The sequence below is a fragment of the Hemitrygon akajei genome, chromosome 6 (genome assembly GCF_048418815.1).
Source record: "Hemitrygon akajei chromosome 6, sHemAka1.3, whole genome shotgun sequence".
NCBI classification, from domain to species: domain Eukaryota; kingdom Metazoa; phylum Chordata; class Chondrichthyes; order Myliobatiformes; family Dasyatidae; genus Hemitrygon; species Hemitrygon akajei.
This window is the reverse complement of record NC_133129.1, coordinates 114940154-115067291: the sequence shown is the minus strand read 5'-3', so window position 1 is coordinate 115067291 and position 127138 is coordinate 114940154. Positions and strand designations below refer to the sequence as shown.

At 45.1% G+C, this 127138-nt stretch overlaps 1 protein-coding gene across 3 annotated transcripts; it reads left to right on the top strand.

Annotated features, from left to right (window-relative positions):
* The first annotated feature begins 5462 nt into the window (after positions 1–5462).
* Positions 5463–76114, top strand: slc39a13 (solute carrier family 39 member 13). 3 transcript variants are annotated; one of them, XM_073049073.1, is made up of 10 exons: positions 5463–5629; positions 17088–17444; positions 18362–18475; positions 29410–29534; positions 60054–60248; positions 60353–60442; positions 62111–62161; positions 63585–63717; positions 71956–72055; positions 74434–76114. In XM_073049073.1, exons 2-10 carry the CDS (start codon positions 17123–17125, stop codon positions 74480–74482), a joined length of 1179 nt encoding a protein of 392 aa, XP_072905174.1. In that variant the 5' UTR covers positions 5463–5629; positions 17088–17122; the 3' UTR covers positions 74483–76114. The 3 variants fall into 3 exon arrangements, with proteins under 3 accessions (XP_072905174.1, XP_072905175.1, XP_072905173.1); XM_073049072.1 differs by having other exon boundaries at positions 5464–5629; positions 17076–17444; XM_073049074.1 differs by lacking the exon at positions 60054–60248 and having other exon boundaries at positions 17076–17444.
* Positions 76115–127138: the final 51024 nt, after the last annotated feature.

The window sequence follows — 127138 nt, the reverse complement described above, 5'->3', positions numbered from 1 at the left end:
TTTCTCATTCCATATTTGGAGTTGTTTTTTTACACGTTTCTGTAAAACAATAGTCCATATCTCAGGACTTCAATGATTCCACAAACAGTTAATTTTGTCAAGGCTTCTGCATTCATAATTAGATCACACTTGTTTACAGACTTTAACCCAGACATAATTAAATCACAGTTGTCCCTAGACATAATTAAATCACATTTGTCCTTTGACTTTAACCCGGACCTGTCAGAAACGCACATCTTAATTTTGAATCTTACAATACCACCCTTTTTCTTTTTAAGATGTGCGTTTCAGCTAGCATTCTCTCACTCCCAGGGGGCCCACCACCCTTTTTCTTTAATAGCATAAGTTTTAGCTCGTTTGTCCCATGATGGGATATCGCTACTGCCTGGAGCTGGAATATACTGCGCCTGATCAGTGTTCGTATACAAGGAATCAAACACGGCAAAAGTAAGAGAATCATTAGACCCCCGCCTGCTACTAGGAGAGCGGTGCGCCACCAACTACCTCCCAGTAGCCCGTCTAGCCAACTCATGTTCCCCAGGGATCTCCAGGTTTGTACTGGCACGTGGGCCAGTTTCCGAATTTTGTCGGATATTTTTAACACGGCCTTTCCACTGTCGTCTATCTTAAGGCAACAGTTTGTAAGATTGAACTTCCCACATACCCCGCCTTCAGAGGCCAATAGGTAATCCACAGCCAGCCTGTTCTGGTATATTGCTGTTCGCATCTGACTCTGCTGTTTTGCCAACAGCTCCAATGCCAGTGCCGTTTGATTGGCTATCACTTCCACCACCGCCTGCAGTCTAATAATTCGGTTTAACATGTAGACAGGAGTGCGATACCCCCACGACCCATCCTGGGCCCAGGTCGCTGGCCCATAGTATTCAATGATGCGAGCCGGTGGCCACTCATCACCCTACTCGCCCACCTTTATCTCCCGTGTTTCTCTCCTTAATGAATCAAACAGCTTAATTCCCAGCTTGATGCAGGAGGAAGAACTCCGGTCTTTCCTGGGACAGCTGAGACTTCTCATGGTCCCCCCCTGTCCCATGTATCCTTTATTATAGACTTGGTAATAAGGTTTACTATTCTCCCAACATGTTTCTCTCTTGCTTAGATCATAGCATCGATCATTCACATGCGAGTGGGATACGAAGGATCCAGGGAACACCCTCTGCCCCACTCGTACCACGGTTCTGCACTTGTCACATTTCCCTTCAATTTCCCCGACATATAGAATCAAATATATTACAGTCAATAATGTTACAGTCCACATAGAGTTCATTTTTGCTGCCTTTTTAGCTTCACCACCAACGGTTCTTCACCGGGAACACAGGTCCACTCAGTGCGGCTTTCGGGCTTCACCGGTCCTTTTACCCTGGATGCGTGTGTCCACCCTTTTTCTTTTGTCCGTACAGCCGCCTCTGTTGTTAGCAGGACCTGGAAAGGGCCTTCCCACTGTGGCTGTAACTTCTCCGGCTTCCAGGTCCTTACCAGAACCCAATCTCCAGGCACGATCTGATGTAAAGCAAAATCGAGCAGCGGAGTCTGGGCCAAGAGACCCTTTTTCCGCAGTTCTGCAAAGGAACGGGACAAGGCCAGTAAATTGTTCTTTACAAATAAATCACCCCCCTGTAGTGTGGGATACCCCTCTATTTTATTTCAATATGGCAGTCCAAAGAGCATCTCATAAGGAGATATTCCTATATCCTTGCGGGGTGCAGTTCGTATTCTCAGGAGAACGATCGGCAAACACTTGGTCCATGGTAGCTTGGTTTCCAACATCAACTTGGTTAGCTGTGCCTTCAGGGTGCTGTTCATTCGTTCTACTCTTCCCGAACTCTGGGGATGCCACGGGGTATGGTACTTCCATTCGATATCAAGTGCATCGCAAATTAACTGGTGCGTATCTCCTTCTTGGTACGTGGTAGTGACATTCCCGTTATTCCAGCTATCCTTTCTGGGGTAATGCATCGCTGTCCTTTACTGACCCGGTGTCCCAGATACCTTACTTCCTTTTCTACAAATTGTAACTTTTTCTTTGAGACCCGTAGCCCCTGCTTCCCCAGGAAGTTCAGTAGTCTGATGGTGTCTTCCTGCACCCCTTCCTGTGTTGGCCCGGATAGTAATAGATCGTCCACATACTGTAGCAGTTGGCTCTCTGGAGCACATTGGAATTCTGCTAGTACTTGCTCCAAGACCTGCCCAAATAGGTTAGGTGATTCGGTGAACCCCTGTGGCAGGACCGTCCACCGGAGTTGTCTTTTCCGCCCCGTCGTAGGATTTTCCCATTCGAACGTAAACATGTCACGACTGCTCTCTTCTAGCGGGCAACTTCAGAAGGCGTCTTTTCGATCTATTACACTGAACCATTCATGGTCAGGGGAGATCTTACTCATCAGTGTGTAAGGGTTGGGCACTACCGGGTATCGGGTTTGGACTACTGCATTTAGGCCCCGCAGGTCTTGTACCATCCGATAAGTCCCATCTGGCTTTCGCACCGGGAGTATTGGGGTATTATACGGTGACATACATTCCTCCAATAGTCCGTCAGCGATCAGTCCTTCAATCACCGGCTGCAGCCCTTTTCTTCCTTCCATTGAAATAGGGTACTGTTTTCTCCGTACTGGCGAACTGTTAGGTAATAGTGAGATTTGCAAGGGGGGGGACGTTCAAACCCCCCCCCCCCCCCGGTTCCCTTCCTGGTACCATACCTCCGGGCTTATTTTCCTATCGTCTTCTTCCCTGAGGGCAAACAGCTGTACCATTATCTTCCCGTTCCTGGGCACAGTCCCGATGCCTAGCCTGACTTGCAGATCCCGCCCGAGCAGGTTGAATCTCGCAGAGGGTAACAAAAGTAGGTCCTGTCCCGTTACCCTATCCTCATGTTCAATTTTCACGTTTTCTATAACAGGTACTTGTATTATTTTGCCTCCAATACCGGATACTCCCATTACCTTTGTTCCGGTTCGGGCGCCGGGAGGTATCTGGATTACGCTAGATCTTTCGGCACCCGAATCTACCATAAAGGTTGTATCTGACCCTTGGGGACCTACTTTTAAATTTACCAGGGGTTCCTGCCGATAATTCATCCCCAAGGGTAGAAACCCCCGACCTCCCTAGTCTTCATCCTCCATCATAGCGTACGAGCGCACTTCCTGTCGGTATCTGGGGCACTCGCGCCTGAAGTGTCCCTCTTCGTTGCAGTGAAAACATCTTAAAGCCTTCCTTAGCCCTCCTCCTTGCTCCTGGCTACTACCTCGATCCAACCCTGGTCCCTGTCTCTCTCTCTACTATCTGCGGTTACCTGTCACACTGTCTGGACCATTATCCTTGCCGTCTTCTTTTGTTTCTCTTCATCCCTTCTTACAAACACTTTCTGTGCCTCCCTAAGTAATTCACTTAAGGGTTTAGTATTCCAATCTTCTAGTTTTTCCAGTTTTTTTCTTATATCTGGCCATGCTTTCGATACAAATTCAACACGAATCAGCTGTTGGCCAACCTCCGTCTCAGGGTCTTCGATTTGCGGAGCGGTAGGGGGCACATATGGGGCGGCAGGTGGTCGAGCACCTCCCATGTATTCTTTTTCTGTCCCCCTTCATTTATCGTTTTCAATTTATAACTATTTGTCGTTGGTAACCAGCATAGGGCATAATCACTTTCTTCGGGTTTAACGTTAGGTTTTGAATTCACGTACAGATTAAGGGCTTGTTGTACCCAATCCTCGCTAGACCCGAACTTAGGCCATCACACAGCCGACCCTTGGATCGGCTGGCGGGACCAGAATTCACAGTACTGTATCATTTTTTTCTTTGACTTCCCTTTTCGCCTCCCATAATCCCAATTTTCTAACATCCGTCCCAACGGACTATCAGGGGGTACCCCGGGGTATTTTTCATCATTGGCGTCTGGATTTCCTTTACCCTTTTCTCTCTTAGACCCCTTATTCCCCATCTCGAGGACTTGCTCGGTTCCAATCCACCCGCAGGCACCCCGCAGTTCCACAATTCTCGTGTACTACGTCTCTACAGGAAGAATCACCTGCAGGAACCCCGCAGTTCCACAATTCTCGTGTACTACGTCTCTACAGGAATTCAATTTCTTACCTGGGTCCTGTGCACAGAAATTACTCGATCGCTCACTGTCTCAACTGCCTCGACAACCCCTCTTTGTTTCCTTGAGTCCGCCGGATATCACTCGCTCAAGCCGCGCGGGGCGACGAGCAAGGAATCAGGGACTGCCGAACTCGGCAGGGTGCACCTTCTCCGATGTCCTTCCTTACCCCCCTCACGGCTGGAGTGTGGATCCCAGACGAGCCCCCAAGTTGTCAGAAACGAGCCACGCTCCCGAATAATGGCTTCAAGACAAATTCAAGGAAACAAAGTTTATTAACAGTTCTGCAGAGCTGGGCCCCCTCAGAGAAGGGAACCCTGAACCTTACAGGGCAGCAGGTTTTATCCTTCTTCCTTACCCCTCCCCTCCCTGACTCGGGAGGTACACAGTGTTTTCCCATTCCATATTTGGAGTTGTTTTTTTACACGTTTCTGTAAAACAATCTCAGGACTTCAATGATTCCACAAACAGTTAACTTTGTCAAGGCTTCTGCATTCATAATTAGATCACACTTGTTTACAGACTTTAACCCAGACATAATTCAATCACAGTTGTCCCTAGACATAATTAAATCACATTTGTCCTTTGACTTTAACCCGGACCTGTCAGAAATGCACATCTTAATTTTGAATCTTACACCCATTATCCCACAGATCTTGCCATAATCCCCTAATTCTTAGCTCCACCAATTCCTTGGCTTCTGGTTTGCTAAATCAAAGATCTATTCCACAGATGAACTTTTAACAGCTTTTTTGGCCAAACAATCAGCCCGATCATTCCCCTCAACATCTCAATGTGTAGGAACATAACAGGCCTTGATATGCACCAGCTGCTCATATTGCTTCACATGATTCTGATGCAGGTGTTACACCTTAGCTAAGAGTGACCTGAGGCTAGCAGAGAGAAGGAGCGCTTTTCATTTGATAAACATTTATCTCCAACCCGCCACCCAAGGGAACATTTAGGGAAGTCAAAAAGCAACTTGGAGCCATGTGGAGAAGTGCACGTGTGCCAGTACTGTTTGCACACTTTGCTCCAACACCGAAGTTGGGATGACTGACCATGGCTCTGGTGAAGGGCTCAGAGCAACTCTTTATCCTGCAGCTGAAGACCTATTGAGATTGAGGCGCATTCAGCAGATGCTGTTAAGATCCGTATTCGGAAATCATGGGAAAACACAGCCAGTACAAGAACTGTCGTGTTTAGAAATGCTCAGACCGTCTGTGGAGTTAGGAACAACGGGCCGGTTTCCGTTCACTGACCTCAGGTCAGGAACTTGCGGTTACCGTTGGAGACCGCGCGCTAGGGAAGTGGTCGCGTGCGCGCGCGCGCGCGGGAGCGAGCGAGCTTGGGTCCGCATGCGCGGGCTCGGCCTGTCGGCGCTCGAGCCCCGCATTTCGCGTTGGCTTACGTGGCGGCGGCTGAAGCAGGAGGGGGTGTGGGGGTAAGGAAGGAGGCCGCAACAGTGGTTGCTCCTGTCCGCCTCAACTGGTCGTGTCGCCCGCCGTCGCCGGAGGTGAGTACTCGGGGAAGGGTGAAGGCGAGCTGGGTTCCTGAGGGTGGATATTTTTGCTTCCATTATCGGCCGTCACACACGGAACAGCCCGCCTTGTCCTCTTCTGTCATGCCGCCTACTCACCAACTTGCCTAAAAGTTGGTCAGTGCTTCCCGACCCAATGGCCTCTGCAACCCACTGTGAGAGAGGCTAAAGCTCATCAGCACCTGGAGAGGGAGGGCTTGTGTTCCGGATTCCCTCCATCCCAGCTGACCCTGGTGAGGGAGTCCATTTCCTACAAAATCTGCGCATAGGAGTCCACACCCCCACCTCCGAATCTCTGGACAATTACCCCACACCATCGTGGACAAGCCATCACCCCCACCCACTCCCTCACCCTGAGTATTGCATCACCCCATCCCTGAATCTCTGGGCATACTATTGCCCCCACTCCACATTCTATCGTGGACAAGACATCACCCGCTCCTGAATCTCTGGGCAACCTTTTGTCCCCACCCCCAAATCTCTGCGCAAGGTTATCCTCCAGCCCACCCAAGGCATAGCCCCCATCTCTAATCCCTCTCCCACTCCCGGGCAAGGTATTACCCCCATTCCACTCATGGACAAGCCATCACCCCACCCCCTATCTCTGGGTATTGCAATGCCCCGACCCCACACTCTATTGTGGACAAGTCACCACCCCCACTCAAGCCCTGTCCCTGAATATTATATCACTTCCCCTGCCCCCTACCCCTGTGGGAGGAAAGGGGGATAAGCAGATGGAGGTGATGGGCAGGCAAGGAGATAAGGTAAGAGAGGGAATTGGGAATGGTGGTGGGTGCGGGTGCTACCAGAAGTTCAAGAAATTGTTGTTCATGCCATCAAGTTGTAAGGTGTAGCTCCTCCAACTGAGTGTGGCCTCATGGCCTCAGTACAGGAGGCCATGTGGAAGGAATGAGGGTCTTTCAATCCCATACACCAGGAAGTTGTTTCTTGCCTCAGTCCTGTGAAAGCAAGCGTGTGTGTGCATGATTGTGTGGTGGAGGGGGAACCTTTTATCTCATCAGGTCTGTGGCACATGGGTGGATCTCCCACTCACCAGCCCCATGGATGGGTGAGGCAAATTCTTCCCTTTCATCAGCCTCAAGTCTTTTCCAACACATGGGTGGATAGAGGAGAGTGTCTCATGGGAGGAGAAAGGTGATTGCCTCCCTCGTGGCCCAATCAGTAATGGTAGGTGGGAGGGATCTGCTGTTCTGCTGTGTCATGACACTTTTCTGCCTTGTGAGTCAACCATACCGCATCAGGTTGCACCTCTGCCACCAACATATTGACCTGCTTTTGTAGATCACCTTTGCATCCATTGTATCTCAAGCTTCTGGATGTCTCAAAGTATTTAGTGGAGCAAGTCAAAATATTTAATGTTTCAGTTGTGTTTAAGGAGATTCCTGATGTGGCGAGGACATTCCAAGCATATAGATGGTTGAAAGAGTGCAGAGAAGGTTTACAAAGATGTTGCCGGGACTTGAGAAACTGAGTTACAGAGAAGGTTGAATAGGTTAGGACTTTATTTCCTGGAGCGTAGAAGAATGAGGGGAGATTTGATAGAGGTATCTAAAATTATGATGGGTATAGATAGAGTGAATGCAAGCAGGCTTTTTCCACTGAGGTTCGGGGAGAAAAAAACCAGAGGACATGGGTGAAGGGGGAAAAGTTTAAAGGGAACATGGGGGGTTGGCTTCTTCACACAGCGTGGTAGGAATGTGGAATGAGCTGCCAGATGAAGTGGTAAATGCAGGCTCACTTTTAACATTTAAGAAAAACTTGGACAGGTACATGGATGAGAGGTGTATGGAGTGATATGGGCCAGGTGCAGGTCAGTGGGACTAGGCAGAAAAATGGTTTGGCACAGCCAAGAAGGGCCAAAAGGCCTGTTTCTGTGCTGTAATGTTCTATGGCTGGCAAAGTATTTTTGTGGCGAAAGTCAGCTCAACAGAGACATATTGATGGTTTTGGGTGGGTGGTCAAGGTAGGAATTTTCATTTAAGAAAATTTTCAGGTTTACTTTAAATAAAATGTAGGTGCAGGGACATAGCATGGGGGGATTGCCTGTCATCTAAATCCATGCCGATTATCTCTTGCTTTGATTTCTAACTGCTTGAGGCATGGCAAAAGAGAAACACCCTAGAAAATATAGCTGCAGCTGCTTGCATATATTTTCATTGTCAGCACACGTTTGAAAGGTGAATAGATCCTCAAGCTTTTGCAAGATAGAACAGGATTTTATAGTAATACAAAGCATTAGCTGGCAAAGGACACCACAATATAATAAAGTATGTATTGTAAGAGTTTGTAGAAGCACTGAGAAATAGCAAGTAGTTTTGAGGCGCACGGTAACTGTTTACCTCATTAAAAAGTGGTGAAGACTGGATTTGCTGTTTCAATTTGTTCCTTCCTAGCAATAATTATTCAAATTTTTTTTGTTTCATCACAATTTGCATTTATGTATTGCCAAGAATAATGTTCTTTATGGTCTGTTAGAAACAACATACAGATATACTTGAAATTTTTCTAGGAATGTGGGCATGTGATTCAGTAATTCTGAAATACTTGTAAGCTTTCTGTAGACAAGTCTATTGATCGTGCAATAAATCAGATGTAGTTGAATATTCCAAGCCTTGTTGCATAAACTGATTTGCAGAAGAACTTAAAATGACTAGAGAATGTATTGAGTATACATACTGGCTCTTTTTCTTCTTATACATGGTTGCTCACAGCTTTGTGGCTTTTCTTAAACTTAAATCCACATTTGAATTTCATGCGTTCTTTTGATTTCAAGGCAGGGGCAATGGCATGACTGAAAGTAAATCAGATCTAATGTTAGGAAATGAACATTTAAAAAAAAAGTGTGCTGGAAATCTGAAAATAGTCTAGAAACATTCAGCAGATCTGGCAGCATCCATGGAAAGAGAAATGGTTGATTCTGATTCAGAACCCTTCATCAAGACTGCAAGAGAAATAAGTGAATGTTGCAAATAAGCTGAAGGGTATCTTTCATTCTCACCTACACTGACTTGTATTTCTCCCTCCCAGTTCTGATGAAGGGTGACAGCCCAAAGCATTAACTGTTTCTCTTCCTATAGATGCTGTCTCACCAGCTGTTTTCAGCAATTCATTTTTATATTATTCATATTGGCAGGGTTTTTGCAGAATATTAAATTGTTTTTGGGGTAGGCTGTGAAAATAGTTGAATCCAGTGATGGGCATGTTGGAGGATTTTCCACATGAAATAGTGGAAATGAGCATTGTGTTGTGGTTTACCTCCTGTGAATTTTGTTCTTGCCTCTATTGCCTGTTTATAATGCTAAACTAACATCCTTTATTTTAATTGCCAATGGCTATGCAATAAAAGATTATAACAGAAACGTGCAAATCATTTAAAATTTGAGAGAAAGTCAGGCAAGATATTGTCTGGAACATTGCATTCCTTTCTTAATCTGTCATAGCCTTCGTGCATCTTCCTTTCCTCCCTCAGTTTTGACTTTATTTTGGACACAGCATTTCTAGCGTTTTGTGGTTCTGACATTTGTTGCTCAACATTAATTTATCATAGTGTCAGTAAGTAACTGCGTTTGATTATTGCAGGTTGCTAGGGAGTTTCTGTATTTAGACCTGCTAATGAAAGAGCAGTGATATAGTTCCAATGCTGGTTTAGTGTGAGAACTGCTCCTAGCATTTGAAGGTTGCAGGATTGGGAGGTGTTGTTAGAGAAGTCCTGATTAGTTGATGTCCTTGATTTGGGAGTGCACAGTCAAACCTTGGTAAAAATGTGGTAAAGGGCTGAATTTGGAGGACGAGCAAGGTGGAATATGAGGTACTGCTCCTCTTACCTGTGTCTGGCTTCAACTTGGCAGTAGAGGAGGCTGTGTTACCTCTGGCTGCTCTCTTTGTGGTCAGAGGGAGAAAGTGTAAACTCCGTTCAGACAGAACCAGAAGTCAGGAGTGAACTTGGGCTGCTGGACACGAGGCAGCAAGCAGTTCTACCAGCTGTCAATTGGAGAGTTTTCATTTTTTTTTACATATACTAAGTTTATTCCATGACTACAATGTCACAACAAAAACCTATATGCAACACTCAAAGCTTCATGAAACACATTACTTACAGTTTCAAATTAAAATACCATTATTGTTATCTACAACACACTTGAGTCCCTTAGAGCCTACCATTTACAGAAATCCCTTATTGTACCAGTAGATACTGCTACTGCATGCTTCTCTGGGGACACCTGAGCGTGGATGTGTCCTGGAAAGAGGGACAGGATCTTTATTCCTTTTGACAGGATTTGAGGTCCCTAATGTCACATTTGATCGGGGCTACATGCACTTTCATCTCTGAAAATCGCTATATTTGTTCAGGTTTGGCCAAGCTTTAGTAAGATCTAGATCTGAATGGTACTTGTGAAATTCATCTTGATGAACAAGTTATTGGTAAGTGCACCTTCTGTCACTGATAACTGAGGGTGAACTAAAAGACTGACTTTTTTTTTGCTATATGTATTGGCTTTACTGGACAGCTTTAAACATAATCAGGTAGCTGCCAATATTGTAGATGTATTAGAAATATTTGAAGGCTGTGTAACACAACCTGCTCGCTAGAGCTGGGATGTTGAGGCCCCTAGATTTGATGAATTTGATGTTCTCTACTGTTAGTTGATAACACAGGGTAAGTATAATTGGCAGAATAGGAACTTAAGGTTGGGCTTACATGGATGATGTGCTTGGCACTGAACTACAGATAGTTGAAGGTGCTGTGGTAGGCACGGTTCGGGTTAAAGGTGGCCTGCTGTTCTTAGGCTCTGTTGTTGCATAAATGTCAGTGTTTTGTGACAAGGCTGTGGCACCTTGTCAAAGGCCTTTTTAAAATCCAAATATATAACATCCACTACATCCCCTTTATTTATCCTACTTGTAATCTCCTCAAAGAATTCCAACAGGTTTGTCAGGCAGGATTTTCCCTGGAGGAAACCATGCTGACTTCATACTATCTTGTCCTGTGTCACCAAGTACGCCATCACCTCATCCTTAACAATTATGTCAGGCCAACTGGTCTAAATTTCCTTTCTGCTGCCTTCCTCCTTTCTTAGAGTAGAGTAACATTTTCAATTTTCCAGTCCTCTGGCACCGTGCTAGAGTCCAAAGATTTTAGAAAGATTATTTCTAGTACCACCACAATCTCTAACGCTATCTCTTTCAGAACCCTAGGGTGCAGTTCTTCTGGTCCGGGTGGCTTGTATACCTCTAGGTCTTGAAGCTTTTTGAGCACCTTCTCTCTTGTAGCAGTAACAGCACCCATTTCTTTTCCTTCACACACTACAACATCAGGCATACTGCTAGTGTCTTCTACAGTGAAGACTGATACAAAATACTCATTTAGTTCATCAGCCATCTCCTTGCCCCCGTTACTATTTCTCCTGCCTCATTTTCTAGAGGACCTATTTCCACTCATTTCTTTTATTTTTAACATACTTTGATATTATTTGCTAGCTTGCTTTTATAGTTCATTTTTTCCCTTCTAATGATTTTTTAGTTACACTCTTTGGGTTTTTTAAAACTTGCCAATCCTCTATCTTCCCACTAATGTTTGCTTTGTTGTATGCCCTTTTGTTTGCTTTTACAATAGCTTTGACTTCCTTTGTCAGCCCTGGTTATAATATTTTACCATTTGAGTATTTCTTCATTTTTGGAATGCATGTGTTCTGCACCTCCCATTTTTTCCCCTAGAAACACATCCCATTGCTGTTTTGCTGTCATCCCTGCCAGCTGCTCCTTCCAATTTACTTTGGCCAACTCCTCTCTCATACGACTGTAATTTCCCTTACTCCACTGAAATACTGCTACATCAGACTTTACTTTCTCCCTATCAAATTTCAAGTTGAACACAATCATATTGTGATCACTGGCTCTTAAGGGCTCTTTTACCTTAAGCTTCCTATTGCTTCCGGTTCATTACATAACACCTAATCCAGTATAACTGATCCCCTAGTAGGCTCAATGATAAACTGCTCTAAAAAGCTATCTCTTAGGCATTCAACAAACTCACTCTCTTGAGATCCATTACCAACCTGATTTTCCCAATCAACCTGCATGTTAAAATCTCCCATGACTACCATAACATTGCCCTTTTGACTCGCCTTTTCTATTTCCTGTTGTAACCTGTGGTTCACCTCCCAGCCACTGTTGGGAGGCCTGTATATAACTGCCAGCAACGTCCTTTTACCCTTGCAGTTTCGTAACTCAACCCACAAGGATTCAACATCTTCTGATCCTATGACCCAACTTTCTACTGATTTGATGCCATTCTTTACCAGTAGAGCGACACTACCCCCTCTGCCTACCTTCCTATACCTCCAAAACAATTGGTAACCTTGGACATTCAGCTCCCAACTACAACCATCTGTCAGCCATGATTCAGTTATGGCCACATCATGCCTGGCAATCTGTAATGTTGCAACAAGATCATCCACCTTATTTCTTATATTATGCACATTTAGATACAACACCTTGCTATCCTTTCTGATTTTTGCATCCCTGAAGATATGATACTCAGCCTATTGGCTGCAACTAAGTCCCGTCACCTGCCTGCCCTTCCTGACAATCTGACTGCATGCTAGCTTTACTTTTTTACCATCTGACCTACCCTGAGTCCCTTCGCTCCAGTTCCCACCCCCCTGCCAAGTTAGTTTAAACCCTCCCCAACAGCTCTCACAAACCTGCCCGCAAGAATATTGGCCCTCCTCAGGTTCAGGTACAGCCCGTCACTTTTGAACAGGTAGTATCTTCCCCCAGAAGAGATCCCAATTATCTAAGAACCTGAAGCCCTGTCCCCTGCGCCAGCTTCTCAGCCACACATTTATCTGCCAGATCTACTCTCACTGGCATGTGGCACAGGCAGCAATCCAGAAATTGCTACCTGGGAAGTCTTGCTTCTCAGTTTTCTATCCAGCTCTCTAAATTCTCTTTTCAGGACATCATTGCTATACCAAGACATCTGGTTGCTCTCCCTCCCTCTCCAAAATGTTGTGGACATGATCTGAGACATCCCTGACCCTGGCACCTGGGAGGCAACATACTATCTGGGTGTCCAGTTCACGTCCACGGAATCTCCTGTCTGTGCCTCTCACTATCAAGTCCCCTATACTACTGCTTCCTTGTTCTCATTCCCTTCTGCACCACAAACCCATGCTCAGTGCCTGTAACCCAGTCGCCATGGCATTCTCCCAGGAGGTCATCCCCCACAAGTGTATCGAAAGCAGTATACGACCAGCTCTCCTTATTCGCGGGGGATTGGTTCCGGGACCCCCCGTGGATACCAAAAAACGCGGATGCTCAACTCCCTTATTTAACCTGTCGCAATGTGGTAGTCTTTCGGCCTCAGCGGAACCCCAGACCTTATTTAACCTGTCTCAGTGCGGTGGACATTAGGACCTGGCGGCGGACCTCTGAATCAGCAGTGTTTCTGTTCACGAAAATTATCACGATCACGACTGAAAATAAAGTGTAAGTAATAAAGCGATCAGAAAGAGGTGAAATGCTATCGGTTATTGGAAAAGCGTTAGACTAGTCGGTCAACAATCAGAACAATTTTAATGGAGCATTTGAAAGGCCCTGTCCCGATGAAAGCTACAATTATTACTAAGCAAGGCAGTGGTTTAATTATTGAAATACATATGTTTCTTAAGTGTTTTATTTGCATAGAAAGGTAAAATATATACTGTGTACTAAGACAAACGTTTTACTAACTGAGGCTACATAATACCGGATGTACCTATTCCGACTTCAAATCTGTCTTAAAGACGGACTCAGGAATGGAACTCGTTCATAACTCGGGGACTGCCTGTACTTTTAAACCATCTCTAGATTACTTATAATACCTAATACAATGTAAATACTATGTAAGTAGTTGTTATACTATATTGTTTAGGGAATAATGACAAGAAAAAATAGTCCGTACATGCTCAAACAACGAGTGCTGAAGAGAGAACTTCCGGGTTTACCTGATCCGCGGTTGGTCGAATCTGCGGATAAGAGGGCCGACTGTACTTATTTTTGAGGGGTGCTTTGCTCTAACTGCCTGTTTCCATTTCTCCTGACAGTCACTCAGCTACTCGCCTCCTGCGACTTCCCTATAACTTTGATCAATTATATCCTCACTCTCCCTTACAAGCCGAGGATCATCCAGTTGCTGCTCCAGATCCCTAACATGGTCTTCAAGTATTTGCAGCCAGATGCACTTCATACATCTCCCAGTTCTCCAAAATCCGGCACAAAAACACACCACAGCCATTTAAATGGTATGCTAAGAAGGGGAAAAAAAACAAAAAGGGAACTTTAACAGATGCTTTACACAGAGCTGACACCTCTTCCGAGCCAAAGCCTGTCGCTTCCACTCTCACCACTGGCCTACTCCGAATAATGGCCACTCCGCTTATTCCTTCTCTACTTTTATTTAGTTTATAGAGCTCTGTTGACACCACTGATAGGCTCCATACAATAGACAAATGCCCTCAAAGCTCCCTTTTTAAATAACTGCTGCTGACCTGCGAGAAATACCTCTTGGTAAAGCTCTGTTACTACTCACTGCAGCTTCTTTTGATTCTATGCAGTAGCCTCCCGACCTCCATACCAGACAGTGATGTTGCCAGTTAGAATGCTCTCATGGTACATCTGTAGAAATTTGTGAGTGTCTTTGGTAATATACCAAATCTCTCCAAATTCCTGACAATATATAGTTGCTGTATGCCTTCTTTGTAGCTGCATCATTATGTTAGGCCCATGATAGATCCTCCAGAATATTGACACCCAGTGTCTTGAAAATGCTCACTATTTCCACTTCTGATCCCTCTACGAGACTGGCGTGTGTTCCCTCATCTTGACCTTTCGGAAGTCTACAAGTTCTTTGGTCTTACTGACGTTGAGTGTAACGTTGTTGCTGCATTACCACTCAACTAGCTGATTTATCTCACTCCTGTATGCCCTTGCGTCACCATCTGAAGTTCTGCCAACAATAGCTGTGTTGTCAGCAAATTTATAGAATGCATTTGAACTGTAGTCTAGCCACACAGTCATGGATGTAGAGAGAGCAGAGCAGTATGCTTAGCGCGTTGATTGTCAGCAAAGTGGAGATGTTAGTTCTGATCCGCACAGATTGTGGTCTTCCAGTTAGGAATCTGAGGTCCAGTTGCAGAGGGAGGTACAGAGGTCCAGCGTTTGGAACTTTTCAATCAGAACAGTAGGAATGATTGTGTTGGACACTGAGCTGTAATCAACACACCGCATTACTGGCATGAGTATTTGTATTGTCCAGGTGATCCAAGGCCACATGAAGAGCCAATGAGATCTCATCTTCTGCAGACCTATTGTGGCAATCAGCAAATTGAAGTGGGTTCAGGTCCTTGCTGAGACAGGAATTAATTTTAGGCATAAACAACCTCTTAAAGCACTTCATCATATATGTGAGTGCTATGGGATGATAGTCATTAAGGCAGTTCATCCTGCTCTTCTTGGCCATGGTATAACTGTTGCCCTTCTGAAGCAGGTGGAAATTTTTCGACTGCAATAAAAGATTGAAAACGCTGTAAACGTGCCCACTAGTTGGTTGGCACAGGTTTTCAGGGCCCTTCTAGGTACTCCATTGGGGCCTGTTGCCTTGCGAGGGTTCACCCTCTTGAAAGACAACCTGATGTCGCCCTCTAAGACTGAGGTCACAGGATCATTGGTTGCTGCAGCAATCCTCATAGCTGTAGTTCTATTCCCTTTGAAAGACAGTGTCTATACTTCATCAGGATTTTGAAGAAATTTGGTATGTCAAGAAAAACACTTGAAAGCTTCTATAGATGTACTGTGGAGAGCATTCTAACAGGCTGCATCACTGTCTGGGATGGGGGGTGGGGTTGCTGCTGCACAGGACCAAAAGAAGTTGCAGATTTAGTCGACTCTATCTTGGGTTCTAGCCTACAAACTACCTAGGACATCTTCAAGGAGCGGTGTCTCAGAAAGGCAGCATCCATTATTAAGGACCACCCCCCCCCCCCCCCCAGCACCCAGGGCATGCCCTTTTCTCACTCTTACTGTCAGATAATAGGTACAGAAGCCTAAAGGTGCACACTCAGTGATTCATCGAACAGCTCCTTCCCCTCTGCCATCCGATTCCTAAATGAGCATTGAACCTGTGAACACTACCTCACTTTTCAATATTATTTCTGTTTTTGCACAATTTTTAATCTATTCAACATGCATATACTTTTATTTATTATCTTTTCCTCTTCTATATTATGTATTGCATTGAACTGCTGCTGCTAGATTAACGAATTTCATGACGTATCTGGGACTGAAGCATCACTTCCATTTATGATGTTGGATTTCGCTTTGTAGGCAGTAATGGCCTGCCAACCCTGCCAGAGTTGACGTGCATCGGATTCTGCTTCCAACCTCGTACGAAATTGTTCCTTAGCTGTTTCTTAAATAAGGGTCCCAATAGAGTTAATGCCCCTCCTCCCCTTCATACTCCATCCCTGATTTTTTTTCCCCCCACCGCCCTTTTTTCCCCTCTCTTCCATCACTCTGCCTGTTCTCCATCTCCCTCTGGTGCTCCCCTCCCCCTTTCTTTCTCCCTAGGCCTCCCGCACCCATGATCATTTCCCTTCTCCAGTTCTGTATCCCTTTTGCCAATCTCCTTTCCAGCTCTTAGCTTCACCCCACCCTCTCCGGTCTTCTCCTATCATTTCGCATTTCCCCTTCCTCCCTCCTACTTTCAAATCTCTTACTATCTTTTCTTTCAGTTAGTCCTGACGAAGGGTCTCAGCCTGAAATGTTGACAGTGCTTCTTCCTGTAGATGCTGCCTGACCTGCTGTGTTCCACCAGCATTTTGTGTGTGTTGCATAAAAGTTTACTATCCAGGTTGTGGAAGTTTAAATAATCCCAAATGCACTTTTGACTTTTTAAACCTTGAAAGTGAACAGCACGAAAACAAATGGTGCCTAGCATAAATTGTATGTGAATGAAAGGAAGGGGAAATGCTGGACATTTTACTGAAGATATACACTGAATAATAAAGGAATGCAGTGATTAGTAAAATCGGACATGAAATAGTATCCGAGTTGTTCATGGCTATAGGTTGCTGTCTTAGAATATAGAAGAACAGATGTACACCTTAAACTGAAATGTCAAAGATTTCAACTAAACAACCTTAGTGATCCACAACTTAGTTGCACTTAGATTCAGTATTGTCTATGATGGATGCCATTAGCTTTGAGCAGAACTGGACACTGAAGCTTTTGATAATCTCTTGGTGTAACAAACCACAATCCTCTTCTGGAAATAAGTTAAATTTAGCTATATTCAAGGTACAAAAATGCTAATAGTATGATGTTCCTCAGCTTCAACTCCTTTTTAGATTACATTTTTCAGCTTATTTTGCAGTGAATGGACCTCCGATATTCTAGTCAAGGATCAGGATGGTGATGCAGAAGCATTTCTCGACTATTGTTATCGTCTTTTGTGTCTGTGGTTTGTTTCCGTCGCTGTCCAGTGCAGATATCCACAGAGCCAATGCCAAGAAGCTGACCCGAAAGGCAGCAGCAGCACAGGCTGCTAATGAGAATCAATGGTGGTGCCCGGAAAATGTGTTTGAGCTCCGATCATGGTCAGAACTGTTCTCAGGAGAGCGTGTTGATGCCTGGATCTGTTCTTTAATTGGCTCTGTGATGGTTGGGCTCAGTGGTGTCTTTCCTCTTCTCGTCATCCCAATTGAGGCAGGAGCAACACTGAAGTCTAAAGGTAAAAGTCATAACAACTACATAAAGGGGTCAATGTATAGTTGAATTTTTGACATTTTATTTTCGAATCCAGCCCAAGTAGTTATAAAATTCACATATGATTAAAGCTATGTTCTCAATTTCACTTAAAGACATGATGTTCTGAAGGATTAAATATATTAAGCTCATGGGTCATCTAGGGAAAGAACAACTGGGGAATTTGGTTTTCCTCTTCCCCCACGGTATTCAGCTGGGATTAATTTTGGTTGTATGTTAATTTAAACTTAAATTAGAAGTGTTTTTTTGTTTCTTAGTTTTGTTTTCCTGTCATGGGATGGCTGTATAAATATGCTGTACTGTATCTGCTCTATGATATGCTGTGCTGCTTTGTAAAATAAGAATAAATAATAAAAATTTGAATTACAAAAAAAAAGTATGGAACATGCTGGAGGTCAAATGCAGGGGCATCTTACTCTTGCACTGCCCCTGTATTCGCCACTGTCTGCAACTGAGCTGATAGACAAAATACCTATCTGACCTCTCTGGTCTACGATGGTCATTGCTGGCACATCTAGCTTCATTTGAAAAGATAAATGGCTTTTTTTTAAACTATAATTAACTTTTACCTTATAGTTTTAAGTTTGGTTTTAAATTTTTTTTATTTATGCTTTACTGTTCTTTTTATGCTGCTTTTGATCATAGCACTTCAAATCAGTTGCAGCAGCCTTCTGCCAGCATGAATTGTCAAAAAGCCATCAGGGCAGTCCATTATTGCAGCCTTCGTTCACTGTGTATGGCTCAGTTGTTTGTTGATAGCCACAGAGCAATTTCAGAATGGTCATAGCAGCAAGATTGGCAGGACTTGGTTACTTGCCTTTGATGGTTAGAGTTCATAAGTTGACTGCTCAACTTGAGGTTTTCCTTTCTCTGCCCGTATAGATGGTTCCCAACGGTTGAAACGATTGTTGAGTTTTGCCATTGGTGGGCTGCTTGGGGACGTCTTCTTGCATCTTTTGCCCGAAGCCTGGGCCTATACCTGCAATAGAAATCCAGGTAAGAAATGGATTCCCAAGAGACTGTACAACAGAGAACACAGATTCATAGATATGGGGGGAAAGAAAGCCCTTTGGCCCAGCTTATCTAAACTAATCCATTTGGCCTTTTTCTAAACATTTTCTCTCTATCTACCTGTCCAAATGATTTTTAAACATAATTGCACCTGCCTCTTCTATCTCCTTTGACATCTTGTTCCATATACCCATCACCCTCTGAAAATACTTAACCTTCAGATCCTTTTAAATCTTTCCTCTCTGACTTTAAATCTATGCTTTTTGTTTCATACTTTTCTACCCTGAAGAAAAAATTGAGACACCTCTTTTGATTTATAATGATCAATAAGGACACTCACTGAGCTGCCTCTGATCCAGGGAAAGCCATCTCAACCTGTCCAATTGGTCCTTATAATTCAAGCCCAGTCCAGTCCAGTCCAGACAATATCCTTTTGAATCTTTTCTGCATCCTCTATAGTTCTTTTTATAGCATTCTTAAATTCTATAAAGGATGGGAAGAATGTCAGCAGTTTAAATAGGGTTAGATGGATGGTGTTGAGACTGATGCAGAGATGCTTGATAGATAACATTAACACGAATGTTCGGCAGCAGGAAATCTTGACAAGGTTGTATTTTTGAATAAGTTAGACAGCTGAAACACAGTCCAGTAGCCGTGGTATTGCTGGCAAAGAGGAACTAGATGTTATGAGTGTATAAAATTGTTTCCCTATATCATATGCCAGTAATGGAACAACAGCATTGTGACCGTTACAGAGTTTTGGCTGTCACAAAGGCGGGAAGGACTTCTGCATGCTCCTGGGTTTAGACGTTTCAAAAGATACTAGGAGGGAAGTAGAAGAGAAGGGGAAGTGTCCTTGCTAATCAAGGATAATATCACAGCTGCAGTAAGGAAGGATGTCATGGAGGGATTGTCTATTGAGTAGGTGTGGATGGAGGTCAGAAAGAGGGAAGGGAGCAAACACTCTATTGGAAGAAACGGAAATACTCAGTAGACACTCCCATCCCTCAATAGTAACAGAGACACTGAGGAACAGATTGAAAGGCAAATTTTGGAAAGGTGGAGCAATAACATGGGTGACTTCAAATTCCCAAATATTGATTGGCACCTCTTTGGTGCAAAAGGGTTAGATGGGGCAGAATTTGTTGGGCGTGTCCAGGAAGGTTTCCTGACACAATATGTAGACAGGCTGACAAAAGGAGAGGCCATACTGGGTGTAGTACTAAACAATAAACATGGTCAGCTGTCAGATCTCTCAATGGGTGAACATTTTAGAGACAGTGACCACAACTTCCTGATCTTTACCATAGGTTTAGACAAGGTTAGGAACTGACAGTATAGGAAAGTATTTAATTGAGGGACTGGGAATAATGATGCTTTTAGGCAGGAACTTGGGAGCGTAAACTGGAAGCAGATGTAGTCAGGGAACTGCACAATAGAGAAGTGGAGGTTATTTAGGGAGCACTTGCATTGGTTTCTGGATAGGTTTGTCCCATTGAGGCAGGGAAAGAATCGTAGGGTGAAAGAATCATGGTTGACAAGAAATATGGAACATAGAACCATAGAACATTACATCACAGAAACATGCCTTTTGGCCCTTGGCTGTGCCGAACCATTTTTCTGCCTAGTCCCACTGACCTGCTTCTGGCCCATATCCCTTCGTACACCTCTCATCGATGTACCTGTCCAGGTTTTTCTTAAATGTTAAAAGTGAGCCCACATTACCACTTCATCTGGTAGCTCATTCCACACTCCCACTACTCTCTGTGTGAAGAAGCCCCCCCCCCCACATGTTTCCTTTAAACTTTTCCCCTTTCACCCTTAACCCATGCCCTCTGGTTTTTTTCTCCACTAGCCTCAGTGGAAAAAGCCTGCTTGCATTCACTCTATCTATACCCATCATAATTTTATATACCTCTAGCAAGTCTCCCCTTATTCTTCTATGCTCCAGGGAATAAAGTCCTAACCTATTCAACCTTTCTCTGCAACTCAGTTTCTCAAATCCCGGCAACATCCTTGTAAACCTTGTCTGCACTCTTTCAACCTTATTAATATCCTTACTGTAATTTGGTGACAAAAACTGTACACAATACTCCAAATTCAGCCTCACTAATGTCTCATACCACCTCACCATAACATTGGAACTCTTATACTCAATACTTTGATTTATAAAGGTCAGTGTACCAAAAGCTCTCTTTACTACCCTATCTACCTGTGACGCCACTTTTAGGTATTTTGTATCTGTATTCCTAGATCCCTCTGTTCTACTGCATTCCTCAGTGTCCTACCATTTACCTTGTATGTTCTACCTTGGTTTGTCCTTCCAAAGTGCAATACCTCACATTTGTCTGTATTAAACTCCATCTGCCATTTTTCAGCCCATTTTTCCATCTAGTTAGAAGGAGCACTGTAAGATATAGGAACAGAATTAGGCCATTCAGCCCATCATCTGTTCCAATATGATGGGATCAGTTGTGATCGGCACTCATCACCCCTTTCGGCCTTTTTAAGTTCCTCTGCATGCCGTTTGGCCTAAAGAATGTCGCACAGACGTTCCAGCGGTTAATGGACGCAGTGGGACGTGACCTGGACTTCGCTTTCATCTATTTGGACGACATCCTCATAGCTAGCAGCAGTCGTCAGGAGCATGTGTCCCACCTCCGTCAACTCTATGCCCGACTGAGTGAATACGGTCTAACAATCAACCCGGCCAAATGCCAGTTCGGGCTCGACACCATCGACTTCCTGGGCCACAGGATTACTGAAGGCGGGGCAACCCCTCTGTCCGCTAAGGTAGACGCAGTCCGCCATTTCCCCCGACCCACCACAATCAAAGACCTTCAGAAATTCGTGGGTATGGTAAATTTCTACCACCACTTCCACCCTTCAGCTGCCCGAATCATGCGCCCCCTGTTCGCCCTGATGTCGGGTCTGGGCAAGGACGTTACCTGGGACGAGGAGTCCACCGCCACTTTCATTAAAACGAAAGAAGCCTTGCCAAACGCCGCGATGCTAGTGCACCCCAGAATGGACGTCCCTACCGCCCTCACAGTGGACGCATCTAACACGGCAGTCGGTGGGGTACTGGAGCAACTCATCGCGGGTCACTGGCAACCCCTGGCATTTTTCCGCAAACACCTGCGACCACCCGGGCTCAAATACAGTGCTTTCGACCAGGAACTTGGCGCTATACCTGGCAATCCGGCATTTCAGGTGGTACTTAGAAGGTAGGCCCTTCACCGCGTTCACGGACCACAAGCCGCTTACCTTTACGTTCACGAAGGTGTCCGATCCCTGGTCGTCCCGCCAGCAGCGCCATCTGTCCTACATCTCTGAATACACGACAGATGTCTGGCACATCTCGGGTAGGGACAATGTCGTGGCGGACATGCTCTCTCGCCCTAACATTCATGCCCTTTCCCAAGGGGTAGACTTTGAGGTGCTGGCGGAGGCGCAGCAGGCAGACGAGGAGATCCCAAGTTACAGAACCACAGTCTCCGGTTTGCAGCTCCAGGACCTCCCCGTAGGCCCAGGTGAGAGGACCCTACTCTGTGACGTCGCCACCGGCCAACCCCGTCCCGTCGTCCCGACACCTTGGCGGCGACGCGTTTTCGACTCCATTCATAACTTAGCGCACCCCTCCATCAGGACAACCGTCCGGATGGTCTCCAGCAGGTTCGTTTGGCACGGACTCCGCAAGCAAGTCAGTGAATGGGCCAGAACGTGCATGCACTGCCAGACGGCCAAGGTGCAGCGGCACAGCAAAGCTCTGCCGCAGCAGTTCCACCCCACCCACCGGCGTTTCGACCACATTCATGTGGATATCGTGGGCCCCCTGCCAGTGTCACGCGGAGCGCGGCACCTGCTGACTATCGTGGACCGGTTCACAAGATGGCCAGAGGCGATCCTGCTCACCGACACCATCTCCGAATCTTGTGCCCGGGCACTGATCGCCACCTGGGTGGCGGCCCACATTGTACCAGCCCACATTACCTCCGACAGAAGCGCCCAGTTCACCTCCAGCCTGTGGTCAGCTATGGCCAGCCTTCTGGGGACACAGCTGCACCACACCACTGCCTACCACCCACAGTCGAACGGCCTGGTGGAGCGTTTCCACCGTCACCTAACGTCAGCTCTCATGGCCCGCCTGAGAGGACCTAACTGGGTGGACGAGCTTCCCTGGGTCCTACTCGGCATCCGCACGGCGCCCAATGATGATCTGCACGCCTCGTCGGCCGAGTTGGTGTATGGCGCAACCCTGGTCGTCCCCGGGGAGTTCATACCAGCCCCAAGGGGGCACGAGGAAGTACCCGCAGCAGTCCTGGGCAGACTACGCGAGAGGCTCGGCAACCTGGCCCCCATACCCACTTTGCAGCATGGGCAGAACCCGACCTGCGTACCCAAAGACCTGCAGAACTGTAAGTTTGTGTTTGCACAAAGGGGCGGGCATCGGCCACCGCTGCAACGGCCCTACGAGGGGCCGTTTACGGTGCTCAGGAACAACGGGTCCACATTCGTGCTGGACGTTGGGGGGGGGGGGAGAGAGGAGGTTTTCACGGTGGACCGACTCAAACTGGCCCATGTGGACTTGGTGCAACCGGTCGAGTTTCCGGCACTGCGGCGCAGAGGCCGACCTCCCAAACAGGGTCCGGCCCAGACTGTGGACATTGGGGGGTGTATCGCCGGTTCTGGGGGTGGGGGAGGTTATGTGGCGACCCACTTCCTAGCGCACTCGAACCGGCTCACAAATAGCCAACGCGCCGGCACAAAGGCCAGTCCCAAAAGGGCGCCAGGTCTGCTTCACCAACAAAGGGAAAAGCCTGCGGGGGATTGTGAGTACGTGCCCCCTACAGCATCCGCGCCCAGGGAGGGCGGGATCAGGGAGGCTTTAAAGCAAGGCTGTGAAGTTCGAATAAAATCTCCATCTTTAACTGCAGTTTACCGACTCCGTGTCGTTATTTTAGCGCTGCGTGTAGCACACCGCTACACTTCTATATTTTTTTTAAAAAGTAAGAAAGAATCTTTCTTAAGATTTAGGAAGCAAGGATCAGGCAAGGCTTTACAGATTTACATCAGAGCCAGGAAGGACCTTAAGTATGGACTTGGTAGAGCTAGAAGGGGATATGAGAAAGCCTTGGCAATTAGGATTAAGGAAAACCCGAAGGTGTTTCTGCACATATGTGAAGAACAGTAAGATGACTAAAGTGAGTGGAGGCCTGATCAGGGGTAGAAGGTAATATCTGTACCTGGAGATGGAGGGAGTAGAGGAAATCCTTAAGCTTAAGTATTCACCAGTGAGAGGGTCCTTGATGTTTGAGAGGTCAGGTAAAGCTGGCTGATATGGTAGAACATGTTGACATTAAGAAATAGCATGTTATGGATTTTTTGAAAAATATTAGGTTAGATGCATCCCCGGAGAGATATGAGGGAAGAGCACCTTTGGCAATTATTTTTACGTGCCCTCGGTGACCAGATGCGTATTACCAGATGATCGGAGGGTGGCGAGTATTATTATTTTGTTCAAGAAAGGGAGTAATGATAACCCTGGGAATTGTAGAGCAGTGAATCTTACTTCAGTGGTAAATTATTGTTGAAGGTTCTTAGAGATAGTATTATGAGATTAGGTGAACCATAGTCTGAGTAGAGATAGACAGCATGGCTCTGTGATGTGTGATTCTTGCCTCATTAGCCTGATTATATTCTTCGAGGGTGTGACAAAGCACATTGAGGGTAGTCCAGTGGATGTGGTGTATATAGATTTTAGTAAGACATTTAATAAGGTTCTGTTTGTGAGGCCCATTCAGAAAGTCAAGAGGAATGATATCCAGGGGAACTTGGCTGTGTGGATACAGATTTGAGTTACCTATGAAAGTCAGAAGGTGGTTGTAGGCAGAGCATTTTCTTCCTGGAGGTCGGTGACAAGTGGTGTTCTGCAGGGATGTATTGTGCAACTCCTACTCATTGTGATTTATATCAATGACTTGGATGAGGAAGTGGAAAGGTGGGTTAGTAAATTTGTAGATGACATTAAGTTTGGTGGCATTGTGAATAGTGTAGAAGACATTGACAAGATGCAGAGTTGGGTTGTGAAGTGACAGATAGAGCTCAACCAGCAAAAGTGTATATAGTCTTTTACTTTAGAAGGCTGAATTTGAAGGCAGATTGCAGGGTTAATACAAGATGATGTTGTATCTCTATAAAACCCTGGTTAGATCACACTTGGAATATTGTACAGGTCACCCCCTCTACCCTTTACAAAGGTAGAGTGTTCCAATGAAACCTTTAAGCTGAAATGGCATAAAGCGAAGAACCATTAATTTATATGGGAAAATTTTTCGTAAAAGCAAAAATCCTCTTTGTAATGGGAAAACAGCTTGTAGGTCTTTTGTAAAAGTGAAGTGGCGTAAAGTGGGGGGACATCTGTATTCGGTTCTGGTTGCCTCATTATAGGAGGCGTGTGGAAGCGTTAGAGAAGGTGCAAAGGAGATTAGAGAGCAAGTCTTATGAGGATAGGTTGAACAAGCTAGGGCTTTTCTCTTTGGAGCTAAGGAAGATGAGAGGTGACTTGATAGAGGTATACAAGATAAAAGGCATAGATTGAATGGATAGTCAGAGACTTTCTGCCCAGTGCAGAAATGGCTAACCTGGCATAATTTTAAGGTGATTGGATTAAAATGTAGGGCAGTTGCCAGATGTAATTTTTTTTTTTAACGTAGAGTGGTGTGTGTGTGTGTGGAACAACGTGCCAGTGGTAGTGTTAGAGGCAGGTGCCTTAGTGACATTTAAGAAACACTTGGGTGATAGAAAATGAAGGGAAGGTTTAGATTGATCTTGGAGTAAGTTATAAGGTCAACACAACATCGCTGGCTGAAGGCCTCTACTGTGCTGAAATGTTCTATGTTCCATAAATTATCCTGAAGTGTCTACATCAAATTGGAAAGAAACTCTTGGAAGAAGTGTAGATTCCATTTGAAACCTATACATTCAAGTCTTGTATTTTGCTGATTTACAATCTGCATACTCACAAGATCAGCCCAGATTTCACCCTGTACTTCAAAACTGATCGCTGCTGATAAAATTCAACTTGGTTTGTTTTAAGAATATTGGGTACAAAAGAGAATGTATTTCTCCTCGTTGTTATCTGTGGGGAAATCTTTGTTATACCTATTAGATACTGAGGACTTGTTGCAGCTAACAGATTAGAGCCAGGGGGTGTTGGGACTTCACTGAGGGAAGAAGTGAGCAATGGTAGCAGACTAGTTTCATGTAAGTTGTGACTTTTGCCAATGCTGCCTTAGTTATATGAGCATAGTGTAGAAGCCTTGAATGGAAAGAGTGATGCAATAATGTGCTCCAGGTCTTTTTGGAAGTGTTTTAGGAAAAACATACATAGGTTTCTTGAGAGAAAATTGTAAAGGGAATTCATTTTTTAAAGCCATGAAGATACCTTTAGCTTTCTTATTCCTGTTGGCCAAAAGTGTACTTCTGGTTAATCCCACTTCAGTTGGAGTCTTGGAGGTTATCACTGTAAGAGCACGTCTGGAAAAATTGCAGATATGATCAGGTTGAATGCATCCACCACCCTTTTATGCAGTGAGTAACTCAATGACGAAAATCATTTTTTCTCAACTCACTAATTCATCAATCAGTTAACTTCAATCTATGCATCCTAGTTACTGTACTATTTGTTCAAAGGAATTAGGTTCTTGATACTTGCCCTTTAGGAATCTCATATTTCAGAATGCAATAAACATTAAATTTAGGAATAACATAAGTATTGAGGGGACCAGAAGCAGACTTCAAAAGAATGTGTCACATAATTTCACTAATCTGCTTGTACTGTGAAATTTAATGCAGGAATAGAATAGGTGTTTTGGAAGAATAAATGAGGAAATATTTAAGTGGTACAATTTTTTAAGGGAGTATGTCCAGGGTTCAGTTACATAAATCTATGAAAGTGGCAAAAGAAGACAGGGCCTTTTAATGTAAAAGTATGTGAGTTCCAGACATGTAACTGGTAAAGTATTCAGAAGAGGGATATGAGAATTTGTTTTAACAGGAAAATGTGGCTTAGACAGAGGGCATTTGTGGCTCTACTCACTTTATACTTATGACTGTGAGGCTAAGCACAGCTCCAATGCCATATTTAAACTTACTGACAGCACCACTGTCATTGGCTGAATCAAAGATGAATTAGCATATAAGAGGGTGATTGCAAATCTGGCAGAATGGTGCCACAACAGCAACCTCTCACTCAATGTCAGCAAGACCAAGAAATGATTATTGACTTTTGGATGAGGAAACCAGAGGTCCATGAGCCAGTCCTCATCGAAACTTCAAAAGTGGAGAAGTTCAACTTTAAATACAGCGGCAAAGTGGTTAGTACAACGCTTTACAGTACCAGCGCCCTGGGTTCAATTCCGGCCGCTGTCAGGATTTTGCACGTTCTCCCCGTAACCCCATGGTTTCCTCCCACAGTCCAAAGATGTACCGATCGGTAGGTTAGTTGGTCAATATAAATTATCCTGTGACTAGGATTAAATCAGGGATTGTTGGGCAGCATGGCTTAAAAGTCTGGAAGAGCTCATTCCAAGCTGTATCTCAATAAATACATGTCAGGGGATCTGTCCTGCGTCCAGCATGTAAGTGCCATTACGACACTGCCTCTACTTTGACAAACTTCTATAGATGTGTGGTGAATAGTATATTGATTGGTTGTATCATGGCCTAGTATGGAAACACCAATGCCCTTGTATGGAAAAGTCTGAAAAAGTAGCTGATGTAACCCAGTCCGTCATGGGTAAAGTCCTTCCCATCATTGAGCTACAAGAAAGCAACATCTATCACCATCATCCAGGCAATGATCTCTTCTCACTGCTGTCTTCACGAAGAAGGTACAGGATCCTTGGAACCCAAACCACCAAGATTAGGAATAGTTATTACCTTTCAGCTTTCAGGGTCTTGAACCAGAGGGGATAACTTCACTCACCCGTCACTGCACTGTTCCTACAACCTAGAGACTTTCAAGGACTCTTCATCTCATGTTCATAATATTTATTATTTTTCTTTTTGTACTTGGACAGTTTGTTTTTGCACATTGATTGTTTGTCCATCCTGTTGGGTGCAGTCTTTTATTAATTCTATTCTGTTTCTTTTATTTACTATGATTGCCTGAAAGAAAATGAATCTCGGTTATATATGGTGCATATATGTACTTTGTTAATAAATTTACTTTGTACTTTGAGAAACATTGCCATTTTTGACAGGTGGTTGCCCGAAAGTGATGATGTAAGAATATTGAACTAAACTTTGAAAGGAACTCTGACAGTGCTAGAAGAAAAGTGGGACTATCTTCATAGCATCTTCAGAGCCAGCACAAGCACAATCAGCCACATATTATCATGTGCTTAGAGATTCAAATAATCTAGAGAATGAGAGCATGAGCATGGAAGGAAGTAAAAGTGACTAAGATGGCAGGTTTCGTTAATTCCAACTACTTGAGTAATATTCTCTGTGGGACATGCTGTCCTTGTCCAGCTGGCCTATATTTGGCTCCAGTTCTATATAGCAACAATTGCAGTCACAGTGTTTAAAAGACATTTGGACAGATACTTGGATAGGAAAGGCATAAAGAGATATGGGCATAATGCATGCAAATAGAATTAATGTAGATGGGAATCATGATCAGTGCAGAGCATGTGGGCCAATAGGACCCGTTTCTGTTGTTAGGGATTCGGCAACAATAAATTTATAAGTGAGGCAGGGTTTTTTATAACAAATAAAACATTTATTAAACACTGAAAAACAAACCCCCAAAAGCAAGCAAACAAACAACTAAAGTAACTGGAAATCAGCTGCTGTGCGGCAGCTTAAACAGTTCTTAAAGGAATAAAGCAAAAACAGTTCTTAAAGCGATGGTGCAAAAACAGTTCTTCAAAGTAGTACTGCAAAAGTTCAAAATGCTTACAGTCCATTAAAGGAGAGACTTTATAGACGATTTAAATTCTCTTTCACGTCGTGTTGTTGCGGTTCCCAGTCGAACTATACTTTTCCTGGAGAATTTACGAAGATGAAAATGAAACGGCTTAAAAGCACTGACCTTTCCTTTACAAAACTGTACCCAACCCTTTCTGCTATTATTGCAGGGGTTAGCATGGGGACAGCCAATGAATTCCTTCCAAATGAGGATCAAACAAGGTCAAACCTGTTTCACTGTCGAAATCGACTTTCCTCGATCTTTTAACTCCCAAACTCCGATCTTCACTCTCCACTGATTTTTAACTGGCAGTATTATAAAGAAACTGCCTGCAATGACCTTTTAAACTTTAGGCATTAAATAAAACTCCACCTTTCAATCAAACTGCGTCATAATATTGGACCACGCAGTGGCATGGATTCAAAATGGCAAATCCAGCCACGAACTGCCCCTCCTCACAGGGAGGGGTCCTCCTTTTATACCCTGTATAAAAAAAACCTGTCACATGACCTCTACTGGCAGGGAAAATGACGTCACTCCACCATCTCAAGACCACTACCTTAGGTCCAGCATATCTTCAACACCACTGTCACGTGACAAGTACAAGATACCCACGGGTACGTAACACTGTGAAGTCTGATTCCATGATTTATTTTAATTAATTCTTAACTGGATAAACAAATTACCCAATTAAATTGCAAAAAAGGTGGATTTTCAATTTTTCCAGCATTTTCTCTTGCATAGCTCTATATATAACCAGAGAAGCTTAAAGAAATTACAGCAGCTTTGCCAATGAAATGTGCTGGTTACTTAGTGTGCATTTGAACCCAAGCAAGTAGAAATGTACACAATAATTTGTACAATAATTACTAAGTCAGGAGCTTTCTTGCCTGAGACTCATTTTCTTTTCAGCTCTTCTCACCACTTTGTGTCTTATGTGCAGATGGAGGCTATAGTCGAGACCAGCAAAGGAAGTTGGGATTTTGGGTGATTGTTGGACTACTTGCTTTCTTTGTTTTGGAGAAAATATTCCCAGATAAAGATGAAGAGGAAACAGACTATCACAAAGTAAGTGAAGTATTAAACTAGTCAACCACCATAAACCGCTAAAAAGAATTTTGGTTCACCAATCCACTTCCTTCTACAAGTGTGTTCGACACCATCCTGAACTATTTTCCACCAATTAACATTCAATCATTATCTATGCTTATTATGGCCTGTACCTTATCTATCTAAGCTCATTTCAAAGCCCAAGGACTTTCCCATTTGTCATGGTGATGCATGGCATTGTTTCTGTGGTTCAGTTATGCAATCATTATAACTGAAAGTTTGGGAATACTGAGTGAAGACTCTTGCATTAGGGGAATCTCGAAGCGTCCAAGCAAAAATGTAGAGAGTGAATCCTGAAGTACGATTTAGATCTGTTTTAGTTCCTTCTAATTTTAATTGATTTTAGAAAAGATGTTCTAGAATTGAAATGAATGGAGGGTTATGGACTGAGTGCGGGTCAGAGGGATTAGGTGAGAGTAAGTGTTTGGCACGGACTAGAATGGCCGAGATGGCCTGTTTCCGTGCTGTAATTGTTACATGGTTATATGAAATATGTTTAGCATTTTTGTTTTGTTAAACAGTTTCTGTATGAGTGACTGGGAGCTGCTCTGATTTGGAAACTGGTATAGGAATCATGCTGTCTTTTTGCAAGGTCTAGAAAGCTATAAAAGTAGAGCTTGAAAAATGTTCCCCACCTGGAAAACAAGACATTCAGATCTTGAATAAAAGTTAACTGCTGAAAATGCTCAACAAGTTGGGTAAGATCAGTGGAAAAAGAAGCAAGTACAATCGGCCCTCCTTATCCGCGGGGGATTGGTTCCGAGACACCCTCCCCGCCCCCGCAGATACCAAAAAACGCAGGTGCTCAAGTCCCTTATTTAACCTGTCTCAGTGTGGTGGTCTTTAGGACCCAGCGGAACCCCGGACTTTATTTAACGTCTCAGTGCGGTGGACAGCTCTGAATCCGCGGTGTTTCTGTTCACGAAAATAATCACAATCACAGTTGAAAATAGGGTGGAAGTAATAAAGCAATTGGAAAGAGGTGAAATGCCATCAGTCATTGGAAAAGCATTAGGCTACAATAGGTCAACAATCAGAATAATTTTAATGGAGCATATGAAAGGTCCTGCCCTGATGAAAGCTACAATATTACTAAGCAATGCAGTGGTTTAATTATTGAAATACGTATGCTTCTTAAATGTTTTATATGCGTAAAGGTAAAATATGTACTATACACTAAAAAACTTTTGACTGACGCTAAATAATACCAGATGTACCTGTTCCGACTTCAAATCCCACTTAAAGACGGACTCAGGAACAGAACTCATTCATAACCCAGGGACTTTTAAGTCATTTCTAGATTACTTATAATATCTAATACAATGTAAATGCTATGTAAATAGTTGTTATACTGTATTGTTTAGGGAATAATGACGAGAAAAAAATAGTCTGTACATGCTCAAACAACGAGTGCTGGATAGAGAACTTCCAGGTTTTCCCGATCCGCGGTTGGTTGAATCCGCGCAAGCGGAACCCACGGATAAGGAAGGCCAACTGTATTGCTGGTTCAAGATGCCTTAACAGAATTGAGAATGAAAGAAAATGTTAGGTTCTGTTGAGTGATTCCTGTAGTTTAGTTCCTGGATGTTGACAAGAGTGGGCAAATACCATGGTCATTCATTATTGAGAATGTAGAGTTTTAGCCCATCATACAAGAAGAACATGACTATCATGTACAAAAGAAGCCCCAAGTAATGTTGTGATATTATTGGGAAAACCTTAGTGAAGTAAACAGCAGCATCATGAGATGCCTGAAGACTTGCACTCAGTGAATCAGAAACAGCTTCTTCCCCTCCACAGATTTCTGAACAGTCCATGAAAACTACTTCATTCATTTTTTTAAATGCAATTTTTTCTACTGTAATTTAAAATAATTTTACATCTTTGCAGTATATTGCTGCTGTAAAACAACAGTTTTCACTAGGGAACTTTGAGCAGCACCCATTGAGAAGTTGGAGATTGGAAGCCTGAGAAGACGTAGCTCACTCAGATTCATGGATTGAGTAGAAAAGGCAGTGACGCAGCAGTTTGAAGCTTTGAGCAGCGCCCAATCAGTGTTTGGGATTTACTGGCAGGAGCAAATTAAAGGCAGGGTAAGTGGAGTGACCATTGTCGAAGAGGCAGAGTTAGTGGAGACTTTGAGGCTTTAGCCCTTGAACTTGTCCAACAGGTCTGAGATTCTTGCTCCCTGTGTGGATGAAAGTGTGCAAATTGGCATAGGCTCAAGAAGATTAGAGAGTTAAATTGTGGTTCAAGGATTGGTGTGGGAGAAGTGGGTTTGGATTTATGGGAAACTGTCACCAGTATTGGAAAAGGGGGGGGGGGGGAGCTATTCTATTAGGACAGGCTCCACCTGAAATGTGATGGGACCTGCATCCTGGTAAATTGCAAAGCTAGGGCTGTGGATAGGGCTTTAAACTAAATAGCAGGGGAGTGGGTTCAACAGATTGGAGAAGTATGGATAAAGAAAAAGAGATAAGTGTGAATAAAGATAAAGTAAAAACAAAAGTTTAAAAAAAAAGAGTGGGGTGCAAAAAAAGTCAAGTGCAAAAGAGACAAAGATAACTAGATTTTAAAAGCACAATGAGTGTAAGGCCACTTTATCTGAATGCCTGCAGAATACAAAACAAGGCCAGTGAACTTGTGGCACAAATCAGTCTAAAGAAGTATGGTTTAGTGGCCATTACAGAAATGTGGTTGCGAGGGGACGTCACGTGATGACGTAGGATCGAGACGCTGGAACCCAGCTCTCCCGTAAAAAGTTAATAAATTAATGTCTAAATGAAGAAAAGTTAGTCAGTACCTTCTAAAAGTTACTTATAAACTACTCCGGACTGTGTCAAGCTATGCCTCAAAGAAGGAAGATGAAGAAAACTAATACCGGGAAGATTACGCAAGTTGGAACAAGAGCGGGGCCCACGTCTGCAGAGGAACCGCGGTCTCAGGTACGTTGTGCCACCGGCGAGGCGGAACAAGAGACTGCGGCAACAATGGCCATTCCTAAAGGGAAGGGTCATCGTGAATTGCGCAAACCCGAAGGACGGAGAATGCGCAAACGGGAGTAACAAGAACTACAAAGCCCAGCTACCACTGCAACTGAAAGTGATAGTGAATCGGAGGGAGAGTCAAGTGTCTCGGAAGGATCAGATGAAGAAGAAGTTAAAAGTCCTTCATGAAATATAGAAAAGACTTTGAGGCAAATAATGCGTAAATTAGACACATTAAAAATAATTAAAAATAATCAAAAAATACTCGGAAAAAAAATGACCAAAATGGAGATTATGCTTGATAAAATGACAAAGAGACAGGAAAAAATGGAAAAAAGAATTACGGACTTGGAAACTACAACGGAGGACATGGTTGAAAGAATGGACAAAATAGAAAATGAAAATGCTGCTTGGGCATCAGAAAGAAAACAATTTATGGAACAAATTGATAAGCTTGAAAATTTCAGTAGACGAAATAATATTAAAATTGTTGGACTTAAAGAAGATATAGAAGGAGAAGATCCAATAAATTTCTTTCAAAAATGGATCCCTGAAAAGTTGGAAATGGAAGGAGAAATTCCAATTGAGATCAAAAGGGCTCATAGATCCTTAAGGCCAAGACCTCGAGCTGATCAAAACCCACGATCAATTTTGATAAAATGCTTACGATACCAAGACAAAGAAAAGATCCTGAAGGCCGCTGCCCAAAGTGCCAAAAATAGAAACGGGCCATTGATGATAGCAGGAAAACCAGTTCTTTTTTATCCTGATATAAGTTACAACCTGTTGAAGAGAAAGAAGGAATTTAACCCAGTGAAAAAAGCCTTATGGGTAAAGGGTTACAAATTTACAATGCGTCATCCAGCAACACTGATAATTTTTTTGGAGGAAGGAAAAAATTTTTTTCCCGATTATCGAAAAGCGGAGGAGTTTGTACAAGAACTTCCATCTATTCGCTATGAAGATAGACCCAACGAACAGAAGTGATGGACATTTATGGATATTATAGAAGAGAAAAGCAAAATTTTAGAAATACTAAATGAGAATGGTATTTCTTTTTTTTCTCTTCTTATACATATACGTTTTTGTGTTGCGGGGGGGCTGGGGAGCTTTGGATCGGTTACTGCGGGATTCACGTGTGTAATCATGGCGGTTGCCATGACCCGTACAGCAGAGGGGGGTAATGTTGTGTTATTTTTCCACAACATTAGTAGGGGGGTATTTTGTTGTTTTCTTTATATTTTAATTTTCTTCTATCTTTTAGCCTGGATGATTGGTGGGGACACACATAGCAACACGGAGATTTTTATAAAGATTTCCCAAGATACCACGAAAGTGGAAAGATTAGGTATTATTATAGATTGGAATAATATAATAAAAAAAATGACTAATCTACTAAACTTTTTAAGTTTTAATGTTAATGGGCTTAATGGGCCAGTAAAAAGAAAAAGAATTTTAACATATATTAAAAAAATGAAAACAGATATAGCTTTTTTACAAGAAACTCATTTAACAGACATAGAACACCAGAAATTAAAAAGAGACTGGGTTGGAAATGTTATTGCAGCTTCATTTAATTCAAAGGCGAGAGGAGTTGCAATTTTGGTTAACAAAAATCTACCAATTAAAATACAAAACATATTAATTGATTCGGCGGGGAGATATCTAATTATACACTGTCAAATTTTTTCAGAACTATGGACCCTTATGAACATTTATGCACCAAATGAAAATGATGTAAAATTCATACAGGAGGTCTTTTTGAATTTGGCCAACGCACATGATAAAATATTAATAGGTGGAGATTTTAATTTTTGTCTAGATCAACAAAGGTTGTTACAAAATCAAAAGCAGTAAAATTAACTCTATCATTGATGAAAGACTTAAATCTGATTGATATATGGAGAAGAATTAATCCAAAAGAAAGAGATTATTCATTTTATTCAAATAGACATAAAACATATTCAAGGATAGACTTTTTCCTATTATCAACAAATATTCAAGATAGAGTGAAAAATGTGGAATATAAAGCAAGAATACTGTCAGATCATTCTCCTTTAATAATGACAATGATAATGATAGATAAAGAGGAATCAGTTTATAGGTGGAGATTTAATTCAATATTATTAAAACGTCAAGACTTTTGTGATTTTATGAAAAAACAGATTCAGTTCTTTTTAGATATAAATTCACATTCAGTTGATGATAAATTTATAGTGTGGGAAGCAATGAAGGCATACTTGAGAGGTCAGATAATAAGTTATACTTCTAAAATTAAGAAGGAATATATGATAGAAATAGATCAATTGGAAAAAGAGATTACAAAATTAGAAAAAGAATCCCAAAGAAATATGACAGAAGAAAAACGAAGACAACTCATTAACAAGAAGTTAAAATATAATACGCTCCAAACATATCGAACGGAAAAAGCAATTATGAGAACTAAACAAAGATATTATGAACTAGGTGAAAGATCACATAAGGTTCTTGCATGGCAGCTAAAAACAGACCAGACTTCTAAAACAATAAATGCAATTCGAACAAGAGTAAATAAAATTACTTATAAACCTTTAGAAATTAATGAAGCTTTTAAGAATTTTTACTCTGAGTTGTACAAATCAGAATCACAAAATGACAATGTCAAGATAGAAAGGTTTCTATCACAAATAACTCTTCCAAAATTAAATACGGAAGAACAGAAGGGATTAGATATGCCTTTTACATTGAAAGAGGTTGAAGAAGCCCTAGGATCACTTCAAAGTAATAAATCTCCAGGAGAAGATGGTTTTCCGCCTGAATTCTTAAAAAGTTTAAAGATTTATTAATTCCTCCTCTTATGGAGTTAATACGCCAAGCGGAAAGAACGCATAAACTTCCAGAATCCTTTTCGACAGCCATTTTAATAGTATTGCCAAAAAAAGATAGAGATCCTTTAAAGCCATCATCATATAGACCGATTTCTTTATTAAATACTGATTATAAAATAATAGCAAAAATCTTATCTAATAGATTATCTAAATGCTTACCAAAATTAGTACATATGGATCAAACAGGATTTATTAAAAATAGACAATCAGCAGATAATGTAACTCGCTTATTTAGTATAATTCATTTAGCACAGAAGAGGGAGGAAATGAGCGTGGCAGTTGCTTTAGATGCAGAAAAAGCATTTGATAGATTGGAGTGGGATTTTTTATTTAAGGTATTGGAAAAATACGGATTAGGAGTATCCTTTATAAAATGGATTAAAACCTTAAATACTAATCCCAAAGCTAAAGTAGTGACAAATGGTCAAATTTCAACACCATTTCAGTTAACAAGGTCAACTAGGCAAGGTTGTCCATTATCACCTGCTTTATTTGTGTTGGCGATAGAGCCATTAGCTGAATTGATCAGAATGGACCCAGATATTAAGGGTTTTAGAGTTAACCAGGAAGAATACAAGATCAACTTATTTGCTGATGATGTTCTACTTTATCTAACAAACCCATTGCAATCGTTGCGTAAATTATCCTATAGATTAGAAGAATATGGGAAAGTATCAGGTTACAAAATAAATTGGGATAAAAGTGAAATTTTACCTCTTACTAAAGGAGACTATAATCAATGTCGATCAATAACCCAGTTTAGATGGCCGGCAAATGGTATAAAATATTTAGGTATAAGAGTCGATAATGATATAAAGAACATATACAAATTAAATTATTTACCACTATTGAAAAAAATTCAAGAAGATCTTGATAAATGGATGGTATTACCAATAACATTAGTAGGTAGAGTAAATACCATAAAAATGAATATATTCCCTAGATTACAATACTTATTTCAATCACTACCAATACAATTACCCCAGAAGTTTTTTCAAGAGCTGAATAAATATGTGAGGAAGTTTCTTTGGAAAGGTAAGATGTCAAGAATATCGTTGGAAAAATTGACATGGAAATTTGAGCTAGGAGGGTTACAACTTCCAAATTTTAAGAATTATTATAAAGCAAATCAACTTAGATTTATTGCATCCTTTTTTGAGAAAGACAAACCGGCGTGGATCAGAATAGAACTAGATAAAATAGGAGAAAACATACCAGAAGACTTTATATATAAATGGGAATCTAAATGGATACGGGAAAAGAAAGAATATTAAAACATTTGATTGATTTATGGAATAAGATAAATGTTGACGATGAGACAAAGAAATCCTTATTAGCAAAGAGATCTTTAATCCAAAATAGACTTATTCCTTTTACAATGGATAATCAACTTTTATATAATTGGTTTCAAAAAGGGATTAGATATATAGGAGATTGTTTTGAAGGAGGTATATTAATGTCATTTGATCAATTAAAGAATAAATATAAAGTATCAAACAACACTCTTTTTTGTTACTTTCAACTAAGGGCTTATTTAAGAGAAAAGCTAGGTCAAACAATGTTACTACCGAAACCCAATGAAATAGAAACTTTAATTCAAAAAGGAAAGATTAAAAAATTTATCTCTTGTATGTATAATTTGATTCAAAAACAGGCAATTAAACAAGGAGTCCATAAGTCAAGACAAAAATGGGAAAGTGATTTGAATATCAAAATTGAAGAAAAAAACTGGTCAAGACTATGTCTTGAGAGTATGACAAATACAATAAACGTTCGATTAAGATTAGTGCAATACAATTTTTTACATCAACTATATATTACACCACAAAAAATAAACAAATTAAACCCAAATCTATCTGATCAGTGTTTTCGATGTAACCAAGAAATTGGTACTTTTTTACATTCTACTTGGTCTTGCTCTAAAATTCAACCTTTTTGGACAAATTTAAGAGTTTTATTGGAACAAATCATTGGAATACAACTTCCACACAACCCAATATTACTTTTACTAGGTAATATTGAAGGGATAAAACCGATATCCAGATTGAATAAATATCAGAAAGAATTTATAAAAATTGCATTGGCAGTAGCCAAAAAAGCTATTGCAGTGACTTGGAAATCGGATACATATCTAAGTATAGATCGTTGGAAGAACGAAATTTATGGCTGTATTCCACTTGAAAAAATCACTTACAATTTAAGAGATAAATATGAAACATTTTTGAAAATTTGGTGCCCTTATTTACAAAAGACAGGATTAAATATATAGGTGCTCCGAAGATGAAATAATTGGTTACTTGGGGAAAGAAATAAATGCATACACTAAAGTTATTACGAACTCCGTGGAGCGTGTGGGGACCCTCCAATATCCAGGCATTCCTTTTTTTTTTCTCTCTTTTTTTTTAACAGGGATGTTGGGGGGAGGGGTTAAGGGGAGGGGGGCTGGGTAACATTTTTTTCTCTCATACACATTTATTCTGTAACTATTTGAAAACAATAAAAAAAGTTTAAAAAAAAATGTGGTTGCAGGGTGGAGAGGATTGGGATTAAATATCCAAGGATATCAGGTAATGTAGAAGGATAGGCAGGAAGGTAAGGGAGGTGGGGTACTGCTCTTAATTAAAGATGAGATCAGGGCAATGGTGAGAGACAATATAAGATCTAAGGAGCAGAATGTTGAATCCATCTGGGTAGAGATTAGGAATAAAAAGGGAAATAAAATCACTGGTGTGAGTTGTCTACAGGCCACTGAATAACATTACAGTGGCACAGGCAATAAACTGAGAAATATCTGAGGCATGTAAGAATGGAACAGCAGTGATCGTGGGGACTTTAACTTGTACATAGATTGGGTGAATCAAGTTGGTCGAGGCAGTCTTGAGCAGGACTTCATAGAATGCATACGTGTTCACTTTCTTGAACTGAGCCTATAAGGGAGCATGCTCTCTTGGATCTGGTCCTGTACAATGAGACAGATAAAATTAGCAATCTTATAGTTAGGGTTCCTCTTAGAAAGAGTGATCACAGTATGATTGAGTTTCTCATGCAAATGATTTCTCATGCAATTGAAGAGTACAATAGTTCCATCTAAAACCAGTGTATTATGCCTAAACAAGGGAGACCACAATGGGATGAGGGAGGGTTGGATAGGGGTGACTGGGAATGCAGGCTATATGCTGGGACAGTTGAGAAACAGTGGAAGACTTTCAAAGAGACTTTTCAACAAAAAATATGTTGTGCTCAATAAAAGTATATTCCAGTTAAAAGGGTGGGGAGAGCCAGCCATGGATAACTAAGGAAATATAGGAAAGCATCAAACTAAAAGCTCATGTATATGAAGTCAGCAAGAGTAGTGGGAAACTGAAAGATTGGGAGAACTTACCACTAATCGAGCAGTAAAGAAAAGGAAATCAGATTATGAAAATAAACTAGCACAAAATACAAAAGCAGATAGTAAAAGTTTTTATAATTATATAAAGCAGAAAAAGGTGGCTAAAGTGAACATAGGTCCCTTGGAGGACAAGAAGGAAGAATTGATATTGGGTAATGAAATGGCCAAGGCTTTGAATCACTATTTTGTGTTGGTTTTCACGGTGGAGGACATGCCTAACATGCCAAACAGAGATGATATGGATGCGAGGAGAGGTGAGGACCTCAATACAATAGCTATCACTAAAGGGGTAATGCTGAGCAAACTTGTGAGCCTGAAGCTAGACAAGTCCCCTGATCCTGATGGAATGCATCCCAGGGTACTGAAAGAAATAGCAAAGGTTATAGTCGAGGCTTTGGCGATAATTTGCCAAAATTCTCTGGAGTCTGGACAGGTCCCAGTGGATTGGAAGAAGATGAATGTCACACCACTGTTCAAAAAAGGATGTAGGATAAAGGCATGTAACTATAGGCCAGTTAGTTTAACATCTGTGGTTGGGAAAATGTTTGAAGCTATCATTAAAGAAGAAATAGGCATCTGGAAAGAAATAGATCCATCAAGCAGACCACAGCATGGATTCAGCAAAGGCAGGTCCTTTTTGACAAACTTTCTGGAGTTCTTTGAGGATATGAGTGCAATGGATAGAGGGGAATAGATGGACATTATTTACTTGGATTTCCAGAAGGTGATCTATAAGGTGCCACATAAAAGGCTTATACATAAGATAAGGATGCATAGAGTTGGGGGTGATGTATTAGCATGGATAGAGGATTAGTTAACCAATAGAAAGCAGAAAGTTGGGATACATGGGTGTTTCTCTGGTTGGCAATCAGTGGTGAGCGGTGGTGCCGCAGGGATCGGTGCTAGGCCCGCAACCGTTCATGATATACATTAATGATCTGGAAGCGGGGACTGAGTGAGTATCTAAGTTTGCTGATGACACTAAATTGAGTGGAAAAGCAAATTGTGCAGAGGATATGGAGAGTCTGCAGAGAAATATAGATAGGTTAAGTGAGTGGGCAAGGGTCTGGCAGATAGAGTACGATGTTGGTAAATGCAAGGTCATCCACTTTGGGAGGAAAAATGGAAGATCAGATTATTATTTAAATGGTAAAAGATTGCAGCATGTTGCTGTGCAGAGGGACTTGGGAGTGCTTGTACCTGAATCGCAAAAGGTTGGTTTGCAGGTGCAGCAGGCTATCGAGAAGGCAAATAGAATGTTGGCCTTCATTGCTAGAGGAATTGAATTTAAGAGCAGGGAGGTTATGCTGCAACTGTACAGGGTACTGGTGAGGCCACATCTGGAGTACTGTGCGCATATAACATTATGAAAGGGATAGATAAGATAGAGGCAGGAATGTTGTTTCCACTGGTAGGTGAGACTAGAACTAGGGAACATAGCCTCAAAATTCGGGAGAATAAATTTAGGATATAGATGAGGATCTGCTTTTTCCAGAGAGTGGTGAATCTGTGGAATTCTCTGTCCCCCAATGAAGCAGTGGAGGCTACCTCAGTAAATATATTTAATATAAGGTTGGATAGATTTTTGCATAGTACGGAAATTAAGGGTTATGGGGAAAACGCAGGTAGGTGGAGAGGAGTCCATGGTCAGATCAACCATGACCTTAATGAATGACAGAGCAGGCTTGACGAGCCAGATGGCCTATTCCTGCTCCTGTTTCTTATGAAAGAGTTAAGGACCTAGCAGAGGAAAGTCACAGCAGTCAGATCTCTGACACTGAGTCTGACTCGGTGACTCAGAAGGGAAGGCAGAGAGGAGGCAAGCTGTGATAATAGAGGTTTTGTTAGTTGGGGAACAGAAAGGAGGTTCTGTAGATGAAAATGAGATTCCTGGTTGGGATGTTGTGTCCCAGGTGCCAGGATCCAGAATATCTCAGATCGCGTCCTCAACATTCTTCAGTGGGAGGGTGAACAGCCAGAGGACGTGGTCCCTGTAGGTACTAATGACATAAGGAGGAAGAGTGACAAGGTTCTGCAAAGGGAGCTGTGTGCTAAGTTGAAAGGCAGGTCCTCCAGGTTTGTTATCTCACAATTGCTACGCGTGCTACGTACTAGTGAGGCCAGAAATAGGAAGGTCATACAGTTTAACATGTGGCTAAAGTTTGATGTTGGGGGGGGGGGGGGGCAGATATAAGAGTTTTGGTTATCATTGGAAGGTGGGACCTGTACGGAAGAGACAGTTTGCACCTGAACTGGAAGAGGACTGATATCTAATGGGAAGGTTTGATAGTGCTACATGGTGGGGTTTAGATGAGAGTTGCAGGGGGATGGGAACCAGAATGCCAGAACAGTTAGTGGAGAGGTTGAGGAGACAGATGTTGGTAAGACCTCAGACAAAGACAGGAGTCAAAAAATTGAGCATGGTGCGACTAGTGTCCTGAGCTGCGCATATTTCAATGCAAGAAGTATAGTAGGAAAGGCAGATGAGCTTGGGATGGACCGACACCTGGAATTATGATGTAGACTTAATTACAGGAGGGACGGGACTGGCAGTTCAATATTCCAGGGTTTCGTTATTTTAGATGTGACAAAGCAGTAAGGATTAAACGAGAAGGGCTGACATTACTAGTCAGGGAAAATGTCACGGTAATACTCAGGACACTGGAGAACTCATCTAGTGAGGCATTATGGGTGGAACTGAGAAATAAAAAAGGAATGATTACGTTAATGGGGCTACAGTATATTACAGACCACCCAGCAGTCTGAGGGATTTAGAGGAACAAATTTGTAAAGAGATCAGACTATTGCAAGAAACAAGGTTGTTCTGGTAGGTGGTTTTAACTTCACATGTATTGACTGGGAATCCCATACTGTAAAAGGACTGGATGGAATTGAGTTTGTCAGATATTTTCAGGAAAGAGTCCTTCATCAGTATGTAGAAGTCCTGACAAGAGACTGTATGATACTTGATCTGCTGTTAGATAATGAGACAGGGCAGGTGACAGAGGCTTGTGTAGGGGAACACTTTGCTTCTAGTGATCACGTTGCCATTAGCTTCAAAGTAAATATGCCAAAAGATAAGTCTGGTCTGTAGGTTGAGATTCTAAATTGGAGAAAGACCAATTTTGATGGTATCAGAAATAATTTGGCAAGTGTGGATTGGGACAAGTGTTTTTTGGCAAAGGTGTTCTTGGTAAGTGGGAGGCCTTCAAAAGTAAAATATTGAGAGTACAAAATTTGTGTGTGCCTGTCAGAATAAAAGGCAAAGATAACAAGTGTAAAGAACTCTGACTTTCAAATGATATTAAGGCCCTGGGTAAGAAAACAAAAATGTACTTAGCAGGTATTGATATGGTAGGGACAAATATGGATCTTATGGAGGATATGAAATGCAAGAGAACACCTAAAGAAATCAGGAGGGCTAAAAGAAGGCATGAGATTACCCTAGCAGACAAGGTGAAGAAGAATCCGAAGGGATTCTACGGATATGTTAAGAGCAAAAGGATTGCAAGGAACAGAGTTGGTCCTTTGGAAGATCAAAAAGTTAATCTCTGTGGAGCCAAAAGAAATGGAGAAAATTTTAAATGAACGTTTTTTGGATCTGTATTTACTCAGGAGACAGAATCTACAGAAATGAGGCAAAGCAGCAGCAATGTCATGCACCCGATACAGATTACAATGCAGAAGGTGTTTACTGTCCTGAGGCAAATTAGGGTTTCCCTCAGACATTGTGGGATGTACTGTGCAAAAATTTCCGGGGCCCTAGAAGAGATATTTAAATCATTCTTGGTGACAGAGGATTGGAGGATAGCCAATGTTCCGCTGTTTAAGAAAGGCTCTAAAAATAAACCAGGAAATTATAGGCTGGTGAGTCTGATATCAGTAGTGGGAAAGTTATTGGAAGGTATTCTGAGGGACTGGATATATGAGTATTTGGATAGACATAGGCTAATTAAAGATAATCCTCCTGGCTTTGTGTGTGCTAGGTCAAGTCTAACCAATCTTATTTTTTGAGAAATTACCAGGAAAGTGGATGAAGGCAAGGCATTTGACAAGGTCCCAAATGGGAAGCTGGTCAAAAAGGTTCAATCACTTGGCATTCAATATGAGGTAGTAAACTGGATTGGCTTTATGGGAGAAGCCAAGGGGCTGCCAAGTCTGGAGGATCAGAGTTATAAGGAACTTTGAATAGGTTAGGACCTTATTCCTTGGAATCTATAAGATTGAGAGATTATTTGATAGGGGTATACAAAATTATGAGGGGTATAGATAGGATAAATGCAAGCAGGCATTTTCCACTGAGGTTGGGTGGAGCTACAGCCAGAGGTCATGGGTTAAGGGTGAAAGGTGAAAAGTTTAATGGGAGCACAAGGGAAAACTTCTTTACTCAGAGGGTTGTGAGAGTGTGGAACAAGCTACCAGCACTATTGGTGCATTCAAGCTCAATTTCAATGTTTTAAGAGAAGTTTGGATAGGTACATGGATGATGGGAGTAAGGAGGGCTCTGGTGTAGGTTGATGGGAGTAGGCAGTTTAAATGGTTTGGCACAGATTAGATGGGCCAAAGAGCTTGTTTCTGTGCTGTACTTTTTTATGACTCTAAAATTGTAAGTGATAACAAATCTGATTCTGATACAGCCACATTGGCAGGATGGGAGTAACACATTATAGAAACATAGAAAATAGGTGCAGGAGTAGGCCATTCGGCCCTTCATGCCTGCACCGCCATTCAGTATGATCATGGCTGATCATCCAACTCAGAACCCTGTACCTGCTTTCTCTCCATACCCCCGATCCCTTTAGCCACAAGGGCCACATCTAACTTCCTCTTAAATATAGCCAATGAACTGGCCTCAACTGTTTCCTGTGGCAGAGAATTCCACAGATTCACCACTCTCTGTGTGAAGAAGTTTTTCCTCATCTCAGTCCTAAAAGGCTTCCCCTTCATCCTTAAACTGTGACCCCTCATTCTGGACTTCCCCAACATTGGAAACAATCTTCCTGCATCTAGCCTGACCAATCCCTTTAGAATTTTATACGTTTCAATAAGATCCCCCCTCAATCTTCCAAATTGCAGTGAGTATGAGCCTAGTCGATCCAGTCTTTCTTCATATGAAAGTCCTGCCTCAAATCCTTTTGCTATGAATGCCAACATCCCATTTGCCTTTTTCGCCGCCTGCTGTACCTGCATGCCCACCTTCAGTGACTGGAGTACAATGACACCCAGGTCTCATTGCATCTCCCCTTTTCCTAATCGGCCACCGTTCAGATAATAGTCTGTTTCCCTGTTCTTGCAACCAAAGTGGATAACCTCACATTTATCCACATTAAATTGCATCTGCCATGAATTTGCCCACTCACCTAACCTATCCAAGTCACCCTGCATCTTCTTAGCATCCTCCTCACAGCTAACACCGCCGCCCAGCTTCGTGTCATCCGCAAACTTGGAGATGCTGTATTTAATTCCCTCGTCTAAATCATTAATATATATTGTAAACAACTGGGGTCCCAGCACTGAGCCTTGCGGTACCCCACTAGTTACTGCCTGCCATTCTGAAAAGGTTCCGTTTATTCCCACTCTTTGCTTCCTGTCTGCCAACCAATTCTCTATCCACATCAATACCACACCCCCAATACCGTGTGCTTTAAGTTTGCACACTAATCTCCTGTGTGGGACCTTGTCAAAAGCCTTTAGAAAATCTAAATATACCACATCCATTGGCTCTCCCCTATCCACTCTACTAGTTACATCTTCAAAAAATTCTATAAGATTCGTCAGACATGATTTTCCTTTCACAAATCCATGCTGACTTTGTCCGATGATTTCACCTCTTTCCAAATGTGCTGTTATCACATCTTTGATAAACAACTCTAGCATTTTCCCACCACCGATGTCAGACTAACCGGTCTATAATTCCCAGGTTTCTCTCTCCCTCCTTTTTTAAAAAGTGGGGTTACATTAGCCACCCTCCAATCCTCAGGAACTAATCCAGAATCTAAGGAGTTTTGAAAAATTATCACTAATGCATCCACTATTTCCTGGGCTACTTCCTTAAGCATTCTGGGATGCAGACCATCTGGCCCTGGGGATTTATCTGCCTTTAATCCCTTCAATTTACCTAACACCACTTCCCTACTAACATGTATTTCCCTCAGTTCCTCCATCTCACTAGACCCTCGGTCCCTTACTATTTCCGGAAGATTATTTATGTCCTCCTTAGTGAAGACAGAACCAAAGTAGTTATTCAATTGGTCTGCCATGTCTTTGTTCCCTATGATCAATTCATCTGTTTCTGACTGTAAAGGACCTACGTTTGTCTTGACCAATCTTTTTCTTTTCACGTATCTATAAAAGCTTTTACAGTCAGTTTTTATGTTCCCTGCCAGCTTTCTCTCATAATCTTTTTTCCCTTTCCTAATTAAGCCCTTTGTCCTCCTCTGCTGGACTCTGAATTCCTCACAGTCCTCAGGTGTGCTGCTTTTTTTTGCTAATTTATATGTTTCTTCTTTGGACTTGATACTATCCCTAATTTCCCTTGTCAGCCACGGATGCACTACCTTCCCTGGTTTATTCTTTTGCCAAACTGGGATGAACAATTGTTGTAGTTCATCCATGCGATATTTAAATGCTTGCCATTGCATATCCACTGTCAACCCTTTAAGTATCATTTGCCAGTCTATCTTAGCTAATTCACGTCTCATACCTTCAAAGTTACCCTTTTTTAAGTTCAGAACCTTTGTTTCTGAATTAACTATGTCACTCTCCATCTTAATGAAGAATTCCACCATATTATGGTCACTCTTACCCAAGAGGCCTCGCACGACAAGATTGCTAACTAACCCTTCCTCATTGCTGAATACCCAATCTAGAATGGCCTGCTCTCTAGTTGGTTCCTCGACATGTTGGTTCAGAAAACCATCCCACATACATTCCAAGAAATCCTCTTCCTCAGCACCCTTACCAATTTGGTTCACCCAATCTATATGTAGATTGAAGTCACCTATTATAACTACGGTTCCTTTATGCAAGCATTTCTAATTTCCTGTTTAATGCCATCCCCAACCTCACTACTACTGTTAGGTGGCCTGTACACAACTCCCACTTGCGTTTTCTGCCCCTTAGTGTTATGCAGCTCTGCCCATATCGATTCCGCATCCTCCAGGCTAATGTCCTTCCTTTCTATTGCGTTAATCTCCTCTCTAACCAGCAATGCTACCCCACCTCCTTTTCTTTCCTGTCTATCCCTCCTGAATATTGAATATCCCTGGATGTTGAGCTCCCATCCTTGGTCACCCTGGAGCCATGTCTCTGTGATCCCAACTATATCATATTCATTAATAACTATCTGCACATTCAATTCATGGTCACTTTCTTCTTTGCCCAGTTGATGTTTGCAAAACAGGATGGCACAATTGTAGAAGTAGTGCTACTGGCTTACTCCTGATCTAAGGTGCTGTCTGTGTGGAGCTTGCACATTCTGCCTGACCATGTGAGCTTCCTCCAAGTCCTCCAGTTTCCTCCCAGCTCCCAAAGTCGTGTAGGTGGGTGGTTAATTGCCCCCAGTGTTTGAATGGCTTTTAAATTTGGGGAGGGAATATGTGGAGAATAAAATGCATAATTGTAAATATGTGTGTTTGATGATTGCTGTGGACTTCGTGTGCTGATGGACCCGTTTCCATGGTGTTGAACTTTGAGTATATGAGTAACATGTATAATACCTGGGTAACTGGGCAATGAGTGCAGAGCTCCAAAAAAAAACCATAGCCAAGAGAAACAAACAGATCAATTCCTAAAATAAAGATATCACAGTATGGTTAAAAGAAAAAGAAAGGAACCCTAAATTAAGGATAGTGCAAATAAGGAAATGTTTGAAGAGAAGCACTAAAGGTGCTTGAAGAGTTGCCTCAAGCATGATCCAAGAAGTCAGAGAGAGAGAAATCGTGGAACAAGTACACAGAGCAAAAAAATAGCTCTGGGGGGTGGGGGGATCACAAATGCAGTCCAGAGGGAAGTTATCCAAATATAGCTATTCAGTGTAGTATGGGTATGAGACACCCACAGTGATACCAAGCAATTTGCTATGCTCTGGTTTGTCCCAGTCAGCCTCTTACTGTTAACCACTAATCTAGATTTCTAAGGAAATGGATCATTGTTGCCTAGAGATCTCTAATAACTAGTAAGAGAGGTAAGTGAACACAAAAGTTTACAGCTTTGTTTGGCCATGTACACAACTTTGAGAAGTTTGTAGTTTGTTTTCTTGTTGGCACTGAGCACGGTTTTTTGATATAGAAAATAGAACATAGAACAGAACAGCCGAGGAACAAACCCTGTTGTGTCAAACTATTTAAATTAATAGTCATATGGCTAACAAAATTCTTATACCTACACAATGTCCATATCCTACCATTTTCCTCGCATTAATATGCCTATCTAAATTTCTCTAATGTATCTATCTAAAAGTCCCTAAAGTATCTTCCTCTACCACCAACCAGACAACACATTTCAGGCATCCACCTCTGTGTGTGAGAGTGTGTGTGCCCCTCACACTTCATTTGAAATTACTCCCTCCCATAGGAAATGCATGCCCTATGGTATTAAAGATTTCAATTCAGCCCTGGGAAAGATTCTGTCTGTCTACTCTGTCTCATAATAAACCTCTATCAGCCTCCGCTGCTCCAGAGAAAACAACCCAAGTTTGTCCAACCTCTTGTTATAGCACACATCCTCTAATCCAGGCAACATCCTTGTAAACCTCTTCTTCAGCCTCTCCAGAGCCGTAACATCCTTCCTGTAATTGGGCAACCAGAACTATATGCAATATTCCAGATGCAGACTGGCTAGAGTTTTATAAATCTGCAAAGTAACTTTCTGACTTTTGAACTCCATACCTCGACTAATAAAGGCAAGCATATAATAGCAACACAAAATGCTGGAGGAACACAGCAGGTCAGGCAGCATTTATGGAAGTGAATAAACAGTTGACGTTTTGGACTGAGACCCTTCTTCAGGGCTGAAAAGGATGCCAGAATAAACATGATTTCTTTACCACCCTGTCAAGCTGTGTAGCCACTTTCAGGGAGCTGTGAACTTGGACCCCGATATCCCTCTGCTCATCGACATTGTTAAGGATCTCACTATTTACAGTGTACTGTCTCTTTACATTTGACCTACCAATGTGCAACTCCTCACATTTGGTCAGGTTAAACTGCATTGCCATTTCTCCACCCATATCTACAAGTGATTTATATCCCGTTGTATTCTTTTCCAATCGTCAACAATATCCACAATACTACAAATCTTTGCATTATCTGCAAGCTTACTAACCCACCCATCTACATTTTCATTCAGGTTATTTATATACATCACAAACAGAAGTACCAGTCCAGATCCCTGCAGCACACCAATAATCACAGACCTCCAGCTAAAGTAAATCTCTTCAACCACTACTCTTGAGTTCTTATGGCAAACAGTTCTGAATACAAATTGTCAATTCACCATGGATCCCATGCATCTTAATCTTCTGGATGAGACTCCCTTGAGGGACCTTATCAATGCCTTATTAAAATATATGTGGACAGCATACACAGCTCTACCTTTGTCATTTACCTTAGTTACCTCATCAAAATCTCAATGAAGTTAGTAAGATATGACTTGCCCCACACAAAGCCATGCTGGCTTTCCCAAATTAGGCCATGGTTTTCCAAGTGCTCATAAATCCTATCCCTAAGAATCCTTTCCAGTAACTTCCCTACTTCTGAAGTGAGACTCACTGATCTGTAGTTTACAGGATTATCCCTGCTTCCCTTCTTGAATAATGGAACAACATTAGCTACTTGCCAGTCCTTTGAAACATTCTTTGGCTGGAGAGGCCACAAAAATATCAATCAAGGACCCAGCAATCTCTTTTACTTCTCTCAATAATATGGGTTACCACCTATCAGGCTGTGGGGACGTCCACCTTGATGGTCTTTAAGAGCCCAACATTACCTCCTTTACCTCAGAATGCCCTAGCATATCAATATGCTCAGCAATAATCTCCTTCTCCTATGTAAAGTATTCATTAAAGACTTCATCAACATCGTTTGCATCCAAACAAATGTTCTCTCTTCTTCTTCCCCCCACCCCCCCAAACTTTATCCTTGAGTGGTCCTACCTCTCTCGAGTTATCCTCTTGCTCTTGATGTATGTATAGAATCCATTGGGATTCTCTTTTATCCTACTTGCCAAGGACTTTTTATGACCTATCCTGGCTTTCCTAATTCCATTCTTGAGATTTTTTTGACGACTTTATAATCATCAAGGGCTCTGTTTGATTCTAGCTTTCTAAGCTCTACATACTTATTCTTTTTCTTCTTGACTAAATTCATCACCCCTCTCGACATCCAAGGTTCTGTTACTTGGCCATCCTTGTCCTTCCTTCTGACTAGTACGTACCTGTTCTGTACTTGGTGCAGTTAGTCTCCACACCTTCCACATGCTGGGTGTGGAATTGCCCAAAAGAAACTGTACCCAATCAACTTTCCCTAGTTTTTGCCTAATGCTCTTGTAATTTGCCCTGCTCCAATTGAATACTTTCCTGCAAGGTCCATAATTATCCTTACCTACTGCTACAGTATCTTAAAACTTGAGGAATCATGGTCACTGTTCCCTAACTGATAAGCTACTGAAAGATCAATCACCTCACCAGGCTAATTAATCAACACCAGGACCAATACAGCCCCTCTTCTTGTTGGACATATTGATTTGAGAAACCCTCCTGGATGCATCCAACAAATTCTGTGCCATCTAAACCTCTTGCATTAAGAAGATCCCAGTTTATTAGAGAAGTTGAAATTGCCCATGACAACAACCCTACTGTTTTTACCTTTCCTTAATCTGTCTGCATATCTGTTCCTTGGTGATGGGATTGTACTACAGAGCCCTCTTAAATCAGAGTGATTGCACCCTTCCTACTTTTGGGTTCTAACCACATAGACTCAGTGGATGAGTACCCTCTGAGCGCTGCTGTGATCTTGTCCCTGGTTAATAGTAAAACTCCCCCTACCTCTTTTACCTCCCTCTCTCTTTTCTTAAAGATGGAAACCCTGGGACGTTAAGAACCAATTTGTGGCCTTCTCTCACCAAGTCTCTGTAATGGCCACAACATCATAGTTCCATGTACTGCTCCATGCTCTTAAGTTCATCATCTTTACCCATGATACTCCTAGCATTAAAATACACACTCTTCAAACTTTCTCTGTCCCATCAGATCTACTACTTTGTTCTTGCCAGTTTTTACTGGCCCTGGCATCAGCCTTTCTCTCCATCCCTCCACTTTCAAACCTGATTCTAGGTTCCCATCCCCTTGACAAACTAATTTAAACTCTTCTATAGCGCTAGTGAACCTCCTGGTCAGGATATTGGTTCCCCTCCAGTTTAGGTCTATCACTCCCTCTTACCTGCTACACCAGTTACTCTGACAGTCATTCGTCTATACTATCATACAATTCCTGCTCTTGCTACCACATGGCACTGAGTAATCCAGATATTAGTATCTTGTAGGTCCTGCTCTCCAGCCTCTTCCCCGACTCCCTGTACTCACTGCACTGGATCTTTTCACCCTTTCTACTAATGTCATTGGTGCCAATGTGCTCACCCTCCCTCTTGAGAATATTCAGCATCAGCTCCAAGACATTCTGGACCCTAGAACATGAGAAGCAATGCACCATCCTGGCGTCTCTTTCGCACCCACGGAATCTCCTGTCCGTCTCCCTAACTATTGATTCTCCTACCATTATTGCTCTGCCTGATTTTACTTATCCCTGCTGAGCTTCAGAGCCAGATACAGTGCCACTGACCTGGCTGCAGCTGCTGTGCCCTGATAGGCCATCCACTCTCCGTGATCCCACTCCACAGACAAGTTGTGGTATAAACATACTCATGTTTTTTTTTGGGGGGGGGGGGGGTAGTTTTAAATTGATTTTGATAGTACAGGTTCTCATGGCCTTTGCCATAGCTGTTGCAAAGATGTGCTGAAATGTACCAATCGCCCATTCACTGATGAGCATTCAAGACACATTTTCAAGAAACCTATATTTTGATCCAAATTCTGATTTAGATCCAAAAGTTCTATGAGAAAATTAGACAGGTATGGCATCCAGAAATCTTCTATGTTAATCCAACAGAATTGTGCACTGCTGTAGTTTGGACTGTTTATTTCAATAATCCAAATCAGTGATCATTCTTTTAATTAAGTTCTGATATTAAATTAATTAAGTCTTGAAGAGTATTGAATCTTGAAGGAGCACTGCTTTATTCATCAGTACTGGCAGAAATCCAATTGCATAGTTAACATCTCTCAGCACTGATGATGGCAGCTGTTTTTCCAAGTAAGTGATATTATTCAAATTCAGCAAATTTAAATGTAGTAGACGGAATTGAATATCTCAATTGATTTTTTTGTTTGGTATGTTAAAGTTCACTTGTACTTGTTCTAGTTCATGTTCTCCAGCTCAATAGCCAGTTCTGCCAGTACTCCAAGCCCATAACAGTCAATATCACTATGTTCCATATCAGGTTTCAGAACCTTTTTCGAGCTGGCCTATTACAGGTAAAATTGACCATTTACTTGCTGACTGAACTGTCAGCACAAAGTTATTCCATTTGGTCTGCATTTAATATAGCAACTGTGAATCCCAAAGATGGGCTAGTTAAAATTAGTATCCTTTGTCAAGTTACAATGTGTAAAATACATGGGGGAAAATAGGAGAGGCTTTCAAACCTACTATGTCATACTATGTATACTCTACTTCAAAACCAAATCTCCCTCTTTCCCATACTCCTTAATGTATTCTGCATCTTGAAATCATTCTAACCCTAATTCCATCTTGCTGCTTTTCCTTATATTTCTACCTACCACCTGTCAGCCACTGTCTCTCAACTCCATACATCATTCCCTCCCCGTCACCACTAGACTTGGCTCATCTACCCATCCTCCTCCATATCAATTGGTCCCATCTATCTCCTTCCAGCCACTGCTTCATCACTCCCATTCAGCTCCTTATACAAGCTATTTCACTTGGAGTATGGGCTGCCAACTTCAAACGTTCACTATTCCTTTAGTGCCGCAGATGTTGCTTCATGCATGGAGTTCCTTCAAAAATTGAGGGTTTTTTTGCTCCAATTGTAGCATTTCCAGTTCATTGTGTCCCTGTTCTACACATTCTCTGTTCATACATTGTTTTCAGAATTATGCCCTCTAGTTTATATTGCCTTTCATACTTGACAATACATATTGCTTTCTTGAATGCAGATGCTAGATATCACATTGATGTCAGTAGCCTCAAAATTCCTGGTGGAACACAGAAACATAGAAAATCTACAGCACAATACAGGCCCTTTGGCCCACAAAACTGTGCGGAACATGTCCTTACCTTTGAAATTACCTTGGGTTACCTATAGCCCTCTATTTTTCTAAGCTCAATGTACCTATCCAGGAGTCTCTTAAAAGACCCTATCGTATCCGCCTCCACCACTGACGCCAGCAGCCAATTCCACGCACTCACCACTCTCTGCGTTTTCTTAAAAAAAACTTACTCCTGACATCTCCTCTGTACCTACTTCCAAGCACCTTAAAACTGTGCCCTCTCGTGTTAGCCATTTCAGCCCTGGGGGAAAAAGCTTCTAACTATCCACACGATCAATGCCTCTCATTATCTTGTACACCTGTATCGGGTTACCTCTCATCCTCTGTCGCTCCAAGGAGAAAAGGCCGAGTTCACTCAACTTATTCTCATAAGGAATGCTCCCCAATCCAGGCAACATCCTTGTAAATCTGCTCTGCACCCTTTCTATAGTTTCCACTTCCTGTAGTGAGGTGACCAGAACTGTGCACAGTAATCTAAGTGGGGTTTCACCAGGGTCCTATATAGCTGCAGCAATATCTCTCGGCTCCTAGACTCAATCCCACAATTGAAGGCCAATGCACTGTATGCCTTCTTAACAGCACTGTCAGCCTGTGCAGTAGCTTTGAGTGTCCTATGGACTTGGACCCCAAGATCCCTCTGATCCTCCACACTGCCAAGAGTCTTACCATTAATGTTATATTTTGCCGTCATATTTGACCTACCAAAATGGTCACACTTACCTGGGTAAAACTCCATCTGCCGCTTCTTAGCCCAATTTTGCATCCAATCGATGTCCCGCTGTAACCTTTGACAGCCCTCCATACTACCCACAACACCCCCAACCTTTGTCATAAGTAAGTTTACTAACCCATCCCTCCACTTCCTCATCCAGGTCGTTTATAAAAATCACAAAGAGTACGGGTCCCAGAACAGATCCCTGAGGCACATCACTGGTGACTGACCTCCATGCAGAATAAGACCCGTCTACAACCACTCTTTGCCTTCTGTGGGCAAGCCAGTTCTGGATCCACAAAGTAATGTCCCCTTGGATCCCATGCCTTCTTACTTTCTCAATAAGCCTTGCATGGGGTACCTTATCAGATGCCTTGCTGAAATCTATATACACTACATCTACTGCTCTACCTTCATCAGTGTGTTCAGTCACATCCTCAAAAACTTCAATTAGGCTCATAAGGCATGACATGCCTTTGATAAAGCCATGCTGACTATTCCTAATCATATTATAGCTCTCCAAATGTTCATAAATCCTGCCTCTGAGGATCTTCTCCATCAAATTACCAACCACTAAGAAAGGCTCACTGATCTATAATTTCCTGAGCTATCTCTGCTCCCTTTCTTGAATAATAGAACAACATCCGCAACCCTCCAATTCTCCAGAACCTCTTCCATCCCCATTGATGATGCAAAGATCATCGCCAGAGATTCGGCGATCTCCTCCCTCACCTCCCACAGTAGCCTGGGGTACATCTCATCTGGTTCCAGTGACTTGCCCAACTTGATGCTTTCCACAATCTCCAGCACATCCTTGTTCTTAATATCTACAAGCTCAAGCTCATCCCTACAATCACCAAAATCCTTTTCCGTAGTGAATACTGAAGCAAAGTACTCATTAAGTACCTCTGCTACCTCCTCCGGTTCCATACACACTTTTCCATTGTCACACTTGATTGGTCCTCTTGTGTCTTATCCTCTTGCTGTTCACATACTTGTAGAATGCCTTGGGGTTTTCCTTAATCCTACTCGCCAAGGCCTTCTCATGGCCCCTCTGGCTCCTAATTTCATTCTTAAACTCCTTCCTGCTGGCCTTATAATTTTCTTGTTCTCTATCATTACCTAGTTTTTTGAATCTTTCATAAGCTCTTCTTGACTAGATTTGCAACAGTCTTTGTACATCACGGTTCCTGTACCCTACTATCCTTGTCTCATTGGAACGTACCTATGCAGAACTCCATGCAAATATCTCCTGAACATTTGCCACATTTCTTCCATACGTTTCCCTGAGAACATCTGTTTCCAATTTATGCTTCCAAGTCCCTGCCTGAGCATATTTCCCCTTACTCCAATTAAACACTTTTCTATCCCTCTCCAATGCTATGGTAAAGGAGATAGAATTGCAATCACTACCTCCAAAATGCTCTCCCATTGAGAGATCTGACACCTGACCAGGTTCATTTCCCAATACCAGATCAAGTACAGCCTCTCCTCTTGTAGGCTTATTTACATATTGTGTCAGGGAACCTTCCTGAACACTCCTAACAAACACCACCCCATCTAAACCCCTCACTCCAGGGATATGCCAATCGATATTTGGGAAATTAAAATCTCCCACCATAACAACCCTGTTATTATTACACCTTGCCAGAATCTGTCTCCCAATCTGCTCCTACATGTCCCTGTTACTATTGAGTGGTCTATAAAATAAAAAACACCCAGTTGAGTTATAGACTCCTTCCTGTTCCTAACTTCCACCTACAGAGACTCCATAGATGATCCCTCCATGACTTACTCATTTTCTGCAGCTGTGACACTAGCTCTGATCAACAGTGCTATGCCCCCTCCTCTTTTGACTCCCTGTCCGTTCTGAAACATCTAAAGCCTGGCACTCAAAGTAACCATTCCTGCCCCTGAGCCATCTAAGTCTCTGTAATAGCCACAACATCATAGCTCCAAGTATTGAATATTCCAAGTATCGAAGCTCATCCGCTTTGTTTGTAATACTTCCTTGCATTAAAATAGACATCTCAAACCATCGGTCTGAGCGCATCCCTTCTCTATCACCTGCCTATCCTCCCTCTTGCACTGTTCCAAGCTTTCTCAATTTGTGAGCCAACCTCCCTTTCCTCTGTCATTTCAGTTTGGTTCCCACCCCTCAGCAATTCTAGTTTAAACTCTTCCCCAATTGCCTTAGCAATCCTCCCCACCAGGGTATTGGTCCCCCTGGATTCAAGTGCAACCCTTCCTTTTTGTACAGGTCACACCTGACCTAAAAGAGGTCCCAATGGTCTAGAAATCTGAATCCCTGCACCCTGCTCCAATCCCTCAGCCACGCATTTATCCTCCACCTCACTCTTTTTCTATACTCACTGTCATGTGTGCAGTAATCCTGAGATTATTACTTTTGTAGTCCTGCTTCTCAACTTCCTTCCTAACTCCCTGTAGTCTGTTTTCAGGACCTCCTCCCTTTTCCTACCTACATCATTGGTACCAATATGTACCACAACCTCTGGCTGTTCTCCTTCCCACTTCAGAAACATCCTGGACCTGGCACCTGGGAAGCAAACTACCATCTGTGTTTCTTTCCTGTGTCCACAGAATCACCTGTCTGACCCCATAACTATAGAATACCCTATCTGCTGCCATTCTCTTCCTTTCCCTACCCTTCTGAGCCACAGGGCCAGACTCTGTGCTAGAGTTGCTTCCACTGTTGCTTCCCCCAGGTAGGCTGTCCCCTCCCAACAGTACTCAAACAAGAGTACTTATTGTTAAGGGGACAGCCACAGGGGTACTCTCTAGCATCTGACTCCTGCCCTTCCCTCTCTTGACTGTTACCCACTTATCTGTCTCCCAAGGCCCTGATGTGACTACCTGCCTATAGCTTCTATTTATCACCTTCTCACTCTTCCTGACCTGATGAAGGTCATCGAGTTCCATCTCCAGTTCCCTAAAGTGGTCCCCAAGGAGCTGCAGGTCGACACACCTGATGGAGATGTGGCTATCCGGGAGGCTGGGATTCTCTCAGACATCCCACATCTGACACCAAGCACAGACCATCGGCCTGACACACATGCTTCCTGTCTGTATTCTACACAGGCAACCTACCTCGCCTCGACCCAATTTCACCGAAGCCCTGTTAAGCCAAAGCTCTCCTACTCTATCTTCCTCTACTCTGACGCCTGCTCCAAACTTGGAGCTTTCTCACTAACTTAGCTGTGCCACAATATTAGAATTAAACTTACAAATGGAGTATGTTTACATGAGGAATTTGTAGCACTGTAAATTGTTGAAGATCCTGAGAGGCAGGATTTATGAACATTTGGAGAGGTATAATATGATTAGGAATAGTCAGCATGGCTTTGTCAAGGGCAAGTCCTGCTTTACAAGCCTGATTGAAGTTTTTGAGGATGTGACTAAGCACATTGATGAAGGAAGAGCAGTAGATGTAGTGTGTATGGATTTCAGTAAGGCATTTGATAAGGTACCCCATGCAAGGCTTATTGAGAAAGTAAGAAGCCATAGGATCCAAGGGGACATTGCTTTGTGGATCCAGAACTGGCTTGCCAAGAGTGGTTGTAGATGGGTTATATTCTGCATGGAGGTCGGTGACCAGTGGTGTGCCTCAGGGATCTGTTCAGGGACCCTTACTCTTCATGATTTTTATAAATGACCTGGATGAGGAAGTGGAAGGATGGGTTAGCAAGTTTGCTGATGATACAAAGGTTGAGGGTGTGTGGATAGTGTGGAGGGCTGTCAGAGGTTACAGCGGGACATAGATAAGATGCAAAACTGGGCTGAGAAGTGGCAGATGGAGTTCAACCCAGATAAGTGTGAAGTGGTTCATTTTGGTAGGTCAAATATGATGGCAGAATATAGTATTAATGGTAAGACGGCAGTGTGGAGGATCAGAGGGATCTTGGGGTCTGAGTCCATAGTACGCTCAAAGCAGCTGTGCAGGTTGACTCTGTGGTTAAGAAGGCGTACGATGTATTGGCCATCACCAATTGTGGAATTGAATTTAGGAGCCGAGAGGTAATGTTGCAGCCATATAGGACCCTGGACAGACCCCACTTGGAGTATTGTGCTCAGTTCTGGTCGCCTCACTACAGTAAGGATGTGGAAGACATAGAGAGGGTACAGAGGAGATTTACAAGGATGTTGCCTGGATTGGGGACCATGCCTTATGAGAATAGGTTGAGTGAACTCAGCCTTTTCTCCTTGGAGCGACTGAGAATGAGGGGTGACCTGATAGAGAAGTATAGGATGATGAGAGGCATTGATCGTGTGGATAGTCAGAGGCTTTTTCCCAGGGCTGAAATGGTTGCCACAAGAGGACACAGGTTTAAGGTGCTGGGGAGTAGGTACAGAGGAGATGTCGGGTAAATTTTTTACACGGAGAGTGGTGAGTGTGTGGAATGGGCTGCCGGCAATGGTGGTGGAGACAGATACAATAGGGTCTTTTAGGAGACTTTTGGATAGGTACAAGGAGCTTAGAAAAATAGAGGGCTGCGGGTAAGCCTAGTAATTTCTAAGGTTGGGACATGTTTGGCACAACTTTGTGGGCTGAATGACCTGTATTGTGCTATGTTTCTATGAATTGGTTAACCTTTGAGTATTACTTAAGTTCTCCATATTCCTGCATCTACTTATTCTACTGTTGAGCTGCCTAGGGAATAGCACATTTGCCAGTAAAGCAGCTTATTTTCCCTTCACTTAATTGTAAAGCAGTTTATAACCAGCTCTTGTATCATCTCTCCTCCTCATCTCTTTTTACTATCTCTGTTCTAGTCTTTCAATCCAAGTGAAGGACCTCAGTTCAAAACATTAACTATCTGTTTCCCTCCTACCTGAACTGAGTTTCTCCAGCAGATCGCTTATTGTTCCAGATTTCAGCACCTGCATTCTCTTACGTCTTCAGCTTACTCTGCGGAATTGATGCTCTGAAATGAGATAAATATAAGCAGCTATTAAAGCCCAATATAGAATATATTAAACTGATCATTTTGCAGTAAGTCCCTAATGAGAGGGGTACAGACTTCTGCAGATAACAAAAATGCAATCCCATTAAAGCCATTAGCAATGCCACTCAACTCAGCTTGTATGATTCAGTCTATCAAAAGCAGCTTCTAATTACAAGAGCTTGGAGTTCCCTTTCAGAATTGGGGGGTGGTGGGGGGAACCACTGAAGCATTGTTTGTAATGAAACGTTAAAATTTTAAGACAGAGTCAGAACCTAACAGTATGGGAACAATTGATTTCTCACCATATCCTTGCCAATCACAAATTCCTTATTTATCAGCACTTGGTCTGTAGCCTTCTATGGCTTGGGAATTAGAGTGCTGGTCTGGATAATTTAATGTTGTGTTGGGCTCTGCCTCCACTATCCATTCAGCCAGTGTCTTCCAGGTTCCAACCAGCTGAGTGAAAAAGTTCTGCCTCAGAGCTCTCTAATCTCTTTTTGCTCTGCTCTCTAGTTTCAGCATCCTGTAGGGAAAAGATTTTTATCAAGATGGCATACCTATGGCATGCAGTGCCAGCCTTCAATTCTTTAAGCCCAACCCAAAATAAAACAGATCCATATAAGTTCCCTTTAGTGCTGAATGGAGCAGCAATTTCTTTTTACAACTAAATGGTTGGCTCAGTTAGCATTGGCTTCCCTCTGTTTATATTTTATCTTTTGTCACTTGTGGGTGCAGAATATTTAGTGATATTAATGGGAAATACTTTGTGTAGCTTAGTGCTTCCATGAATATTCACATGAATTATTGTTTTCTGTGATGAACTTGGTCAGGTCTAATTTTTTGGAGAAGACTTGCTAATGAAACTAGGGCCATATGCATCGCTCTCAAAGCAACCAAATACAAGCCAGATATAAAGTAGTTGGTTTTGTTAGTCCAGCAACTGAGAGTAAAGTGTGCTGATTTTCCTACATCTTTTATGAATAGAACCATAAAACACTACAGCACCGAAAACAGGCCATTTGGTCCTTCTAGCCTGTGCCAAAACTTTATTCCACTAGTCCCATTGACTTTTACCCAGTCCATAACCCTCCAGACCTCTCCCATCCATGTATCTATCCAATTTATTCTTAAAACTTATAGTGAGCCCGCATTTACCACGTCAGATGGCAGCTCGTTCCACACTCACACCACTCTGAGTGAAGAAGCTCCCCCTAAACCTATGCAACAAAGCTTATAATTTCATGCTCACATTTCTTGTATTATGAGGTACAATAAAAATACCATTTAGAAATTTATTTTTCAATATCTTCAAAAATCGTATTAATCATTTTTGAACAGCTTTTATAAAATGCTTCATTTATTTCATTCTCTGCTATATTTAATAGTGAAATAAATATATGCAAATAAACAACAGGACTCATGGTTATTTTTTTAATCAATAATTATTGTTACGAATTCACTAATCAATGATTATCTCTGCTCAAAATTACCATGTCATGTGAGATAATTTTTTTGATATCACAAATTTGGACACATGGTCTCCGAAAGGTTCACCGCCTCTGCTTCCAACTATCTACCTTGTCTCCTCCCTTCATAATTTTGTACGTGTCTGTTAGGTCCCCCTCAGCCTCCTTCACTCCAAGGAAAACAAAACCAACCTATCTTGTCCCTTCTGATACTGAAACACTTCATTCCAAGCCACATTGAAGTGAATGTCCTCTGCATTATACAATAATGAGTTGTATATGTATTACACTTCAAAATCACTGATTCGACAGTCTTTGATTTACAGATTTTTCCTCGTGTGTAGTTGATTTTGGACCTTTTTATCTTTCACGGAAGTAAAACCTGTTTATAACCATGTACTTTGCAGAAATGTCTTTGAGGTGTTAAAGGCATACTGGGTTTAGTCTTTAGTAATTAAATATGCTGCTATAAATTACTAATTATTTATAAACCAATAGATTATCTTTTCATTAGTGTATTGTTTGGCTATCATAAATGTTGTGTCTTAATATGAAGACAGAATATTTCATTGACTGGAAGCCACTTGGGAATATCCTGAGGGTGTAAGTGACTTTTTAAAAGAAATTTCATCACTTCCTGCAGCAGACAAACCTCAGCTCATTAGGAATTTTCTTATTGTTCTAGACACTTCAGATTCAGAAGACATTGCAGAATAGATGTTGTTATACAGATAAAGGGATAAAATGCCTTCAGAATGGAAAAAATATTTCCTCTGTGAATATGCATTGCATTGATTCTTATTTTGAAATCAGAAATGGGTACTGCTATGACACTACATCACAGCTAAAGGCATTTACTCAGCCTGTTCAAGCTATAAAGGTAAGGGGCCACAGATGTATGCTGGATTGACTTGTTTTCTCAAATTTTGCGTGACTGCATTTCCATTTTGTTTTGAAAATTTAACAATACTTTCTGTTCTTCAGATTAGTGGATACTTGAACCTGATTGCTAATGGTATTGATAACTTCACACATGGCCTGGCAGTGGCTGGCAGCTTTCTTGTTAGCAGAAAGGTTAGTAAGTAGAAGAAATTAATTTGCCAATATAAGACCTTAGTTCCTACCTATAGGTTTGCTCCTAGACACAGTTCTGGGAGTGAATCAACATAATTGTTGTGCTGGTCACATTATAGAATTTGAAGAGTGCTGAATTCATCTTGCTACTTAATTATTAACTTTGGCCTGGTCAAAAAAAGAACAAACTAAACTTAATCTCTCAAATTCCTCTTTCAGAATGCAACAACAAAATATTTTCAAATTCCTTTTGGAAGCAATGTTGATTAGAGACACATATGCATTCAGTCAGACACTCATAGATCTAGACTAAAGCCGGGTAATAAGTTAGGATGAAATGGTATTAAATAATACCTTCAACTTGGTCTAATAGCCAATAATAATATTGGTCTGTATTCGAGCCATGGGGTCATGATATAGAAACAAGCCATTCGGCCTTTAGTTTGCCCCAGTCAACCACCCATTCATACCAATTGCATTTTTTTCAACTCTTCCTCTCTCTCCCCCCCCCCCCCCCCCCATATTATCATTAACTCTTTTACCCTTCCCCATTTCTACCACTCACTTATACACTAGGAGCATTTTACATTGACCAATTATCCAACCAACTCATGTCTTTGTGATATGAGAGGAATTCAAGGGAAACTCACATGTCACAGAAGAAATATGCTAACTTCATACAGACAGCACCCAATGGCAGGATTAACCCATGTTGCAGTGAGGCAGTGACTTTGCCACTGTGCTGCCAGTCATTTGCCCAATAATGACTCCTGATGGCACTCTCTTTTTTTGTTATTGCTTCTTAGATATTTATGCTGGTGAGACTACTGCTACCCTAATTACCAGTATGCTGAGATGGATTTTGTAGCTAGTAGTTGTTGGTCTCAAGTTGCATGTAACAACTAAATTCCCACAAAATGTTCAGCTGTTAATGTCACTGAAGATTTACTTTCAGGTAGAAGAAAACTTTCATTTTGGAAAAAACAACTGTACAGCTGTTAGGTTGCACAATATTCAAAATCTGCAATCAGTAATGCCAATAAATTGTCTGTGGGAAAGAACTGGGTAATGGATTAGCTTGCAAAAAGCTGGCACTAGCTCAGAGGCAAGCTGCCTCCCATGCTATAATGACCTGCCAACTCTCTATTCCACAATCCCTTGAGTGTGGTAAATCCAGACCCTCCTGATGAAGGGTTTCGGCCCAAAACGTCGTCACTACACTCCTGATGAAGGGTTTCGGCCCAAAACGTCGTCACTACCTCCTCCCATAGATGCTGTCTGGCCTGCTGAGCTCTGCCACCATTTTGTGTTTTTATTTATTTCCAGCATCTGCAAATTCACTCGTATGCCTTTTAATGCTGTATGCCTTGTCATGTACTTTTTATGCTGCTTTGTGTGAAACCAATTTCATCAAATTTAGTTACTAAAATCCAAATTCAAGCTGTTCATATTTTTTTAATGGTGGCAGAGACAAGTAATTAAATGGCTCTAACACAAACTGCTTCATTTCACTGTTTCCTTCAGTGAGATCTGCACTAAGCTAGTCACGCATGATAACAACTGTTGTAGCAGTTATTAGTGGTATGATCTTTCTAATTCACATTGTTTTGGTTACAACTGTCTATTAAGCCAATTGCAGTTTTGATGTAAACTTATTCTATCTTCCAGGTTGGGCTCACAACAACACTAGCTATTCTGCTTCATGAAGTCCCACATGAGGTAAGTAAATTTGTTCTTAATGTGAATAATTTATCATTCCAATCTTTTTTCTTAATGTTTTCTCAGTTCAGTACGTTGTCACCCTCCTCACCCCATTCTTACAAAAATATATCAGAGGGAATGACACCCATCCCAGTAGTTCCCTCTGTGACCATCAATTTTCAATTGGTGTGAGGAATTTTAGTTGTTCCACTCAGTGTCATTGGAAAATGGGAGATGCTGATTGTTATGTACCAGCTGTAACCAATGTTCCCTCTAATTTTTAGTAGTCAGTGTGCGCAAAAATCTTATGTTGTGCAAATTCATGTGACAAAAGTATCTGTGCACTGAATGCACACATGGCACAGTTTACGTAGGTTTACAAAATAATTGACATAAAACTGCACAGAATAACAACAAAATAACATACATATTTAAGTCACTCAGTTATTTTTTTCTCTCTCCTGTCTTTGGCATTTACCCATTCTTTGATCTCCTCTGGGTTTGATAGTTTTCGCTCTTGCTCATCTGCACTCAACCTTAACATACGTAGCACTCCTGTAACGGGTAATGATGGGTTCTGTTGCCTGACCTTTAATACACTGTCCAAATGTGATTTACTTTGCAAATGACGCTTCAAAAAGTCAAGTATCCATATATCATCCCACTTCTTCCCACTAGCAATTTCTTTCCAGCAACTTTCACATCACGACAATACAAAAAGATAACTCCAGTTTCCGAATCATACATAAGTGTTTCTCGTAGCTGAAAGTTCATGACCTCATGAGCTTTTGGTGTAGCAATTTCTACTATTTTGTTAAGCCATTCAACTTTAAACAAATTTACAGTTCTTTTGTGCTTCACGCCCTTTGCTTCTTTTGAATTCAACATAGTGAATCAATATTTTTTTTCAATAAAATCTTAGTAAGCTAACTACAGGATTTGAAACGTCTTTGTAAACTTTACAATATGAACATTGTCTGCAAAGATGGCTGCCACCATGATGCAGCTGTACAAACCGGTTCAGGAAAGGTGAAGTGACGTAAATTAGTGATGTGCATTGTGGTATTTGAAAAACCAACTAACTAGTTAACAGAAACATTTAGCTAAAAGATTACTTTCAATAAGTATTCATTACTACATTATTTTAGGTAACTAACCTTTTGTGCGCACATTATTTTCCTTTGTGTGCTGGTTGAAAAAACGTGTGCACAGCTTAAAGGGAACATAGGCTGCAACCCAATTCTAAGTACCCTTGTTATAATTGAATTGAACATGCCAAAGTAAACTTATTCCAGCCAGCGTTTCTCACGTTTTGTTGATGTGTCCAAAGATGAACTCCTGAGGGGAACAGTTTGGAGTTTAAAGGCTGCATTTGAGTTCCCTGTTGTGAGAAATTCATATTTGTGAACTTGGTGTACTCATAACAATGTCTAACCCACAGGTTGGAGATTTTGCTATACTGCTGAGGGCGGGATTTGATCGATGGAGTGCAGCTAAAATGCAGCTCACAACTGCATTTGGAGGAGTGTTGGGGGCCTGCTTTGCCCTCTGCGCAGAGTCTCCTGAAGGAGCAGGTAGAATTTTATCCATTTCATATCATTGTGGAATCTGATTGTGGGCCTGGAGAGAAAAAGTGTCTTGAACAAAAATGATGATGGAATTCCAGCTGGGACCAAGAAGTTTTATCCTTAGTGTTGAGAGGCAATCTAAGCACAATATGGGTAGGAATGTTCGTGATTTCTTTCTCTTTCTGTGGTTATCCGTGACTGCCATGTTATAGCGCTTCAGTCTGGGATAATGGTAAGTGTATTAGTCATCCTTGCTAAAGTGAGAGGGTTTGGAATAAGAGGGGCAAGTGCATTAGTAACATCAGTAGCAGAATTAATCTTCTCTTGCTGAGGATCGGGGGTGTGGATGTAAATTTTACCTGTTAGATTGGCATCTTATAATTTACTTCAGACAATTACAACTGCTTTAATTTTAATCTACTCCTCTCCCTTGAAAGCCATGCTTGTATGATTCAGATTCAAATCAGTTTATTGGCAGGTACACCAGAGTGCAATGATATTCCTTGGCCATGTAAAGTTCGTAAAGTAAACATGTACATGGTAATACAGTATATACAGTTAATTGGGCTATCGGTTAATCGGGGCGGCCACTTATTTGGGGCAACTTATCAAACAAAGACTTATCAAGAAATTAGCCGGGATTCCCTTTGTATATTTGGGACAGGAGGCTGTTGCCAAACAGTTTATAACTATTGCCAGTCGTGTGCACTCGTGTGGCTGTTAGACACTAAAATGTGCTTCAAGCAATCAGTTTTTAAATGGCATCAGTTCAAAGCTTCATTTATTATCAAAGTATGTATGCAGGATACAACTGAGATCCTTCTTCTCCAGGTAACCACAAAGCAAAAGCCATGGAAGTCAGTTCAAAGAGAAACAGCAAGCCAGTCCACCCACCCCTGCACAAAAAAGTACAGCAACACAATCCCCCCCTCCCTACACAAAGAACTAACAAAATGCAACAAGAGCATCAAGCCCCCAAATCCCCCTCTCCCTGCACAAAAAAAGAACCTGAGAAACAACGGGCAAAAACACAGAATATAAAAAATAATAAGACGGAGGGGGAGACCATAGATCAAATCTATTAATGCAGAAAACCTCAGTAACATCCTCCAACATCTCAAAAGAGAGAGACCCAGAGGTCTATCCTCTGGGCACAGCAAGAGGCCACACAGGCTCCCCTCTCTGGCAGTGATCAGAAGGTAGGCAGTCGGTGCTCTCCCTCCTCATTCATCTTGATGCTTCAATCTGCCTCCTTGCTTTATTCAGTGAATTGGGATCAAATGTCGGCTTGTGCCACATCCCACAGCCCCCTCGCCTCGAGGCTTGCGCGTGTTACCTCCTAGAATCCTCTCAGAAACATCAAAGTGCTGGATGAACCAGACGATCTCCAAACTGCAGATCGCAGGCTGCAACATTTCCAGATGTACAGTTCAGACAAAAAACACATAAAAGAAGTGAAATAAATAGTTCTGTAGTGAACCAAGTAAGTGTTGTACGCAGGTGCCATCTTGGTCAGAAGTTGTGTGTGTTTGTGTTTTAAAGTGCTGTGATTTTTGTCACTGACAGTTGGTCAGCAAGAAGCAGTAAGACCATTCAGAACTGTTTTGCTCACTGCGGTTTCAAGCATTTCATGCTTAGAGGGGCCAGAACCAGCCAGGAGTGAAAATGAAATGATTTCACTACTTAAAACAAGTTAGGAACAATGAGGAAAGTGAAGGGTATTGAAAATCATCTTGAAAGGTACAATGAAAATTAAGGTTTGGAAAATGCAATTGTCAAAATCATTGTATGAATTCAGTCCAATATCTGCTGAATTTGTTCATTTACAGTCAACCAAAAGAACATGGCAGCATTCACTGGATGAATTCCTCCATCAATAAATATTAGGAGCTAATACAGAATCAGGTTTAATATCACCAACATATGTCGTGAAATTTGTTGTCTTTGCAACAGCAGTACAATGCAATACATCAGATAATACTTTATTGATCCCAAAGGAAATTATGGTGTCACAGTAGCATTACAAGTGCACAAATATAAATATTTGAAGAAATGTAGAAATCAGAATCAGACTTTAATCGCCAAGTACCTATGCACATACAAGGAATTTACTTCCGGCAGATGTTGTCTCTCTGCTCATAACAATAATAATGATAAATATAAATGAAAATATAGATTATACATACAGGTAGTGCAATCCAAGTAATAGTTAGCCGACAGTTAATTGTTCAGCAAAGTGACCGCAGTAGGGAAAAAACTTCTCCAGTGCCTATTAGTCTTAGTCTGGAGGGATCTGAAGTGCCTACCAGACGGAAGCAGATCAAACAGTCCGTGCGCAGGATGGGAGGAGTCCTTTATGATGTTCCCCGCCCTCTTCTTCAACCTGGAAGAGTACAGGTCCACAATAGAGGGCAGGGAGGCTCCAATGATGCGCTCGGCAGTCCTCACTGTGCGCTGTAGTTTGGTTCTATCCTGCTTGGTGGCGGCTCCAAACCACACAATGATGGAGGTGCACAGGACAGACTCAATGACTGCAGTGTAGAACTGCAGCGGCAATTCCTGAGGCAGACCATATTTCCTCAAGAGCCGCAGGAAATACATCTGCTGCGGCCTTCTTCAGGATGGAGCTGATGTTCTGCTCCCACTACAGATCCTGAGAGATGGTGGTTCCCAGGAACCTGAAGTTCTCCACGGTGGACACAGGGCTGCTGAGGACTGTGAGGGGAGACATAGCGGGGGGACGTCTCCTGAAATCCACTATCATCTCCTTTGTCTTGAGCGTGTTCAGCTCCAGATTGTTCCGACTGCACCAGAGCGCCAGTTGGTCCACCAGCTGTCGATATGCAGACTCATCACTAATCTGGATGAGTCCGATGACAGTAGTGTCGTCTGCAAACTTCAAAAGCTTCACATAGCGGTTGGAGGAGGTGCAGTCATTGGTGTAGAGGGAGAACAGCAGTGGAGAGAGGACACACCCCTGGGGGGCGCCGGTATTGGTGATTCGAATATCCGAGGTGACCTGTCCCATCCTTACCTGCTGACTTCTGTTGGTCAGGAAGCTGTAAATCCAATCGCAGAGGTCAGGTGGCACAGTAAGGTGAGGCAATTTGGAGCAGAGGGTATGAGGGACGATGGTGTTAAACGCCGAACTGAAATCCACAAACAGCATCCGAGCATAGGTCCCAGGACGATCCAGATGTTGCAGGATATAGTGCAGTCCCAGGTTGACTGCATCGTCTACTGACCTATTTGCCCGGTAGGCAAACTGCAGGGGATCCAGCAGGCTGCTGGTGAGGGTCTTCAGGTGGTTCAACACCAAGCGTTCAAAGGATTTCATGACTACAGATGTCAATGCGACAGGTCTGTAGTCATTCAGTCCTGTGATGGTGGGTTTCTTGGGGACCGGGATGATGGTAGAGCGCTTGAAGCAAGTCGGAACCTCACTCAGCTCCAGAGATCTGTTAAAGAGCTGAGTGAAGATGGGAGCCAGCTGATCAGCACAGGCTCGTAGACAGGAGGGGGAGACCCCATCTGGGCCTGGAGATTTTCGGGTCTTAAGTCACTGGAACAGTCGACATACTTCTCCTTCGCTGATTCTAAGCTGTGATCCAGAGGGGCTGGGCAGAGATGGTGGGGAGGTGATTGCAGTGATTGGGGGATGAGTGCCAGTGAGTGATGGTCGAGGGAAGGCAGGAAGAGAGACCGAAGAGGGGGGAGGGACAGGTGTAAGATGGACCCTCTCAAATCTACAGTAAAAGGTATTAAGGTTGTCAGCCAAAGCTTTGTTAACCTCAGCAGGGGGGGCAGGGCGTCTCCTGTAGCCAGTGACCTCCTGCAGGCCTCTCCACACCGACAATGAGTCGTTAGCTGAGAAATTATTCCTCAACTTTTCGGAGTAGAACTGCTTGGCCACTCTGATTTCTCTGGTCAGTGCATTTCTGGCCAGCCTGTACAGGGCCCTATTCCCACTCCTGTGGGCGTCCTCCTTAGCTTGGCGAAGATGTCTGAGTTTGGGGGTAAACCATGGCTTATTGTTGGCGAAGGTCCAGAAAGTTTTTGTGGGTACACATGCATCCTCACAAAAACTGATGTAGGATGCCACAGTATCTGTCAGTTCATGTATATTGTTGGCTGCAGCTTCAAAGACACCCCAGTCAGTGGTGTCAAAACAGTCCTGAAGTTGCTGTTTCGCCTCACTGGTCCATTTCTTCACTGTCCTCACCACAGGCTTAGCAGATTTAAGTCTCTGCCTATAGGCTGGGATGAGGTAGATCAGACAGTGGTCAGAGAGTCCTAAGGCTGCACGGGGAATAGAACGGTAAGCATTATTTAGGATAGTATAACAGTGGTCCAGAGTGTTACTGTCCCTGGTGGGGCAGTTAACATGTTGTCTGTATTTCGGGAGTTCGTAATTCAGTTTAGCTCTGTTGAAATCTCCTAGGATGATCAACAGCGAATCTGTGTGTTCCCGTTCTAAACGCATAATATGATCAGCCAGCCGCCGAACGGCCTCGCACACGTTGGCCTGAGGTGGAACATAAACACCGACAAGGATAAATGAGGAAAACTCTCGCGGAGAATAGAAAGAATTTTTAAAAAAAGTTACCACAAACAGGAGGGGGTCATCACTTCCCCGGCTGTAGGTTGACTCATTATAGAGCCTAATGGCCGAGGGTAAGAGTGACCTCGTAGCATTCTTTGAAGCAATGCAGTTGTCTTAGTCTATTACTAAAAGTGCTCCTCTGTTCAGCCAAGGTGGCATGCAGAGGGTGAGAAACATTGTCCAGAATTGCCAGGATTTTCTGTAGGGTCCTTTGTTCTACCATAGCCTCTAGTGTGTCCAGTTTGACTCCAAAATAGAGCCTGACATTCTAATCAGTTTATTGAACCTGTTGACATCTTGTGTGTTGATGTCATTGCCCCAGCACACCACCACATAAGAGATTGTGCTGGCAACAACAGACTGGTAGAACATTTAAAGGAGAGGCCTGCATACTCCAAAGGATCTCAAGTCTCCTCAGGAAGTAGAGGTGACCCAGGCCCTTCTTGTACACAGCCTCTGTTCATGCTCCTCTCAAGGTACTTGTTTAAAAAAAAACACCATGAATTGCACTAAATGTTTTGTGTATTTTTTTTCCATGGGTTCAATGTCCACTCAGAAATTGGATGGCAGAAGGGAAGAAGCTGTTCCTGAACTGTGTGTGCCTTCAAATTTCGCTCCTCCTTCCTGATAGCAATGAGAACAAGGCAGATCTGGGTGATGAGGGTCCTTAATGATGGATGCCCCCTTTTATTTTTTTTTTGAGGCATCACTTCTTGAACATGGCTGGATACTATGTACACTAATGTCCATTTTGGAGCAGACTAATCTCTGCCCACCCCCCCCCCCCCACCCATACCAGACTATGATGCAGCCAGTTAGATTGCTGTCCACAATACATCTTTAGAAATTTGCAAGTTTCTTTGGTGACATACCAAATCTCAAACTCCGAATGAAATATAACCTTTGTAGTTGCATCAATATGTTGGGTCCAGGATAGATCCTCAGAGATAGTGACACTTGAAATTGCTCACTCTTTCCATTTCTGGTCCCTCTGAGGACTGGTGTGTGTTCCCTTGTCTGACCCTTCCTGAAGTCCACTATCAGTTCTTTTGGTCTTACTGACGCTGAGTACAAGGTTGTTGCTGCAACACCACTCAACTAGATGATCTATCTCACTTCTGCACATCCTTTCCTCACCATCTGAAATTCTGCCAACAATAGTTGTATCACCCATGTTATTTAAAAAAAGGTTGGGAACCCCTGGTAGTATTTACACTGTTATGATTCTGGAAGCTTCTCTTGGTACTGCATTATTTGAATAAGAGTTAACCAGTAAGATAGCTCTTATCTACAAATTTGAATGGCATTTTTTCCTTGTCTAAAGGTATATATTTTTTTTAAAACTTCACCGCAAGGCAGCGGCATCTTAATCTTAGCATCTTAGTCTCTTTGTCTTTAAGCCTTCTGCTGCTAGCTTCTGTTCTTGCTTCCTTTGTTATATTGATGGTAATTAAACATTTGTGAAACAAAAAAGTTTTGTGCCTCTTTTCTGACTTCTGAAAGAACTTTGGATGAGAACAAAAGGATCCAAAGCCTTGTTTCCCAAATCCACTTTCTTAGCAACACCCCCCTCCTATTCCCCTGTGTGTGTAGTTAATATATGATGGATATACAAAGCTATTTTTCCTGGATAACAATGACGGAAGATTATAATATGATACTTAAAATGTCAGTTGATTTTATGGAATGTTGATGTTGAGAAACATTTCAAATGAGGACCTTTCATCCAATGGTACAGGGTATTGTTGGATCCTTATTTCATGCAGCTATGCAAAGCCTGTGAGGTGAAGAACATGATCTTTAAAGTACTGTCTCTAAATGGTGTTATTTTCACAGGAGCAGAAATGCATGATTAACATTGGACACCTTTTTTTCTAATTGCATTGTGCTTTATGTGATGCTTATGAAAGTGTCAATACTATGCCCCTTAGTATGAAATAGTTGCAACCGAGTTGTGGTACCATGAAAGGTAGGCTCACACTAATCTGACATAAATTGCAGCACCATTTCATCATAAACTCCCAAAAGTTGCTGAGAGCTTTTCCTTCAACAGATCATTATACTAAATGTCATTTATTAAATATTTAAAAATTATATCTCTACTTTTCACTAAAGAAATAAGTGGCACTTTGTCATTTAGGATCTCATTGTTTCCAGCTTTCAAACCACCCATACTTGAATTTTCCAACCTGTCTATCTTGCCTACATGCCTCTCTGTTTATAAAAATGCTGTTTCCTTCTTACAATAACCATGTTTGCTTGCTTTGTCTGTTCTCTCTCTCCCCCCCCCCCCCAAATCTCCAAAAAGAAATAGCACTGTGCCTTTTGTTCCCTCCCCCAGTGCCTTTGGGCTCAACCCATCTTTGAACAGACAATCTGTGTGGCTCATTTTATGTTCTTGGAGTGGCAGTCTGGTTGACCACTGAAATAGTGCATAAAATGCTGAAAGAACTCAGCAGGTCACTCACCATCTATGAAGGGAGAAAACACAATGTTTCAGGACAAGACTCCAGGACTAGAAGGAGGGCAGAAACATAGAAGGCTGGAGAAGAGCTGGCAGGTGAGAGATGAGTCTAGGTGAGGGGGAGGAAGATGGGTAGGTGGGCGAGGGGGAGAGGGAATGATGTTAGAAGCTGGGAGGTGATAGGTGGAAGTGGCCAAGTGCTAAAGAAAATGGAATCTGATTATTGAGAACAGTGAACCTAGGAATGAGACAAACCAAAGGGAGGAATATGTGGGAGGGGAAAGAGAAGGTGTGGTAGAATGATTTTTTTTAAAAATGGAGGATGACAGAGGGGAGTGGTTACTGGAAGTTAGAGAAATCGATATGCATGCAGTCAGGTTGCCTTCTACCAAGGCAGTATATGAGGTGCTGTTCTCCTAATCTGCATCTAGTCTCAATCTGGCTGTAAAGGAGGCCATAGACAGACATATTGGTGTGGGAATGGGAAGTGGAATTAAAATAGCTGACCACTGGATGATCCTGGCTGGTATGGCGGACAGAATATTGTCGCCATTTAACTGGACTCTGACAACTCGCATGTTATATACTTAAGCATAAAGAGAACAGCTATGAAATTACTGTTCAGAATTAATCCATTTTTGTAGCTATTGATTCAATAGAAATTTTCTGCACTTCTGAATCCTATTTGAATATTTAAGTGCCAAATATACATATTTCCAGTGTTAATAAAATCTGTGTTGTAGGACAATAATCTTCTAAGATTAGTAAAATATTTGTCCAACAGTTAGTGTCACAAGATTTCATTACCATCCTTGTCTTGGTGACTTTGGGTCCCAGGCTTCAGCAGAAAATGCTGTACAAAGGAGAGCTGGGCTTTCAAGGATTGTGTACAGCCTGGGTGACTGCAATATGTCTGCACACTGTCAGCTTATTATCTTGACTTTTGCCTTACTGAACATCTACAAGAACAAAGGCACTCAACAAAGTGCTTTCCTGCTGACCTGCGTCATGTCTCACCGATGTAGAGGAATTTGTGCCAGTTGCAATAAATGACACTAATGGATTTGTATGTGATAACCACTTTTACTGAAATGTTAGCGTATAATACTGAGAGTTTTGCAGGTAAGGGAAATGTAGTCTCTGTAATTCTAATTTCTCAATATCTTCAATTGTACAGGTGGCAGTGTAGCTTGGATTTTGCCGTTCACGTCAGGAGGATTTCTGTACATTGCTCTGGTTACTGTGGTACCTGATCTCCTTCAAGAGACAGATGTGCAGTAAGTACTTGTTGCCAGTATAGTCTTCGGAATGGTGTTTTTATTCTGGAATAGTTGGGTGGAAAAACAAAGGCCACTCATTCCTCACACAGAAATTAGATTGTTTAGCTGTAAAATAAATGACCATGATCATTATTATGCCTTAATATTAGTAATAGAGATGATTCAACTTAATACCCCTTTGACAGGACTATGCTGCTAAAGTGACTGAATAGCTTTCTAGATGTATAAACACTTTTCTCACTTATTTGAGTTATTAAAACAAAACAATACTCAGACATTTGTTACTAAAGCATTCATGACTGCATGCCAGTGAATAATATCACTCCAGTCTGTTGTGCAAGAAGAAGAGAGCAGAATTGTTGTGTTAGAATGGTATATTGTGCCATTCAGGCTACATCTTGAGTACTGAATCAGGTTTACTATCACTGTCTTATATGAAATGAAATTTGTTCACAATAAGTACAAAGACAAAATTACTCTAAATTACAAAGTGAAAAAAAACAAGATGATGTTTATAGGTTCATGGACTGTGTACAGATCTGGTAAGTGTTTTAGGGAAGATGCAATTGCTTTAGAAAGTGTGCAGAAGATAGTGCTGAGAATGAAAGATTGTAGTTGAGGAAAATTGGACAAGCTGAAGAGGATGAAGGGAGATTAAATGAGGAATTAAAGCTGCCAAGGGAAATGTCTTTTTTTTAAATATTTCTTGGGTCCTTCAGAGTAGTTTTTTTAAAAAAGCAAGTGGAATAGGTATAAAATAGAAGTAAAGAAGAGATATTGGCAATTAACTTGCAACCAGGATCACCAGAGCTCATTGCTATTTGAAGGACATGGCTTAGTGAAGTTCGGCTGTTGCGTTTTTCTGAGTATGTTTCAAAAATATTTGGCTCGAGAAATTTTGAATGTGCTAAGGTCATGGATCGCACTGTATCAATGAATGGAGCTGGCTGACAACCAAAGATGCCGTTGGGGATTGTCTACTTCAACCTGTTGTGGATCAATTTGTTTCAAACTTCCTAGTGTCCTAGTGCAAACAAACCAATTCAAGTTGATCTGAAGGTCAGATGTTAACAGATCTAGACTTGTTAAGCCTGTGGCAGAGCACTGATGAGCTGAAAGGAGAGACTAGATGTTATCTTAACTAGCTATTTAGCATTACATCAGGGTGACTGGTCTATAGATAGAATATCTTTAATTTGAATGGTCAATGTTTGAGTTCATTTACAGAATCACTGAATGATACAGCATAGAAAAGTGTCAATTTAGTTTACAAAGTAAAGGTAATGGAGTTAGTCTCACTACCCCACTCTCCCCTCTCTTTCTCTCTCCCCCCCCCCCCTCCCAACAGAGACTGTTCTGTTGTTACTAGGTCTATACTTGCACCCTCTTTAGAATGCAGGGGTAATGTTTACAATTTTCCCAGGATTTCCCTCTGCAATTTTCCTTCAAATCTCTAAGTATTTCCAAAGATGTTTAATGTTTTCATTATTTTTAACATTTTATGCTGTTCTTGATTTTAAATCTATTTGAACCCTTTTAAATGTTAGTCATTTTAAATAATTCAAAATCATGTCGTCGCGGCTAATGATAACCTTGTTGAAGGGACACAGTGGTCACAGCCTGAGGTTTACTTGTCCTCTGACTTGTGCTTGTATTGCTCTTCGCTACTTTCTTGTGTTATCCTGAAGTGCATCATTATCTGTGGATTCCATCGAAATCTCATAATTTTCACTATCTCATAATCCAATCATCTTTGAGCATTGGGCTTTATTTTTCTTTTCCAAATGAATTTGCACGCAATATTTTTTCTGTGCATTTATGACATGGGGGTCATTTTCTGTATTCTTAGGTAGCACTAGATTCGGTGAAGTTGTTTTTGCAGAGATGTGTTAACATTTAGTTTTTTCTCAGAGCTGTGAATGCTTTCATGAGAATACCAGGTCTTTATTTTGTATTTATTGATTTAAAAAGGCAACTGTTACTGTAGTGTGATTGTGTAGACGTTGTGTAACCCCTAGTGTAAAGACTAGGGTTGATAGATATATGGACACTGGATTCAATTCCAACAATGACTGCAGACACTGCAGTCTGGAGTAAAATCAAACTTCCAGGGAAACTCATGACCAAAATTCCAGGTCAAGACCTTGCATCAGAACTGAGAGTGTAGAGGGAAGATGGCTCCTGTGTTTTAAGTATGGAACCAGCAAACCTTGTTATTGGATATAGTTTACTGTGCATCAGCTACTAAAGCTGTAAATAATTGTGAGGAAGAAATGACTATTTGACATTTGGGGAATGTATGAATGTAGCATGTTTGCTTCTCAAAGTTTACTTTGCTGGTGCCTGCTTAGTTAATATATGATTCTTTGTTGCAGGAACTCTGTGTATCAAGTATGCTCCTTTGCTGTGGGATTGCAGTCATGATGCTGGTGTCTGCCATTGTCTAACTGATGCCTTGGGTTAATCCTAGATCAGAGTGTCATTTTAATGGTACCTGCAGAAAGGTAACCTAGAGCCAGCATTATTTACATAATTTGATCAGCAAGACCAACTATTGCATCGGAAAGAAGGTGTACAGATTCATCCCTTCCTGTCCAATCTGACCACCATCTCTTAGCTGAGTCAAATAATAAAATTGTTTAATGACTGATCAGTTCAAGCTCAACCAAATAAAAATGCAGTAAAGCCTCCTGTCAGATGTCACACATCTACAAACAGCCACTGGATAGTTCATGGTGCTTCAAAATCTGGCAGCCTTGACTCCTCAACTTATCTGGCCAGCTGAGTGGTTATTGTTGTGTACACTTAGTATTTCATGGATCCTCCTTTGTCTCCCTTCTCACCAGAACACTTCATGCAGAAGAAGTGTGTCTGATAAACCTTGTCACTTCATGAGATTCACAACCGGTCAACCGACATCGGCTTAAACTCAAGTACAGTAGTGCATGCCATTACTTAATGACCTCATTTGCAGGTACTTGAATATTTCGAAGGCCTAACGGGTAATGTTCACCTTCTTTCAGAAAGAATACTGAATACATTCCGAAAGAAGATGAACATTCTCTTTTAAGGCCTGCAAGTATTCCTCAAGAAATGCCAGGCAGCTGTTCTTTCTGCCTGACCAGATCAAGACAAATAATTGTGAGAAAGCAATTTACGCCTCAGCACATTACTGCTCTTCCCGTCCCCCTTTGCCAAACACCAGCCCAGGTGTCACACACAAAATTGCTGGAGGAACTCAGCAGACCAGGCAGCATTCATGGAATAGAGTAAACAGGACTGGTGAAGGGTCTTGGCCCGAAACGTCAACTGTACTCTTTTCCGTAGATGCTGCTTGGCCTGCAGAGTTCCTCCAGCATTTTGTGTGTGTTGTTTGGATTTCCAGCATTTGCAGATTTTCTCTTGTTACCAGCCCAAGTGTTATGTTCTGAGTGCGAGTTGAATTTCAGTTGCACTGTGGAATCAGATGAACACGTTCCATGACCTCAAATTTTACATTGATTTCCTACAGTTCCTTTAAATATTTTAAAGGCAAATAACCTTTTCGCACATTTGATTGCTACATACATGATGTTTGGATAGCACAAACAAAATGACCCTAAAACCTCTTGTCCCCACCTATGTCAGCCAAAGATTACTGCCCTGGTGATGCATTTGGTGTGGATGAATGCCCTTTTGTTACGTTGGTTAACAATGCCATGTGTTAGGTCATCCCCTTTGGTTACTCAGTTTGCTGTGACAATGAAATTGGTTTATCTTTTAAACACTACTCATCCTGTGTATTCAGGCGAGGCCTGTGGTCTGACTGTTACAGACTGTTAAATTAACATTATTGGTGCTGTCTGCTTTAGTGTGGGACTGCTGCTCATTACATAGATGAGATCCACAGCACCTTGCAACTATGCACAGACCTGTCAGTAAACTAACTCTCTGCACTTTCTTCTAATTTTGAGGCATAGATTTTATTTTGTGTATTCTTGTAATAAAATTTATGTATTTTCATCTTAATTGTAAATATTTAGCATGAATATTTGAATAAACTATGCATATATTCAATTTGTCTCATGTACTCTATCTTGGAATGGAAGAAGGATGGTGGTTACAGAAGGATGAAAAATAGAAGCAGTGTAATATAGTGGATTTTGCTGCAGCCACAGTGTGAGAGTTGTTTCTAACCCAGCTCTCATGTGAATCTGCCAACGTTTCACTTGCCTTATTGCATTTGACTCTACTGTGTGTCATCCAGAGCTGATGGCAAACATTTGAGTTCCACAAGACAGATGATCAGAATTTACTATTTCAATCTAATTCCTGAGGCTCAGACCTAAGTTTTGATAAAGAATAGGTTACTATCGGTATTCCTATTGGCCAGTTGGGATGTAAGTCTATTCTTTAAAGTGGAGTACTTCTTATTGGGTCTGTCCCCTCCTGCCAATATGTAGACAGTTTCTATCATGTTGAATGTCACCCTAATTGTGTTAAATTGGATGGACTCTAAACAGATGGTGGAGCTAAACACTCATGTAAATATGGCTTCAAGGACAGGTAAGAAGTTGCTTATCTTCTGCTTCTAAGCCTTTTCACCACTCCCAAGGGCCACAGATCAGTAGTATAACGGAACACTCTGCACTTGGCTGCATGGCAATGCAATGAGTTTGAACATAATTAGCACAAACCATTGTGTGACTGGCACCTTGTTCTGTATGGTAAACATTCATCATAACCACACCGGCTGCTGGTATGCCTTCAATACAATCCGCTGTAACAATTCACCAAATGCTCCTTTCCATAGAAATTCCAAAACCTATAACCACTACATTAGATAGAGGCTGCCAAGCTTCAAGTTTAGTATTGGAATAATACAAAATTTATAACACAGAAGGAACCATTCCACCTATTCATGTCTATGTCGGTTGAAAAATATCCAGCCTAATCCCACCTTGAAATTTGGCATGGATTTGTGGACTGAATGGCCTGCTTTCACCATTATTAGTGTTTGTGCAGTTTGGAATCTGTCCTGTTTTGATTTTTGTTGATCCATCCTTAATCTTTTGGTCTGTTTTCGTCTTGAGTGTGTTTCTGGAGCTGTTTAAGCCTGTGATTTGCAGTTCAGAGATTGTTTGGATGATCCAGTGCTTTGCTGTCTCCGAGAGGATTCCAGGAGACAGTGAGCCTTGAGGTGAGAAGGCTATGGAGGGTGGGGGGGTTGACTTCTACTATTTGAATCCTTTTTGCCGAGTGAAGCGACAAGGGAGGTTTAAACATTGAAGTGAATACGAGCGCCATCTGGCTGCATCTGATCACCACTGGATCATTTGGGGTTAGGGAGGCGTTGATGTTCTTCTTGCATTTTTCATATTTTTGTTTGGAAAGGGGTATTTTGCGGGGCAGTGTTCTTTGTGGGGGGGGGGTGTTTGGGAGTTGATCTTGTGGGGTTTGGGGGGTGTTGTCGTTTTTTTTCTTGGTTTCATGGCTATCTGGAAAAGAAGATTCTCAGATAATAAATGAACCTTTGAATCCAAAGTTCCCAGCATGTACAACTCATCCACAGCATTTGATACTGTTACAGGTCAACGTTTCTGTGACCATCATAGGGCGGGTGGATGAAGTCAGTATAACGAAATGCAGACAGATTGCTGGGACATTCGAGAGTGAGAGTTTAAGACTCCAGACTGTGAGCGGGAGCTCGCTACAGTAATGGTGAAGTTTGATACTTTCCCATGCCCAGAGGATTGGGTTGATTACCGGCACACAATGCATATTGGATATGTGACTGTCACTTTGTACGATCCATACGTGGATTCCTGGAGTACTCTGTGGCGACCACTTTTTGTTAACCCTTACATGGATTCAAGTGTGTTATGTGGTGACCACTCATGCTAAGGAGTATTCCGTGACTGTCACCTTGTGATATCTCTACGTGAATTTTAGAACACTACTTGTCGGCTGAGATCTTCTGTGACTGTTACCTTGTTTTCCCAGCGTGGAACCTTTGGAATTCTTCGTGGATGCCTCTTCGTTACATTTTAATGTGGATTTACAAGTTTCTCCTCTCACCTATTCCATGGATTACCGTAACTTTCTAGTTTGCCATCTTAAGACTTTAAGAACTGTCCCAAAGCCTGACGGTTTAGGAGCCGCAAGCACATAACACTGTGAACTTCTGTTTAGGAGAGTAGTTTGTTTAATATTTTGTATTTTGGGTAGATACTAATAAAAATAGTTATTTAACATTAAAACTTGACTCAGGCTGTGGTCTATTGCTACTGGTGCGTAACAATACAAAGAAAATTCTTTGCTGCAAGAAGTAATGCAGTTAATATGTGCTTTTCCCTATTTGGTGATATCCCCTATCTGCGTAGTCCATTTGGATCAAAACTCTTTCATTGTTTAAATAGTTCCCCTCAATCATAATACAGTATACTCATTGTTTTATTAGTTGGGAATGAGTTTTCTGTTCGCTCTTCAGGCATACTTCAGCATCGACTGGTGAAATTTCTGGTGTGTCTTTTACTGCAAACAAACTTTTGTTCTCCTAAAATCTTCTATTTTCCTCTCTGCAATACCTCTGATAGATTTCAGAAATATTTGATTTTGCTGAACTGACCAGATGCAATGTTCAAGTCATTCAGTGGTAAAATCTGCTGAATGGAATTATTTTAGGCAAACTCATCCTTTATTAGTCCTGATGAAGGGTCTCGGCCCGAAACGTCGACAGTGCTTCTCCTTATAGATGCTGCCTGGCCTGCTGTGTTCCACCAGCATTTTGTGTGTGTTGTTCATCCTTTATTAGGTGATTCAGACTTTTAGGATGTTGGCAACCTTGATCAACACGTGTGTGGAGGAGAGTGCTGACCAAATCTAGTTTCCAGTTGACCCATAATATTTCCAGTTTTACCACCCTTCCTGGTTTTCGTAAGTCACCAAAATGATATGACAGTAAGGGAACCCTTAGAAGGCAGTGATCATAATATTGAATTCGTACTGTAATTTGAGAGGAAGAAGCATAAATCACATGGTCTCAGTAAATGGAATACAGTAAAGGGGATTACAGAGGCATGAGAGAGGAGCTTGCCCAGGTGGATTGGAGGAAGATACTGGTGGGGATGATGGCAGAGCAGAGGTGGCTGAAGTTTCTGGGAGTAGTTAATAAGGCGCAGGATAGATATGTCCCACAGAGTAATAAGTTCTCAAATGGCAGGGGTAAGCAACAGTGGCTGACAAGGGAAGTTAAGAACTGCATAAAAGCCAAGGAGAGGGCATATAAGATCACAAAAGTGAGTGGGAATTTGGATGATTGGGAAGCTTTTAAACTCCAACAAAAGGCAACTAAAAAAAGCTATAAGAAGGGAAAAGATTAAAATGAGGCCAAACTAGCCAATAATATAAAGCTGGATACTAGAAGTTTTTTTTCAATTGTTTAAAGAATAAAAGGGAGGCGAGAGTTGATATTGGACCACTGGAAAATGATGCTGGTTGTGGTAGTAATGGGGGACAAAGAAATGGCAGATTAACTTAATGGGTACTTTGCTTCAGTCTTTACTGTGAAAGACACTAGCAGTGTGCCAGAGATCCATGAGTGTCAAGGAGCAGGAGGGGGTGCCATTGCTCATGATCTTTCAAGAAGCACTTTCTTTCAGTAATCTTGAAAGTGATCTTTCAGAATCACAATATCTTTCAATTTTGATATTGGCATGGTCACAGATGACTGGAAAACTGAAAATGTCACTCCACCCTTTAAGAAGGAAGGCAGACTAAAGAAAGGAAATTGTAGGCCAGTTAGCCTAACCTCAGTGGCTGGGAAAAGTGTTGGAGTCCATTATTAAGGACATGGTTTTGGGGTACTTGGAGACTAATGATAAAATAAGTCAAAGTCAGAATAGTTTCTGTAAAGGGAATTCTTGCCTGACAAGTCTGTTACTGTTCTTCAAGGAAGTAACAAGTAGGGTGGACAAAGAACAGGCAGTGGATGTCATTTTCAGAAGACATTTGATAAGGTGCCTCACATGATAAACAAGATAAAATTCTATGGTGTTACAGGAAATATACTGGCATGGTTAGAGGAATGACTGACAGGCAGGAGACAGCGAGTGGGAATAAAGGAGGCCTTTTCTGGTTGGCTGCCAGTGACTAGTGGTGTTCCTCAGGGTCAATATTGGGACTGCTACTTTTCACATTATTTGCCAATGATTTAAATAGTAGAATTGATGGCTTTGTAGCAAAGTTTGCGGATGATACAAAGATAGGTGTAGAGGTAGGTTGAGCTGATGAGGCAATGCGATTGTCGAAGGACTTGGACAAATTGGAAGAATGGGCAAAAAAGTGGCAAATGGAATACAGTGTTGGGAGATCTATGATGCATTTTGGTAAAAGGAACAATAGTGCAGATTATTATCAAAATAGGGAGAAAATTTAAACATAAGAGGTGCAGAGGGACTTGGGAGTCCTCATGCAAGACTCCCAAAAGGTTAATTTACAGGTTGAGTCTGTGATAAAGAAGGCAAATGCAATGTTGGCATTTATTTCAATATAAAAGTGAGTAAATAATGCTGAAGCTTTATAAGACATTAGTCAGGCCATACTTGGAGTATTGTCAACAGTTTTGGGCCCCTTTATCTCAGAATTATCTTGTCATTGATGAGAGTCCAGAGTAGGTTCATGAGGATTATTCTGGGAGTGAAGGGGTTAACATGCGAGGAGCATTTGGCAGCTTTGGGCCTGTCCTCACTGGAATTCAGAAGAATGCCGGGGGATCTCATTCAAATGTTCAAAGGACTAGGTAGGGTGGATGTGGAGGAGGAGAGGATGTTTCCTCTGGTAGGGATATCCAGAACTGGAGGACATAGCCCCAAAATTAAGTGGTGACCTTTTAGAACAGAAGTAAAGAGGATTTTGTTTTAGCCAGAGTGGTGATTCTGTGGAATGCTCTACCATGGACAGTGGTGGAGGCCAAATCTGTGGGTATTTAAAGCACAAGTTGATAGTTTCCTGATGGATTGGGGCATCAAGGGATATGGAGAGAAGGCAGGTGCAAGAGGTTGAATGGGATCCAGGATCAGCCATGATGAAATGTAGCAGACTCGATGGGCTGAATGGCTGAATTCTGCTCCAATGTCTTATGGCAGTTGTAGCCTCCTTTAATCCTGCACTCACTTCTCTTTCTTCACATGCTTGAACATTTGGCACACTGCTAATGTCTTCTACAGTGAAGACATGCAAAATACTCATTTAGTTCATCTGCCGTTTAGCCCCCATTATTATTTCTCAAGCTTCATTTTCTAGTGGTCCTATATCTCTTTTTTTTACATACTTGAAAAAGCTTTTGCTATCCACTTAATATTGTTTGTTAACTTGCTTTCGTATTTCATCTTTTGCCTCCTAATTCTTTTAGTTGCTCTGTAGGGTTTTTAAAAGCTTTCCAATCCTCTATTTCCCGTTAATTTTTTGCTTTGTTATATGCCCTCTCTTTTGCTTTGACATTAGCTTTGACTTCCCTTTTCAGCTACAGTTGTACTATTTTGCCATGTGAGTATTTGTTTTTGGAATACACCTGCACCTTCCTCATTTTTCCTAGAAATTCACATCATTGCTGCTCTGCTGTCATCCCTGCCAGCATCTCCTTCCAATTTACTTTGGCCAGCTCCTCTCTCATACCACTGTAATTTCCTTTACTCCACTGAAATACTGTCACATCAGAATTTACTTTCTCCCTATCAAATTTCAAGTTGAACTCAATCATATTGTGATCACTGCCTCCTAAGTGTTCTTTTGCCTTGAGCTCCCTAATCACCTCCGGTTCATTTCACAACACCTAATCCAGTATGGTTGATTCAACGACAAACTGTTCTTAAAAAGCCACCTAATAAGCATTCAACAAACTCAGTCTCTTGGGATCAATTTCCAACTTGATTTTCTTAATCGACCTGCTTGTTGAAATCTCGCATGACTATCAGAAGGGACAATCAGGGCAGCCATTGCTGGGAGTAGGCCAGTGGAGAGAGTAGGAGTATCAGGCTTTGGCTTGAAAAAGGCATTGGCACTGTGTAAGTTTCTTTTAAGGTTCCCTTTTTTAGTCTCTTATTGTACTTAGTGTAGTAAATGGCTTTTGTGTGTTCTTCATGCCAGACATTGGAGTCCTGGAAGATCCAGAGTCTCCCAGGGAACTACATCTGCGTGAAGTGCATCCAGCTGCAGCACCTTGACGATCGTGTTAGGGATCTGGAGCAGCTGCTGGATGACCTTCGGCTTGTACGGGAGAGTGAGGAGATCATCGATCAGAGTTATAGGGAAGTAGTCACCCTGAAGTTGCAGGAGGTGAGTAGCTGGGTGACTGTCAGGAGAAGTGGAAATGTGAATAGACAGAGCAGCGCACACCTGTGGCCATTTCCCTTCAAATATAAGTATACCGTTTTGGATACTGTTATGGGAGATGACTTCCCAGAGTAATGACACGAAGACCAGGTTACTGGCACTGAGCATAGATCCATGGTGCAGACGGGAAAGAGGGCAGCGGTAATGATAGAAGATTGGTAGTCGGGAACAGATTGTTGACTCTGTGGACCAGGTTACAGGCACTGACCATGGGTCAGTGGTGCAGACGGGAAAGAGGGAGAAGAGGGAAGCGGTAGTGATAGAGGACTCGGTAGTCGGGAACAGCTTGGAGATTCTGTGGATATGAGCAGGACACCCGGATGGTATGTTGCCTCACTGGTGCCAGCTTCAGGGATGTCTCAGATCATGTCCACAGTATTTTGGAAAAGGAGGGAGAGCAGCCAGATGTCTCGGTACATATTGGTGAAATAATATAGGAAGTAAAAGCAAGAGGTCCTGAAAAGATAATTTAGAGAGCTATGTAGAAAGCTGAGAAGCAGGACCTTCAGAGTAGTAATTTCTGGATTGCTACCTATGCCATGTGCCAATTAGAGTAGAAACAGGATGGTTTGGGAGATAAATGCATGGCTGAGAAGCTGATCATTGGGATGTCTTCTGATGGTAGTCAGGGGAACAGATGTACTAAAGGGACCTGTATGACCTGTACAAAAGGGACATGTTTCACTTGAACCCAAGGGGGACCAATATTCTTGTGGGCAGGCTAGTTAGAGCTGTTGGGAGGGTTTAAACTAATTTGGCATGGGGTGCGAACCAGAGTGAAGGGAGTCAGGGTAGGACAGATGGTAAAAAAGCAAAGATAGTGTACAGTCAGACTGTCTGGAAGGGCAGGCAGATGATGACAAAATTACAGCCAGCAGGCTGAGTATCAACAACACACACAAAATGCTGGTGGAACACAGCAGGCCAGGCAGCATCTATAGGGATAAGCGCTGTTGACGTGTCGGGCCGAGACCCTTCATCAGGACTAACCGAAAGGAAAGATAGTAAGAGATTTGAAAGTAGTGGGGGGAGGGGGAAATGCGAAATGATAGGAGAAGACCGGAGGGGGTGGGATGAAGCTAAGAGCTGGAAAGGTGATTGGCAAAAGTGATACAGAGCTGGAGAAGGGAAAGGATCATGGGACGGGAGGCCTCGGGAGAAAGAAAGGAAGGGGGGGAACACCAGAGGGAGATGGAGAACAGGAAGACAACTAAATATGTCAGGGATGGGGTAAGAAGGGGAGGAGGGGCATTAACAGAAGTTAGAGAAGTCAATGTTCATGCCATCAGGTTGGAGGCTACCCAGCCGGTATATAAGGTGTTGTTCCTCCAACCTGAGTTTGGATTCATTTTGACAGTAGAGGAGGCCATGGATAGACATATCAGAATGGGAATGGGACATGGAATTAAAATGTGTGGCTACTGGGAGATTGTGCTTTTTCTGGTGGACCGAGCATAGATGTTCAGCGAAACGGTCTCCCAGTCTGCGTTGGGTCTCACCAATATATAAAAGGCCACACCAGGAGCACCAGACGCAGTATACCACACCAGCTGACTCACAGGTGAAGTGTCGCCTCACCTGGAAGGCTAAGTATCAATGCGTTAGGGATGCAGAATCAAAAAGGGTAGCAAATACAGTACTCAAAATGTTATATCTCAATGCAAAGTGTATAGCAAGTAAGGTGGATAATCTTATTGCACTTTTACAGATTATTAGGTATGATGTTGTGGCCATCACTGAATCATGGCTGAAGGATGGTTGTAGTTGGGAGCTGAATGTCCAAAGTTACACATTATATCAAAGGAATAAGAAGGTAGGCAGAGGGGGTGGTGTCGTTCTGCTGGTAAACAATGGCATCCCAGGACATCTTCAGGGAGCGGTGCCTCAGAAAGGCAGTGTCCATTATTAAGGTCCTCCAGCACCTAGGGCATGCCCTTTTCTCACTGTTACTATCAGGTACAGAAGCCTGAAGGCACACACTTAGCGATTCAGGAACAGCTTCTTGCCCTCTGCCATCCGATTCCTAAATGGACATTGAACGGGTGAACACTACCTCACTTTTTTAATATATATTATTTTCTGTTTTTGCACATTTTTAATCTATTCAATATACAAACCCCATTTCCAGAAAAATTGGGATATTTTCCAAAATGCAATAAAAACAAAAATCTGTGATATGTTAATTTATGTGAACCCTTATTTAACTGACAAAAGTACAAAGAAAAGATTTTCAATAGTTTTACTGACCAATTTAATTGTATTTTGTAAATATACACAAATTTAGAATTTGGTATCTGTAACACACTCAACAAAAGTTGGGACAGAGTTAAAATAAGATTGAAAAGTGCACAGAATATTCAAGTAACACCGGTTTGGAAGACTCCACATTAAACAGGCTAATTGGTAGCAGGTGAGGTATCATGACTGGGTATAAAAGTAGCGCCCATCAAAGGCTCAGTCTTTGCAAGCAAGGATGGGTCGTGGCTCACCCCTTTGTGCCAAAATTTGTGAGAGAATTGTTAGTCAGTTCAAAAGGAACATTTCCCAACACAAGATTGCAGAGAATTTAGGTCTTTCAACATCTACAGTACATAATATTGTGAAAAAGATTCAGAGAATTCAGAGACATCTCAGTGCGTAAAGGGCAAGGTCGGAAACCACTGTTGAATGCACGTGATCTTCAAGCCTTCAGGCGGCACTGCCTAAGAAACCGTCATGCTACTGTGACAATTATAGCCACCTGGGCTCGGGAGTACTTCGGAAAACCATTGTCACTTAATACAGTCTGTCACTGCATCCAGAAATGCAACTTGAAACTGTATTATGCAAGGAGGAAGCCATACATCAACTCTATGCAGAAACGCTGGCGAGTTCTCTGGGCCCGAGCTCATCTCAGATGGACCGAAAGACTGTGGAACCGTGTGCTGTGGTCAGATGAGTCCACACTTCAGCTAGTTTTCGGGAAAAAACAGGCGTTGAGTTCTCCGTGCCAAAGATGAAAACGACCATCCTGATTGTTATTAGTGAAAGGTGCAAAAGCCAGCATCTGTGATGGTATGGGGGTACATCAGTGCCCACGGCATGGGTGAATTGCATGTATGTGAAGGTACCATTCACTCTGAGGCGTATATTAGGATTTTAGAGAGACATATGTTGCCATCAAGGCGACGTCTCTTCCCAGGAAGTCCATGCTTATTTCAGCAGGACAATGCCAGACCACATTCTGCACGGGCTACAACAGCGTGGCTTTATAAACACAGAGTGCATGTGCTTGACTGGACTGCTACCAGTCCAGATCTATCTCCTATTGAAAATGTATGGCGCATCATGAAGAGGAGAATCAGACAACGGAGACCACGGACTGTTGAGCAGCTGAAGTCTTGTATCAAGCAAGAATGGACAAAATTTCCAATTGCAAATCTACTACAATTAGTATCCTCAGTTCCAAAATGATTAAAAAGTGTAATTAAAAGGAAAGGTGATGTAACACAATGGTAAACATGCCTCTGTCCCAACTTTTGTTGAGTGTGTTGTAGCCATCAAATTCTAAATTTGTGTATATTTACAAAATACAATTAAGTTGGTCAGTAAAACTATTGAAAATCTTTTCTTTGTACTTTTGTCAGTTAAATAAAGGTTCACTTGTATTAACATATCACAGATTTTTGTTTTTATTGCATTTTGGAAAATATCCCAACTTTTCTGGAAATGGGGTTTGTACATATAATGTAATGGATTTACTTGTTTATTTATCATCATTCTTTTTTCTCTCCTATTATTACGTATTGCATTGAGCTGCTGCTAAGTTAACAAATTATCTGTGGGGGAATTATCTACCTTGGATACTAAGATGCAGCCAAACTAGAACTTTATAAACCTGCATCATAACTTCCTGACTTTTGAATTCAGTGCCTTGGGTAATAAAGGCAAGCATGCCATATGTCTTCTTAACCACCCTATCAAGCTGTGTAGCCATTTTCAGGGAGCTGTGAATTTGGATGCCAAGATCCTTCTGGTCAACAATTTTCAAGGTCTTGCCCATAACAGTGTACTGTTCCTTCACATTTGACCAACCTCGGTGCAACATTTCATATTTGGATTAAACTCCATCTACCATTTCTCTGTCCATATCTGCAACTGATCTATATTCTGTTATATTCTTCGCCAGTCTTCTAAACTATCCACAACTGCACCAGTCTTGGTATTATCTGTGAACTTTCTAACTCACCCATCAGCATTTCCATCCAGGTCACAAAGAGCAGAGGTCCCAGTGCAGATTCCCACAGAAACACTAATAATCACAGACCTCCAACTAAAATAAATTGGCAAGCCAGCTCTGAATCCAAATGGCTAATTCACCATGATTCCCATGTGTCTTAATCTGAATAAAGGACTGTCAAATGCTTCATTAAAATTCATATAGGCAATGTCCACAATCACCCTTGTCACCTCACCAACTTGCCCCACACAAAGCCATGCTGGCTCTCCCTAATTAGCCCATGGTTTTCCAAATGCTCATAAATCTTGTTCCTAAGAATTCTCTCCAGTAACTTCCCTACCACTGATGTGAGACTCACTGGTCTATAGTTTCCAGGACTACCCCGGTTCCCTTCTTGAATAATGGAACAATGTCAGCTACTTGCTACACCCCCGGGACCTTGCCTGTGGCTCGAGAGGACCCTAGCAACCCTCCAACAATCTCATCCCTCGCCTCTCTTGATAATGGGCATATCCCATCAGTCCCTGGGGACTTGCAAGCTTCTGCCCTAATGAACATAAGAAATAGGAGCATGAGTAGGCCATCTGGCCCATCAAGCCTGCCCTGCCATTCAATAAGATCATGGCTGATCTGTCTGTAAACTCAGCTCCATCTACCTGTCTTTTCCCCATAAACCTTAAATCCCCTACTATGTAAAAATCTATCTAACTGTATCTTAAATATATTTAGTGAGGAAGCCTCAACTGCTTCCCTGGACAGAGAATTCCACAGATACACCACTCTCTGGGAAAAGAACAGTTTCTCCTCATCTCCATCCTAAATCTTCTCCCCTGAATCTTGAGGCAATGTTCCCTAGTTCTAGTCTCACTTACCAATGGAAACAACTTTCTTGTCTCTATCTTATCTATTCCTTTCAAAATTTTTGTATGTTTCTATAAGATCCCCTTTCATTCTTCTGAATTCCAGAGAGTATAGTCCCAGGCAACTCAATCTCTCCTCATAAGTTAACCCCTTCATCTCTGGAATCAACCTGGTGAACCTCCTCTGCACTGCCTCCAAAGCCAGTATATCCTTCCTCAAGTATGGAGAATAGAACTGCACACAGTACTCCAGCTGTGTCCTCACCAGTACCCTGTATAGTTCCAGCGTGACCTCCCTGCTCTTGAATTCAATCCCTCTAGCAATGAAGGCCAATATTTTGTTTGCCTTCTTAATAACCTGTTGCACCTGCAAGCCAACTTTTTGCGATTCATGCACAAGCACTCTGCACAACAGCATGCTGCAACCTTTCACCATTTAAATAATGATCTGCTGTTTTATTCCTTCCAAAGTGGATGATCTTGCATTTACCAATGTTGTATTCCATCTGCCAGACCTTGGTCCACTCACTTAACCTATCTATATCCCTCTGCCAATTCTCCACATCCTCTGTACAATTTGCTTTTCCACTCAGTTTAGTGTCATCAGCAAATTTTGCTATGCTACATTCAGTTCCCTCTTCCAAATCATCAATGTAAATGGTAAACAGCTGCAGGCCCAGCACCGACCTCTGTGGCACCCCACTCACCACTGACTGCCAACCGGAGAAATTCCCATTTATACCAACTCTTTGCCTTCTATAGGTTGACCAATCCACTATCCATGCCAATACACTTCCTCCAACTCCATGCATCCATATTTACAAGTCTCTTGTGTGGCACCTTATTGAATGCCTTCTGGAAATCCAAGTATACGATAACCACCTGTTCCCCTCTATCCATTGCACACATTATGTCCTCAAAGAACTCCAGCAAGTTTGTTAAACAGGACCTGCCCTTTCTGAATCCATGCTGCGTCTGTCTAATGGGACCACTCCTTTCTAAATTTTTCGCTATTTCTTCCTTAATGACAGCTTCAAGCATTTTCCCGACTACAGATGTTAAGATGTTATAGTTGCCTGTCTTTTGCCTACATCCTTTTTAAAAAAAAAAGTGGTGTGACATTTGCTGTCTTCCAATCCGCCAGGACCTACCCAGAGGGTAGAGAATTTTGGTAAATGATTACCAACATGTTTACTATAACAATCGCCAATTCCCTCAGCACCCTGGGATGCATCCCATCAGGACCAGCGGACTTATTTACCTTCAGGCCCTCTAGCTCTATCTCTTTAGTGACAGTGATTTTATCAGTAATGTTCTGTAAGAGACCTAATACTACCTCCTCCTTCACCTCAAAATGCTCTAGCATATTAGTACTGATCTCCCTATCCTTCATGTCCTTCTCCCTGATAAATACTGATGTAAAGTACTCATTAAAGGCCTCATCCACATCCTCTGCATCTAAGTAATAAAATATAATATGTATGTATCCCCTCCAGGGGTTCTCAACCCTTTTTACGCCATGGAGCCTTACCATTAACCGAGGGGTCTGCAGATCCTGGGTCGAGAACCTGCTTCTATGCCATCTTCTAATAAGCCTGCACTGCCATGGATTTATAAAGCAAGTTCCCTCTAATCTTCTATAGTCCCTGGACCCTGCCTTTCATTGTGTTTATTAGCCCTTCCAGAGTTGCATGGTTATCAATTGATCCACATGTGCTGAGGGTTGTGGACTCATCATTACATCTCAAAAAACAGCCTCGTCTATACTTCTTGCTATCTCAGTAATGCAGCCAGCATTATCAGAGACCCTGCCCATCCTGGACATTCACTCTTCCTCCCCCCACCCCCCTCCGCTTCCATTGGGAGGGAGCTGCAAAAGCCTGAAACTTAACAGCCTCATCTCATAATAAACTACAATAAGACACTGTAATAAAACTATTAAATGACTCCATAGTCCAATAAGGTGGCCCTCACAATCTACCGTGTTATGTTCTTGCTACCTTTGATGTAGTGGTTACACTTTATTTTGCATTGTTATTGTTTCACTGCAATGCACTGCATAACGATTTGATCTGTACGAACAATATGCGAGATGAACTTTTCACAGTTTCTGCAGATGCTGGAGGGACTCAGCAGGCCAGACAGCATCTGTGGAAAACAAACAGTTGACATTTTGGGCTGAGACCTTTCATCAAGTCTAGAAAGAAAGAATCACAGTCAGGTTAAATATCACCGGCACATGTCACGAAATTTGTTGACTTTGTGGTAGAGGTACGATGCATAGAGGGCAAAAAGTGTGAATTACAGCAAATAAATAAATAATAGATAAATAAGTAGTGCAAGAATGGTAGTGAGGTGTTCTTGTGTTCAATGTCCTTTCAGAAATCAATAGCAGAAGGGAAGAAGCTGTTCCTGAATCGTTAAGTGTGTGTCTTCAGGCTGCTGTACCTTCTCCCTGACGGTAACAATGAGACCTCCTCCCTGACGGTAACATGACCTGGGTGCTGGTGGACGCTGCTGTTTTCAGCTAGTGCTCCTTCAAGATGTCTTGGATACTGTGGAGGCTCTAGCTTATGATGGAGCTGACTGAGTTTACCACTATCTGCAGCTTACTTTGAACCTATGCAGAAGCCCCCCCACACCCTCACCATACCAGACAGTGATGCAGCCAGTTAAAATGCCAGAGCCAAGATCCCAGAATAAGAAGGGATCTGGGGGTTGGGGAAGGAGGACAAGTTAGAAGGTGATAGGTGAAACCAGGTGTGTGGGGAAGGGGGTATGAGGTAGGAAATTGGGAGGTGATAGGTGGATAAGACAAAGGGCTGGAGAAGAAGGAATCTGATAATAGAGGACATTGGACAATGGGAGAAAGGGAAGGAGGGGAGGGGCACTGGGAGAGGTGACAGGCAGATGAGGAGAAGAGGTAAAAGGCCACAGTGGAGAATAGAAGAAAAGTGAAGTGGGGGGGGGGGGGGGGGAAGAGAAGAAATTATCAGAAGTTAGAGAAATCGATGTTGATGCCACGAGGTTGGAGGCTACCTAGATGGAATATGAGGTGTTGTTCCTCCAACCTGAAAGTGGCCTCATCATGACAGAAGAGGAAGCTAAGGACGGACAAGTCGGAACAGGAATAGGAATTAAAATGGTGGGTCTCGGGTTCCGGTGACATCATCGTCGAGAATGGCAGCTTAAGTCACTAGCTCCTCCGGAAAAATGCGTATTAAGCCCCGTTATTCCATCAAATATAATATTTTTCAAAAAATATTTGAACTGAAAAGAGGGGCAAGAACGGGGAAAAGGAATGGAAATAAAAGAAGCGACACTGCGGAGCCTGCATCCGAGAGGAGTGCAGCGAGCGGCTCTCCTACCCGACTGCGTGCTAGCGAGGCGGATGCTGGGCCTCGTTCAGATGAAGCGGCGAATATTTTCGAAATCCTGAAAGAAATAATGGAAGTCCAGAAGAAATGAAGTGGGAGAAGCAAAAAGAAAAATTATGGAGGCTGAGGACCAGTTCCATCAGACAGAGGATAGTGGTGGTGGAGAGGAACTCATCAGGTCTGGTCATTAAAGAAGCAGAGAACTTGAAGGCCTTCTTGATGGGAGATAGAAATGTATAGGGACTGGACATCCATGGTGAAAATGAGGCAGTCAAGGCTTAGGAATTCAAAGTTGTTGAGGGGATCAAGACCATGGGAAGTGTCACAGATGTAGGTGGGAAGGGTCTGAACCAAGGGGGATAGAATGGAGTAGAGGCATGGGGACACGAGTTCATTGGGGCAGGAGCAGGAGGAAACAATGGGCATAGTCGGACCATCAGGTTTGTGGATCCTGGGGAGGAGGAGGAAATGAGCAGACAGGGTAAGGGAACTATGAGTAGGTGGCAGTGGAAGGAGGATCTCCAGAGATTCTGAGGTAGGTAAGAGGAGAGTCTGAGAGTTGCTGCCTGGCCTCAACAAGGTAGAGTCATTCTACCAGCACCCCTTTGTCGGGAGGTTTCATGGTGAGATTGGGATTGGTGCAGAGGGAGTGGAGGGCAGTGTGTTCAGAGGGGGTAAGGTTCAAAGAGGAGAGTGGAGTGCTGATGTTGAGCCAGTTGATGTCTTGTTGGCAATTAGAAATGAAAAGATGCAGAGTGGGGTGTCCAAGAAGAGGAGGAAGGTTGGAGACAGGAAAAGGGGTCATTCGTGCTGGGTCAGGAAGCCTAACCGAAGTGGACTCAGTGATGGAGGTGACAGAAGAGCTCAGCATTGTGGCGAGTGTGGAACTCGCTGAAGTTGGACTGAAGTGGGTCAAAGGTGAGGCCATTGCTGAGGATAGAACAATCCCCCTCAAAGAGGGGAAGGTGAAGACGTGGCAGGGATTAGAGCTGATATCTGAAAGGGGAAGAGGCAGGAGAGGGATAACACACACACAATTACAGGAAGTACTACCGTAATGAGGCACTCTGTTTGGAGGAGCAACACCTTATATTCTGTTTGGGTTGCCTCCAACCTGATGGCATGAACATCGACTTCTCGAACTTCCAGTAACAGCCCCACCTTCCTTTCCTTCACCATTCCCCATCCCCTTTTCCCCTCTCACCTTATCTCCTTCCCTGCTCATCACTTTCCTCTGGTGCTCCCCCACCTCCCTTTCCTCCACAGTCTTCTGTCCTCTCCAATCAGGTTCCGCCTTCTCCAGCCCTTTCTCTCTTTTACCAATCAACTTCTCAGCTCTTTACTTCACCCCTCCCCCTCTCCCAGTTTCACTCATCACCTACTACCTGGTATTTCTCCCTCCCCTCACCCATCCTCTTGTCCTGACACTTCAGCTTTATTTTTCCTGTCCTGATGAAGGGTCTCAGCCCAAAACGTCAACTGTTTATTTTTTTCCATAGATGCTGCCTGCCCTGCTGAGTTCCTCCAGTGTGTGTTGCTTGGATTTCTCTCGTTTGGGAGGGTTGGGTGTTCAGGGAAGGTGGGGTGGGAAGAAGATGGAGCCTCTGAGAACTGTATCTCTCGTTTGGGAGAGTTGGGTGTTCAGGAAAGGTGCAGGCTCTGAGGCTTCTCAATGTACCTCGCAACAAATTCCAAGGGGCAGGGCCTCACACTTCTCAGAATTCAATTCCATCTGCCTTTGTTCTATCAACTTACCGACTGACTAATAAAAATTAGGGGACCACTGTCCTCTTTACCATCAACAAGTTTACTTATACCTGGTACATTTGCGACCACATTGTAGACGTTTATAATGAACAGTAAAGATCCATCACTGATCCATGTGGTACACCACTGGTCACAAGATTCCAGTCACAAAATCAAACCTCAACAATCGTCCTCTACCTGATACTACCAAGCCAGTACTGATACAATTTGCCAGCATACCCAGGATCCCATGGACCTGTTTGACAATCTCTCTTGTGGGACCTTATCAAAGGCCTTAATAAAATTGTGTGGACTACTGCCCTCATCAATACATTTAGTTACTTTGTTACCACTGAAAAATTCAATCAAATTGGACAGGATCTCCACACGCTAACAAAGGCAATGGTTATCTTTGATGATTCTCTCCTTTCCAATTGTTGATTTAATCTTGTTCCTCAGATTTTGCCTAGTAATTCCAATGCTATGACATTAGACTCACGAGCCTATAATTAGCTGGCTTATCCCTGCTGCCCTTCTGAATTATAATGCCACACATGCTATCTGCTTGTCATCTGTCACCTTCCCTGTGGCCAGTGGAGCTGTAAACACCTTTCAGAACCCCAACGTTCTCCCCTTTATCTCCTGTACCAGACTGACACGTACCTCATCAGGTCTTGGGGCTTGCTAATCTCAGAAATCATGGAGATGTCTGATACCTCCTTTTAAATTTTCTAGAATTCCACCTCCACCTGGACCCTCCCTGAGTCTACAGTGACCCTCTCCTTAGTGATCGCAGATGAGAAGTAAAAACACAAAATGCTGGCAGAACTCAGCAGGCCAGACAGCATCTATGGGAGGAGGTAGTGACGACGTTTCAGGCCGAAACCCTTCATCAGGAGTGAAGGAGTGGCTTTGTCATCTCTTTGTTGACATTTTTCCTATAATTCGGGGACCAGAACTGTACACAATACTCCAAATTTGGTCTCACCAATGCCTTGTACAATTTTAACATTACATCCCAACTCCCATATTTATAAACTCTGATTTATAAAGGCCAGCATACCAAAAGCTTTCTTCACCACCCTATCCACATGAGATTCCACCTTTAGGGAACTATGCACCATTATTTCTAGATCACTCTGTTCTACTGCATTCCTCAATGCCCTACCATATACCATGTATGTCCTATTTTGATTAGTCCTACTAAAATGTAGCACCTCACACTTATCAGCATTAAACCCAATCTGCCATCTTTCAGCCCACTCTTCTAACTGGCATAAATCTCTCTGCAAGCTTTGAAAACCTACTTCATCATCTACAACGCCACCTATCTTAGTATCATCTGCATTCTTACTAATCCAATTTACCACCCCATCATCCAGATCATTAATGTATATGACAAACAACATTGGACCCAGTACAAATCCCTGAGGCACACCACTAGTCACTGGCCTCCAACCTGACAAACAGTTATCCACCACTACTCCCTGGCATCTCCCATCCAGCCACTGTTGAATCCATTTAACTAATTCAATATTAATACCTAACGATTCAACCTTCCTAACTAACCTTCCATGTGGAACCTCGTCAAAGGCCTTACTGAAGTCCATATAGACAATATCCACTGCCTTACCCTCATCAACTTTCCTTGTAACCTCTTCAAAAAATTCAATAAGATTTGTCAAACATGACCTTCCACGCACAAATCCATGTTGACTGTTCCTAATCAGACCCTGTCTATCCAGATAATTATATATACCATCTCTAAGAATACTTTCCATTAATTTACCCACCACTGACAAACTTACAGGCCGATAATTGCTAGGTTTACTCTTAGAACCCTTTTTAAACAATGGAACCACATGAGCAATATTCCAATCCTCCGGCACCATCCCTGTTTCTAATGACATTTGAAATATTTCTGTCAGAGCCCCTGGGTCCTAGGGAATATCCTGTCAAGACCCGGAGATTTATCCACTTTTATATTCTTTAAAAGCGCCAGTACTTCCTCCTCTTTAATCACCATAGTTTCCATAACTACCCTACTTGTTTCCCTTACTTTACACAATTCAACATCCTTCTCCTCAGTGAATACCGAAGAAAAGAAATTGTTCAAAATCTCCCCCATCTCTTTTGGCTCCACACATAGCTGTCCACTCTGATTCTCTAAGGGACCAATTTTATCCCTCACTATCCTTTTGCTATTAATATAACTGTAGAAACCCTTCAGATTTATTTTCACCTTACTTGCCAAAGCAACCTCATATCTTCTTTTAGCTTTTCTAATTTCTTTCTTAAGATTCTTCTTACATTCTTTATGTTCCTCGAGCACCTCATTTACTCCATGCTGCCTATATTTATTGTAGATCTCTCTCTTGTTCCGAACCAAGTTTCCAATATCCCTTGAAAACAATAGCGCTCTCAAACTTTTAACCTTTCCTTTCAACCTAACAGGAACATAAAGATTCTGTACCCTCAAAATTTCACCTTTAAATGACCTCCATTTCTCTATTACATTCTTTCCATAAAACAAATTGTCCCAATCCACTCCTTCTAAATTCTTTTGCGTCTCCTCAAAGTTAGCCTTTCTCCAATCAAAAATCTCAACCCTGGGTCCAGTTCCATCCTTCTCTATAATTATATTGAAACTAATGGCATTGTGATCACTGGACCCGAAGTGTTCCCCAACACATATCTCCATCGCCTGACCTATCTCATTCCCTAACAGATCCAACACTGTCCCTTCTCTAGTTGGTATCTCTATGTATTGCTGAAAAAAACTATCCTGCTCACATTTTACAAACTCCAAACCATCCAGCCCTTTTACAGAATGGGCTTCCCAGTCTATGTGTGGAAAATTAAAATCTCCCACAATCACAACCTTATGCTTACCACAAATATCTGCTATATCCTTACAAATTTGCTCCTCCAATTCTCACTCCCCATTAGGTGGTCTATAATACACCCTATAAGTGTACACCTTTCCCATTCCTCAATTCCACCCAAAAATATAGAATATATTTTATATAATTAATATATTATATAATTAATATAAAAATATAGAAAGTGCTTTGTGATTTTTCTTAATCCTGTCCACTCATAATTTATTTATGTAGCCCCTACACTGTTATACTCCTGAAGGGCTTCCCCTGTTGCACCCCTCTACCTATACCTGCCAAGACTTTGTTTTTATCCTGCCCTATATGCCTTGACACCTAAAGGTCTTTGGACTTGCCCTCTGTTGTTCACCCTTATTGACACTAACTTTTAATTTCTGAATAACTCTTACTTGTAGGAAATAGACCTACTAACATGAAGCTGCTGCTAGTCTACTTTTGCTGTCCTTTTGTTATCTGTCTTCTGCACTATGGCCAGTAAATATGTAAATATCTCTGTCAGGGCCAGATCTTTTGACTTGCCTCTTGTATCAGCCAGGGATACATCTCAGTCACCTATTACCTTATTTTAAATGGTAAAATAGTTTAGAATTTCTCTGCCTCTCCAAATTCTTCAACTACATAAGTCAGTATTCCCTCTGTAGCAAACCCATCTCAGGAGTGTGGTTAGTACATTTAAAGAGCATTTATCTATTATTTATCAAAGGATGTATGAATTATACAGCCTTGAGATTTGCTTGCTCAAAGCCAGAAACCTGAAAGAACCCAATTAAAGAAAAAGAATAAAAGACCAGCACCTCATATGCAAGAGAAGTAAAACAAATCACGCAAACAGTTGAAGTGAACAACAACATTCTGAACCAAAATTGAGACCTCAGATCCGAACCCTGGAGTAGGCCCAAAGCCTTGCTTATCAGTACAACATATTAGAGGGCATGGAGCCCAGCAGATGGGGCAGTCTTCATTGTCTCAGCACCATGGAGAGAGGAGTGACCATCACTTAGCAAACAAAATTGGCTCTGACATGTCTTTTCTGTCTGTCTGACCAAACAAAGGAACAGCAAAAGGCTCCAGCACCCCAGGAGAGAGGAGTAATAATAATTGCATTATTATTGTCTTTGTACAATTAAACATTTATAATAGAAACAGAAAATGTTCAAAATCTGAATCTGCAGGGCAGCTTCTGTGGTGAGAGAAAGTTAACCTTCCATGTTGATGATCCTTGTAAGTTTAAAAACATGGACAAAGATGACCATTTTTGACCTGAAACCTTAAACTGTGTTTCTCTCTCCCCAGACACTACTACACCTGCCGACTATTTCTAGCATTTTATTGTTTCTACATTCAGCGCTGGCAGTCTTCAAACTGCGAGGTTGCTTATTGCCCTGAGCTGCATTTGAACGTGGTTGGCATGGACTCTAAAAGTGTTGCAAAGTTTAATAGCCCTTGATCTTTGGTGCATGGAGCTCAGAAAAATAGAGGGCTATGAGTAACCCTAGGTGATTTCTAAAGTAAGGACATGCTTGGCGCAGCATTGTGGGCCAAAGGGCCTGTATTGTGCTGTAGGTTTTCTATGTTTCTGCCATTTAGCCCTGTGGTTTGGGGAAATGCTCCAAGAAATTCCTCAACAGGTTTTTGTAAAACTACTTCTGGTTCTTTGTAAACTACTGAGCCTTGAGCTGATTTAGTCACAGGTGACGATTGTCTCATTTTCATACTAAAAAGGAACCAGTAAACAAGAAAATTCCTCTCCTTACTATCATTACCATCACCCTATTTCCCCCCATTGTCTCACCATCAAAGCATTTTTGTGCCCTTCCTCTGTTCATTACAGTTTACTGCATTCCTTATAAACATACGGCAGGACAGGGCAACACAGAACAGGCCCTTTGCCACCACATCTTTGCTGAACATGGCATTATTTCCATATGCCGCCGAGGTCCATGTCCCATTCCTCCATTCCTTGCCCATTCAAGTGCCAGCCTAAAATGAACCGACAGAGGTGTACAAGATGATGAGAAGCATTGATCGTGTGGTTAGTCAGAGGCTTTTTCCCAGGGCTGAAATGGCTAGCATGAGGGGGTGTAGTTTTAAGGTGCTTGGAGGTAGATACAGAGGAGATGGCAGGGGAAAGTTTTTCACACAGAGAGTGGTGGGTGTGTGGAATGCACTGCCAGTGACAGTAGTGGAGGTGGATACAATAAGGTCTTTTAAAAGTCTCTTTGATTGATACATGGAGCTTAAAAAAATAGAGGGCTATGCAGAAGGGAAATTCTAGGCAGATTCTAGAGTAGGTTACATGGTCAGCCGAAGGGCCTGTAATGTGCTGTAGATTTCTACGTTTCAAATCTTCCCCTGTCACCTTAAGCCTATGCCCTCTGGTTTATGGCATCTTCAACCCAGGAAAAAGATGTAATGCTCAGCCTCTCCGTGCTCCAGAGGAAAAAAATTCAAGTCTGTCCAACTTCTAATATACTCCAATCTATATAGTAACCTCTTTGGAAACTTGGAGGTGGAGAGGGTCAGCAATTTTGAATTCTTTGACATTATCATATCAGAAAATCTGTCCTAGGACTAGCATGGCATGCTAGTGCCACATCAGCGCCCCTACTTTCTCAGAAGTTTGCACAGACTCGGCACATCCTCTAACAATCTGATAAACTTGTGTAGATGCACAGTGAAGAGTATCCTGACTGATTGCATCATGGCCTGGCATGGAAGCACCAATGCCCCAGAACATAAAAGCCTACAAAACATAGTGGATACAGCCCAGTTCATTAGCTACTATTGAACACAACTACAAGGAGCACCACCACAAGATGACAGCATCCATTATCCAGGAACCCAACATCCAGGCCATGCTCTTTTCTTGCTGGTGCCATCGGCAAAGAGGTACTGTCATGGTCCGGATCGGTTCCCCTTTAAATTTAGTTAGGTTACGATCTGGACCATTGACTCCTTGTTCCCTTCTAATTCCGTTTCACGTGTCCCTTGAGCTTGGCAATCAAGGTAATCTACCCTCGGCCCGAACCGGCAGTTTATAAGCCCTTGGCTTTAGCCGTTCGGGGCGAGAGTGTTAAGAAGCCTTCGCAAGTCGCCGCTGCTACGACAAGCCAGAGTCAACCAGCCCGCATCGGAGTACCAGCAATTCGCCTTCCGTCGCCAGAGTGTAGTCCAGGCTCCTCAGCGAAGGGAAAGGAAAGCAGAGCCTATTGAACAGAGGCTTCCCCCAAGTAATGAATGGCTTCCGATGCCATTGCTTGTGCGAAGCGGTCGTGCCCCAGATTCTGCTGCAAGGAGTGACTCGAGATCATCAGGAAATATAAGCTATTCACCAGCGTTCTTCACTAAACTGGAAAATACTTCCCCAATGGGGAAGTCAAAGAAACAGGAGAATTCCTCTGGCGGTGGGGAGTCTGACATTGCTAATGCTCAACCTGGGACTGAGATATTTAGCCTTCTTGCGGTTACCACATCAGCTGTGGTTTCATACAAGACAGGCGGAGTCCTGACTCGACGTTCAGGCCCCTTGTCCATGTCTAACCCTCGAAGAGTCCCGGCCCGGTGCCTGAGTGGAAGGCGGAGTCCAGGCTCGACGTTCCTGCCCATTGTCTGTGTCTACCCCTTGACAAAGAGTGTCGGCTTGATGACTGATCTGAAGGAGGAGTCCTGGCTCGACGTTCATGCCCCTTGTCCATGTCTAACCCTCGAAGAGTCCCGGCCCGGTGCCTGAGTGAAAGGCGGAGTCCAGGCTCGACGTTCCTGCCCATTGTCTGTGTCTACCCCTTGACAAAGAGTGTCGGCTTGATGACTGATCTGAAGGAGGAGTCCTGGCTCGACGTTCATGCCCATTGTGCGTGTCTACCCCTCGAAGAGTCCCAACACGGTGCCTGAACTGAAGGAAGAGTCCTGGTTCAAGATTCCTTGTCCTGTGTTTTTGGTGTTCACGTTTCTAGCTGCAGCGATTCATGGTGTCCAAGTGTCTGGCGGCGGTGAATCAAGGTCCTAGTCTCCTAATCCAAAGTCCGCGGCTGCCCATGTTCCCACTGTCCAAGTCCAAGGGCAGCAACGATCCATGTTTCCATTGTCCAAGTCGAAGGGCGGCGACGATCCATGTTTCCATTATCCAGGTCATGGCAGCGACGATCCATGTTTCCATTGTCCAGGTCATGGCTGCGACGATCCATGTTTCCATTGTCCAAGTCCAAGGGCCGCGACGATCCATGTTTCCATTGTCCAAGTCAAAGGGCCACGACGATCCATGTTTCCATTGTCCAAGTCCAAGGGCTGCGACGATCCATGTTTCCATTGTCCACGTCCAAGGGCCGCGACGATCCATGTTTCCATTGTCCAAGCCAAAGGGCCGCGACGATCCATGTTTCCCTGTCCAAGTCCAAGGGCCGCGACGATCCATATTTCCATTGTCCAGGTCATGGCCGCGACAATCCATGTTTCCATTGTCCAAGTCAAAGGGCCACGACGATCCATGTTTCCATTGTCCAGGTCCAAGGGCCGCGACGATCCATGTTTCCATTGTCGAAGTCCAAGGGCTGCGACGATCCATGTTTCCCTGCCCAAGTCCAAATGCCGTGATGATCCATGTTTCCCTGTCCAAGTCTAAGGGCCGTGACAATCCATGTTTCCCTGTCCAAGTCCAAGGGCTGCGACGATCCATGTTTCCATTGTCCAAGTCAAAGGGCCGCGACGATCCATGTTTCCATTATCCAAGTCCAAGGGCTGCGACAATCCATGTTTCCATTATCCAAGTCCAAGGGCCGTGACGATCCATGTATCCCTGTCCAAGTCCAAGGGCCGTGACGATCCATTTTACCTGTCCAAATCCAAGGGCCGCGACGATCCATGTTTCCATTGTCCAAGTCATTGCCGCGACGATCCATGTTTCCATTGTCCAAGTCCAAGGGCTGTGACGATCCATGTTTCCAGTGTCCAGGTCATGGCCACGATGATCCATGTTTCCATTGTCCAAGTCCAAGGGCTGCGACAATCCATGTTTCCATTGACCAAGTCCAAGGGCCGCGACGATCCATGTTTCCATTGTCCAAGTCCAAGGGCTACGACGATCCATGTTTCCATTGACCAAGTCCAAGGGCCGCGATGATCCATGTTTCCATTGTCCAAGTCCAAGGAGCGCGATGATCCATGTTTCCATTGTCCAAGTCCAAGAGCTACGATGATCCATGTTACCACTGTCCAGGTCATGGCCGCGACGATCCATGTTTCCATTGTCCAGGTCATGGCCTTGATGATCCATCTTTCCATTGTCCAAGTCAAAGGGCCGCTACGATCCATGTTTCCATTGTCCAGTTCATGGCCGAGAAAATCCATGTTTCCATTGTCCAGGTCATGGCCATGACGATCCATGTTACCATTGTCCAAATCCAAGGGCCGCGACAATCCATGTTTCCATTGTCCAAGTCCAGGGCCGCGACGATCCATGTTTCCATTGTCCAAGACCAAGGGCCGTGACGATCCATATTTCCATTGTAAAGGTCATTGCAGCGACTATCCATGTTTGCATTGTCCAAGTCCAAGGGCTGCGACGATCCATGTTTCCATTGTCCAAGTCCAAGGGCTGCGACGAATCATGTTTCCATTGTCCAGATCCAAGGGCCGTGACGATCCATGTTTGCATTGTCCAAATCTAAGGGCCGCGACGATCCATGTTTCCATTGTCCAGGTCATTGCAGCGACGATCCATGTTTGCATTGTCCAAGTCCAAGGGCCGCGCCGATCCATCTTTCCATTGTCCAAGTCCAAGGGCCGCCACGTTCCATGTTTCCATTGTCCAGGTCCAAGGGCCGTGACGATCCATGTTTCCATTCTCCCAGTCCAAGGGCCGCGACGATCCATGTTTCTATTGTCCAGGTCCAACGGCCGCGACGATCCATGTTTCCATTGTCGAAGTCCAAGGGCCGCGACGATCCATGTGTCCATTCTCCCAGTCCAAGGTCCGCGACGATCCATGTTTCCACTGTCCAGGTCCAAGGGCTGCGACGATCCATGTTTCCATTGTCCAGGTCCAAGGGCTGCGACGATCCATGTTTCCATTGTCCAGGTCCAAGGGCTGCGACGATCCATGTTTCCATTGTCCAGGTCCAAGGGCTACGACGATCCATGTTTCCACTGTCCAGGTCCAAGTGACGCGACGATCCATGTTTCCACTGTCCAGGTCCAAGGGCCGCGACGATCCATGTTTCCACTGTCCAGCTCCAAGGGCTGCGACGATCCATGTTTCCACTGTCCAGGTCCAAGGGCTGCGACGATCCATGTTTCCATTGTCCAGGTCCAAGGGCCGCGACGATCCATGTTTCCATTGTCCAGGTCCAAGGGTAGCGACGATCCATGTTTCCATTGTCCAGGTCCAAGGGCAGCGACGATACATGTTTCCATTCTCCTAGTCCAAGGGCCGCGACGATCCATGTTTCCATTCTCCTAGTCCAAGGGCCGCGACGATCCATGTTTCCACTGTCCAAGTCCAAGGGCCGCGACGATCCATGTTTCCACTGTCCAAGTCCAAGGGCTGCGACGATCCATGTTTCCACTGTCCAGGTCCAAGGGCTGCGACGATCCATGTTTCCATTGTCCAGGTCAAACGGCTGCGACGATCCATCTTTCCATTATCCAAGTCCAAGGGCTGCGACGATCCATGTTTCCCTGTCCAACTCCAAGGGCTGTGACGATCCATGTTTCCATTCTCCTAGTCCAAGGGCTGCGACGATCCATGTCTCCATTGTCCAAGTCCAAGGGATGCGACGATCCATGTTTCTATTCTCCTAGTGCAAGGGCTGTGACGATCCATGTTTCCATTCTCTTAGTCCAAGGGCCGCGACGATCCATGTTTCCATTCTCCTAGTCCAAGGGCTGCGTCGATCCATGTTTCCACTGTCCAAGTCCAAGAGATGCGACGATCCATGTTTCCATTGTCCAAGTCCAAGGGCTGCGACGATCCATGTTTCCATTCTCCCAGTCCAAGGGCCGCGACGATTCATGTTTCCACTGTCCATGTCCAAGGGCCGCGACGATCCATATTTCCATTCTCCAAGTCCAAGGGCCGCGACGATCCATGTTTCCATTCTCCTAGTCCAAGGGCCGCGACGATCCATGTTTCCATTGTCCAAGCCCAAGGGCCGCGACGATCCATGTTTCCATTGTCCAAGCCCAAGGGCCGCGACGATCCATGTTTCCACAGTCCAAGTCCAAGGGCCGCGACGATCCATGGTTACACTGTCCACGTCCAAGGGCCGTGACGATCCATGTTTACACTGTCCAAGTCCAAGGGCCGCGACGATCCATGTTTCCATTGTCCAGGTCCAAGGGCCGCGACGATCCATGTTTCCAGTGTCCAGGTGCATGGGCTGCGACGATCCATGTTTCCATTGTCCAGGTCCAAGGGCTGCGACGATCCATGTTTCCACTGTCCAGCTCCAAGGGCTGCGACGATCCATGTTTCCAGTGTCCAGGTGCATGGGCTGCGACGATCCATGTTTCCATTGTCCAGGTCCAAGGGCTGCGACGATCCATGTTTCCACTGTCCAGCTCCAAGGGCCGCGACGATCCATGTTTCCAGTGTCCAGGTGCATGGGCTGCGACGATCCATGTTTCCATTGTCCAGGTCCAAGGGCTGCGACGATCCATGTTTCCACTGTCCAGCTCCAAGGGCCGCGACGATCCATGTTTCCAGTGTCCAGGTGCATGGGCTGCGACGATCCATGTTTCCATTGTCCAGGTCCAAGTGCTGCGACGATCCATGTTTCCACTGTCCAGCTCCAAGGGCCGCGACGATCCATGTTTCCAGTGTCCAGGTGCATGGGCTGCGACGATCCATGTTTCCATTGTCCAGGTCCAAGGGCTGCGACGATCCATGTTTCCACTGTCCAGCTCCAAGGGCCGCGACGATCCATGTTTCCAGTGTCCAGGTGCATGGGCTGCGACGATCCATGTTTCCATTGTCCAGGTCCAAGGGCTGCGACGATCCATGTTTCCACTGTCCAGCTCCAAGGGCTGCGACGATCCATGTTTCCACTGTCCAGCTCCAAGGGCTGCGACGATCCATGTTTCCACTGTCCAGGTCCAAGGGCTGCGACGATCCATGTTTCCATTGTCCAGGTCCAAGGGCTGCGACGATCCGTTTCCACTGTCCAGGTCCAAGGGCTGCGACGATCCATGTTTCCACTGTCCAGGTCCAAGTGCCGCGACGATCCATGTTTCCACTGTCCAGGTCCAAGGGCTGCGACGATCCATGTTTCCACTGTCCAGGTCCAAGGGCTGCGACGATCCATGTTTCCACTGTCCAGGTCCAAGGGCCGCGACGATCCATGTTTCCACTGTCCAGGTCCAAGGGCCGCAACGATCCATGTTTCCATTGTCCAGGTCCACGGGCCGCGACGATCCATGTTTACACTGTCCAGGTCCAAGGGCCGCGACGATCCATGTTTCCACTGTCCAGGTCCAAGGGCCGCGACGATCCATGTTTCCACTGTCCAGGTCCAAGGGCCGCGACGATCCATGTTTCAATTGTCCAGGTCCAAGGGCCGCGACGATCCATGTTTCCATTCTCCTGGTCCAAGGGCCGCGACGATCCATGTTTCCATTCTCCTAGTCCAAGGGCCGCGACGATCCATGTTTCCACTGACCAAGTCCAAGGGCAGCGACGATCCATGTTTCCATTGTCCAGGTCCAAGGGCTGCGACGATCCATGTTTCCACTGTCCAGGTCCAAGGGCCGCGACGATCCATGTTTCCATTGTCCAGGTCCACGGGCCGCGACGATCCATGTTTCCATTGTCCAGGTCCAAGGGCCGCGCCGATCCATCTTTCCATTGTCCAAGTCCAAGGGCCGCCACGATCCATGTTTCCATTGTCCAGGTCCAAGGGCCGTGACGATCCATGTTTCCATTGTCCAGGTCCAAGGGCCGCGACGATCCATGTTTCCATTGTCCAGGTCCAAGGGCCGCGACGATCCATGTTTCCATTGTCCAAGTCCAAAGGCCACGACGATCCATGTTTCCATTGTCCAGGTCCAAGGGCCGTGACGATCCATGTTTCCATTGTCCAAGTCCAAGGGCCGCGACGATCCATGTCTCCTTTGTCCAAGTCCAAGGGCCGCGACGATCCATGTCTCCAGTGTCCAAGTCCAGGGGCCGCGACGATCCATGTTTCCAGTGTCCAAGTCCAAGGGCCGCGACGATCCATGTTTCCAGTGTCCAAGTCCAAGGGCCGCGACGATCCATGTTTCTATTGTCCAGGTCCAAGGGCCGCGACGATCCATGTTTCCATTGTCGAAGTCCAAGGGCCGCGACGATCCATGTTTCCATTCTCCCAGTCCAAGGGCCGCGATGATCCATGTTTCCATTCTCCCAGTCCAAGGGCCGCGACGATCCATGTTTCTATTGTCCAGGTCCAACGGCCGCGACGATCCATGTTTCCATTGTCGAAGTCCAAGGGCCGCGACGATCCATGTTTCCACTGTCCAGGTCCAAGGGCCGCGACGATCCATGTTTCCATTGTCCAGGTCCAAGGGCTGCGACGATCCATGTTTCCATTGTCCAGGTCCAAGGGCTGCGACGATCCATGTTTCCATTGTCCAGGTCCAAGGGCTGCGACGATCCATGTTTCCACTGTCCAGGTCCAAGTGACGCGACGATCCATGTTTCCACTGTCCAGGTCCAAGGGCCGCGATGATCCATGTTTCCACTGTCCAGCTCCAAGGGCTGCGACGATCCATGTTTCCACTGTCCAGGTCCAAAAGCCGCGACGATCCATGTTTCCATTGTCCAGGTCCAAGGGCCGCGACGATCCATGTTTCCATTGTCCAGGTCCAAGGGCAGCGACGATCCATGTTTCCATTCTCCTAGTCCAAGTGCTGCGACGATCCATGTTTCCATTCTCCTAGTCCAAGGGCCGCGACGATCCATGTTTCCATTCTCCTAGTCCAAGGGCCGCGACGATCCATGTTTCCACTGTCCAAGTCCAAGGGCCGCGACGATCCATGTTTCCACTGTCCAAGTCCAAGGGCTGCGACGATCCATGTTTCCATTGTCCAGGTGCATGGGCTGCGACGATCCATGTTTCCATTGTCCAGGTCCAAGGGCTGCGACGATCCATGTTTCCATTATCCAAGTCCAAGGGCTGCGACAATTAATGTTTCCCTGTCCAACTCCAAGGGCTGTGACGATCCATGTTTCCATTGTCCAAGTCCAAGGGCTGTGACGATCCATGTTTCCATTCTCCTAGTCCAAGGGCTGCGACGATCCATGTTTCCATTCTCCTAGTCCAAGGGCCGCGACGATCCATGTTTCCATTCTCCTAGTCCAAGGGCCGCGACGATCCATGTTTCCACTGTCCAAGTCCAAGGGCCGCGACGATCCATGTTTCCACTGTCCAAGTCCAAGGGCTGCGACGATCCATGTTTCCACTGTCCAGGTGCATGGGCTGCGACGATCCATGTTTCCATTGTCCAGGTCCAAGGGCTGCGACGATCCATGTTTCCATTGTCCAGGTCCAAGTGATGCGACGATCCATATTTCCATTATCCAAGTCCAAGGGCTGCGACAATCCATGTTTCCATTGTCCAAGTCCAAGGGCTGTGACGATCCATGTTTCCATTCTCTAGTCCAAGGGCCGCGACGATCCATGTTTCCATTCTCCTAGTCCAAGGGCCGCGACGATCCATGTTTCCACTGTCCAAGTCCAAGGGCCGCGACGATCCATGTTTCCACTGTCCAAGTCCAAGGGCTGCGACGATCCATGTTTCCACTGTCCAGGTACATGGGCTGCGACGATCCATGTTTCCATTGTCCAGGTCCAAGGGCTGCGACGATCCATGTTTCCATTCTCCTAGTCCAAGGGCTGCGACGATCCATGTTTCCATTCTCCTAGTCCAAGGGCTGTGACGATCCATGTTTCCATTCTCCTAGTCCAAGGGCCGCGACGATCCATGTTTCCATTCTCCTAGTCCAAGGGCCGCGACGATCCATGTTTCCATTCTCCTAGTCCAAGGGCTGCGTCGATCCATGTTTCCACTGTCCAGGTCCAAGGGCCGCGACGATCCATGTTTCCACTGTCCAAGTCCAAGAGATGCGACGATCCATGTTTCCATTGTCCAAGTCCAAGGGCCGCGACGATCCATGTTTCCATTGTCCTAGTCCAAGGGCCGCGACGATTCATGTTTCCACTGTCCATGTCCAAGGGCCGCGACGATCCATGTTTCCATTCTCCTAGTCCAAGGGCCGCGACGATCCATGTTTCCATTGTCCAAGCCCAAGGGCCGCGACGATCCATGTTTCCATTGTCCAAGTCCAAGGGCCGCGACGATCCATGTTTCCACTGTCCAACTCCAAGGGCCGCGACGATCCATGTTTACACTGTCCACGTCCAAGGGCCGTGACGATCCATGTTTCCACTGTCCAAGTCCAAGGGCCGCGACGATCCATGTTTCCACTGTCCAAGTCCAAGGGCCGCGACGATCCATGTTTCCACTGTCCAGGTCCAAGTGCCGCGACGATCCATGTTTCCACTGTCCAGGTCCAAGGGCTGCGACGATCCATGTTTCCACTGTCCAGGTCCAAGGGCCGCGACGATCCATGTTTCCACTGTCCAGGTCCAAGGGCCGCGACGATCCATGTTTCCACTGTCCAGGTCCAAGGGCCGCAACGATCCATGTTTCCATTGTCCAGGTCCACGGGCCGCGACGATCCATGTTTCCACTGTCCAGGTCCAAGGGCCGCGACGATCCATGTTTCCATTCTCCTAGTCCAAGGGCCGCGACGATCCATGTTTCCATTGTCCAGGTCCAAGGGCCGCGACGATCCATGTTTCCATTCTCCTAGTCCAAGGGCCGCGACGATCCATGTTTCCATTGTCCAGGTCCAAGGGCCGCGACGATCCATGTTTCCATTGTCCAGGTCCAAGGGCCGCGACGATCCATGTTTCCATTCTCCTAGTCCAAGGGCCGCGACGATCCATGTTTCCATTGTCCAGGTCCAAGGGCCGCGACGATCCATGTTTCCACTGTCCAGGTCCAAGGGCCGCGACGATCCATGTTTCCATTCTCCTAGTCCAAGGGCCGCGACGATCCATGTTTCCATTCTCCTAGTCCAAGGGCCGCGACGATCCATGTTTCCACTGACCAAGTCCAAGGGCAGCGACGATCCATGTTTCCATTGTCCAGGTCCAAGGGCCGCGACGATCCATGTTTCCACTGTCCAAGTCCAAGGGCTGCGACGATCCATGTTTCCACTGTCCAGGTGCATGGGCTGCGACGATCCATGTTTCCATTGTCCAGGTCCAAGGGCTGCGACGATCCATGTTTCCATTGTCCAGGTCCAAGTGATGCGACGATCCATATTTCCATTATCCAAGTCCAAGGGCTGCGACAATCCATGTTTCCATTGTCCAAGTCCAAGGGCTGTGACGATCCATGTTTCCATTCTCTAGTCCAAGGGCCGCGACGATCCATGTTTCCATTCTCCTAGTCCAAGGGCCGCGACGATCCATGTTTCCACTGTCCAAGTCCAAGGGCCGCGACGATCCATGTTTCCACTGTCCAAGTCCAAGGGCTGCGACGATCCATGTTTCCACTGTCCAGGTACATGGGCTGCGACGATCCATGTTTCCATTGTCCAGGTCCAAGGGCTGCGACGATCCATGTTTCCATTCTCCTAGTCCAAGGGCTGCGACGATCCATGTTTCCATTCTCCTAGTCCAAGGGCTGTGACGATCCATGTTTCCATTCTCCTAGTCCAAGGGCCGCGACGATCCATGTTTCCATTCTCCTAGTCCAAGGGCCGCGACGATCCATGTTTCCATTCTCCTAGTCCAAGGGCTGCGTCGATCCATGTTTCCACTGTCCAGGTCCAAGGGCCGCGACGATCCATGTTTCCACTGTCCAAGTCCAAGAGATGCGACGATCCATGTTTCCATTGTCCAAGTCCAAGGGCCGCGACGATCCATGTTTCCATTGTCCTAGTCCAAGGGCCGCGACGATACATGTTTCCACTGTCCATGTCCAAGGGCCGCGACGATCCATGTTTCCATTCTCCTAGTCCAAGGGCCGCGACGATCCATGTTTCCATTGTCCAAGCCCAAGGGCCGCGACGATCCATGTTTCCATTGTCCAAGTCCAAGGGCCGCGACGATCCATGTTTCCACTGTCCAACTCCAAGGGCCGCGACGATCCATGTTTACACTGTCCACGTCCAAGGGCCGTGACGATCCATGTTTCCACTGTCCAAGTCCAAGGGCCGCGACGATCCATGTTTCCACTGTCCAAGTCCAAGGGCCGCGACGATCCATGTTTCCACTGTCCAGGTCCAAGTGCCGCGACGATCCATGTTTCCACTGTCCAGGTCCAAGGGCTGCGACGATCCATGTTTCCACTGTCCAGGTCCAAGGGCCGCGACGATCCATGTTTCCACTGTCCAGGTCCAAGGGCCGCGACGATCCATGTTTCCACTGTCCAGGTCCAAGGGCCGCAACGATCCATGTTTCCATTGTCCAGGTCCACGGGCCGCGACGATCCATGTTTCCACTGTCCAGGTCCAAGGGCCGCGACGATCCATGTTTCCATTCTCCTAGTCCAAGGGCCGCGACGATCCATGTTTCCATTGTCCAGGTCCAAGGGCCGCGACGATCCATGTTTCCATTCTCCTAGTCCAAGGGCCGCGACGATCCATGTTTCCATTGTCCAGGTCCAAGGGCCGCGACGATCCATGTTTCCATTGTCCAGGTCCAAGGGCCGCGACGATCCATGTTTCCATTCTCCTAGTCCAAGGGCCGCGACGATCCATGTTTCCATTGTCCAGGTCCAAGGGCCGCGACGATCCATGTTTCCACTGTCCAGGTCCAAGGGCCGCGACGATCCATGTTTCCATTCTCCTAGTCCAAGGGCCGCGACGATCCATGTTTCCATTCTCCTAGTCCAAGGGCCGCGACGATCCATGTTTCCACTGACCAAGTCCAAGGGCAGCGACGATCCATGTTTCCATTGTCCAGGTCCAAGGGCTGCGACGATCCATGTTTCCACTGTCCAGGTCCAAGGGCCGCGACGATCCATGTTTCCAGTCTCCTAGTCCAAGGGCCGCAACGATCCATGTTTCCATTCTCCTAGTCCAAGGGCTGCGACGATCCATGTTTCCACTGTCCAGCTCCAAGGGCTGCGACGATCCATGTTTCCATTGTCCAGGTCCAAGGGCCGCGACGATCCATGTTTCCATTGTCCAGGTCCACGGGCCGCGACGATCCATGTTTCCATTGTCCAGGGCCAAGGGCCTCGCCGATCCATCTTTCCATTGTCCAAGTCCAAGGGCCGCCACGATCCATGTTTCCATTGTCCAGGTCCAAGGGCCGTGACGATCCATGTCTCCTTTGTCCAAGTCCAAGTGCCGCGACGATCCATGTTTCCCTGTCCAACTCCAAGGGCTGTGACGATCCATGTTTCCATTGTCCAAGTCCAAGGGCTGTGACGATCCATGTTTCCATTCTCTAGTCCAAGGGCCGCGACGATCCATGTTTCCATTCTCCTAGTCCAAGGGCCGCGACGATCCATGTTTCCACTGTCCAAGTCCAAGGGCCGCGACGATCCATGTTTCCATTGTCCAGGTCCAAGGGCTGCGACGATCCATGTTTCCATTCTCCTAGTCCAAGGGCTGCGACGATCCATGTCTCCATTGTCCAAGTCCAAGGGATGCGACGATCCATGTTTCTATTCTCCTAGTCCAAGGGCTGTGACGATCCATGTTTCCATTCTCCTAGTCCAAGGGCCGCGACGATCCATGTTTCCATTCTCCTAGTCCAAGGGCTGCGTCGATCCATGTTTCCACTGTCCAGGTCCAAGGGCCGCGACGATCCATGTTTCCACTGTCCAAGTCCAAGAGATGCGACGATCCATGTTTCCATTGTCCAAGTCCAAGGGCTGCGACGATCCATGTTTCCATTGTCCTAGTCCAAGGGCCGCGACGATTCATGTTTCCACTGTCCATGTCCAAGGGCCGCGACGATCCATGTTTCCACTGTCCAAGTCCAAGGGCCGCGACGATCCATGTTTCCACTGTCCAGTTGCATGGGCTGCAATGATCCATGTTTCCATTGTCCAGGTCCAAGGGCTGCGACGATCCATGTTTCCATTGTCCAGGTCCAAGTGATGCGACGATCCATATTTCCATTATCCAAGTCCAAGGGCTGCGACAATCCATGTTTCCCTGTCCAACTCCAAGGGCTGTGACGATCCATGTTTCCATTGTCCAAGTCCAAGGGCTGTGACGATCCATGTTTCCATTCTCTAGTCCAAGGGCCGCGACGATCCATGTTTCCATTCTCCTAGTCCAAGGGCCGCGACGATCCATGTTTCCACTGTCCAAGTCCAAGGGCCGCGACGATCCATGTTTCCACTGTCCAAGTCCAAGGGCTGCGACGATCCATGTTTCCACTGTCCAGGTACATGGGCTGCGACGATCCATGTTTCCATTGTCCAGGTCCAAGGGCTGCGACGATCCATGTTTCCATTCTCCTAGTCCAAGGGCTGCGACGATCCATGTTTCCATTCTCCTAGTCCAAGGGCTGTGACGATCCATGTTTCCATTCTCCTAGTCCAAGGGCCGCGACGATCCATGTTTCCATTCTCCTAGTCCAAGGGCCGCGACGATCCATGTTTCCATTCTCCTAGTCCAAGGGCTGCGTCGATCCATGTTTCCACTGTCCAGGTCCAAGGGCCGCGACGATCCATGTTTCCACTGTCCAAGTCCAAGAGATGCGACGATCCATGTTTCCATTGTCCAAGTCCAAGGGCCGCGACGATCCATGTTTCCATTGTCCTAGTCCAAGGGCCGCGACGATTCATGTTTCCACTGTCCATGTCCAAGGGCCGCGACGATCCATGTTTCCATTCTCCTAGTCCAAGGGCCGCGACGATCCATGTTTCCATTGTCCAAGCCCAAGGGCCGCGACGATCCATGTTTCCATTGTCCAAGTCCAAGGGCCGCGACGATCCATGTTTCCACTGTCCAACTCCAAGGGCCGCGACGATCCATGTTTACACTGTCCACGTCCAAGGGCCGTGACGATCCATGTTTCCACTGTCCAAGTCCAAGGGCCGCGACGATCCATGTTTCCACTGTCCAAGTCCAAGGGCCGCGACGATCCATGTTTCCACTGTCCAGGTCCAAGTGCCGCGACGATCCATGTTTCCACTGTCCAGGTCCAAGGGCTGCGACGATCCATGTTTCCACTGTCCAGGTCCAAGGGCCGCGACGATCCATGTTTCCACTGTCCAGGTCCAAGGGCCGCGACGATCCATGTTTCCACTGTCCAGGTCCAAGGGCCGCAACGATCCATGTTTCCATTGTCCAGGTCCACGGGCCGCGACGATCCATGTTTCCATTGTCCAGGTCCAAGGGCCGCGACGATCCATGTTTCCACTGTCCAGGTCCAAGGGCCGCGACGATCCATGTTTCCATTCTCCTAGTCCAAGGGCCGCGACGATCCATGTTTCCATTCTCCTAGTCCAAGGGCCGCGACGATCCATGTTTCCACTGACCAAGTCCAAGGGCAGCGACGATCCATGTTTCCATTGTCCAGGTCCAAGGGCTGCGACGATCCATGTTTCCACTGTCCAGGTCCAAGGGCCGCGACGATCCATGTTTCCAGTCTCCTAGTCCAAGGGCCGCAACGATCCATGTTTCCATTCTCCTAGTCCAAGGGCTGCGACGATCCATGTTTCCACTGTCCAGCTCCAAGGGCTGCGACGATCCATGTTTCCATTGTCCAGGTCCAAGGGCCGCGACGATCCATGTTTCCATTGTCCAGGTCCACGGGCCGCGACGATCCATGTTTCCATTGTCCAGGGCCAAGGGCCTCGCCGATCCATCTTTCCATTGTCCAAGTCCAAGGGCCGCCACGATCCATGTTTCCATTGTCCAGGTCCAAGGGCCGTGACGATCCATGTCTCCTTTGTCCAAGTCCAAGTGCCGCGACGATCCATGTTTCCAGTGTCCAAGTCCAGGGGCCGCGACGATCCATGTTTCCAGTGTCCAAGTCCAAGGGCCGCGACGATCCATGTTTCTATTGTCCAGGTCCAAGGGCCGCGACGATCCATGTTTCCATTGTCGAAGTCCAAGGGCCGCGACGATCCATGTTTCCATTCTCCCAGTCCAAGGGCCGCGACGATCCATGTTTCCATTCTCCCAGTCCAAGGGCCGCGACGATCCATGTTTCTATTGTCCAGGTCCAACGGTCGCGACGATCCATGTTTCCATTGTCGAAGTCCAAGGGCCGCGACGATCCATGTTTCCACTGTCCAAGTCCAAGGGCCGCGACGATCCATGTTTCCATTGTCCAGGTCCAAGGGCTGCGACGATCTATGTTTCCATTGTCCAGGTCCAAGGGCTGCGACGATCCATGTTTCCACTGTCCAGGTCCAAGTGACGCGACGATCCATGTTTCCACTGTCCAGGTCCAAGGGCCGCGACGATCCATGTTTCCACTGTCCAGCTCCAAGGGCTGCGACGATCCATGTTTCCACTGTCCAGGTCCAAGGGCTGCGACGATCCATGTTTCCACTGTCCAGGTCCAAGGGCTGCGACGATCCATGTTTCCACTGTCCAGGTCCAAGGGCTGCGACGATCCATGTTTCCACTGTCCAGCTCCAAGGGCTGCGACGATCCATGTTTCCACTGTCCAAGTCCAAGGGCTGCGACGATCCATGTTTCCACTGTCCAAGTCCAAGGGCTGCGACGATCCATGTTTCCACTGTCCAGGTGCATGGGCTGCGACGATCCATGTTTCCATTGTCCAGGTCCAAGGGCTGCGACGATCCATGTTTCCATTGTCCAGGTCCAAGGGCTGCGACGATCCATGTTTCCATTGTCCAGGTCCAAGGGCTGCGACGATCCATGTTTCCATTATCCAGGTCCAAGGGCTGCGACGATCCATGTTTCCATTATCCAGGTCCAAGGGCTGCGACGATCCATGTTTCCATTGTCCAGGTCCAAGGGCTGCGACGATCCATGTTTCAATTCTCCTAGTCCAAGGGCTGTGACGATCCATGTTTCCCTGTCCAACTCCAACGGCTGTGACGATCCATGTTTCCATTGTCCAAGACCAAGGGCTGTGACGATCCATGTTTCAATTCTCCTAGTCCAAGGGCTGCGACGATCCATGTTTCCATTCTCCTAGTCCAAGGGCCGCGACGATCCATGTTTCCATTCTCCTAGTCCAAGGGCCGCGACGATCCATGTTTCCACTGTCCAAGTCCAAGGGCCGCGACGATCCATGTTTCCACTGTCCAAGTCCAAGGGCTGCGACGATCCATGTTTCCATTGTCCAGGTCCAAGGGCTGCGACGATCCATGTTTCCATTGTCCAGGTCCAAGTGATGCGACGATCCATATTTCCATTATCCAAGTCCAAGGGCTGCGACAATCAATGTTTCCCTGTCCAACTCCAAGGGCTGTGACGATCCATGTTTCCATTGTCCAAGTCCAAGGGCTGTGACGATCCATGTTTCCATTCTCTAGTCCAAGGGCCGCGACGATCCATGTTTCCATTCTCCTAGTCCAAGGGCCGCGACGATCCATGTTTCCACTGTCCAAGTCCAAGGGCCGCGACGATCCATGTTTCCACTGTCCAAGTCCAAGGGCTGCGACGATCCATGTTTCCACTGTCCAGGTACATGGGCTGCGACGATCCATGTTTCCATTGTCCAGGTCCAAGGGCTGCGACGATCCATGTTTCCATTCTCCTAGTCCAAGGGCTGCGACGATCCATGTCTCCATTGTCCAAGTCCAAGGGATGCGACGATCCATGTTTCTATTCTCCTAGTCCAAGGGCTGTGACGATCCATGTTTCCATTCTCCTAGTCCAAGGGCCGCGACGATCCATGTTTCCATTCTCCTAGTCCAAGGGCTGCGTCGATCCATGTTTCCACTGTCCAGGTCCAAGGGCCGCGACGATCCATGTTTCCACTGTCCAGGTCCAAGGGCCGCGACGATCCATGTTTCCACTGTCCAAGTCCAAGAGATGCGACGATCCATGTTTCCATTGTCCAAGTCCAAGGGCTGCGACGATCCATGTTTCCATTGTCCTAGTCCAAGGGCCGCGACGATTCATGTTTCCACTGTCCATGTCCAAGGGCCGCGACGATCCATGTTTCCACTGTCCAAGTCCAAGGGCCGCGACGATCCATGTTTCCACTGTCCAGGTGCATGGGCTGCAACGATCCATGTTTCCATTGTCCAGGTCCAAGGGCTGCGACGATCCATGTTTCCATTGTCCAGGTCCAAGTGATGCGACGATCCATATTTCCATTATCCAAGTCCAAGGGCTGCGACAATCCATGTTTCCCTGTCCAACTCCAAGGGCTGTGACGATCCATGTTTCCATTGTCCAAGTCCAAGGGCTGTGACGATCCATGTTTCCATTCTCTAGTCCAAGGGCCGCGACGATCCATGTTTCCATTCTCCTAGTCCAAGGGCCGCGACGATCCATGTTTCCACTGTCCAAGTCCAAGGGCCGCGACGATCCATGTTTCCACTGTCCAAGTCCAAGGGCTGCGACGATCCATGTTTCCACTGTCCAGGTACATGGGCTGCGACGATCCATGTTTCCATTGTCCAGGTCCAAGGGCTGCGACGATCCATGTTTCCATTCTCCTAGTCCAAGGGCTGCGACGATCCATGTTTCCATTCTCCTAGTCCAAGGGCTGTGACGATCCATGTTTCCATTCTCCTAGTCCAAGGGCCGCGACGATCCATGTTTCCATTCTCCTAGTCCAAGGGCCGCGACGATCCATGTTTCCATTCTCCTAGTCCAAGGGCTGCGTCGATCCATGTTTCCACTGTCCAGGTCCAAGGGCCGCGACGATCCATGTTTCCACTGTCCAAGTCCAAGAGATGCGACGATCCATTTTTCCATTGTCCAAGTCCAAGGGCCGCGACGATCCATGTTTCCATTGTCCTAGTCCAAGGGCCGCGACGATTCATGTTTCCACTGTCCATGTCCAAGGGCCGCGACGATCCATGTTTCCATTCTCCTAGTCCAAGGGCCGCGACGATCCATGTTTCCATTGTCCAAGCCCAAGGGCCGCGACGATCCATGTTTCCATTGTCCAAGTCCAAGGGCCGCGACGATCCATGTTTCCACTGTCCAACTCCAAGGGCCGCGACGATCCATGTTTACACTGTCCACGTCCAAGGGCCGTGACGATCCATGTTTCCACTGTCCAAGTCCAAGGGCCGCGACGATCCATGTTTCCACTGTCCAAGTCCAAGGGCCGCGACGATCCATGTTTCCACTGTCCAGGTCCAAGTGCCGCGACGATCCATGTTTCCATTGTCCAGGTCCAAGGGCCGCGACGATCAATGTTTCCACTGTCCAGGTCCAAGGGCCGCGACGATCCATGTTTCAACTGACCAGGTCCAAGGGCCGCGACGATCCATGTTTCCATTATCCTAGTCCAAGGGCCGCGACGATCCATGTTTCCATTCTCCTAGTCCAAGGGCCGCGACGATCCATGTTTCCACTGACCAAGTCCAAGGGCAGCGACGATCCATGTTTCGATTGTCCAGGTCCAAGGGCTGCGACGATCCATGTTTCCACTGTCCAGGTCCAAGGGCCGCGACGATCCATGTTTCCATTGTCCAGGTCCACGGGCCGCGACGATCCATGTTTCCATTGTCCAGGTCCAAGGGCCGCGACGATCCATGTTTCCATTGTCCTAGTCCAAGGGCCGCGACGATCCATGTTTCCATTGTCCAGGTCCACTGGCCGCGCCGATCCATCTTTCCATTGTCCAAGTCCAAGGGCCGCCACGATCCATGTTTCCATTGTCCAGGTCCAAGGGCCGTGACGATCCATGTTTCAATTGTCCAAGTCCAAGGGCCGCGATGATCCATGTTTCCATTGTCCAGGTCCAAGGGCCGCGCCGATCCATGTTTCCATTGTCCTAGTCCAAGGGCCGCGACGATCCATGTTTCCATTGTCCAGGTCCACGGGCCGCGCCGATCCATCTTTCCATTGTCCAAGTCCAAGGGCCGCCACGATCCATGTTTCCATTGTCCAGGTCCAAGGGCCGTGACGATCCATGTTTCAATTGTCCAAGTCCAAGGGCCGCGACGATCCATGTCTCCTTTGTCCAAGTCCAAGGGCCGCGACGATCCATGTTTCCAGTGTCCAAGTCCAGGGGCCGCGACGATCCATGTTTCCAGTGTCCAAGTCCAAGGGCCGCGACGATCCATGTTTCCATTGTCGAAGTCCAAGGGCCGCGACGATCCATGTTTCCATTCTCCCAGTCCAAGGGCCGCGACGATCCATGTTTCCATTTTCCCAGTCCAAGGGCCGCGACGATCCATGTTTCTATTGTCCAGGTCCAACGGCCGCGACGATCCATGTTTCCATTGTCGAAGTCCAAGGGCCGCGACGATCCATGTTTCCACTGTCCAGGTCCAAGGGCCGCGACGATCCATGTTTCCATTGTCCAGGTCCAAGGGCTGCGACGATCTATGTTTCCATTGTCCAGGACCAAGGGCTGCGACGATCCATGTTTCCATTGTCCAGGTCCAAAGGCTGCGACGATCCATGTTTCCACTGTCCAGGTCCAAGTGACGCGACGATCCATGTTTCCACTGTCCAAGTCCAAGGGCTGCGACGATCCATGTTTCCATTGTCCAGGTCCAAGGGCTGCGACGATCCATGTTTCCATTGTCCAGGTCCAAAGGCTGCGACGATCCATGTTTCCACTGTCCAGGTCCAAGTGACGCGACGATCCATGTTTCCACTGTCCAGGTCGAAGGGCCGCGACGATCCATGTTTCCACTGTCCAGCTCCAAGGGCTGCGACGATCCATGTTTCCACTGTCCAGGTCCAAGGTCTGCGACGATCCATGTTTCCACTGTCCAGGTCCAAGGGCTGCGACGATCCATGTTTCCACTGTCCAGGTCCAAGGGCTGCGACGATCCATGTTTCCACTGTCCAGGTCCAAGGGCTGCGACGATCCATGTTTCCACTGTCCAGGTCCAAGGGCTGCGACGATCCATGTTTCCACTGTCCAGGTCCAAGGGCTGCGACGATCCATGTTTCCACTGTCCAGGTCCAAGGTCTGCGACGATCCATGTTTCCACTGTCCAGGTCCAAGGGCTGCGACGATCCATGTTTCCACTGTCCAAGTCCAAGGGCTGCGACGATCCATGTTTCCACTGTCCAGGTGCATGGGCTGCGACGATCCATGTTACCATTGTCCAGGTCCAAGGGCTGCGACGATCCATGTTTCCATTGTCCAGGTCCAAGGGCTGCGACGATCCATGTTACCATTGTCCAGGTCCAAGGGCTGCGACGATCCATGTTTCCATTGTCCAGGTCCAAGGGCTGCGACGATCCATGTTTCCATTATCCAAGTCCAAGGGCTGCGACAATTAATGTTTCCCTGTCCAACTCCAACGGCTGTGACGATCCATGTTTCCATTGTCCTAGTCCAAGGGCTGCGACGATCCATGTTTCCATTCTCCTAGTCCAAGGGCCGCGACGTTCCATGTTTCCATTCTCCTAGTCCAAGGGGCGCGACGATCCATGTTTCCACTGTCCAAGTCCAAGGGCTGCGACGATCCATGTTTCCACTGTCCAGGTGCATGGGCTGCGACGATCCATGTTTCCATTGTCCAGGTCCAAGGGCTGCGACGATCCATGTTTCCACTGTCCAGGTCCAAGTGACGCGACGATCCATGTTTCCACTGTCCAGGTCCAAGGGCCGCGACGATCCATGTTTCCACTGTCCAGGTCCAAGGGCTGCGACGATCCATGTCTCCACTGTCCAGGTCCAAGGGCTGCGACGATCCATGTCTCCACTGTCCAGGTCCATGGGCTGCGACGATCCATTTTTCCATTGTCCAGGTCCAAGGGCAGCGACGATCCATGTTTCCATTCTCCTAGTCCAAGGGCCGCGACGATCCATGTTTCCATTCTCCTAGTCCAAGGGCCGCGACGATCCATGTTTCCACTGTCCAAGTCCAAGGGCCGCGACGATCCATGTTTCCACTGTCCAAGTCCAAGGGCTGCGACGATCCATGTTTCCACTGTCCAGCTACATGGGCTGCGACGATCCATGTTTCCATTGTCCAGGTCCAAGGGCTGCGACGATCCATGTTTCCATTGTCCAGGTCAAACGGCTGCGACGATCCATCTTTCCATTATCCAAGTCCAAGGGCTGCGACGATCCATGTTTCCCTGTCCAACTCCAAGGGCTGTGACCATCCATGTTTCCATTGTCCAAGTCCAAGGGCTGTGACGATCCATGTTTCCATTCTCCTAGTCCAAGGGCTGCGACGATCCATGTCTCCATTGTCCAAGTCCAAGGGATGCGACGATCCATGTTTCTATTCTCCTCGTCCAAGGGCTGTGACGATCCATGTTTCCATTCTCCTAGTCCAAGGGCTGCGACGATCCATGTTTCCATTCTCCTAGTCCAAGGGCTGCGTCGATCCATGTTTCCACTGTCCAGGTCCAAGGGCTGCGACGATCCATGTTTCCACTGTCCAAGTCCAAGAGATGCGACGATCCATGTTTCCATTGTCCAAGTCCAAGGGCTGCGACGATCCATGTTTCCATTCTCCCAGTCCAAGGGCCGCGACGATCCATGTTTCCATTCTCCCAGTCCAAGGGCCGCGACGATCCATGTTTCTATTGTCCAGGTCCAACGGCCGCGACGATCCATGTTTCCATTGTCGAAGTCCAAGGGCCACGACGATCCATGTTTCCACTGTCCAGGTCCAAGGGCCGCGACGATCCATGTTTCCATTGTCCAGGTCCAAGGGCTGCGACGATCTATGTTTCCATTGTCCAGGTCCAAGGGCTGCGACGATCCATGTTTCCAGTGTCCAAGTCCAGGGGCCGCGACGATCCATGTTTCCAGAGTCCAAGTCCAAGGGCCGCGACGATCCATGTTTCCAGTGTCCAAGTCCAAGGGCCGCGACGATCCATGTTTCTATTGTCCAGGTCCAAGGGCCGCGACGATCCATGTTTCCATTGTCGAAGTCCAAGGGCCGCGACGATCCATGTTTCCATTCTCCCAGTCCAAGGGCCGCGACGATCCATGTTTCCATTCTCCCAGTCCAAGGGCCGCGACGATCCATGTTTCTATTGTCCAGGTCCAACGGCCGCGACGATCCATGTTTCCATTGTCGAAGTCCAAAGGCCACGACGATCCATGTTTCCACTGTCCAGGTCCAAGGGCCGCGACGATCCATGTTTCCATTGTCCAGGTCCAAGGGCTGCGACGATCTATGTTTCCATTGTCCAGGTCCAAGGGCTGCGACGATCCATGTTTCCATTGTCCAGGTCCAAGGGCTGCGACGTTCCATGTTTCCATTGTCCAGGTCCAAGTGACGCGACGATCCATGTTTCCACTGTCCAGGTCCAAGGGCCGCGACGATCCATGTTTCCACTGTCCAGCTCCAAGGGCTGCGACGATCCATGTTTCCACTGTCCAGCTCCAAGGGCTGCGACGATCCATGTTTCCACTGTCCAGGTCCAAGGGCTGCGACGATCCATGTTTCCACTGTCCAGGTCTAAGGGCTGCGACGATCCATGTTTCCACTGTCCAAGTCCAAGGGCTGCGACGATCCATGTTTCCATTGTCCAAGTCCAAGGGCTGTGACGATCCATGTTTCCATTCTCCTAGTCCAAGGGCTGCGACGATGCATGTTTCCATTCTCCTAGTCCAAGGGCCGCGACGATCCATGTTTCCATTCTCCTAGTCCAATGGCCGCGACGATCCATGTTTCCACTGTCCAAGTCCAAGGGCCGCGACGATCCATGTTTCCACTGTCCAAGTCCAAGGGTTGCGACGATCCATGTTTCCACTGTCCAGGTGCATGGGCTGCGACGATCCATGTTTCCATTGTCCAGGTCCAAGGGCTGCGACGATCCATGTTTCCATTGTCCAGGTCCAAGTGATGCGACGATCCATATTTCCATTATCCAAGTCCAAGGGCTGCGACAATCCATGTTTCCCTGTCCAACTCCAAGGGCTGTGACGATCCATGTTTCCATTGTCCAAGTCCAAGGGCTGTGACGATCCATGTTTCCATTCTCTAGTCCAAGGGCCGCGACGATCCATGTTTCCATTCTCCTAGTCCAAGGGCCGCGACGATCCATGTTTCCACTGTCCAAGTCCAAGGGCCGCGACGATCCATGTTTCCACTGTCCAAGTCCAAGGGCTGCGACGATCCATGTTTCCACTGTCCAGGTACATGGGCTGCGACGATCCATGTTTCCATTGTCCAGGTCCAAGGGCTGCGACGATCCATGTTTCCATTGTCCAGGTCCAAGGGCTGCGACGATCCATGTTTCCATTCTCCTAGTCCAAGGGCTGCGACGATCCATGTCTCCATTGTCCAAGTCCAAGGGATGCGACGATCCATGTTTCTATTCTCCTAGTCGAAGGGCTGTGACGATCCATGTTTCCATTCTCCTAGTCCAAGGGCTGCGTCGATCCATGTTTCCACTGTCCAGGTCCAAGGGCCGCGACGATCCATGTTTCCACTGTCCAAGTCCAAGAGATGCGACGATCCATGTTTCCATTGTCCAAGTCCAAGGGCTGCGACGATCCATGTTTCCATTGTCCTAGTCCAAGGGCCGCGACGATTCATGTTTCCACTGTCCATGTCCAAGGGCCGCGACGATCCATGTTTCCATTCTCCTAGTCCAAGGGCCGCGACGATCCATGTTTCCATTGTCCAAGCCCAAGGGCCGCGACGATCCATGTTTCCATTGTCCAAGTCCAAGGGCTGCGACGATCTATGTTTCCATTGTCCAGGTCCAAGGGCTGCGACGATCCATGTTTCCAGTGTCCAAGTCCAGGGGCCGCGACGATCCATGTTTCCAGAGTCCAAGTCCAAGGGCCGCGACGATCCATGTTTCCAGTGTCCAAGTCCAAGGGCCGCGACGATCCATGTTTCTATTGTCCAGGTCCAAGGGCCGCGACGATCCATGTTTCCATTGTCGAAGTCCAAGGGCCGCGACGATCCATGTTTCCATTCTCCCAGTCCAAGGGCCGCGACGATCCATGTTTCCATTCTCCCAGTCCAAGGGCCGCGACGATCCATGTTTCTATTGTCCAGGTCCAACGGCCGCGACGATCCATGTTTCCATTGTCGAAGTCCAAAGGCCACGACGATCCATGTTTCCACTGTCCAGGTCCAAGGGCCGCGACGATCCATGTTTCCATTGTCCAGGTCCAAGGGCTGCGACGATCTATGTTTCCATTGTCCAGGTCCAAGGGCTGCGACGATCCATGTTTCCATTGTCCAGGTCCAAGGGCTGCGACGTTCCATGTTTCCATTGTCCAGGTCCAAGTGACGCGACGATCCATGTTTCCACTGTCCAGGTCCAAGGGCCGCGACGATCCATGTTTCCACTGTCCAGCTCCAAGGGCTGCGACGATCCATGTTTCCACTGTCCAGCTCCAAGGGCTGCGACGATCCATGTTTCCACTGTCCAGGTCCAAGGGCTGCGACGATCCATGTTTCCACTGTCCAGGTCTAAGGGCTGCGACGATCCATGTTTCCACTGTCCAAGTCCAAGGGCTGCGACGATCCATGTTTCCATTGTCCAAGTCCAAGGGCTGTGACGATCCATGTTTCCATTCTCCTAGTCCAAGGGCTGCGACGATGCATGTTTCCATTCTCCTAGTCCAAGGGCCGCGACGATCCATGTTTCCATTCTCCTAGTCCAATGGCCGCGACGATCCATGTTTCCACTGTCCAAGTCCAAGGGCCGCGACGATCCATGTTTCCACTGTCCAAGTCCAAGGGTTGCGACGATCCATGTTTCCACTGTCCAGGTGCATGGGCTGCGACGATCCATGTTTCCATTGTCCAGGTCCAAGGGCTGCGACGATCCATGTTTCCATTGTCCAGGTCCAAGTGATGCGACGATCCATATTTCCATTATCCAAGTCCAAGGGCTGCGACAATCCATGTTTCCCTGTCCAACTCCAAGGGCTGTGACGATCCATGTTTCCATTGTCCAAGTCCAAGGGCTGTGACGATCCATGTTTCCATTCTCTAGTCCAAGGGCCGCGACGATCCATGTTTCCATTCTCCTAGTCCAAGGGCCGCGACGATCCATGTTTCCACTGTCCAAGTCCAAGGGCCGCGACGATCCATGTTTCCACTGTCCAAGTCCAAGGGCTGCGACGATCCATGTTTCCACTGTCCAGGTACATGGGCTGCAACGATCCATGTTTCCATTGTCCAGGTCCAAGGGCTGCGACGATCCATGTTTCCATTGTCCAGGTCCAAGGGCTGCGACGATCCATGTTTCCATTCTCCTAGTCCAAGGGCTGCGACGATCCATGTCTCCATTGTCCAAGTCCAAGGGATGCGACGATCCATGTTTCTATTCTCCTAGTCCAAGGGCTGTGACGATCCATGTTTCCATTCTCCTAGTCCAAGGGCTGCGTCGATCCATGTTTCCACTGTCCAGGTCCAAGGGCCGCGACGATCCATGTTTCCACTGTCCAAGTCCAAGAGATGCGACGATCCATGTTTCCATTGTCCAAGTCCAAGGGCTGCGACGATCCATGTTTCCATTGTCCTAGTCCAAGGGCCGCGACGATTCATGTTTCCACTGTCCATGTCCAAGGGCCGCGACGATCCATGTTTCCATTCTCCTAGTCCAAGGGCCGCGACGATCCATGTTTCCATTGTCCAAGCCCAAGGGCCGCGACGATCCATGTTTCCATTGTCCAAGTCCAAGGGCCGCGACGATCCATGTTTCCACTGTCCAAGTCCAAGGGCCGCGACGATCCATGTTTACACTGTCCACGTCCAAGGGCCGTGACGATCCATGTTTACACTGTCCAAGTCCAAGGGCCGCGACGATCCATGTTTCCACTGTCCAAATCCAAGGGCCGCGACGATCCATGTTTCCAGTGTCCAGGTCCAAGGGCCGCGACGATCCATGTTTCCACTGTCCAGCTCCAAGGGCTGCGACGATCCATTTTCCACTGTCCAGGTCCAAGGGCTGCGACGATCCATGTTTCCATTGTCCAGGTCCAAGGGCTGCGACGATCCGTTTCCACTGTCCAGGTCCAAGGGCTGCGACGATCCATGTTTCCACTGTCCAGGTCCAAGTGCCGCGACGATCCATGTTTCCACTGTCCAGGTCCAAGGGCTGCGACGATCCATGTTTCCACTGTCCAGGTCCAAGGGCTGCGACGATCCATGTTTCCACTGTCCAGGTCCAAGGGCCGCGACGATCCATGTTTCCACTGTCCAGGTCCAAGGGCCGCAACGATCCATGTTTCCATTGTCCAGGTCCAAGGGCCGCGACGATCCATGTTTCCACTGTCCAGGTCCAAGGGCCGCGACGATCCATGTTTCCACTGTCCAGGTCCAAGGGCCGCGACGATCCATGTTTCCACTGTCCAGGTCCAAGGGCCGCGACGATCCATGTTTCAATTGTCCAGGTCCAAGGGCCGCGACGATCCATGTTTCCATTCTCCTAGTCCAAGGGCCGCGACGATCCATGTTTCCATTCTCCTAGTCCAAGGGCTGCGACGATCCATGTTTCCACTGACCAAGTCCAAGGGCAGCGACGATCCATGTTTCCATTGTCCAGGTCCAAGGGCTGCGACGTTCCATGTTTCCACTGTCCAGGTCCAAGGGCCGCGACGATCCATGTTTCCATTGTCCAGGTCCACGGGCCGCGACGATCCATGTTTCCATTGTCCAGGTCCAAGGGCCGCGCCGATCCATCTTTCCATTGTCCAAGTCCAAGGGCCGCCACGATCCATGTTTCCATTGTCCAGATCCAAGGGCCGTGACGATCCATGTTTGCATTGTCCAAGTCCAAGGGCCGCGACGATCCATGTCTCCTTTGTCCAAGTCCAAGGGCCGCGACGATCCATGTTTCCAGTGTCCAAGTCCAGGGGCCGCGACGATCCATGTTTCCAGTGTCCAAGTCCAAGGGCCGCGACGATCCATGTTTCCAGTGTCCAAGTCCAAGGGCCGCGACGATCCATGTTTCTATTGTCCAGGTCCAAGGGCCGCGACGATCCATGTTTCCATTCTCCCAGTCCAAGGGCCGCGACGATCCATGTTTCCATTCTCCCAGTCCAAGGGCCGCGACGATCCATGTTTCTATTGTCCAGGTCCAACGGCCGCGACGATCCATGTTTCCATTGTCGAAGTCCAAGGGCCGCGACGATCCATGTTTCCACTGTCCAGGTCCAAGGGCCGCGACGATCCATGTTTCCATTGTCCAGGTCCAAGGGCTGCGACGATCTATGTTTCCATTGTCCAGGTCCAAGGGCTGCGAAGATCCATGTTTCCATTGTCCAGGTCCAAGGGCTGCGACGATCCATGTTTCCACTGTCCAGGTCCAAGTGACGCGACGATCCATGTTTCCACTGTCCAGGTCCAAGGGCCGCGACGATCCATGTTTCCACTGTCCAGCTCCAAGGGCTGCGACGATCCATGTTTCCACTGTCCAGCTCCAAGGGCTGCGAAGATCCATGTTTCCATTGTCCAGGTCCAAGGGCTGCGACGATCCATGTTTCCACTGTCCAGGTCCAAGTGACGCGACGATCCATGTTTCCACTGTCCAGGTCCAAGGGCTGCGACGATCCATGTTTCCACTGTCCAGGTCCAAGGGCTGCGACGATCCATGTTTCCACTGTCCAAGTCCAAGGGCTGCGACGATCCATGTTTCCACTGTCCAAGTCCAAGGGCTGCGACGATCCATGTTTCCACTGTCCAGGTGCATGGGCTGCGACGATCCATGTTTCCATTGTCCAGGTCCAAGGGCTGCGACGATTCATGTTTCCATTGTCCAGGTCCAAGGGCTGCGACGATCCATGTTTCCATTGTCCAGCTCCAAGGGCTGCGACTATCCATGTTTCCACTGTCCAGGTCCAAGGGCTGCGACGATCCATGTTTCCACTGTCCAGGTCCAAGGGCTGCGACGATCCATGTTTCCACTGTCCAGGTCCAAGGGCTGCGACGATTCATGTTTCCACTGTCCAGGTCCAAGGGCTGCGACGATCCATGTTTCCACTGTCCAGGTCCAAGGGCTGCGACGATTCATGTTTCCACTGTCCAGGTCCAAGGGCTGCGACGATCCATGTTTCCATTGTCCAGGTCCAAGGGCTGCGACGATCCATGTTTCCACTGTCCAAGTCCAAGGGCTGCGACGATCCATGTTTCCACTTTCCAAGTCCAAGGGCTGCGACGATCCATGTTTCCACTGTCCAGGTGCATGGGCTGCGACGATCCATGTTTCCATTGTCCAGGTCTTAGGGCTGCGACGATCCATGTTTCCATTGTCCAGGTCCAAGGGCTGCGACGATCCATGTTTCCATTGTCCAAGTCCAAGGGCTGCGACGATCCATGTTTCCACTGTCCAGGTGCATGGGCTGCGACGATCCATGTTTCCATTGTCCAGGTCCAAGGGCTGCGACGATCCATGTTTCCACTGTCCAGGTCCAAGTGACGCGACGATCCATGTTTCCACTGTCCAGGTCCAAGGGCCGCGACGATCCATGTTTCCACTGTCCAGCTCCAAGGGCTGCGACGATACATGTTTCCACTGTCCAGGTCCAAGGGCTGCGACGATCCATGTTTCCATTGTCCAGGTCCAAGGGCCGCGACGATCCATGTTTCCATTGTCCAGGTCCAAGGGCCGCGCCGATCCATGTTTCCATTGTCCAGGTCCAAGGGCAGCGACGATCCATGTTTCCATTCTCCTAGTCCAAGTGCTGCGACGATCCATGTTTCCATTCTCCTAGTCCAAGGGCCGCGGCGATCAATGTTTCCACTGACCAAGTCCAAGGGCCGCGACGATCCATGTTTCCACTGTCCAAGTCCAAGGGCTGCGACGATCCATGTTTCCACTGTCCAGGTGCATGGGCTGCGACGATCCATGTTTCCATTGTCCAGGTCCAAGGGCTGTGACGATCCACGATCCATGTTTCCATTGTCCAGGTCCAAGGGCTGTGACGATCCATGTTTCCATTATCCAGGTCCAAGGGCTGCGACGATCCATGTTTCCATTATCCAAGTCCAAGGGCTGTGACAATTAATGTTTCCCTGTCCAACTCCAAGGGCTGTGACGATCCATGTTTCCATTGTCCAAGTCCAAGGGCTGTGACGATCCATGTTTCCATTCTCCTAGTCCAAGGGCTGCGACAATTAATGTTTCCCTGTCCAACTCCAAGGGCTGTGACGATCCATGTTTCCATTGTCCAAGTCCAAGGGCTGTGACGATCCATGTTTCCATTCTCCTAGTCCAAGGGCCGCGACGATCCATGTTTCCATTCTCCTAGTCCAAGGTCGCGACGATCCATGTTTCCATTCTCCTAGTCCAAGGGCCACGACGATCCATGTTTCCATTCTCCTAGTCCAAGGGCCGCGACGATCCATGTTTCCACTGTCCAAGTCCAAGGGCTGCGACGATCCATGTTTCCATTGTCCAGGTCCAAGGGCTGCGACGATCCATGTTTCCATTGTCCAGGTCCAAGTGATGCGACGATCCATATTTCCATTATCCAAGTCCAAGGGCTGCGACGATCCATGTTTCCCTGTCCAACTCCAAGGGCTGTGACGAT

Bases quoted from the DNA above. Each gene is read 5' to 3' on its own strand.
- slc39a13 (XM_073049073.1), top strand. From the start codon at position 17,123: ATGGTGATGCAGAAGCATTTCTCGACTATTGTTATCGTCTTTTGTGTC. The intron at 17,445-18,361 runs GTAAAAGTCATA...CTGCCCGTATAG, and splicing joins AGCAACACTGAAGTCTAAAG to ATGGTTCCCAACGGTTGAAA. The intron at 18,476-29,409 runs GTAAGAAATGGA...TCTTATGTGCAG, and splicing joins TACCTGCAATAGAAATCCAG to ATGGAGGCTATAGTCGAGAC.